Below are 128,929 nucleotides of genomic sequence, written 5' to 3' on the forward strand. Positions count from 1 at the left end.
ATATTGAAAAAATGAACAAAAATTATTACGCTTGTTATATAAAGCCTGGCATATTATAAAACTGCATATACATGTTATAATGCTTGTATATATTAATTGTGGCATATATATTGTAAATATGAAAAATGTTCATAATATCGCATTGTTGATAGTTTTGACAAAAACTTATATTACATATTGATACATTGATATATTGTATTGCTTTGCTTACCACTGGCCTGGTTAGAGTTATTCCCCTTGATGGATGCTTGAGACATATTGTCATCGCGTTGTACATGTACAATGCAAATGACCATTAAGTCATTATTTCCAGTTGCTTGTGGTTATCTGTGTTTAGTTTTTGTGCTTTCCAAATTGAATTTACTTACTTTTGTATTATGTGGGGTAAAAGAAAAAAAAATGGTTTAAAAGCATTTATCATGCCCTCAAATCTCTGACAATCGTTTTCAAGGAAATCTTGATCGTTTTTAGTTTTTGGTATTGGTTTTGTTAAATATTCTTTAAACAACGATGAATTGTTATTGAAAATGATACCAGAACTTTATATAGAATTTTATAGGAAAAGGTTAATTTTCTACGAATCACGTTAATTTGCCAGTAGACTAGATAAAACTTTCATTTCAACAAATTTCATTGTATATGTATTCAATAGGATCAGATAACAGGCTAGGCCTATATGAATCTTCTCCAAGATAAGACTTGATAAAACTTTAAAGACAAAATATTCATTGACGTCAACAAAACAATGTTTACTTTTTCCACCTGTTTATAAGTAAAGTATATATTGTTTACAGTACCAGCCACTGAGTAAACAGGCTTTATACAAATATAATGTACACACCAAAAAAAAAAAAGTAAAATCTTAGGAATTTTCTGTCTGATTTCTGAATATATCGAGGAAAGTGCGTGAGTTTGCACAGTAACATGAATTTGATAAAGCAAAACAAAGAAGAAATTTTCATTTATGAAAGATTTCTGAAATTTCTGAATTTTGTATTTTGAGAAACCTCTTGAGAACTAAAATGGGAATATAAAAGGTATGTAATGAGTATCGTAATACTACTGATCAACAGGGTAATTATCTGATAGAATACTCAAAATAAGTATGGAATAAAATTATTGTAACAAACTAGAGTTTTAGATAAAAATGTATGAAACCAGATACCTGTACCACCGATTTTCTTGGCTTCTGTCTAAATGTGAGCTCTGAATTATTGGTATTAAGACGAGTTATGTTTGAATATTTTAATTGAATAGTTAATTATTAGAGACTTTAAATAAAACACTCAAGTACCGAGTCCAATTTGTTATTGAAGAGTTATCCCCCCTGTCAATAAAATGCAAACTCTTTGAATTATTATCATATTTTACATTTTTATTGTAATTAATTCAAAACTTTAATGGAAAATGATAAAATCTATGCAAGTTGAGTAAGATCGTATAACAATTTGTAATATATTGTTATTATACAGTCGGCTGTATATATATACTTTAATTTTGAGATATTTTTAAATTCCCATCTGTTGGATTTTGGTTTCTTCTCATTCCCTTTGCAAATCTACTTTTACATTCACAAATTTTGTCCTCAAACTTGAAACAAAAGTTTTTACAGTGTGTGATTTTGTCAGATAAAATTTAAAAAACATTTTTTTTTATATTCTTTTCACCTGCAGAACACCCTCAGACAATTGTAATTACATGTTATTATCTGAAGAATTTTCTTTTTTATACCTAGATTCAGTTTATTTCTGGCCGAGTAAATGTCACAAAATCTAACTTCATAAATGATATTTCATAAATTGTAATGATATTATAAATTTTTCACAAAATGTACATGTATTTTGACTACTCTAATTTCCTGTGTATTACCTGACCTGATGAAAAGCTGTGATGGAAAATAATATATAGAATTTCTTAGTATTTTTTGAAAATATTTCCAGATAAACAGTACTGGCAGATTACAAGAGGGCATAACACAGAAATTGGCAGATGTTTATTTAAGAGATGAAAATGTGTACATGCATATAGTAATTCTCAAGATTAATAAAGAATTGAGAATATAGTGAAAAACGAAAAACAGACACACAGTCTGTGTGAAAACAAATGAAACAAAAAACAAACATTTAGTCTGAATGTATACACAACAAATTCACCAGGGCTACCTTCACCAGATAGCCCACACCACCAGGGCTACCCTCACCAGATAGCCCACGTCACCAGGGCTACCTTCACCAGATAGCCCACATCACCAGGGCTACCTTCACCAGATAGCCCACATCACCAGGGCTACCTTCACCAGATAGCCCACATCACCAGGGCTACCTTCACCTGATAGCCCACGTCACCAGGGCTACCTTCACCAGATAGCCCACATCACTAGGGCTACCTTCACCAGATAGCCCACATCACTAGGGTTACCCTCACCAGATAACCCACATCACCAGGGTTACCCTCACCAGATAAACCACATCACCAGGGTTACCCTCACCAGATAGCCCACATTACAAGGACTACCCTTACCAGATAGCCCACATCACCAGAGCAACCCTCGCCAGATAACCCACATCACAAGAACTACCCTCACCCGATAGCCCACATCACAAGCGCTACCCTCACCAGATAACCCCCATTACTAGGGCTATCATCACAAAAGCCATCCTTATATAATTAAGAAGTTGTGTAGCCCTAAAGGTATACACAGGGAATTAGAGAATTTATTTGTTTTTTATGTTCTGTAGTTATAATTAGCTTCACTTAGAGTACAGTAAATATACATATGTTTGCATTAATGATTTTAGCTCTTTCACCTCACTACGCTGAATAATGATTGCAGAATTTCAAACTTCCATTTATCCTGTACATGTGGATGACCGATTGTCTGTATGTTGTTTCCAACGACAAGTACTGTACATAAAGGTGGCCCAATTTCTGTATGTTGATTCCTACGACAAGTACTACATTTAGGTGACCCAATTCGTCGTAATTGTGTTTGTTTATATTGATAGAGAATGTGATAACACCTTATACATTATAGTTTATAAATCATGGTGCTTGATTGTAATATTTGTAGGTAGAGAGGATCATATAGGCTGTGGAATTCACTTCAGCTTTTAGATTTTATATGTCTACAGCCTTTAGGCTTATCAGTATGTTAATGAATTATATTTGATGAATGAAGACCTTTAAATTCTAAATTGTATCAAAATAACTGATTAATAATTGGTCTTGTGAGTATAGTGTAGAAATAGAAAAATTAGCCAAATGTTCAATAATCTAGTTTAAAGGTTCATAAGAACTACCGTACCTTTGTAAGTATTTTTTTAATATTCATATACATGTACATGTATTGGGCAAGTACGTAATTTCATAATTTGATACATTGTATAACCATATCTTGCCATTTAAATACAGCCAAAGACTTATTTATATGTTAGAATCCAAAGAAGTTGAGCAAATATGCAAAGGTATTACCATAGTTATGGTAGATACTGTACAAGCATTTTGAAAGAAATTCATTTTTTTTTTCATTTTTCATGTCAAGAAACAAAAACCATGTTCCTGAAGCAAAATCATTTAATTTAAAATTATGAATATGCACAACCCAATAATTTTGATTGTAAATGGGAAGTTTTCTTAAAATTCAAAATAAGAAATAGAAAAATTTGAATTGGTCAAAATGTTTTTAAAAAATATAGGATTTAGTGTACGTAGAAAACATAATTTTCAGTTTCTTCTCTGAATTTTGTTCCAGATTTTAACAAGGCAGTCAGGGCAATCTCAAATCATGCACAGCTAGTCTATATGTAATGAAGTTGAGGGTTGAAGTGCTCAAATTATTTTATTATCGTGATATAATGCCATAATAATTTTATATTCCCAGTAAATTAATAACTTATAATTATTTTTTTTGAAATGTACATAATATTATATATTATAAACAAGGACATATAAAAGATTATATGTCCCTTGTATAAACAGTGTGATTTATATGGTAAATGAGATATACCTAAATTTCGATTAAAATACAGATACCCTGGTACGTATACATTTCGTCATAACGTGTGTGTAATGATGATCTGTGTCTTAATCAAATTAAGTTTTAGTTTGATCACAATATTAGAAATAGAAATTCCGTCCAAAATGAGTGTCAATTATAACAATATTCTATTGTCATGCTGAAAGTCATTAAGTAAATTTTTAGATGTCTACCTAGCTAGCAACAAAACAAATATAATAATGTAGTAATGTAGAATAAGATTGTCAAACAGATCTGGGAAAAAACACCAAGTTTATTGGGAGTTTACTTAAGTCATTGTGGTTCTTTGTAGTATTAATATGCAGATTGATGTCAATTATAATTATCAGTCGGGAATAGATGTCATTTCATCTCCTTAGATTAGAAATATTCGTGTATAAAAAAGTTAAGACTATAGAATCTTTCACCCCCTTGGGGGTGAGACAGGGGAATCTCAACACGAGGGGAAGATTCTTAAGTTGCCAAACATGAGGCTTGCCGAGTGTTTGGCAGCTTAATTATCTTACCCCTGAGGGTTGAGATTCCCCTGTCTCACTTTCCGTGGGGGTGGATGATTATTTTTCTCTTACCCTGTTTACCCTCTTATGTATCTAATATTACTGTTACATGAATGCAAGGAAATGTTGACGTGACACGATTGAATTGTCGATGTGACGTCATCGTACTGTTGCAGTGACGTCATGGTATTGTTGACATGACGAAATGCAATTGTTGAGAATGTGCAAAGAGCATGTGCAGCTTGTCTTTTCCCTAGGGTGGGATAAGAAAATCTCACCCTGATAAAATGGTGGATATCCCTGTCCAGGGTAAGAGAAAATGGTATATCTCACCTTAACAGTTTGTCTCATTTCATCATTATTCATAAAAGTGCACAATGTGTATGAATTTTTAAAATGCCTATATTGCAAATTGCACGATTAAACTGTTATAAATGTATTTTATTATTGATGTAAGCTTTGTATAATCTGTATCTGCACATTGAGGATCTCACGTTATATATAGAAACTTTTGAACGATTTTGATATAAATTCCGAATGACATAATTATAAACACTAGTTTAAGATTCTGTTTATCATATCACTCATATTAAATCAGAATGTGAAATTAATTTTCATAAAAAACAGATTTTAGCTGGATTCTCATTAAAATGTTCTACTGGATTCTTGTCATAGACATTGTCAGCCCTCTCCTCCTGTTGTCAAGCTCATAACTATTCCATCCAACAGATTTAAACAAATGGAAGTAACTCTGATAAAACACTTTGGGTGAAGTTGATTCTGAAGTGCCGGTGGCAAGGCGGAAAAAAATACTTGATTGTGTCCCGAATATGCATGCGCAATTTCGGCACGTGCCGATCGGCGTAAATTCTTGCCAGTTTGGAAACACCGGCAAACTAGAGAATTCCAACTTGCTTTGAACCTGTCAGGCTATTTTAGTCTTATATATTGCAAAATATGTTAATTTTGAAATCCAACATTCGATGTTAACAATGCTTTTGAAATATATTGATCAATATATAAATATATACAATAAAAATGAATATTTTTTGGTCTATATCGGCCATATTGCTTGAATGTACCTGCCGACGGCAAGCTAAAAACCAGCAAAACGGCAAGTTAGAATAAAGTTCGCCCTTTGAAACCCAGCAAGTCACAATGAAGAAACAATTTATGTAGACATTAATTGATTGCATAATCTATGTTTTTGATATAAATGCCATTTATGCACCAACCACTATATGTAATTTCACATTCAAGTCAGTAAGCCAAACTCAGTGCATGAATTTTTTGTTTGTTTTTTTTTTGCTTTGCTTAATATTTAATCAGGAACATTTTCCTTAAATAAAAATTGCATTCCTGATTTGTTTTATTGGTGATTGTTTAATGTCTTTGCAGTTTTCAAATTAATATTGCCTTCAATATTTAAAGTTTTTGGTAGATGCATGTACAGTCCAAATAGCAACGAAGTTTTATGTTGATTATTTTGTCGGAGACCTGCTTATTTTCATCAAAATTGGCAAGTTACATTTTTTTGGCCAATATTGGCTTGCCCAGTTTTTGGAACCTTTTTTATATCTGCTTATTAACAATGTGAAGAAAAAGAAATATCATTTTATTAGGGTACTGACACCTCACCTATTGGTTACCAGAGGATGATTTTGTGTATAGAAGTCTGAACAAAAACATTACTGAATTTCTGATGAGGTTGAAGAAATTTAATCTTGAAAGTCAGTTCGTTGGTATTATTGTATTTTGAAATACTAGTACTGGTACGGTGATGAACACCCCAGGAATTTCTTTACAACATGCAGATCTATTAACCAATGTGCTCTTATAAATTAGCCATCTTATACTGCCACCCACACATCCACATACCCTTCCCCAACCCCACAAACCACCATCCCCACTATACCACTCGAAAATAAATTTAACAACCCACCAACCAAATACTGATATTCATTCTTACCCAACCCACCAGACATAAAGATAAGATCATCAAAACCCCAACACATATAGAAAGAAATCTCACCAAAGCCCAGGTCAACAAGCCTTCCACCCACCACAGGTACTTGTGGACATGATTATGATATTTCTAATTCAAATGTTTCATTATAGACGAGTAAATTATTGTATTACAATCGCATGCTTAATTTGAAAAAAAATATCGTACCTCGGCCTTAGTATTTATAAGGCCGAGGTACGATATTTTTTTTCAAATTAAGCATGCGATTGTAATACAATAATTCACTCGTCTATAATGAAACATTTGAATTAGAAATATCATAATCATGTCCACAAGTACCTGTGCCACCCACCACATGTAAAGGAAATCTCACCAAATCCCAAGCCAACCAGAAAAGAAGGGATTTTCACTTAGTCTGGAACCCACCACATGTAAAAGATTTTTTTCCAAATTCAACTTAATTATGTTTTCTCGCAGAAGCCCCAACTAAACATATACTAAATACACAATCCACCACGTGGAATAGTTTTATGTACCATCAAATGACGGCAACCAACAATAGTAAAATAAATAATGTGAAATAGTATTTATTCCTACCAATTCATACCCACCAGATATTCAAGAAATTTCACCAGAACCCACCATGTGTTAATTACAGTATTGTTTGAATACTCGACCAACAAGACATACAAAAATAATGTCTCTCCCCAACCACAAACTCCCAAAACCCACCACATGTAATGGTATTGTATACTCCAACAATGTTAGAGGTTTTACACGGCGAGATACTTTTGACAGGCGCCGTGTAACCTCTAACTGCCCATAGCTGATTTTCCCGATGCTGACGATGAAATTTTCAAAGTTCATATATTGAAAAAATATAGCGTGTCAACTTACATTTAAATGATCCACAGGGTCCAATATATATTTCTTTCCATAATCGAATGATTAAATGAGAATAATTTCGTAAAAAAACACAAATTATGAAGTTTTCTTCTTCCGAAGCGGAGCAGAGCTCAAGCAGACAATACTGTCGGTAGTGATAGTAGAAATACCACGTGATTTGCCGGTTAATACAAAAATGGATTACAACCTCTGTCCTACAAGCGGAATACAACAAAGTCCGTATCATTTCGTTCCGTTTGAAATAACGACACCTATTTTGTATCAACCATTAGGCAGCCATTATTAAAAACGACTAGAAAAGTGCTACAACGACATGGGCATGTATTTTGTGTGTTATACACCGTATTATACTATATATTTGTGTCTGTGACATACATATGGGATAAATATTGCATACATGATACGTAGACATCGTTGTAATGACCTGTCAACCTCTTAAGAGTTTTTTTCAAGCATATTTAGTTCCGCCCGGATTTCGGGCGGAAACTGCATCAAAGAATTAGTGCTTCGGAAATAAGAGGTCGCAGTCGGCAAAATAATATCCGATAGAAAAAGAGCCGACCAGCGGCCTCTTATGTTATAGGAGTATGGTATTGTAGTGAAAATCGGGGAAGTTATCTCCCTTGGTTGGAACTCATTTCGCACGTGAGCTAGTATTTAATCCCGCGGTGTTTCAGGGGCGGTCTCTTTGATCCTGAACCCCGCAATGTATACATACAGCCACTAAACGTGAGTACTTGTCACTACATTGTATGGGTTTTGGGATACGGGAGCATTCATTAGTCTTCTAGAGAAGGCTGGTGATACCCTACACCAGTTTTCTCTACAGTATTTATTCCTAACCAACTAGACGTAAAAAAAACAATCTCAACAAACAAACCTCCAACCTACGAAGTATGATAGATAGAGGATATCTAACAATGTCTTCAGTAATACCAAATATATTTCACGAGTGGGGCTAATATTTTGATATTTTTCACGAGTGCGCAGCACGAGGTTTTTGAAAAATATAAAAATATTAGCCACACGAGTGAAATATATTTGGTATTACTGAAGACACTGTTAGATATTCTGTTTATTACATTTTTTATCATCGAAAAACCTACCCCGTATGCTAACTAGGCCTAATATAAACAAAAAAAAGTATGAAAAATATCACTTTTATAGAATGAATAATTTTTGATATTTCACTGGTAAAAATGTAATAATATTTATTATTCCTACCATTCCCCCTCCCTCCCTCTCTCCTCCTCCCCCTCCCTCCCCTCCTATCCCACCATCTCGCCAATCCCATCACGTGTTATAATAGGTACTCTCAATATTTGGTTAAGGGTATGAAGATTATCATATAACAACTTCAATTTGCCAATTTTTTATTTACTGATTTAATTGTTTTCTTGGTTATTGGAATGTACTTACTACCCGTCACATACTGTTAATGATTGTGTTGTGAAGTAAATGTACTTACTACCCGTCACATACTGTTAATGATTGTGTTGTGAAGTAAATTGATTTACTTGAAAACGTAAATAAAATGCATTTAATGACATTATGTTTTTCATAGTTTTATTTTAAGCCACATGAGCAGTCTAAAGTGACCTATATATACCTGATATACAAGTCTCTGGTCCGGGGGATTGGGGCGCTGAATTTTCATTACAAATTTTGTTTTTAGTTTGCCTTATATTATAAGAAAACGTGTACAGCACGGAACATTAGACTTACCTAGGGATGACTTTCAGCATAATTTCTTGATGTGAGGACAGACCAGACATGTATACAACTTGTAAATAAGGACTGTTAAGAGAGGACATGTTACGATTCATCCCTTGGGCGATTCAAGGGTACAGGATTTAATGCACAGGCCAGTCAAAGTTATATGGGTGGAGAATCGGTTTGGAGACATGTCTATGCAGATTTAGTCAAATGCTGTAAACAGTGACAGGATTAGAAAGAGCTCTTTCAGTTGGAAAGAGCACACTTTAAAGAGCCAAGAGATTGGCAAGGAGTTCCAGTATCTTATAATTAGGAGAAAATATGCAAAAAAAAAAAGGTTTTACGTTGTTCTTGCCTCTCGTCCGTTTAGTAAGTAGGCTGTTTGGATTGGCTATGGAATGATTTTGTAAATGTTGACCAGTCTCGCGTTCCCCAGTTGCTTACTTACTGAAGAGTATCCACCATAATGGTGACTGATCCGTAGGTGCGAGAGCTCTAATCGTTGAACACAATTTAATTACAATTAGACTTGTAATTTCCGCTCCTCTACGAGACATTGGAATACAAGTTTAATCTTGATTAGATTGCGTTGAACACATACCTGTCTGCTCTCCTCTGTACTGCGTCAACCTGAGCGATGTGGTTCCTCTGATAGGGATCCCATGCTGAGCAAATGGTGTTATGGCGCAGGTTTTCGGATTTGCTTTTATGGAGGAAATAAGCGGTCCCCAGGGAAGATCTTGAGAAAAAGGTACCACCTAGATAATTACAAACAGGAACTTATTGTGTGTTTTACCTGTGATATAGTCGACAGTGTAGATAGAGCGCTTCCTCCTCATTCTGATGACAAATCATTTATCTGATCCCGAGCCTAACGTGGAGGAGGTTGCCGACGATTTAGTGTCAAACAAGGAAAAAATCTTTGCTGTTGAGCATAAGACCTGTGCTCCGGTCTAAATTACCTAAAACAGGAAGAAAGCGTTGCTGGACAAATAGTTTAAAGACACCCCGTGTCAACAAGTGTATTTTGGGCGAACATGTCCAGGAGTGCCAGAGACCAAGATTTGGCTGTACAAATATGTCAAACGAACGTGTGCGTTTTGACTTACCCTATAGTCATGTTGCTGAATAAACTCCATAATGCTAGGAAAGACAGTCGGCCGATGTTTGACATAGAACTGCAGGACTGCCTCCAGCTCACCATGGGCAGTTTCAAAATTGCTCAGGTGGCTTTCACCGACATAACTCATAGGAGACGAGAGGCTATTCAGCAGCTATTTCACAGTTTCAACCAGCATATCGGGATCATATGTATTAATTACTGGGGGGATTGCATATTTTATTGCTGTGCAGTGTGTTTTTCCATATTGCATATTTTAATATTTTATTGCTCTGCAGTGTATGTTTCCACTGCTAACTCCATTGTTTCCTGTGAGTGTAAGGTCTTATGGAACCACACGTGACAATTAATATACATGTACACATATTACTTACATATATGTTATTATTTACACCAGTTGTCCTGTTTGTAGTGACGGCACCCCAGTCACGGATCATCTCTTCGGAAACGAGATTGAGAAGAGGATTAAGGACTCACAGACACAAAGACCATAACACTATGCGTCATATCAACAGAAACCCAGGGCTCCAGGTCGGTTTGTTCAACGGTTTCATCAGGCCCGTCTTGTCTTTCACCCTTATCAGCGGTTCCAAACTGGACAACAACTTCAAAAAGGTGTTGTACAGCGACATCACTCTCCGCGTCTGCAACAGACTCAATCTGCTCCTTTTTAGGAGCTGGATCGTCAACAACGAAGAAACCAGTGAAACGTGTCTAGATCATTCAACAGATGGACCTCTGGTTCTGGCATCAGAAGGACGTCAGACTAAGGTTGGCATGCCTGTATGTTTTGTGAACACACCAGATAATTTTAGAGCAAGGAAAACCATGTTTAACTTAACTAATTTGGCTACACTTACATCAGATCCAGAGCATTTAGATTATGTAACTGGGTGAAAGATCGACTTTCTTCAACACCCCAACACAGTCTTATCATCAGGACCGCTTACTGTCAATTATCCACTCGATCAGATAAAGATTTTGGACCAACAAGTTGATGGATTACTACAAAAAGCTGTTATTGAAAGAGTTGACAGCAATGACGGGTTTTTCTCAAGTATTTTTACAGGAGTTAATAAAGATGGATCACGAAGACTTATCTTTAATCTCAAGAATTTGAATTATAATATTGAAACCCATCATTTCATGACGGATACTATTCGCACAGCCCTGCAGTTGATAGCACCTGATTGTTGGTTTGCTTCTATTGATTAAAGGATGCTTACTACTCGGTCAGTGTGGAGGTAAAGTTCGGGAAACATTTAAGATTTACATGGCAAGGATCAGTGTATCAATTCACACGTTTACCTAATGGTTTGGCTTATTCTCCGCGGACTTTTATTAAACTTTTAAAACCAGTGCTTTCAGCTTTGCGGGAAAAGGGTCTCACACATCTAGCATATCTGGATGTTCCAGGAACTTACTAGACTTACAGACTTGATGATAGTTTTGAGACAGAATGCTTATCCTTCAGTCCAGTTACGTGGCATTGTACCAGAATCTATTGAGAGTGGATTGAGTTTAGTAAACAAAAAAGAGAAAAAAAGGGGACGGGGGTAGAATGTTCTAAGGCGAGTACAGCTTGCATGTGTGAAACTTTGGCAGAGATATTTTCAGACCCATTGGCGTTATGGGGGTTGTTACTCTCCAGGTAGTATGCTCGTAGTTGGCACTAGCGCTCCATAGGATATGTTCGTTTCCAAGTGCGGGCATACTACCGTACGCGTATACACAGTCAAAATGAGGTACAATCCTTATATTTACACTAAAGAAATCGTTTAAATACAGTACGAAGAAAAGAAAATCCAGGGTGTGTTGCAACGTTGGTAACTATACGGCAGTCCTGGTTGCTAAGATGATACAGCTTCAGTGAATCTACGTAAATTACACCAGTATTGTTAACAAAATTAAAAGAAACAACTCAATATTTTTATTTAATATCTTTCACGTTTTTAATTAATTGATATATTCCAAATTCATTATTTCCGTCTAAGGTTAACTATGGTTGTCAAGCACAGCGTGTATTGACACAGATTTAGTAGGGACGTGGTTAACTGTACGCTTCAGCCATTTGATGTTAGCTTACCTCGTGGAGAAGGTACATATATGCACCCATTTCCGCAATATTCAGTATACTTTTTGACAAAATACGTACTCACTTGACGTTAGTTTTTTTGTGTAACACAACAACACCACATGGTTTACAATAGTTTATTACATATGTACCTCGCGTTGTGTCTATTTGGTTATAAAGTTTATCACTTCCATGACCATTGTTGGCTCTCTCCTCACTTCCGCGTGTCCTCTCTTCTCCCTCTCCCCTTCCGTGTTCTCCCCTAAGGGAGCTCTCCCTTCCTCGTCCAGGGGAGCTCCCTCTCCTTCAGCGTCCTTTTGTTCTCCCTCCTCACCTTTAGCTTTCCCTCTCTAATACCTAATATCCCGTGTACTTTAGTTAGCAACTCCTTCCGCCCCGCCTCTCTGCATATAATTAACAAGGCACGTGCGGAAACATATGTACACGTACCTGATCAGCTCCCCCTCCCAGTAATCCATCTATCATTGTCATCGCTTATCATGACATATAGTAATACCATCTAAGAATGGAGCGATCCTTTCCCTGTTCTGTCAATCAGGAAGTCATGCGGCCTACACCCCTGAACTCCGTATCTGATTCTGCACCCAAACTGTCAATCACAGGTGTTGTTTTCCCTAGTCCAGTATTGCGTGACCTTTGACCTGCTGTCTCTGATAGTTACTATTTTAAATGATGTATTAAACTTATACATATTCTTAGCCCATTTTGTTACATTTTGTACATAGATCATCGGATAGCAGGAGAAAACGCTAAAATTGCGTTGATCAGTCCTTTCAAAATGGCGCCGCCTACTTGACGTTCCGGTAACGTCACAAATAGACGACGTCATAATTATGTTACCGATTCCCGCACTTATTAATCCGCTGAACCTTTTGAATCGTTGTCTAAATTAATCATGTTTACGATTTCTGCATACTCTCGTGTTCCTAATATCAACACATTGGGGGAATTCCAACGCTCAACTGATTCGTCAATTGAACTGACCAATCAGAGTTCACTAGGTAAGGATCCTGACCAAGATGGCGGCCCTGACCTGTCTTAGTATTCATGAGCGCAGCCTAGCGGAGAGAAATGGTACTAAGGCAGGTAATCCAGTCTATAGGGCAAACAAGTTCCAATGTAGCGACATAAGCGTTTACGATTTGTCATCTAATGTCTACATTTATGGAAAACGTATTACACGTTTAATATTTAAATAGGCTACGCGTTTGTAGGCAGGTTTGACTGTATCGTCATAGATCAAACCAATTCAGTATCTATTATCAGAAGGCTTTATCAAAATTTTTACTCGTGCGATGCTTTTCACTTTTTCGCTTCTTCGCAAATTTCATGACTCCAGCATCCCACGAGTTATTTTTCTGAGTCGGCCATCAGTGTACTTGTTATAGTACATAATCGTTCCTGTTCAAAACACATCGAGTCGTTGCTTTGATAAACGCAGTCTCCAGTTTTTCTAGGTTTGAAGCGTTTTTGCTGACTCCCAAAAATAACTTTTGAATAATTTTGAATTGTGGTAATAATCGGCTGTTCATTTTGATATCATATCGCAGCATAGCAGAATAGGGTAATTTTTATACAGTTTAGTTAAAACCAAGTTTCAGGTTAGTTGGGAGTTTCTCCGTTTCTTCTATCATAATATTTCAGTGATCTCTTTGAACTCTTTTTCCAGAGATATTTTCGAGACATGAGACATCTAGTGTTTTCTCTATTTGAATAGCGGGACGTTTAAACAGATGCTCGTGTTCGCCAGAAAACCCATATAAAACAATTTCCAATGCTCTGACGGTGACATATTAAATACATTAAGTGTTATGATGGTGGGATTTGTTGTATCCTATTTGTAGTTACCTGATTTGAACATTTATTAAGTTTGTATTGCATTAGGTGAACTAGCATGTGTCCAGTTTTGTTTCTAATATGTCTTTAAGTACAAAAATATAGACATACAGTTAAACAAATTGAAAAACATAAACAAAGATAATTAAGATAGTAAAGTTACAGTTAAGACATTTGAAGAGAGTCATAAACATAAGTATAGAGAAAGATATCTGACTTTCACATCTCAAAAATATTTAATATGTTGACTTTAAAGTCAACACATGCATATTATTTGTTTATCAAAGAGTTTCTATGGAAATAATATGCGTGAATATTACATCATAATATGTTGAGTTCTTTTTATCTCGGTAACTTCAGACATAAATTGAGTCAGCATCTGGTTCTTCATAAAACTTGATAGAATATATCGTTATTTGCTCTATTTACTGATCAGTCATATTTTCCGCATTAATTTTGCATAGGGTCTCAATTTCCTAACAGCTGCATCTCATATTGATATCATGACAGATTTAATCGTAAAAGGCTGAAGTTAAGCATGTAGACAGCTACATCTTACTCTAACAGCTAAATTAAATCTGACAGCTTGTTTCAATGGTTATACTTGTATGTCTGAACATATTATGGTTAGGTGTTCTAGAGATTTTTCCTTATTAATTACAATAGGCCTTCGGCGAATAAAATTCGACCGATTGGGTCATTAACACGCACAACGATATTTGTTCGTTGTTTATCTACTACACTTGTGTAACTGTCCATGTTGTATGTCTACATGTGATCGTTTGTAATTTACTTGTGTCTTGACAAAGGGACAGATTGCCCAGAAAATTCACTTGTCTGTATTGTATTGTTTATTCACTTTAAGCCTTACGGCTCATAAGGATACATATACATAATAACATAATATATAATCAATCATATGAAATACTAAATAATTCTATCATCAAATAATAAACATGATCTTGTACATTGCATGGACAATATAGATGTTCGAAAATAATTATAGGTACAAGATAAAGACATTTATAAAGTCTGTAGTGTCGTTATTACATCATGACCAATTATCTATTTCTAGTAATACACATCCAGCTAAATCTGTTTGTTAAGATCTAGTAACTATATATAACAAAACATATTTCAATCTAATAAAATCATAATCTTACTATTACTATACTAATTCATGTGTTTCAACAATATATCGCAGAGGTGAAATCATAGCTCGTGAAAGAACACCTCAGAACCCTTTTGGACACCAAAAAGAGTGGGGAAAAATCAAAACAAAATGGAGACGAGTAGTATATCTCAAATTTGATTTTAACTAACGAAACTTATACAGTAAAGAAGTTCTATGTTAATAAAAGTAAGGTAGTGCAATATAGCTCCACCAACTTTGCTAGCGAGGCTGAGAAAAGTATATCATATTAAACATCCTTGGCTATCGAAGTTGTTGCTCCACATATTTTTCAATCTTTTACAAAACTCATATTAAAGGCTCCATTCACTTGTATGATATCTCTATCTTCAACGTGCTGACATTTGGTACAAACATTTAGCGAACCCTTGTCGTCAGAATCTTAATGTAATGGGGGCTGGACCCACCGGTCTCGATTTTATTCCCTAACAAATCAAACGATTCCTGACGCAAAACAACTATTATATTACCGAATTAACTCGATAATTTAATATCTCTTCGTTTTAATTTCTTGCAGGAAACCCTGACTCTTGCTGTTTATAGGACGTTAAACAAAAACAAGAGGCCCAGAGGGCCTGTATCGCTCACCTGGTTTCATGAGATATGAAACAAGAATGATGCTTAAGTATATTTTTCGCTGGTATTGCTATGTCAATATATATCATAAACACTTTATATGGGTACATGTACATTGGTTTTATTTTAATACCAAAAATTTCAGAGAAGATCTTGTTTTGATTAATTGACCCCTTTTGACCCTGCTCTCTGCCCCTTGGGGGGTCAGCTCCTTCCTTTATACAATTTTGAATCCCTACCCCAATAGGATGCTACCAGTCAAACCATTGCTAAGTTTCAGAGAATAAGTTGTTTATATCAATTTAGCCAAATTGACCCCTTTTGGCCACACCCCTCAGCCCCTTGGCGGCCCGGGTCAACCCCAACATTTGTACAATTTTGAATCCCCTCCCCATAACCATGCTGCCACACAAATGTTAGTAATATCCATTGCTTAGTTTCAGAGAAGAAGTCGTTTAAACAAATTGACCAATTTTGGCCCCGCCCCTCAGGCCCCTTGGGGGTCAGCCCCACCATTTGTACAATTTTGAATCCCCACCCAATAGGGATGCTACCAGGCAAATATGAGCGATATCCATTGCTTAGTTTCAGAGCAGAAGTCATTTATATCAATTCTGCAAAACTGACCCCTTTGGCCCCGCCCCTCAGCCCCCAGGGGGTCGGCCCCATCATTTGTACAATTTCAAATTTCTACCCCAAGGTGATGCTACCAGTAAAATATGAGATATATCCATTGCTTTTTTTCAGAGAAGTCACTTATATGAATATAGCCCGATTGACCACATTTGGCCCCGCCCCTCAGGCCCCTTGGGGGTCAGTCCCATCATTTGTACAATTTTGAACCCCCACCCCATAGTGATGCTACCAGGCAAATATGAGCGATACCCATTGCCTGGTTTCAGAGAAGAAGTCGTTTATATCAATATAGCAAAATTGACCACATTCGGCTCAACCCCTCAGGCCACTGGGGGTCAGCCCCATCATTTGTACAATTTTGAATCCCCACCCCTTAATGATGCTACCAGGCAAATATGAGCGATACCCATTCCTTGGTTTCAGAGAAGAAGTCGTTTATATCAATATAGCAAGATTGACCCCTTTTGGCCCCGCCCCAGAGGCCCCCAGGGGGTCAGCCCCATCATTTGTACAATTTTGAGTCCCCTATCCATAGGGATGCTTCTGGCCAAATTTGTTCAAATTCTGATCAGCGGTTATGAAGAAGAAGTCAAATAAGTCAATTGTTGACGGACGGACGGACGGACGACGGACGACGGACGCCACGGTATGGCATAAGCTCACCTTGGTCCTTCGGACCAGGTGAGCTAACAAACCAAACAAACCATTGCAGGAAACCTGGAGATGAATTAAAAAGAATAAGTGTATAAAACATTATAATGAAGTCCTTTTTAAGCGGAAACCTGCTTCTGATATCTTCCATCTTCTGATATGTGGACAAAGAGTTTAATTTCAGCAATAAAATCCAACCACCTATGTTTAAAATGTTAACATAGTCCCGGTATGCTGTTCATATGTATATTTATATAGTATATATATATATAAGATATATTGAACTTTAAACAAAAACGTTGTGCACCAGTGATATTAAGAATAAAAGAAAACCAATACGACATTATCGCCTGAAGATTGCCTAGAGGCCCGAAAGCGCTAGTGATAATGTCGTGTTGGTTTTCATTTATTTCTAATATATAAATATATATATTGATAAATTCCAAGTCCGAATCCTTTTCAACAACGACAACCATTGCACCGAGTTGCTTAGTTTTGTATTACGTTGATTATACAGTATATCAGATGTTACATACCAACTTACTGGTATTTACCATCAGTTGATTGAACGTATCTGCTACGTGGACAGAGTTTAACTACTGTAACTAAAACTCAACAAATACCAATCATCGATCCTTAAAATCGTATCACTTTACCAAGAAGTAAGACGGATTGCTTCTAATTGTTGGAATCGTTTTCAAAAACGATTGGTTAGGTGAAGTTTTGTTTAACTTAGCCCGAGTTTCCTCTGGCCCGGTGTCCTTAACCGTTTTGATGACAGACTAAACAAAATACAGGCTAAAATCGTGAAGCTGAAAGAAGAAACTGACAGTGATACCTTGACAACATCGATCACGACACAAGGTAAGGAATACTTTATGGTTACTGATAACAAAAGCCGTTTCATATGAAATTAAATTAAGCTCTGAATTGTTTTATCGGTACGGTTTTGGTTTTGAGTAGAACAATATTATATTCAATACTATTTCATAATCTACCTATATTCAGTGCCTATAGTTTTGTATATTCGATTTCGAAAGAAGGTTAAGTGAATATGTGTATTCTGTGCCATGTTACTATTGAAAAGAATTAAGACGTGGCAATCCAAGCTTTCTTTCAATTTCAGTACTTGGTGACTTCATGGACGCCAGGACACTTTAGATCTATATTAGTCGCTTAAGGTTTTGAATCTTCCAAAAAGACCCGTCTAGTAACATCCATCATTCTCTTCACTTCGAGTTAAATTGGCGATTGTCATTTAGACAGACTTCAGTCTAAATTGTTTGGATGGTTCACTAGGAGGTTATTCCCCAGTCCTGGTCAAAACTGTGTTAACCAATAACAACCTACTGTTCTTTTCTTTTCTCTTTAATCTCTGGCTAAGAGAGGTTGATTCAGATCAATTAATGCTGATGTAGACCACAGGGACTTGAGAATTTGCTACTTCGCTGGTGTTATAATGAATATTGAGGGGTGCCATATTTACCGAATATTAATCTAGTCCCCAAAAATGTCTGAAAATGTACTAAACAAACCAGGGAAGGTCCAATATACACATATAGACTAACAAATTCTCAGATCACTGTGATCTTGGTAGAAGTGCATTCAGATAATATCTTCTCCAAATACGGGTCGACTTAAAATACATTAAAACTATATTAGTTGATAAATATTGTCCATTTCAGATACAAAACCATATGCATTCAGTGCATACCTGTCTCTCAACGATACCGGCCCCCGCAGCAGTGGCAATCTGACATTCACGAAAGTCATCTTGAATGTCGGAGGAGTTTATGATACAAGTACAGGCGTCTTCTCATCACCGGTTAATGGTTTGTACGTCTTCCATTTCCAAGCTAATACATATCAGTATTCGAAGCACTGTACCCTGTTCCCGTCCGCAACAATGCAACTATCGTGAGTGCCTATAGCAACGACAAAGATGGAATGTCTACGTTCGGTAACACAGCTATTGTTGAGCTGAGAGAAAAAGATGCTGTTTATGTTGCCATCACGTCACCAGTTGTACCAAGCCAGTGTTACATGAGAGGAAATTTCAATACATTTTCCGGGCACATGATAAGATAGCCAGAAAAATCATTAACAGCAGACTACCAAATTAACTGATATATACATCGAGTACTACCTTGTCAAAGCTTGATTTAGACACTTATTGCTTTCTGAATCTATCAATTTGCCTTATCTTTACAAAATCATATCAACATAGTTTTTCTAACATTTGTTGGCTATATGATATACAACTTGAAATCTACCTAAAAAATCGACGAAAAGTTGCATTTTCCATGCATATGTGCATGGTTTTGTTTTTATTTTAGATTCCACATTTTGGTATAATCTGTTATTACATATTTTAAGAGTAAGAGAGTTCCTTTGTCTATTTGTATAATTAAAGATATGTTAAGTTTGTCCGTAACTTTTCAGATACTATATCATCTATACGTTAAATAGTGCTAGCTTTCATTTCCTGCATTTAAATTTACGGCTTATCATCAGATCTGTGCACTCAGTTCTGTTTATGAATAAAGCCTCAAAATGTATTGTTTGGTTCAGTGATGTTATCATTTTGTGGTATAGAGTTACTTCCCTTTCTGATATTAAACCTTATACATGTACTCTCTTCTAATAGCAATTTCTAAAAAATGCTCGAAATAGTATAAGCACGAAGATTATCCACATTTTAAGACATACAAAATACAGTGTACCAAACGTACAATAAAAATGTACGATCACATGTATAATCTACGATATACTGTAAACCTACATATTTTAGTGGTAATCTTATTTTAGTGGTTTTCGCAGTGGAAGCATTCCGCTTAATTCGATTATTTGTAGATTATCTACATTGGTTTCTATGGTAATTATTGTTATATGTTGATGACTAATTGTATATATCTACATATGTACATTGGTTTCTGTGGCAATTAATGTTATATGTTGATGACTAATTGTAGATTATCTACATTGGTATCTATGACAATTATTGTTGTATGTTGATGCATCATTCCGTTCATCAGTTTTAATTTGGTTTTGCGCCAAAATTTGAGTGCGTTCAATCAAGTACTTTCCAGTAACTTTTATATAATAATTAAATTTTATTTATAGTATTTTTTACTAATATATATCGGACAACACAGCAACACATTCACAAAATTAATAACAGTTTTAATATACAACATTGCTACATGTTATACAAACAGTATAATGACCAGTGTCGATACGATAGCCTTGTCTGCTTAACAATAAGTTTTACAATTTATAATTGACAATGCTTCCTATGAAACAGACAACTATCAAACGAATTACCTTTAAAGCTCTCGTCATCTTGTTTGGATATAACAAATGACGTCACATTTGCCTTCACCATCCTTGACGCGATGCAGTAAAATACTTAAATGTCTTTTTGATATATAAATAGTATACTATGTCTTTTTGATATATTAACAGTATACTATAAATCTGTATCTTCATTTTCAGATCATTCCATAAATATCAATACATATAATATAGATAATGGACCATTTAATATACAGTTTATATCAAAATGGCCAATTGATACATACACGTATTCTCTAGATTTAGGCTGTTTTATGTTATAATGAATTATTATATATCGGTAAATATCAGTGAATATGCCCAGTCCAAAAGATAATTATAATCAATAAATGAACATTGAGAACAATAATCACTCTAACGATATAAAATAGTCAAATGTTATACAGATACACATTGCATATATAACTTTTTGTTTTCCTTGAAAACTTAATATTGTGTTACGATGCAACTAAAGAACATATCATATCCATCCCCCGCTCAATGTCTTCATCAATACCGGTTGTTCAAATGAACATGGATACAACACATGACGTGTTTAACAAGAAAAAACTATTGTCCAAATAGCATGTATCATTACTTCTGCCGGGAGAAGTTAACAAAGTGTAACACATCTAATATATTGCAATTTCATAGAAGCATAAAATCATAAATATACAAGGAGTGTACAGCATTAAAGAAAATACATTCCTTACTATACTAATTGATGTGTTTGAACAATATATCGCAGAGGTGAAATCATTGCCAATGAAAGAACATGCCAGAATAATTTAGACACCAAAAAGGAGTGAAAAAGACGTCGAAAAAAGGAGGATCGCAAAAGCAGGCGACGAGTGGTACATTTCCATTGAATTTTTACGAACTTTATAATCAAGCTGTATTTTGAGATCATAAGTTAGTGCAATCTAGCTCCACATGTATTTCTATCTATTCACCTGTATGTGATCTCGACCTTTAACGTGTTGGACTTTGGTAAAAACCTTATCCCTTGTCATCAGAATCTTGATGCAAGCTTAATCCATAATGTTACCACATAGTAAGCTATCCATTTCAGTCCTCGTGACTTTTTCATAATAAACAGGGTATCTATATATGGATTAATATTCTGGGTTCCATCGGCTGTCAAGATAATGCTTAAGAAACGAATTAGAAGGGAAGTTATACTGATAGATCATAATGTTTAGAACAGGTTTAATTTTGAACCGATTGAAAAAGTAGTCAAGAAGTTCTGATGTGAAAACGTTAATTCCAAATAATTGTTGGTACGTTTAGGAAGAAATTCGATATCACACAAAGGAGGATGTAAGGTTATGTTGTGCAGGAAATTAAAAAAGATATGGCGGATCTCGAGACAACTGAGAGATAGCAAATCAAGCAAAACCATAATAGACAATACTGTATTTACACACAGGTGTATAGATAAAGGATATTTAATGAGTTTACATTTTATCGGAGATTTTATTTTACCTTGGCGAGCAAAAAATAAACCTTCCAGAGGAGTTTCATCAAATCTCAAATTAATCAAAAACCTTTTTTGTCACGTGAAACAGAAAACTGACATTTAGAGATATTTAAAGAAGTAAACAGAAGACTTTGTCCGTGTAGCATTCTCTAAACATCAACCGAGTAAACATTGTTTTAAAACTTTTAAAATATTTACTTATGTAGCATTGTTTTTACGGAACGGGCACTGGTATCATTATTTCATAAACCCAATTCTCTACTTACAAGAAGATATCACCGTTTCATGAGTATGAAATCTACAGATACAGTCACTTTAATGAGTATGAAATCTACAGATATAGTCGCTTTAATGTTTTAATCCCTTGTATGTTTTACATTCGTATAAGTCATTGCGATTTTGTAATGACCGTCACCCACCGTGACGATTTTTATTCTACCTTAAAGTGTAAATTGTCCCATATAAATGGTTCTGAACTAACACTTTACATCATTGTTAAAGTAACCAATCTATTCAAAATCTAGATGGTCATTCTCACTACGTTACATGAACATCTAACATCATATAAGGGGTCACGTTCTGATGACCTTTGAGATGTGTGTATTTCACTTTCAGAGCGAATTGTGAATTTGCCGATGTCACCGAAGCAAACCATTTCGTTACAGCAATCTGTTATCATCTGAAGCACACTATTTCGGCACAGCATGTAGAAACAAATTGACATATTATGTAAGTTATGCACTCTAGTCATGATAATTCGTTCATAAAATTCACTTCGAAGATTCTGGAAGTAGTCATTTGATTGGCTAATCCAAAAGGTCACCCCGACGTGAGCCGTTATGGGATGTTGTTAGATCAGAGACTTGTATATCACATGTGCATGTGATATACAAGTCTCTGGTTAGATGTTCATGTAACGTAGTGAGAATGGCCGTCTAGATTTTAATTAGATTGTCAAGGTAACATGTACTAGTATCTAGTTACAGTAACAATGACATATCGGACATGTGTTAGCAGATTATTGGCGATGATCACGAACCAGATAAATATATATACTGAAAGGAAAAAGGAACGCAATTAGAGGTTGTCCAGTTTCTAGGAAATAAAAAGCTGTTATAGAATGTAATACTGGTGAAATTGAAAGATAGGTTGCCATTCTGTCATCTGTGATAATTTCATCCATGTACGTTCAGTACTTCGTCAAATTTCAGGTTAAACCTGACCTCTCCTCGATCAAATAATTATGGGACGATTTTACAGAGGATAAGAAGTAGGCCTAACCAATCAAAGTCGCTCAGTTGACGTTGGCACTGGATGAGGAATGGAACCATATACCAAGGAGGGTCAAATCTAGATCAATGCAATGATGGAAGAGTTCGTGCAACAATTGCAGCTCAAGAGGCATAAACGATATAGATGGACCCAAAACTCTATTCATTTGCGTGAGGTAATTCATTTGCGTGTGGTACCCTTGGACCAACCTGAAATTTAACTAGGGTACTAAACGTACATCGATGACCATCTCCCATCTTAATTATTTACCTCCAAATGCCCAGAAAAGTCGTTATTAGTGTTAAAAGGACGTATACGATTGTTTCCACAAGAGTTTATTCATTTTTGTCTTTTCAGAAGAACTGGCAAAGTGTTTGTGTCTTTGTCACTACAAAATGTCCGAATTATGTGATGTCTGAATTCAACATTGCAGTTACACCTAATCACTTTTGTTTTGCCCTCAAAAGCTACATTATGTAACAAGTTAATTAGTGGTGTTTGGTTAATGATGCACCATTAATTATGTATAAATTGTCTTCACTACAGTATCTCAAAACGTTTAGCCCAACCCAATCCCCGCTCTACAGCAGCTACCCTCTATACCCTTACCACAGGCACACGTTTTAATGTGTAGAAGGGTCTTATTGGGTATATGGTGAAGGGCACTAGGGTATTCGACTGGTCTTATTTGGTATATTGCGGAGGGCACTATGGTATTTGACTGATGGTATCGGGTATATAGTGGGGGGCACTAGGGTATCTGACTGATAGTATCAGGTATATGGTGGAGGGCACTAGGGTATCTGACTGATAGTATTGGGTATATGGCGGAGGGCACTAGGGTATCTGACTGATAGTATCGGGTATATGGTGGAGGGCACTAGGGTATCTGACTGATAGTATCGGGTATATGGTGGAGGGCACTAGGGTATCTGACTGATGGTATAGGGGTATATGGCGGGGGGGACTAGGGTATCTGACTAATTGTATTTGGTATATGACAGTCGTCACCAGGGTTTTTGACTGATCATATTGGGTATATGTCGGAGGGCACTAGGGTATTTGACTATAGTCATTTTCATAGACAGTAAAATCAAATACATAACAACGCATGCAGATGACAAGAATGTCATGAATCAAATGACACTAGGTTAATTTGAAGTGAGTTGGTAGAAGATTTGTTTATTTTTATACTCTTGTGTACTCCTGTATACCCTAGAAGACCATTCCACACCTCCGAATGTTTTCTCTTAAATATAAAAACCAGCCCTTCTACTCCACCCACCACAACCATCAAACTTCTCGGAACATTGGGGAGAGTGATTCTTGCTCCGACGAGGCACAATACACATTAAGACACTTCATATTGCACAGAGATACATCTCAGTATAAAGCATTACACAAATATTAATTATTAATTAATTATCAGGAGACATATCTGAATACCATTAAACAAATGGTAAAAAATATTCTTCATGAGTCAATCAGAAACATGGAGACAATACAAGTCATAGTCATCAATCAGTTTTAAGACAACAAGATTATGAAGTTACCCTTTTCATTTAATTATATTTTAATACATTAAGTAAAATGAAAAGAACCATAATTGGATAACTAGTGTAGCACTTAATGAAGAGAGCTCTCATAATTCATATCAGTTTGTGTCATTAAGTTTGGTGCTCTTATCAGTTTTTGACATTATGCGGCAGTAAATCTCACCGTTATTTTGTTTTATATATATCATAAGATTGTTAGGTATGATCCCTTCAGACCAAGTAATAAATAAAGGAAAAGAAAAAACTTGACAACACATCTTTAGTACTTTTGTCACATGTTGGAAATTCTTCAGACTGTTTATTTAAAGGCAGGTATGGTCGCATCTGTAAACAGTCTGAAAAAATTGTGTAAAGATGCGACAAAATATTAAAGACGTGTGGCCTAGTTTTTCTTTTTATATAAATATTTCTACTACTTTCATGTGAATTATCCCTCAGCTATCTACATTTAATAAGCACCATATTTCTAACTTCTATATGAAGTCGCAGCCACAGGAGCACATGGATATGTTTAGTGTAAATATAGTAAATAAATTTGTAGTTGATAAAAATGTTTTATGACTATTGAGTGAAAACGTTCAACATTTAGACCATTTGGGTTCATCATACTTCATTTTGATGGAAAACCACGGCAATTGATTTAAGAATTTATACATGGTCCTTATAAAGTATCAAAAAGCAGTAATCAATTGTAAAGGTTACCATGGATATTGAATAGTGCAATCTCTGGTAGACCATTATGCTTTCTAATTATTACTATGGAGATTTTGGCTCTCTCCCTGTTACCACAAAGATTTGGCAGTTAACTCTTTGGTTGACTACTATGCTTCCACATTGTTACCATGGAGATTCAGGGATTCTCTGTTTCCATGCAGATTTGGCAGTGCAATCTTTGGTTGTTAGCTGTGTATTTCCTTAGAATAGCCATTGTGAGGATAGAGTACAATATTTGGTTGCCATGACTCCCCATCAACACGTTGGCCACATTTGGTAGTGAGAATAGAGTAGAGCATTGGTTGCCATGACTCCCCATCAACACGTTGCCCACTTTTGGTAGTGAGAATAGAGTAGAACATTCGTTGCCATGACTCCCCATCAACACGTTGGCCACATTTGGTAGTGAGAATAGAGTAGAACATTGGTTGCCATGACTCCCCATCAACAAGTTGCCCACTTTTGGTAGTGAGGTTAGAGTAGAACTTTGGTTGCCATGACTCCTCATCAACATGTTGAATGATATAGTTACTATCTATGGTTACTGGTTTTGATGACCCATTCTGCATTAGGGTTCACATGGTACAATGCCATCATGTTTGTTTGGTGATCTAAACATCGTTCACCTGCAAAAACAGATTATAGTCAATTATTATTTACAAAATCAACAGAGAATATCTCATGAAATCAAAACCATAACTCTTACTCAAAATTGACAAAAACATTTTGGGCAAAATATGAAAAAATAGATCACATGGAGAAAAAGACAATTTGGCAAACAATTCCCCACCAGACGTAGGTCATAGGTCAAACTATAGGTCAGAATGACTTCACACTCCACCTCACCTAGGTGAACTCATGCACCAAATACATGTATTATGTTCCAGTATTAAAGGGACATCACGGTAAAAACGTTGTTATTTTCATTGAATGTACGTGTTTTGTTCCTTTCCAGTTATGTTTCTGTGCTATCCCAATATTCAAGTCAATCCTCATGTCCAGATTGACCACTCGATTTAGTTAGGAATCTCCCTCTAAATTTAGAGCGGAAATTATTTTTAAATCATCACGTGACTGTTTTGAAATCGAGGCATTTTCATTTGTAAACACAAACACACGATAGTTTACAAGTTGAAATATTCCATCTGGTTTAGTTGGATAACGATATTATACAGTGGTTAAAATGTTAAATAACATGTTCTGTATATATTCCGGCACAAATATTTATGTGTATATAAGTGTAAACACTGTACATATAGTATAGTAACAGTAGCGATGTACTGGTACAGACTGTATAAATATTACCGAGTTTGTGTAAATATTACAGAGTTTGTGTAAATATTACCAAGTTTATAAATCGTAAGAAATCAATCGCAACAAGCCATAGGATAGGTGGTTCTTGGGTTTATTTGGAAAGTCGACCGGTTTCGCCCTGAACTAGGGCTTCTTCAGGACAATTTTTTCACAAGATTTTTACCCCTAAAGTACTAAAAATGTGGGCCCATGTTCTATTATTGATGATGTCTATACAATAGTGACGTAATGTACAATGTTATCATGTGACCGGTAACGGTTGTCTAGAAGGTTACTATGTACACAATGCAAATGATAGTATCAATGTTCTTTCGCTGCTTAGTATTTGCTAAACATATATGCAAATTCGGGCCCACTTTTAAATTATTCAAAATATAAAGCATGTAACAATAATACAATAAAGTTAAAAATGAAAATAGAATTATAAAATTATGACAGATCAAAAGTTCTATAGTTCAAATGTTTGTTTCATCAAGGCACACCGTGGTGTCTGATGTAGATTTGTAGTTCAGAGTTTTGTAGTCTACAAATTCTCCCTCCGATTGGTTAGGGGATGAAGCCGTGCTGCAGGTGTCCCTATCCGACAGTTGAAGGTCTGCTTTGAGCATTTCCATAACAGTCTCTACAATAGGTCTGCATTTCATGTGAGCCGGTCCCACGGTACCTCTTCCGTCGGCCGGTCTTACTCTAAATTTCACCTGATCTAATTGTGATTTTGATAATGCTTCAAATGGACGTTTGTCCCCTGGTATTTTCGCATCCAATTTAGTGGTGTCCTTTGTTACCTCTGGCTCGATCCCGTATCCTGGGTGTTGTTGTCTCTGATGCCTTGTGTAGCTTTCCATTCTGCCGTATGATTTTTTGCATAACTTGCATTTATACCACGTTTTTACAGGTCCGTGTTTGATACTGGCGTGCCTCCGTAGAGATTTTAGCGATGCATAACTATTTCCGCATCTAATACACGGAATGCGTGTTTTAGTCCGAATAATTGTTTTCTTGGCCGGTAGATGATTCTTCTTAACTGGAGTTAGTTTGGTGTTTGCCATTTATGTGATGATGTTTAATCCTTCGGGCTGTGCGGTTCTCAATATTCTAATCCAACTCTCTTCCGTGCGGAGTCGATGGTTTATACTTTCGACGTTAGCTAACAGTCCCGTAACTGTGACGTCAAGGACATTGTGGTCGGGCGACGTGAAATGTCCCGCCACGGGTTTATCCGGGTGTTTGTGAATAATACTGTAAAGGTGATTTCGGATGCGTGTGTTGATGGTAGTGGATGTTTGTCCGATATATTGTATCCCACATTTTTTACATGTAATCAAATAAACTGCGTTTATACTTTGACAAGTTATGTGTCCCTTGACTTTGTATGACTTTTTTGTAATGTGACTAGTGAATTTAGTGGTTTTTTCCATGTGTATGCATACGCGGCAGTTTTTCCCACACGGTTCACTGCCCGAGTTAGTCGTGACGCGATTGATGTCACTTCTAACTAATATGTTTCTAATCGATCGGGGTTTGGTACATGCTATTAGCATTTTATAATCTAGAAGAGCTCTCGTGCCTGGTCCATGTCTTAAGATGTACTCGTGTTTTTTGAGGAACCTACCTATAGGTGGGTTGAGCGGGTTGTATGGTATGACGAAAGGTAAAATCTTCCGTGAGTTGGTGTTTTTTCTTGGGTTTAGTAAAATTTCTCTGGGAGTTACCCGAGCCCGTGCTACTGCCTCTCGGAGTAAGTTCAGCGGGTAACCTCTCTTAGTGAATCTATCAATGAGTTTGGAGCATTCTAGCTCGAAGTGTGTGTCCTCACTGCAAACTTTGCGTATGCGGAGTGCTTGTGAATATGGTATGCTCGTTTTTTGACGCATAGGGTGACAACTTTGGTAGTGCAGGTATAGAAACGCGTTAGTTGGTTTGCTATACAGTTTACTTCCTAAGCTGCCGTCATCTAATTTATATATGGTGGTATCGAGAAAGTTTACCTCTGAATCGCTGATATCAAAGGTGAACTTGATAGTAGGATGGTACGAGTTCATGGCGTCACAGAAGGAGGTAAGTTCCCCTCTCGCATGTGGCCAAACGAAGAAAATATCGTCTATATATCGCCACCAAACTAATGGTGCCTGGGTCTGAGTAGACATGAATCTTGTTTCAATAAAATCCATAAATATTATGGCGTAATTGGGAGCCATTTTGGTGCCCATAGCCGTGCCTAACTTTTGTAGATAATATTTTTGATCAAATCTAAAACAATTGTTAGTAAGTATAAGTGCTATCATTCGAAGGATGATCCATGTGCTGGGTTTTTCATCTTTTGATCTAGTGTCTAAAGCTATTTTAGCGGCTCTAATACCTTCTGTGTGTGGTATTGATGTGTACAGCGACGATACGTCTGCGGTACATAATATGCTTCCTACTGGTAGTTTTCCTAATTCATCTATCCTCCGTAAGAAATCATTGCTATCTTTTAGGTAGGAATCTGTTTTCATTGCTAATGGTTTTAGGTGGTAGTCCACAAATTCTGATATTTTTTCTGTGCAGCTTCCTACTTGAGAAACTATTGGTCGTCCCGGATTGCCGGGTTTGTGTATTTTTGGAAGCGTGTATATGATGGGGGTTCGCGGGTTCTTAGGCGTGAGATATCTGATCTCATTCTCTGATAACAGTTCTCTTTGTTTAGTAAATTTGAGAAAGGTGTTTATTTTCTTTACTAGTTGTGTGTTTAAATCAGAATCTACTTTTTCGTAGTATTTTGTATCCTCTATTTGCCTAAGTATTTCTTTGACGTAATCTGCTCGGTTTTGGATGACTATAGCCCCTCCTTTATCTGCTGGTTTAATGACAATGTTATCATCTTTGCTGAGAGATTCGAGAGCAGCCTGCTCCCTAAGAGAAAGATTGTGACCGTATGGTTTTTGTGTGTTGTGATCGTGTATATTCTCTGTGACTATGTTCAGAAATGTGTCTAAAAAGGTATCTTGTCCCACTGGCGGCGTCCAACCAGACGGTCGCCGGAAGGGACTTCTTTCTACTTCGGGTTGGTCTTTAAAGAAGTGCTTAATTCTAACTCTACGGTTGAACAAAAATGTGTGTGTAAGTATGTTATCTAACTGTGGGGCCCTAGGTGTGGGGCAAAATTTTAAACCCTTTGACAAAACGTCTAATTCTGCTTTATTTAAAGTCCTGTGTGAAATGTTTACTATGCCGCTGTAATCATTTTCTAATCTCGTTTTGCGGAACTGTTTCCGCGGGATGAATTTGCGGTGGTGCTTCGGTTTCGGGGATTCCATTCAGTAGGTGGATTGGTGTTTTTCTCCGGTTTCTTTTCTCTTGCTTCCTTAATACGCGTTAGGGTGATTTCGGTGGTACTCCAGATGAGTTCCGCGATATCCGATGTGGTGGTAGATTTAATCAATTCCTTGACCTTTTCAATCTCAGTGGTCAGTGTGGCGAAACGTGCTGACCAATATTCCTCGAGTAATTTGGTAAGTTCTAAACCAAATTTCATATGACACGCGTCCCATTCGATGCTGAACTCGGTGTCGATCTCGGGTACCTGTGGGCTTACCAGTGTTTGTAACCCTTTAGGTACTGTTCCCTTTGTGATGCATTTTTTGAGAAAGTCAATATGGTTTAAACATTTAAATGATTGAATTCTGAGTTTCCGTAAGGCTTTGAAATGAGGGACGACCACTGCTGGTAAGCTGGTCCTCTCGGTTGTTTGCTCCTCTCTTTTCCGTTTATGTTCTTGATGAGTAGTGTCTGATTGCTCAGTGTTTGTAGGAAATTGAAACCGAAATTTGTTAGATTGTTCATTCATGTTAGTACAAAGAAGATGGTCCAATGGCGGACTCGGGTTTCCTATGGCGGATCCACTCGAGATGCAGGGGCTCTAGGTCAATTAGGCAAAAACAATCTCGAAGTATAGAGCCAACGCCGTACTTCTGGTTAATGTTTGGTAGGTTCCGAAATCCCGGCTTGGATACCAATAAGTATGCAGGGCGATTGAGAATGTGGGTAAATATAAATCGTAAGAAATCAATCGCAACAAGCCATAGGATAGGTGGTTCTTGGGTTTATTTGGAAGGTCGACCGGTTTCGCCCTGAACTAGGGCTTCTTCAGGACAATTTTTTCACAAGATTTTTACCCCTAAAGTACTAAAAATGTGGGCCCATGTTCTATTATTGATGACGTCTATACAATAGTGACGTAATGTACAATGTTATCATGTGACCGGTAACGGTTGTCTAGAAGGTTACTATGTACACAATGCAAATGATAGTATCAATGTTCTTTCGCTGCTTAGTATTTGCTAAACATATATGCAAATTCGGGCCCACTTTTAAATTATTCAAAATATAAAGCATGTAACAATAATACAATAAAGTTAAAAATGAAAATAGAATTATAAAATTATGACAGATCAAAAAAGACAATTTGGCAAACAATTCCCCACCAGACGTAGGTCATAGGTCAAACTATAGGTCAGAATGACTTCACACTCCACCTCACCTAGGTGAACTCATGCAGCGTCCGTATTACTGCTGTTTTCATGTTTGAACTGTTCCAATCTATTGTACTGCTTCCCCAGTGTAATTCTAGGATTGTCTTTGACCCATTTGGCCATTATTCTCTTTATTGCGGAAGCTGTTATCGTTTTCAACCGCAATCAATTCACGTTGGAAGCCATTTTTGTTTTCAGGTGTTTTAGTTTGCGTTTTATCATGTACGTATGTCACAAAATTTACATATCCAGACTATTGATCAATAAATTGTGATAATTAATAATTGATGTTTTTTATGTACATATATCATAAAATTCGAATGGTTATTGTTCATAAGGTTATTTTGTTAAAGATATATATATACCCAATATTATGAATAAATACAAAATAAAAATTGGTTTACTGTGATGTCCCTTTAAGTAAAGTATGAGATAGGTTATGGACAAGTTAAAAGTCTGGAAGGGCAGAACAATGCAATCTTATAGTCTAATAACACCTGGTCCTGGTTGCATCTCTTAACTTAAAATTTTCCACAAGAAAGTATTACTGGATTGAAGGAAAAAATCTTAGTAAAGGACCTGTCCTTAAATTCTATAATGCTTTTCTATGGCCAATTTTAAGTTAAGGAATTTCCTTAAGTTCAGGAATAGCGATGAAACTTGGGCCTAAGTGTTTTGGAAGGACCTTCTGCTTCATTAACGACCCTGCCATGCAAATCTATATCAAGTTGCAGCAAATTTTGATATCAAGTTCCATCTAGACTGTGACATATATAGATGCCCCCACAAGTTCATAAGTTCACATTTAAATATACAGGTAAGTCATACCTATGTTACCACCAGTTTCGTACAGGTAAGTATGCTCTTCCGCAAAGGAAACTTTGTCTGGATCACAATAGACTCCCTGCTGGACAATTGACCTCTTACTGTTCTCCCTAGAGGAACAAACCCTCATATTATTTGTAGTGATGAAATACATATTTATTATCTGCAGAAATTTTTATTGCTGAAATTCATCAATTCAAAGCATCAAATCAACGAATAGTTTGAAATTATAAATTGACAGTTGTTTGTTAGAATTGACAGGTGTTTGGTTAGAACTGACAGTTGTAAAATTGACAGGTAATTGTCAGAAGTGACAAGTGTAAAATTAACAGTTGTTTGGTTAGAATTGACGGGTGTAAAATTGACAGGTGTTTGTTAGAATTGGCAGGTGTTTGGTTAGAATTGACAGGTGTTTGTTAGAATTGGCAGGTGTAAAATTTACAGATGTTTGTTAGAATTGACAGGTGTAAAATTAACAGGTGTTTGTTTAGAATTGACAGGTGTTTGTAAGAATTAACAGGTATAAAACTGACAGGTGTTTGGTTAGAATTGACAGGTGTAAAATTGACAGGTGTTTGGTTAGAATTGACAGGTGTTTGTAGGAATTAACAGGTTTAAAACTGACAGGTGTTTGTTAGAATTGACAGGTGTAAATTTACAGGTGTTTCGTTAGAATTGACAGGTGTTTCTTAGAATTGACTGGTGTAAAATTAACAGGTGTTTGGTTAGAATTAACAAGTGTAAAATTGACACGCGTTTGGTTAGAATTGACAGGTGTAAAACTGACAGGTGTTTACTTAGAATTCACAAGTGTTTGTTAGAATTAACAGGTGTAAAATTGACACACGTTTGGTTAGAATTGACAGTTGTAAAACTGACAGGTGCTTGTTAGAATTGACAGGTATAAAATTGACAGGTGTTTGGTTAAAATTGACAGGTGTAAAATTGACAGGTGTTTTGTTAGAATTGACATGTGTAAAATTGACAGGTGATTGGGTAAACTATAATTACATGTCTGTGATGTTTAATACGTAGGTAATAAACACATTAAGCTATAACAGACATAGTATATGTGATGATTACCTCCCATTTACAGGTTTCAGAGCTCCATCAGAATTTCTGAATCTGTCTACGATGTGTCCAGCAGTCATATGATTGTCCAGCCGGATAGCTGTAGAACTTTTTGTCAGGTTTGGAGCATGTACACGAATCACGCCTTCCTCAAAATCACCCTAAGTAATTATAAAATATATAGAATCACTATGCAATTATCAGTAAAATTTAAATTCACCAGCCATATCTGGGATTCACCATAATATTTAAATACTTATACGTCTGTGATATAAAAAGCAAAGTGGGTGGAGAATAGTAGATAGTCCAAACATGAAATCAATTTATAACAATTTTAGGCTTTTAATGCTGACTCATAATTCGTAACATTTCAAGGTTAACAGGAGTTGTCAGAGTCAACATAGTTTGTGGAGTGGATTGAATCTTGGAATAATTTTTGAAAGTAGGTCAATTAAAAGTCATGGTCAAGGTCAACAGGTCCACAAACATAGTTTTTCATAATGAAAAGGTCTTGTCACAAAGAACACACACGTCAAACACCAAAGATGTATCTTCATTAGTATTGAAACAATACTTTTTTATAAAAAATACTTTAACCTAACTAGTTCTTTGGACAATGCAGACAATAGTGGTATTACTCAAACAACTTCCTGGACTTAGTCTCATTGAGCTAAAAACTTAATACCTATATCAGATATTTTACTTAAAAGCTTAAATGATTCTTACCTCATGAACTATGGGAGGCTTTTTATATAACTCTGACTTGTCTTTCTTGCCTAGGAATTTTATTTTCTGTTTAACAACAAATGAATATAATTATAAAGATTAAAATCATAATACAGTTCAGAAATTGGAGTGTCGATGGTAAATAGTTACCATCTTTATCCTGTAACAGCCCAGGGGGGAAATGCATACATTAACTTTTACTCAATATAGAAAGCAGATCTAGACCGATTGCAAAATAAGGAAATATCTTTGTCAGCATTTTTACCGAATTTTTACTGCAATATACATAGGTGGGCTTATTTCCAGGCATAGTCTTACAAAATAGGTAAGCAAACAATACATTGTCAATTTTAAAAGTAAATGGGGAAAAAAATTCAATGAGATAAAAAATAACTTACCGATTTATCTCTAACCTTGCGTTGTTGAGAGATTTCATTTTGGCGTCTCATCTGTCGTACCAGAAATGCAGGCACCTGTTATTTTAAGGTTAAAGATCTCTCATTTTGTGAAAACAGAAATATGTCAGCTCAGTAACACACTGATATTGATTAGATTTCTTACTTATTATATATATAATAAATACACGTACATGTAAGATTCATTTCTAAACTATAAACTGAAAGGAAAAAGAAACGCAATAAGAAATTTCCCAGTTTACAGGAAATCAAAAAAAAATGTTATAAAAGTAATACTGGTTTACGTGAATTGAAAGATATGGATATTCATTGAATAAAATCATATTACTATCAAAATATTATAATAAATAATTATTTGTATTTATTTAATGTATTTTTGTCTGCGAGGAAACTAAATGTCTTTTGTTTGAAGACAAATGCGTTTTTTGATATGGAATAAACAGACAAAATGGAGAATAAACCATGTACTAAATATGTGGTAATTTCTACATGTGACAAATGTGGTGAGTGTTATGACATGATTAACATTGCTATTCCTGTATTCATCCTCAAATAAGCCCCCTCCCCTAGTGTAAAAGTTAAGTACTGTATTTATCCTCAAATAAACCTCCTCCCCTAGTGTAAAAGTTTAGTACTCAATCATCCTCAAATAAGCCCCCTCCCCTAGTGTAAAAGTTAAGTACCATATTTATCCTCAAATAAGCCCCCTCCCCTAGTGTAAAAGTTTAGTACTGTATTTATCCTCAAATAAACCTCCTCCCCTAGTGTAAAAGTTTAGTACTGTATTTATCCTCAAATAAGCCCCCTCCCCCAGTGTAAAAGTTTAGTACTGTATTTATCCTCAAATAAGCCTCCTCCCCTAGTGTGAAAGTTTAGTACTGTATTCATCCTCAAATAAGCCCCCCTCCCCTAGTGTAAAAGTTTAGTACTGTATTTATCCTCAAATAAGCCCCCTCCCCTAGTGTCAAAGTTTAGTGCTGTGTCTATGCTCAAATAAGCCTCCTCCCCTAGTGTCAAAGTTTAGTGCTGTGTCTATCGTCAAATAAGCCTCCTCCCCTAGTGTCAAAGTTTAGTGCTGTGTCTATCGTCAAATAAGCCCCCTCCACTAGTGTCAAAGTTTAGGACTGTATCTATTCTCAAATAAGCCCCCTCCCCTAGTGTAAAAGTTTAGTACTGTATTTATCCTCAAATAAGCCCCCTCCCCTAGTGTAAAATTTTAGTACTGTATTTATCCTCAAATAAGCCCCCTCCCCTAGTGTAAAAGTTTAGTACTTTATTTATCTTCAAATCATCCCCCTTCCCCTAGTGTAAAAGTTAAGTACCGTATTTATCCTCAAATAAGCCCCCTCCCCTAGTGTAAAAGTTAAGTACCGTATTTATCCTCAAATAAGCCCCCTCCCCTAGTGTAAAATTTTAGTACTGTATTTATCCTCAAATAAGCCCCCTCCCCTAGTGTAAAATTTTAGTACTGTATTTATCCTCAAATCATCCCCCTTCCCCTAGTGTAAAAGTTAAGTACCGTATTTATCCTCAAATAAGCCCCCTCCCCTAGTGTAAAAGTTAAGTACCGTATTTATCCTCAAATAAGCCCCCTCCCCTAGTGTAAAAGTTAAGTACTGTATTTATCCTCAAATAAGCCCCCTTCCCCTAGTTTAGTATTTAAGATTGGGGAGAGCCTATTGGTGAACCACTTTTAATTTCCTACTTTGAAATTGATGATTGTGCAAAAATGAAGGAGGCTTATTTGAGGGCAGGTGCTTATTTGCTGATAAATATGAAAAATAGAGAATCCTGTGGCAGATTATAGCTTTGCTAAACAGGTTATTTATCTTCAGTAAATAAAGTTAATTATCATTATTATATGGTATGTAAAAATAGAAACAGAAAATACCGTCCAGAGGATGTCCAAGTATTTGATCAGCATTCTAACAATGTTGCAGGTTCCAGCTGCCATACTAATCTCTCGTTCCTGAATACCCTTGAACTTGGAGGGACTACTAGACACCAAAAACAGATTTGGGGCCATGATCATCGACACATTAGCTAGACTCATCTTGTTTTCTCGACACTTACTCACAATCCGCTGTAGGAACCGCAACAGCATCTACAACAAAAACAAGAGATTATACAACATAACAAGAGCTGTTGAAGAACAGCATAGCTCGTCTCTCAAATGTTTGTCAATAAATAATTAAAATATATTAATTGGAATGTATTTGCAAATTGCATTAATAATATTTATATTGTTTACTTGATCAGATTATGTTTTGTGAATTCATGCAATTTTCAAAACAATACCAATTCATATATATATAAATTATTTATTGACAAACATTCGGGAGACAAGCTATGCTGTTGTAGATTAAATGAATATATTAAACACAAATGTAATTGCTTTTGGACATATTTCTTCAATTTTTGACAAAATATTATCCTAATGAGAGTTGTCTCCCTTGAAAAATGTGTTGTGAGCATTTTCACATTGTTTTATTTTCAGTTTCACCCCAAGAAGGGATAGTGTAACTCCATAGGGACTCTTTTACCAAATATCAGCACCCTAGTACAATAATAAAGTGATGTATTAATAGCTTTCAACATTTGCACACAAATTTTTAAAAAAATGTGTTTTTTCCCCAAAAAAATCTTTCTGTTTAACTCCAGCAAGGGATAGTTTAACCCCAACAGGGAACCTAATACCATGTTTTACTATGCCTTTCAACACTCACAAATTCAACTTAACACAAAGTCCAAAGATTTAAAAACAAAAACAAAAAAAAGATTTAAAAAGAAAAAATTCAATTTTTTAAAAGTTTTACTCCAGGAAGGCATTGCCTTACTCCATAGGGACTCTATTGCCAAATATCAGCACCCTAGTTCAATTATAAAGTGATGTATTAATACCTTTCAACACTTGCACCAAAAACTTAACGTAGAAATATTTCTAAGTCCAAAAATTTTCAAAAATCTGCTTTTTTCCAAAAAATCTTTTAGTTTAACTCCAGCAGGGGATAGTTTGACCCCCACAGGGACCATATTACCATAAATTACTATGCCTTTCAACACTTGCACCAAAAATTAAACATTTGAAAAACCAACGCCTCCACCGACGCCGGAGTGACGACATAAGCTCTCGAGCTAAATGTAAATGCACTCCTTTGTCACTTGATTTTCTTTGTTGACACTGTAGAGCCTTGTACAGGCATATATAGACTTAAGTCATGGTATCAACAAATCGTGATATGCAAATTTATATAGAGGTGTGTTGGGGTGGGGATGGGGTTGGAGGGGGGGGGGGGGGGGGGGGGGGGGGGGGGAGAGGGATCCTCATTGGATTAATTACACAATCATTGATGGAAACCACCAAGGTGCCTCTACACAAGACAAATAAGGACTTTCCACAAATCCAAATACCAGCTTATTACCAGGGAAATGACTATGTCATTTTTATATATCATGAAAAAATGTCTTTGTCAATCAGCAATTTGTTAAAACTATTTGGACAAGTTTCTTCAAAGGCCTAAACAATGCAGTCAAATATGCCATTACCGTGTGACTTTGAATGAATTGTCTTACTATGATGCTATGATTCAGTCATTTGTGTTTTCATATAAATACACACAAATGTAGATGTAGTTGTACCTGTATAACTGTAATGTATAGAGGAATTTACCCAAAGGTGAAGTTTTACCTATAATTTATAGAGGAATTTACCCAAAGGTGAAGTTTTACCTATAATTTATAGAAGAGTTCACCTGTAAGGTGTAGGTTTATCTGTATTACAGAGGAGTTTACCTGTAGGTGTAGTTTTACCTGTAATTTATAGAGGAGTTTACCCATAGGCGTAGTTTTACCTGTAATTTATAGAAGAGTTTACCTGTAAGGTGTAGGTTTATCTGTATTACAGAGGAGTTTACCTGTAGGTGTAGTTTTACCTGTAATTTATAGAGGAGTTTACCTGTAGGTGTAGTTTTACCTGTAATTTATAGAAGAGTTTACCTGTAGGTGTAGTTTTACCTGTAATTTATAGAGGAGTTTACCTGTAGGTGTAGTTTGACCTGTAATTTATAGAGGAGTTTACCTGTAGGTGTAGTTTTACCTATAATTTATAGAGGAGTTTACCCGTAGGTGTAGTTTTACCTGTAATTTATAGAGGAATTTACCCAAAGGTGAAGTTTTACCTGTAATCTATAGAGGAGTTTACCTGTAGGTGTAGTTTTACCTGTAATTTATAGAGGAATTTACCCAAAGGTGTAGTTTTACCTGCAATCTATAGAGGAGTTTACCTGTAGGTGTAGTTTTACCTGTATTACAGAGAAGTTTACCCACCGCCTAGGTGTAGTTTTACCTGTAATTTATAGAGGAATTTACCTGTAGGTGCAGTTTTACCTATAATTTATAGAGGAATTTACCTGTAGGTGTAGTTTTACCTATAATTTATAGAGGAGTTTACCTGTAGGTGTAGTTTTACCTGTATTACAGAGAAATTTACCCACCGCCTAGGTATAGTTTTACCTGTAATTTATAGAGGAGTTTACCTGTAGGTGTAGTTTTACCTGTAATTTATAGAGAAGTTGACCTGTAGGTATAGTTTTACCAGTAATGTATATAGAAGTTTACCTGTAGGTGTAGTTTTACCTGTAATTTATAGAAGAGTTTACCCGTAAGTGTAGTTTTACCTGCAATTTATAGAGGAGTTTACCTGTAAGGTATTACGGTGAACAGGTGGCAGTAATAATATAAGTAAACAAAGTGCCTGTAGCTGTTGTTTCTTCTCTTTGATACCTGTAACAAACAAAAGATTTCAATATCAAACAACAGGCCTATATGGCCTGTAAAAGCTATTGGATGTACTAGATTGGGAGTTGAAATGCTGCTGCTGATTTGTAGCCACAAACATCCAACATTTTTAACTCAATGGACAACGGTTTTGTAACAAATAAACAAGTATATGCATATACACTTAGGCTTACAATTACGCTTCCCAACAAGCAAATAAGTACTAGAAAGAGTATTTACTCTCTCCCTGAGAGAAGGTCTCTATATGTGTACATAGGTAGGATCTGTATAGGTAAGCATACACAAAAGTAAGATCTGTACAGGTATGCTTCCTAACAAGCTAATTATGTATTAGAGGAAGTACTTACTTTCTACCTGAGCAAAGGCCTCTATGTATTCATAGGTAAGAAGGGGTACGGGAAGCTCCCTTAAGAACTGTTTCAGAAGTCCAGCTGCGTCGTTAGGCATAATCTCAGCCCAGGATATAGCACCACTGTAGAACCGCTCTTCCAACTCCACTCGTAATTGCTTGGGAAAGTAACAAATTATTAAAAAAAACATTAAAAATGTATTTCTAGAATGAATATTTGGTTGCTTTCAAAGGGAGCAAAGATAGGGAACAAGACTAAAGCAACGTTTTTTTTTTTTTTCTTAAGTCCCTGCAAGTTACTTATGTACCATGTTCCTTCTTCAAGATATGCCAGTTTTTAGTTAAGTTATTTCCAAGGAAAAAAACATCTGCTTCGTGTGACTTTTTAACCCCATACAAACATAATCCCTCTCTGTATTACCTCAGAAGCTAACCTGGTATATATGACGTCTCAACCAAATCAATCATTCCTTTCTGAAGTTATCATCTGGAAACCAATATTTGACAAAAAGATCTATATTTAGCAACAATGACCTGAACAGTTGACCTTTTCATCCCAAACTCAGTTCTGCTCTCTATTACCTCATAACCTAACATTTACCAAAGTTTCATTCAAATCCATCCATTTTTTCTAAAGTTATGAGGAGAGAGAGAGAGAGAGAGAGAGAGAGAGACAAATAGACAGACAGACAGATGAACAGAGACAAATAGACAGACAGACAGACAGACAGACAGACGGGCCGATGAAAAAATACTTTTGTCCTCTAGAATTTCACCTGCAGGGGACTTATAAATCTAACTCAGTGAAAAATAATGTTTCATTTCCTTAAAATCATATTTATCATTATTGTATGATTCCCATGTTGGTCAAATAAATTTTATCTTACAAATCCAAGTTAAAAAGACCTCATTCCTTCAATTGCCATCTTTTTAAGCCATTTTACAATTTCCAAGTTGGCCTTTGTAAAGTCATTTAATGAATCTCAAATTTTCCTGTAACTTCCCTCCATATCAATTCATCATCATACCTTAATTCTGCCGGTGGAGCCTGGCACTCGGAGGATGCCTTCAGTACTCAGACAGTGAGACTCAAGGAACTTGATGATCTGTGGATTAGTACAAGATCAGTTTTCATCAGCAAATTAAATCAGAATAATGTCACAACAAAAGCTAAAATACAGGGAATAGAGCTCAAGTCTCCAGAAAGAATGATTTGGAGAGCCATCACACTTAAAATGTAAACTTTAATACAACTATTGTTCTTGTGTACATGTTGTACTGTCCTTTTTATATTACTGTCCTTGCTTGTTATAACCCTGTATTTATTATAACACTGTCTTCATTATATCGCTGTCCTTATTATGACACTGTCCTTATCATGACACTGTCCTTATTATAACACTGTCCTTATCATAACACTGTCCTTATTATAACACTGTACTTATCATAACACTGTCCTTATTATAACATTGTCCTTATTATAACACTGTCCTTATTATAACACTGTCCTTATTATAACATTGTCCTTATTATAACATTGTCCTTATTATAACACTGTCCTTATTATAACACAGTCCTTATCATAACACTGTCCTCATTATAACTCTGTCCTCATTATAACACTGTCCTTATTATAACACTGTCCTTATTATAACACTGTCCTTATCATAACACTGTCCTTATTATAACACTGTCCTTATTATAACACTGTCCTTATCATAACACTGTCCTTATAATACCACTGTCCTTATAATGACACTGTCCTTATCATAACACTGTCCTTATTATAATACTGTCCTTATCATAACACTGTCCTTATAATAATACTGTCATTATCATAACACTGTCCTTATTATAACACTGTCCTTGTTATAACACTGTCCTTATTATAACACTGTCCTTAATATAACACTGTCCTTATTATAACACTGTCTTTATTATAACACTGTCCTTCTTATAACACTATCCTTATTATAACATTGTCCTTATTATAACACTGTCCTTATTATAACACTGTCCTTATTATAACACTGTCTTTATAATAACATTATCCTTATTATAACACTGTCCTTATTATAACACTGTCCTTATCATAACACTTCCCTTATTATAACACTGTCTTGATTATAACATCGTCCTTATCATAACACTGTCCTTATTATAACATGTCCTTATTATAACATTGTCCTTATTATATCACTGTCCTTATTATAACATTGTCCTTATTATATCACTGTCCTTATTATAACATTGTCCTTATTATATCATTATCCTTATTATAATACTATCCTTATTATAACACAGTCCTTATTATAACACTGTCCTTATTATAACACAGTCCTTATTATAACACTATCCTTATTATAACACTGTCCTTATTATAACATTGTCCTTATTATAACACTGTCCTTATTATAATACTATCCTTATTATAACACTGTCCTTATTATAACACAGTCCTTATTATAACACTGTCCTTATTATAACACTGTCCTTATAACACTGTCCTTATTATAACACAGTCCTTATTATAACACTGTCCTTATTATAACACTGTCCTTATAATAATACTGTGATTATTATAACACTGTCCTTATCATAACACTGTCTTTATTATAACACCGTCCTTATTATAACACCGTCCTTATTATAACACTGTCCTTATTATAACACTGTCCTTATTATAACACTATCCTAATTATAACACTGTCCTTATTATAACACTGTCATTATTATAACACTGTCCTCAGTATAACAATGTCCTTATTATAACACTGTCCTTATTATAACATTGTCCTTATTATATCACTGTCCTTATTATAACATTGTCCTTATTATAACACTGTCCTTATTATAACATTGTCCTTATTATAACACTGTACTTATCATAACACTGTCCTTATCATAACACTGTCCTTATTATAACACTGTCCTTATTATAACACTGTCCTTATTATAACACAGTCCTTATTATAACACCGTCCTTATTATAACACTGTTCTTATTATAACATGTCCTTATTATAACACTGTCCTCAGTATAACACTGTCCTCAGTATAACAATGTCCTTATTATAACACTGTCCTTATTATAACACCGTCCTTATTATAACACTGTCCTTATTATAACATGTCCTTATTATAACTCTGTCTTTATTATAACACTGTCCTTATTATAACATTATCCTTATTATAACAGTCCTTATTATAACACTGTCCTTATTATAACACAGTCCTTATTATAACACTTCCCTTATTATAACACTGTCTTTATTATAACATCGTCCTTATCATAACACTGTCCTTATTATAACACAGTCCTTATTATAACATTGTCCTTATTATATCACTGTCCTTATTATAACATTGTCCTTATTATAACACCGTCCTTATTATAACACTGTCCTTATTATAACAGTCCTTATTATAACTCTGTCCTTATCATAACACTGTCCTTATTATAACACTGTCCTTATTATAACACTGTCCTTATTATAACACTGTCCTTATTATAACATTGTCCTTATTATAACACCGTCCTTATTATAACACCATCCTTATTATAACACTGTCCTTATTATAACATTGTCCTTATTATAACACTGTCCTTATTATAACAATATCCTTATTATAATACTGTCCTTATTATAACACTGTCCTGTCCTTATTATAACACTGTCCTTATTATAACACAGTCCTTATTATAACACTTCCCTTATTATAACACTGTCTTTATTATAACATCGTCCTTATCATAACACTGTCCTTATTATAACACAGTCCTTATTATAACATTGTCCTTATTATAATTATATCACTGTCCTTATTATAACATTGTCCTTATTATAGCACTGTCTTTATTATAATATTGTCCTTATTATAACACTGTCCTTATTATAACACCGTCCTTATTATAACACCATCCTTATTATAACACTGTCCTTATTATAACATTGTCCTTATTATAACACTGTCCTTATTATAACACTGTCCTTATTATAACATTGTCCTTATTATAACACCGTCCTTATTATAACACCATCCTTATTATAACACTGTCCTAATTATAACACTGTCCTTATTATAACACTGTCCTTATATAACACAGTCCTTATCATAACACTGTCTTTATTATAACATCGTCCTTATCATAACACTGTCCTTATTATAACACAGTCCTTATTATAACATTGTCCTGATTATATCAGTCCTTATTATAACATCGTCCTTATCATAACACTGTCCTTATTATAACATTGTCCTTATTATAACACTATCCTTATTATAATACTATCCTTATTATAACACTGTCCTTATTATAACACAGTCCTTATTATATCACTGTCCTTATTATAACATTGTCCTTATTATAACACTATCCTTATTATATCACTGTCCTTATTATAACACTGTCCTTATTATAACACTGTCCTTATTATATCACTGTCCTTATTATAACACTGTCCTTATTATAACATTGTCCTTATTACAACACTGTCCTTATAATAATACTGTCATTATCATAACACTGTCCCTGTTCTATATTTTTGTAAGTCAGCATGCACAATTGTCCAAAAACTGCTTTTGAATAGGTGTGACAATTACAAACTCACAACTGAGAGAATTTATACTGATACTTCACACAAGTTAGTAAGGATTTCATACCATGATGCTTTTCATAAAAATTGCACAAAAGCATCTACTTGATGTGTTCTCATGGAAATTGTATACGCTTCAATTCACCACATAAACTGACGATATTTAATTTGTAGAAATTCTATATAACTAGATCTTACAAGGTCAATCAGAAATGTGTTAAGGCCATTCAACTGCATCATAACAGGATGCCGAACAATGTTAAATATTTGTGAGCCTTTTAAAATTGACAAGAAATGAGCAATAAAATTGTGATCCCAGCAGAAATTATCTTTAAAATTATAAGTTATATCAGCAGTTACACTCAAGCATTTACCCATTACTTCACATAAATCTATGATCTAGTGACCTTATTATTCTCAGATTCCCCAATTTACTATATCAAGATGATCTAATTATATGATGACCAGGCCCCGATATTCCCACCAATTTTGGTTGTCAATTTAACTGACCACAGCAAAGATATTTTGATGCCGACAATAGTTTCAAAAATCTTAAGAAAGAGTTTTAAAAGGTATACAGAACAATCAGAAATTTTCCAACTCATGCAAATAAAAATTTTACTTAATATTTTCGTGACTTAAATTTTAGTGAATTGGAATGCCTCACAGAATTCAAACAAGTTATTGCATGATGAATTGATACACTCAAATTACTTTAATTAGCTAAATCGTAATTAAATCGTAATTTAGCAAATTAAGGCTGTCGAGATAAATAATGCTGATATATAATCATCTCTGATATATATGTATAATTACAGTATGTTTCAAAACTGTATACAATGTACATGTATATCTTTTTATATTTTGTGTCCTTAAACAGAACTGACAAAAACATCCGACTTACATCATGAAAGATGATAGGGATGGTGACTCTGGAATCTATTTTCCGGTCATTCTCTAAAAGTGTTTGTAATGGAACTCCAAACAGACCATGATCTGAAACAAGTAGAAATGAAACAATAGAACAGCTTTAATTTGTTTGTGACCAACATACATATAATTATAGCATTAGTATATAGCTTTGTTTCTGACCATTGTTACATACATACATTGTATATCATATAACACATGGAATATATCATAACAATCTAATTGAAATATAGATGTTCATTCTCACTACGTTACATGAACATGGATGTAAAGAGCCAATATAGGGTCCAAGTGTAAACCTATCTTCCACCAAAGGTTTTAAATGATAAGTCATCTGCTTCACACCTATATCATAGGGATCTAATTTACACCCATATTATCTACCTTTCACCCCAGAGTGAGACAGTACCTACATTTCACCCCAGAGTGAGACAGTACCTACCTTTCACCCCTGAGTGAGACAGTACCTACCTTTCACACCAGAGTGAGACAGTACCTACCTTTCACACCAGAGTGAGACAGTACCTACCTTTCACCCCAGAGTGAGACAATACCTACATTTCACCCCAGAGTGAGACAGTACCTATACCTTTCACCCCTGAGTGAGACAGTACCTACCTTTCACACCAGAGTGAGACAGTACCTACCTTTCACACCAGAGTGAGACAGTACCTACCTTTCACCCCTGAGTGAGACAGTACCTACCTTTCACACCAGAGTGAGACAGTACCTACCTTTCACCCCAGAGTGAGACAATACCTACATTTCACCCCAGAGTGAGACAGTACCTATACCTTTCATCCGAGTGAGACAGTACCTACCTTTCACACCAGAGTGAGACAGTACCTACCTTTCACACCAGAGTGAGACAGTACCTACCTTTCACCCCTGAGTGAGACAGTACCTACCTTTCACACCAGAGTGAGACAGTACCTACCTTTCACCCCAGAGTGAGACAGTACCTACCTTTCACACCAGAGTGAGACAGTACCTACCTTTCACACCAGAGTGAGACAATACCTACCTTTCACCCCAGAGTAAGACAGTACCTACCTTTCACCCCAGAGTGAGACAGTACCTACCCTTCAACCAAGAGTGAGACAGTACCTACCTTTCACCCCAGAGTGAGACAGTACCTACCTTTCACCCCAGAGTGAGACAGTACCTACCTTTCACCCCAGAGTGAGACAATACCTACCTTTCACCCAGAGTGAGACAGTATCTACTTTTCACCCGAGTGACACAATACCTACCTTTCACCCCTGAGTGAGACAGTACCTACCTTTCACCCCAGAGTGAGACAGTACCTACCTTTCACCCCTGAGTGAGACAGTACCTACCATTCACCCCAGAGTGAGACAGTACCTACCTTTCACCCCAGAGTGAGACAGTACCTACCTTTCACCCCAGTGAGACAGTACCTACCTTTCACCCCAGAGTGAGACAGTACCTACCTTTCACCCCAGTGAGACAGTACCTACCTTTCACCCCTGAGTGAGACAGTACCCTATCTTTCACCCCAGAGTTGGACAGTACCTACCTTTCACCCCAGAGTGAGACAGTACCTACCTTTCACCCCTGAGTGAGACAGTACCTACCTTTCACCCCAGAGTGAGACAATACCTACCTTTCACCCCAGAGTGAGGCAGTACCTTCCTTTCACCCCAGAGTTAGACAGTACCTACCTTTCACCCGAGAGTGAGACAGTACCTACCTTTCACCCCAGAGTGAGACAGTACCCTACCTTTCACCCCAGAGTGAGACAGTACCTACCTTTCACCCCAGAGTGAGACAGTACCTTCCTTTCACCCCAGAGTTAGACAGTATCTACCTTTCACCCCAGAGTGAGACAGTACCCTACCTTTCACCCCAGAGTGAGACAGTACCTACCTTTCACCCGTTTCTTTGCCTTTCTGTGTCTGTAGGTGATATTATGATTATCAAACATAGAGGTAAGTTCTAGGAGAGCCAGGGATCGTATCTGAGACATATCACTGGTGCTGAGGTCACTCATCTGGGTCACACCCAGCTTATCTTGTACCAGTGTGAAATTCTGCAAACAAAATCATAAGACCAACCATTAGCTATAGATATGTCAAAGCAACATATACTGTAATTGAATGCCTCCACCGTAAACCAAGTACTTAGGAATTTTCATTGTAATTAGTTTTGATAGGTTTACTTACTTAATTAGTATTCAGAACAAGATGTTTCACATTTTATTTTTTCCTGAAAACTTTTTTAAAAGATTTTTTACATGACTAAGGCAAGACTCTCAAATTTTGGTCATTCATAATTTTCATGAAAAGCTTAAAATTCTTAAGTGGCTATATTTCTGAAAAAAAATAAAATAAAAAAAATAAAAACCAAACTAGAACAGTACATTTTGAACATGTTGAAGTCATTGACACTAAGGAAAGACAACCATGTTATTTTTCACTCAGCTTATTTGTTGTGGAATTAACTTAACTTTCAATGTGATCAAAGTCCAATCAGGGAGTTTTGAGGAACCTAAGGGTTTCAATCTTTGACAAAAAAAGATGTTTTTACAGGTTTTTGTGTGTGTACAAATATACAGTTAAACATGAAAAACTTACTGGTAAATTATCTCCCATCTTTTGATGTGGTCCAAGTTGGAAGCCAAGCTAGAAAAGAAAAGGAATTACTGAAAAAGTTTTTATGAAATTGTTGACAATACATGTACATTCCTTTAAGGCAAAATAGTGACTTAATTTTAAAATTCGACTTCTTATTTACTGTATCATAAGAGATAAACATTATCATATCATTACTTCTTAACTTGATGTGTTAGCTACCTAACATGTACATTTACACTACCACATCTATCAAATAATGAGTCCAAGGGCCAACATATACTTGTATATCATGAGTCCAAGTCATCATTAGCAGGAAAATGAAATAATAGTTATTGGATTTTTTTAGGGGAGATATACAGACATGAGTAAGTTTATAACATGGCAATTAATGTTTTAACACGGTCCCTGATACTGTACATATTAATACACTCTCCCCCCATGTTAGCCCTGACTCTGTATATATATTTAATACATTCTCCCACTATGTTAGCCCTGACTCTGTACACATTAATACACTCTCCCACCATGTTAGCCCTGACTCTGTACACATTAATACACTCTCCCACCATGTTAGCCCTGACTCTGTACACATTAATACACTCTCCCACTATGTTAGCCCTGACTCTGTACATATTAATACACTTTCCCACTATGTTAGCCCTGACTCTGTACATATTAATACACTCTCCCACTATGTTAGCCCTGACTCTGTACACATTAATACACTCTCCCACCATGTTAGCCCTGACTCTGTACACATTAATACATTCTCCCACCATGTTAGCCCTGACTCTGTACATATTAATACACTCTCCCACTATGTTAGCCCTGACTCTGTACATATTAATACACTCTCCCACTATGTTAGCCCTGACTCTGTACACATTAATACACTCTCCCACCATGTTAGCCCTGACTCTGTACACATTAATACACTCTCCCACTATGTTAGCCCTGACTCTGTACATATTAATACACTCTCCCACTATGTTAGCCCTGACTCTGTACATATTAATACACTCTCCCACTAGGTTAGCCCTGACTCTGTACATATTAATACACTCTCCCACTATGTTAGCCCTGACTCTGTACATATTAATACACTCTCCCACTATGTTAGCCCTGACTCTGTACACATTAATACACTCTCCCACTATGTTAGCCCTGACTCTGTACATATTAATACACTCTCCCACTGTGTTAGCCCTGACTCTGTACACATTAATACACTCTCCCACCATGTTAGCCCTGACTCTGTACATATTAATACACTCTCCCACTAGGTTAGCCCTGACTCTGTACATATTAATACACTCTCCCACTGTGTTAGCCCTGACTCTGTACATATTAATACACTCTCCCACTGTGTTAGCCCTGACTCTGTACATATTAATACACTCTCCCACTATGTTAGCCCTGACTCTGTACATATTAATACACTCTCCCACTATGTTAGCCCTGACTCTGTACACATTAATACACTCTCCCATTAGGTTAGCCCTGACTCTGTACATATTAATACACTCTCCCACTATGTTAGCCCTGACTCTGTACATATTAATACACTCTCCCACTATGTTAGCCCTGACTCTGTACACATTAATACACTCTCCCACTATGTTAGCCCTGACTCTGTACATATTAATACACTCTCCCACTATGTTAGCCCTGACTCTGTACATATTAATACACTCTCCCACTATGTTAGCTGTACTCTCTCCCACCATATTAGCCCTGACTCTGTACATATTAATACACTCTCCCACCATGTTAGCCCTGACTCTGTACACACTAATAAGAATACCTTATGCTTGCCCTGATTAGGCTCATCGTGTTTTAGTTCAAACATGATATCCTCATGATCAGATATTGGAGGTAGGCCAGAGCCCCTACTTGGCAGCCTCTCCTCTACAGGGTGGTGGTAGGATCCCTTCGGGTGCACACTCAACATTTCTATACCTGTGCATGAAAACAAAAAAATCAGCCTTCCATATTATCTATAATTACAGATCTTCTTCGTCAGTCTTTCTCAAAATATGGCCACCTGGCTATATTGTTACAATACTTAGCTTCATTAATTGTCAAAATTACTTGATTAAATACTGGTTTTTGACAGAAGATATTGTAGCTTTTGTTGTTTCAATGTTAGGTTATAGGAGAAAGTCTGAGTAACAGTGACTTTGACCTTGACCCAAATACCCTGTAAGACTGACAGAGAAGGAACCTATATTAGTGCCCTCTGTTTCCCTATAGGGGACTAATACATAGTAAATACCAGTGGATGTTTATCAAAGTCTGCATAAAATATGTGTATCATTAATGCGATGTGGCGCAGCGGTATAAGCTGCAGGTATTTCTGGCTAGGCAATTGGGTGCCGTAGATCGTGAGTTCGAGGCCCGGTCAACACTATCTGTGTTTCCGGTCCAATTGTAACTTGATTAATTGTATTTGAACCTCTTCATAAAGGTCACCTCTATATAAAGGCAACTTTTCTCTCCTCCCTTGATTGGCCTCACTATGAAGGCCAATCAAGGGAGGAGACAATTTGTCTGGCCTTTTTAGACAGGTTTTACTATATATGAACCTCTATACAAAGGACAACTGCCTTCAATGTCACTGAAGTCCTCCCTAAGTGGCCTTTATAAGACAGGTGTGACTAAAAAAGTACAATATTTCCAATGCTGTTGTTGTAGTGTTGACTATATATGTACCTATCGGATCAGGGCTAGCAGCCTCATCTGTCCTCCTTCCCGACATGGAATAACCTCCCTTTCTCATGAATGACCTCTCCTTGGTCTTACTGCCATGTCTCAGAATCACCTGGTCAGAAGTTGTCTGCCCATCTCCAAAAGGTCTGCCTGATAGTCGATGGAACGATCCTGGACTACCATACAAGTTCTGAATAAAGACCAAGTAAGTACAGCTCTTTACAAGATACTGCAGAGGTATAAAAATCCACTTCCCGATGTCTCGGGCAACCAAAATTTGAGTTTGGGCAAGTTGAAAATATATTGCTATCTCCAACATGATATTCATGTTTGGTTTCCTGATTTCTGTGTGATTAGAAATTTACCAGAATGACGGTAGTGTATTAGCATGTTAAGATATATTGAAATATACATTTAGTTAAGTTGAAATATCTTTGTTTTTCATGTTTGTAACTCAAATTGTAAAGATGGGAAAAGTAGACCCGCTGGTGGTGGCAATCTGAGACTTTCACCTTGTTAACACTTTAAAGACTCTTAATTAAAGCTAATAAAAATAATGGAAATTGCAGCCAAAGTATGAAATAATGTTAAAAAGAATAAATTTACTGTAATACTTGACTAAATGTACTAATTAGACAAAGGAAAGATTTTTGTGTCTGTATAATGATCACTGTTTCTCAAAATAAGCATGATATGTGTGACTAACATTCAAAGAGGAATCTTGACCCATTATTCAGGAATTAACAAAAAAATGAGAAAAAAACAGAGGTAATATGTTCTGAAAATAAAAATGGTCCAGTATTACCACTAATGATCGTGTATTTACCACATAGACTGTTAATTGTCCAGTATTACCACTAATGATCGTGTATTTACCACATAGACTGTTAATTGTCCAGTATTACCACTAATGATCGTGTATTTACCACATAGACTGTTAATTGTCCAGTATACCACTAACGATCGTGTATTTACCACATTGACTGTTAATTGTCCAGTATTACCACTAATGATCGTGTATTTACCACATAGACTGTTAATTGTCCAGTATTACCACTAATGATCGTGTATTTACCACATAGACTGTTAATTGTCCAGTATTACCACTAATGATCGTGTATTTACCACATAGACTGTTAATTGTCCAGTATTACCACTAATGATCGTGTATTTACCACATTGACTGTTAATTGTCCAGTATTACCACTAATGATCGTGTATTTACCACATAGACTGTTAATTGTCCAGTATTACCACTAATGATCGTGTATTTACCACATAGACTGTTAATTGTCCAGTATTACCACTAATGATCGTGTATTTACCACATAGACTGTTAATTGTCCAGTATTACCACTAATGATCGTGTATTTACCACATAGACTGTTAATTGTCCAGTATACCACTAACGATCGTGTATTTACCACATAGACTGTTAATTGTCCAGTATACCACTAATGATCATGTACTTACCACATTGACTGTCAATTGACCAGTATACCATTAATGATTGTGTACTTACCACATTGACTGTTAATCTTCAAGTTTACCACTAATGATCTTATATATTTACCCCATTGACCGTTTCCTGGGCAGGAAATATATCCCGCACATCAGTTTTGTTCTGCTTTTGTCGCTTACGCATGGTAGTACTAAGAGTGTCGACGCGACGCTTCACAACAGCAGCCTGGCTGGAGGTCAAGGTCGCTGTGACAGCATCCATCTCATCATCTGTCAGTCCGTGTCCATCTGTGTTGGTTGAAAATTTAAATCATTAAATTCCAATTATTTACAAGAATACCTTAACTTTTAACGTGGAATTAAGCTATGCTACCCATTGATCAAAGTCAAGTTGGTATCTAATTCCTTTTGGCTGGCCCCGGATTGGTGGTAAAATGGTAACACACTTCACTTTCACCTAGTCACCGGGGTTTGATTCCCCAATCAGACGTGAACAGATTTGTGGACCCTGTCACCTGCCTGACCACCGGGGTTTTTCCCAGGTACTCCTGTTTCCTCCCATACTAAGATCCCTATAGCACATCCAAGGGCCAACAAGAGCGATAAGAAGTGTTGAAACACCTTCTGTTGCAATTGTTATGAAATGAATAGAGTTTACATTTATATTAAAGTCAAGTTCATCATGACCTCATGATGTCATTGCAAATTGGATAATTGTCCTTGAAAATAATCAGAGAGCAGCATACCTTTGATCCGATTGACAACGGCGTCCAATCCGACCTCCTTCAGCCACCTAGCTTCCTGTTCCCCTGTGTCAATCAAAAACTTAACAATGTTGATCATGGAAAAACAACACTTTACAGTAAATACATTGTCATACAGCTATTGGATTCATTACATTCAGGGGATTCATCACATTGTCGTACACGGGATTCATTACATTGTCATTCATGGGATTCATTACATTGTCATACAGGGGGTTCGTTACATTGTCATACAGGGGGCTCATTACATTGTCATACAGGGGGTTCATTATATTATCATACAGGGGGTTCATTACATTGTCATACACGGGATTCATTACAATGTCATACAAGGACTCATTACATTATCATACAGGGGCTAATTACAATGTCATACAGGGGCTCATTACATTGTCATACAGGGGCTCATTACATTGTCATACAGGGGTTCATTACAATGTCATACAGGGGGCTCATTACATTGTCATACAGGGGGCTCATTACATTGTCATACAGGGGGCTCATTACATTGTCATACAGGAGGCTCATTACATTGTCATACAGGGGGCTCATTACATTGTCATACAGGGGGCTCATTACATTGTCATACAGGGGGCTCATTACATTGTCATACAGGGGGCTCATTACATTGTCATAAAGGGGGCTCATTACATTGTCATACAGGAGGCTCATTACAATGTCATACAGGGTTACATTACAATGTCATACAGGGGGCTCATTACATTGTCATACAGGGTTACTTTACATTGTCATACAGGGGGCTCATTACATTGTCATACAGGGGGCTCATTACATTGTCATACAGGAGCTAATAACATTGTCATACAGGGGCTCATTACATTGTCATACAGAGGGCTCATTACATTGTCATACAGAGGGCTCATTACATTGTCATACAGGAGGCTCATTACAATGTCATACAGGGGGCTCGTTACATTGTCATACAGGGGGCCCATTACATTGTCATACAGGGGGCTCATTACATTGTCATACAGGGGGCTCATTACATTGTCATACAGGGGGCTCATTACATTGTCATACAGGGGCTCGTTACATTGTCATACAGGGGGCTCGTTACATTGTCATACAGGGGGCTCATTACAATGTCATACAGGGGGCTCGTTACATTGTCATACAGGGGGCTCATTACAATGTCATACAGGGTTACATTACATTGTCATACAGGGGGCTCATTACATTGTTATACAGGGGGCTCGTTACATTGTCATACAGGGGGCTCATTACATTGTCATACAGGGGGCTCGTTACATTGTCATACAGGGGGCTCGTTACAATGTCATACAGGGGTACATTACAGTGTCATACAGGGGGCTCCATTACATTGTCGTACAGGGGTTCGTTACATTGTCATACAGGGGGCTCATTACATTGTCATACAGGGGGCTCATTACATTGTCATACAGGGGGCTCATTACAATGTCATACAGGGTTACATTACATTGTCATACAGGGGGCTCATTACATTGTCATACAGGGGGCTCATTACAATGTCATACAGGGTTACATTACATTGTCATACAGGGGCTCATTACATTGTCATACAGGGGGCTCATTACAATGTCATACAGGGTTACATTACATTGTCATACAGGGGGCTCATTACATTGTTATACAGGGGGCTCATTACATTGTCATACAGGGGCTCATTACATTGTCATACAGGGGGCTCATTATATTGTCATACAGGGGCTCATTACATTGTCATACAGGGGGCTCATTACATTGTCAAACAGGGGGCTCATTACATTGTCATACAGGGGGCTCATTACATTGTCATACAGGGGGCTCATTACATTGTCATACAGGGGGCTCATTACATTGTCAAATAGGGGGCTCATTACATTGTCATACAGGGGCTCATTACATTGTCATACAGGGGGCTCATTACATTGTCAAACAGGAGCTAATAACATTGTCATACAGGGGGATCATTACATTGTCATACAGAGGGGTACATTACATTGTCATACAGGGGGATCATTACAATGTCATACAGGGGCTCATTATATTGTCATACAGGGGCTCATTACATTGTCATACAGGGGGCTCATTACATTGTCATACAGGGGCTCATTACATTGTCATACAGGGGGCTCATTACAATGTCATACAGGGTTACATTACATTGTCATACAGGGGGCTCATTACATTGTCATACAGGGGGCTCATTACATTGTCATACAGGGGGCTCATTACATTGTCAAATAGGGGGCTCATTACATTGTCATACAGGGGCTCATTACATTGTCATACAGGGGGCTCATTACATTGTCAAACAGGAGCTAATAACATTGTCATACAGGGGGATCATTACATTGTCATACAGAGGGATCATTACAATGTCATACAGGGGCTCATTATATTGTCATACAGGGGGCTCATTACATTGTCATACAGGGGCTCATTACATTGTCATACAGGGGGCTCATTACAATGTCATACAGGGTTACATTACATTGTCATACAGGGGGCTCATTACAATGTCATACAGGGTTACATTACATTGTCATACAGGGGTACATTACAATGTCATACAGAGGGCTCATTACATTGTCGTACAGGGGGCTCATTACATTGTCATACAGGGGGCTCATTACATTGTCATACAGGGGGCTCATTACAATGTCATACATGGTTACATTACATTGTCATACAGGGGGCTCATTACATTGTCATACAGGGGGCTCATTACATTGTCAAATAGGGGGCTCATTACATTGTCATACAGGGGGCTCATTACATTGTCATACAGGAGCTAATAACATTGTCATACAGGGGGATCATTACATTGTCATACAGAGGGGTACATTACATTGTCATACAGGGGGATCATTATATTGTCATACAGAGGGGTACATTACATTGTCATACAGGGGGATCATTACATTGTCATACAGGGGGCTCATTACATTGTCATACAGGGGGATCATTACAATGTCATACAGGGGCTCATTACATTGTCATACAGGGGGCTCATTACATTGTCATACAGGGGGATCATTACAATGTCATACAGGGTTACATTACATTGTCATACAGGGGGATCATTACAATGTCATACAGGGGGCTCATTACAATGTCATACAGGGGTACATTACATTGTCATACAGGGGGATCATTACATTGTCATACAGGGGGCTCATTACATTGTCATACAGGGGGCTCATTACATTGTCAAATAGGGGGCTCATTACATTGTCATACAGGGGCTCATTACATTGTCATACAGGGGGCTCATTACATTGTCAAATAGGGGGCTCATTACAATGTCATACAGGGTTACATTACATTGTCATACAGGGGGATCATTACATTGTCATACAGGGGGCTCATTACATTGTCATACAGGGGGCTCATTACAATGTCATACAGGGTTACATTACATTGTCATACAGGGGGATCATTACATTGTCATACAGGGGGCTCATTACATTGTCATACAGGGGGCTCATTACAATGTCATACAGGGTTACATTACATTGTCATACAGGGGGATCATTACAATGTCATACAGGGGGCTCATTACAATGTCATACAGGGGGCTCATTACATTGTCAAATAGGGGGCTCATTACATTGTCATACAGGGGGATCATTACAATGTCATACAGGGAATAATAAGGTGATGCAACATCAGACATGAACAACTCATTTGCATACATTTCTAATGTGACACTAACTATATACAGTCGAATCTGTATTAAGCGACCACTCAAGGGAAGTTGAAAACGGTCTCTTAATGGAGAGTGGTCTCTTAATAGAGATGGTATCTTAAATTTAATAAATGTTCATAAGCTTTTTATTTGCTTTATAAATTGGCAATAATGATTTATAATATATATGAACAAGAGGCCCATGGGGCCTGTATCGCTCACCTGGTTGGATTTGACCAAATGTCAAAATAATGTTCATGTTCAATTCCTTTTGTTTGTTAACCTCAAACAATGCTATTTATGGTTATAGCGTGGGGATCCCAACTGCTTTAAAGAAATAATGAAGTCCAGACTCTCTGAGTTTACAACATGCATTTATAACTTTATGACTAGTAGTGATTTAAAGGAATTACCTCTATTTCCCATATGGGACCCTTTTACCCCTCGGGGGTCAGAGTCACCATTTATGCAAAATCTGTTCCCCTTCCCGCAAGAATGTTTCTTACCAAATTGGGTTCAAATCCATTCATAACTTTATGACTAGTAGCGATTTTAAGGAATTACCTTTATTTCCCCATTAGGCCCCGCCCTTTGGCCCCTTGGGGGTCAGAGTCACCATTTATGCAAAATCTGTTCCCCTTCCCCAAAGAATGTTTCTTACTAAATTGGGTTCAAATCCATTCATAAATTTATGACTAGTAGTGATTTAAAGGAATTACGTCAGAGTCACCATTTATGCAAAATCTGTTCCCCTTCACATAAGAATGTTTCTGACCAATTTGGGTATAAATCCATTCATAATTTTATGACTAGTAGCGATTTGAAGGAATTACCTCTATTTCCCCATTAGGCCCCGCCCCTTTGGCCCCTTGGGGGTCAGAGTCACCATTTATGCAAAATCTGTTCCCCTTTCCCAAAGGATGTTTCTTACTAAATTGTGTTAAAAACCATTCATAACTTTATGACTAGTAGCGATTTAAAGGAATAACCTCTATTTCCCATATGGGGCCATGCCCCTCTTTGGCCCCTCAGGTCAGGAGTCACCATTTATGCAAAATCTGTTCCCCTTCCCCCAATGATGTTTTTGACCAAATTCGGTTCAAATCCTTTCATAACTTTATGACTAGTAGCGATTTAAAGATATTACCTCTGTTTCCCCATTAGGCCCCGCCCCTTTGGTCCCTTGGGGGTCAGAGTAACCATTTAAGCAAAATCTGTTCCCCTTCACATAAGAATGTTTCTGACCAAATTGGGTTCAAATCCATTCATACCTTTATGACTAGTAGCGATTTGAAGGAATTACCTCTATTTCCCCATTAGGCCCCGCCCCTTTGGCCCCTTAGGGGTCAGAGTCACCATTTATGCAAAATCTGTTCCCCTTCCCCAAAGGATGTTTCTTACTAAATTGGGTTCAAATCCATTCATAACTTTATGACAAGTAGCGATTTAAAGGAATTACCTCTATTTCCCATATGGGGCCCCGCCCCTTTGGCCCCTTGGGGGTCAAAGTCACCATTTATGCAAAATCTGTTCCCCTTCCCCCAAGAATGCTTCTGACTAAATTGGGTTCAAATCCATTCATAACTTTATGACACGTAGTGATTTGAAGGAATTACCTCTATTTCCCCATTAGGCCCCGCCCCTTTGGCCCCTTGGGGGTCAGAGTCACCATTTATGCAAAATCTATTCCCGATCCCCAAAGGATGTTTCTGACCAAATTGGGTTCAAATCCATTCATAACTTTATGACTAGTAGCGATTTAAAGGAATTGCCTCAATTTCCATTATTGGGCCCCGCCCTTCAGGCCCCTTGGGGGTCAGAGTCACCATTTATGCAAAATCTGTTCCCCTTCCCCCAAGAATGTTTCTTACCAAATTGGGTTCAAATCCATTCATAACTTTATGACTAGTAGCGATTTGAAGGAATTCCCTTATTCCCCATTAGGCCCCGCCCCTTTGGCCCTTTGGGGGTCAGAGTAACCATTTATGCAAAATCTGTTCCCCTTCCCTGAAGGATGTTTCTGACCAAATTGGGTTCAAATCCATTCATAACTTTATGACTAGTAGCGATTTGAAGGAATTACCTCTATTTCCCCATTAGGCCCCGCCCCTTTGGCCCCTTGGGGGTCAGAGCCACCATTTATGCAAAATCTGTTCCCCTTCCACAAAGGATGTTTCTGACCAAATTGGGTTCAAATCCATTCATAACTTTATGACAAGTAGCGATTCAAAGGAATTGCCTCAATTTTCTCTATTGGGCCCCGCCCCTCAGGCCCCTTGGGGGTCAGAGTCACCATTTATGCAAAATCTGATTCCCTTCTGCCAAGGATGTTTCTGACCAAATTTGGTCAAAATCCAATAAGAACTTTTTGACTAGTAGCGATTTGAAGCAAATGTTGACGGACGGACGACGGACGACGGACACCGGACGACGGACGACGGACGCTGCACCATGGCATAAGCTCACCGGACCTTCGGTCCAGGTGAGCTAAAAATGAACCACCACTTTGAATAAAACAAAACAATTTTTTTTTTTTTTTTGTGTATTTTTTTTTAATAATTATTACTGTGCTAATTTTTCATCACTATATGTATTTTTTGAAATTCTTTCAGCATAGCAAAATACATAGATTTAACATGAGAAATATATTTCATTGGTTAATTAGATTACTTTCAAATTATTTATATATATTTTTTTAATTCCTGAAATCTTGGTCCGGATTTCCGCTCCGATTATTATTTACGTTCCTGCATTTCCTACTTTAAAAACGGCGACTTTTTCACTGGCAAATATCTGTTTTAATGTCTCAAAAAGATAACAAATCACGATTTAACAGTAAGTTAACTGTTTATGCATTCCTTTATTGTTATCTTTCGCATTCAAATTGATATATCGTATATAAAACGTCTGAAAATCGTCATAATTCCAGACGGTCACTTCGCCTCATCTCCCGTCCTTTTGCACGAAAAGTAAAAATACTTGGGTGTTATTAAGGCGAAAATGGTAATGTAAGGCATTTTGGAGACTTCTGGTCGCTTATTGGAGAGTTATTTTTATCACGGGAACGAAAAATTGTGGTCGCTGGTCGCGTAAAGAGAGGGTCGCTTAATAGACTTAAAATATATAGCGAAAACGCTCGGGAGGAATTGAAATGGTCGTTTAGAACAGAGGGTCGCTAAATAGAGATGGTCGCTTGGACAGATTCGACTGTATATATAATTTGTTTTATGTGCATCTAAGATGAAGAAATTAGATCATTCTTTATAGGACATACTTTATTATACTTCTATCTTTATGAGAAACAACTGTCATTATCATGGCAATAGAAATATGATTCAACCTACTGTGTCAATACCAAGAAATTGTGAGTCTTGTTCTTTCACAGCTGTCTACATCACTATGTGATGTGTGTAAGAAATAAATTACAATACCATCTGGGGTTTTAGGAAGTTCCTCTTCTTCCTCTTCTTCATCTGGATCTTTGTTGCTCTCTATTTCATGGAACTCAGTCCAGTAATCTTCTAGTGAAGACTTACTCACTGCCATAGTAACAGAAGGCGACCATCCTGTGCCATGTGTTTATAGGTGAAATAACTCTGTCACGTCGCCTGAGAAATTAAATGAAAATAAATGCTTTAATATTTTGATTATTGTAATTAAAGTTACTGTACATGTAAATTATTTTTATGATCACAGCTGTGCCCTTGAGTTAACCGTTCATATATATATATATATTTTTTTTCTATGACAAATAAATACTTACAGCTAGCGTGCAATCTAAGTTTTGGGTTTGAATGCAGCCTATATAAACTTAAATCAGCTTAATTCTTTGATCAATCTAATGGCTGATGCTGTATATATTGTGTAAAATCTATTAGACAAAATACATATACTTATCTAGCAATAAGTAATGGCTTGTAGTTGAGTTTAAATGCTATTTATAAATGTTATTTCATTTTCCTACAACAAGCCTGCTTTCTGCTTTCAGTCAAAGTTGATGTGTTGGTCCCCCTAGTTGTTACAGGATAAATACGGTATATTATCAGATGCCCAAGCTCTAGTCAAATTATATATTTTGGTCTCCTAGGTTTATTACAGGATAAATACGGTATATTATCAGATTCCCGAGCTCGAGTCAAATAAGATGTGTTGGTCTCGCAGGTTTATCACAGGATAAATATGGTATATTTTAAGATGCCCGAGCTCGAGTCAAATTAGATATGTTGGTCCCCCGAGTTATTACAGGATAAATATGTAATATTTTCAGATGCCCAATCTTGAATCAAATTAGATATGTTGGTCCCTCGAGTTATTACAGGAAAAATATGGTATATTATCAGATTCCCGAGCTCGAGTCAAATAAGATGTGTTGGTATCCCAGGTTTATTACAGGATAAATACGGTATATTATCAGATGCCCGAGCTCGAGTCAAATAAGATATTTTGGTCTCCTAGGTTTATTACAGGATAAATACGGTATATTATCAGATTCCCGAGCTCGAGTCAAATTAGATATGTTGGTCCCCCGAGTTATTACAGGATAAATACGGTATATTATCAGATGCCCGAGCTCGAGTCAAATTAGATATTTTGGTCTCCTAGGTTTATTACAGGATAAATACGGTATACTATCAGATTCCCGAGCTCGAGTCAAATTAGATATGTTGGTCCCCCGAGTTATTACAGGATAAATACTGTATATTATCAGATGCTCGATAAATTAGATATGTTGGTCTCCTAGGTTTAGTATATTACCAGATGCCCGAGCTTGAATCAAAACTGTGTTAGTCCCCTGGCTCCATTAATAAACACTACGTTTTACGTGGTATAAGATTGTAACATATTGGTATCGGCTATATGAGATCATATACATAATTCTGGTAATACCGTCTATTGCCAAAGTTACCAAGATATGTATATAATCACAAATGCCTGAAAATCAAGGCTTCTCAACATAAAAGAACAATTGATTTTTATCTACACGTCACGGATATGTTTCGAAATTTTAACGCCACTACACGAGGTTGTCAATCCCAGAACAATTGCCATTTTGATCTAATGATCAAACAAAATGCGGAAGACAAAGAGAAGAAACTGAATGATGAAGCAAAAACAGGAAAATGAATGAGTTCGGGGACCACCATTGAGTAGGAGAATTGTGCGTCTACCTAAACCTACGAATAACTAATTGAAATCAGCAGCAATATGACTTAATTGTTATATTGTTTAAATTCATAAGCATTTATAATTGAATAACCCAGTGATCATATATGATGTAATGATCAATTTTATAGCCAGTATTCTATAGATATGGAGATACAGATATAATGTTTTGCCTGCATCTATCATGTACATATCTTAATTATCTTATCATTTTTTGAAACAACAGTGTTTGTTCTCTGATGTAACTAGTAAACAATCTGGAACAAATGTCAGGCAGAGATGAAAAGGTTCAATATACCTATCCAGGCTAGGCTAAAACCCATAATACACAGTTCACCTGAGGCAGAATTCAACCTCTCCAAGAAGATAGGCACTCATCTCTCTATACTAACGAGTCAAATCTTGGAATCAATAATAATTAGTCACTGACATACCATTTGTGCTATATACAGCAACATCAATGGACAGAAAATTACCAATATTTTTGTTGACAAAAACGAGAGTTTTATCTGTGTGATATGAGTATAGGAGATACTATGGTTGTTAGTATCTGTAACCGATGACATTCACCTAGGATTGTTTATAATCACTGTATTTGGAACACACCGTATTTGACCTAATAATCACAATGTGCACTTGCAAAAATTACAAAAGAAGTCTATTTTAAAATAAACCCTTTGAATTTGCAGAGAAATCATTTTCATGTGAAATTTTTATGGAAAATGTTCTGTATATAACAATTTTGAATTTTTTCAATTACATACCATGAACGACATCATGGGTTAAAAGACTGATTAAAAGATTATATTCGCAGATTAGTGATGTAAGGAGTTTGAAATCTATAATGTTTAAGCTAGCGCATCCTTTCTCTTTTCCTGAAAAAGGTGGGGCTGGACTTATCTATGGCCAGGTGTGCTGATTAGGTGTAGTACGGTATGTGTGTACATAAGTACAGTGTGTGATATCAGAGATAGAATTATTCCATGGTATAACATCCAGACCCAAATTCATTATCTATGGGTGGGGCTGGGATGTATAGTGGGGGCAGGTAATGTTACCATATTTATCCTCGAATAACCCTAGGGAGCCAGCCCAACACATTAACTTGGACTCAGTAAATTATATTTATTTTACAACAATTGCCATACAAGTTAAAACAACTTAATATTAAAATCACTCTTGTTGACCTGGATTTATTAGTTAGTAAGAGTTCAAAGTATGGATCGGTTTATAGACAGTGTATGTTTAATAGTTATTGCTGGACAGACAAGGAGTGTTGGTTAATTAGCATATCACTGAACTACAATAAAATACCTACATTTGTACGTGGGTGGACGTACATCGGTATTACCAGGCATGGACATATATTGTCCAATGAAATATGGCATAACAGTACTTGGACAGATTCCTAATTAACTGTAATGTATAGAATATACTATTAATATCCATCTATACAATGTGTGACATCCTAATGATGCCTTAGGATGTAACTGTCAATTATCAAATGTACGGTGTTAAGGTGATTATGTAGCAGGTGTATCATATGTATAATTCAGAAAAGGTCACCCGCCATCATGTTTTAACCATTGGTGTTAATATATAGTACCTGTTATTGACAGTACCTGAATACTAATCAGAAACATATTTCTTACCTAACAAGTGTTAATGACTAGGTAAGCTATGACAATCTAACTTCATCAATAGGTTACTAAATTATAGATACACATCACTATAACCTCAATTTACTTAAGGTGGGAGGTTATACATACACAATTTGTATACAAACATAAGCACAGACTGAGATATAATCTGTCTGACAGTAAACATTTATAGGGTACTAACACAATTTAACTTCCCAACATTGAAGTCCTATAAGTGTACAGTTTTGACCCAAGTTGATCCACATATGACACCAGATGTGAAATCTAATGAAAGTTTGTACCAAAGTTTACACACAACTCAAATTTACACACAACCAAATATTACACACAACCAAATATTACACACAACCCAAGTTTACACACAACCAAAGTTTACACACAACCAAAGTTTACACACAACCAAATATTACACACAACCCAAGTTTACACACAACCAAAGTTTACACACAACCAAATATTACACACAACCCAAGTTTACACACAACCCAAGTTTACACACATCCAAAGTTTACACACATCCAAAGTTTATATACAACAAAAGTTTACACACAACCGAATATTACACACAACCCAAGTTTACACACAACCAAAGTTTACACACATCCAAAGTTTATATACAACAAAAGTTTACACACAACCAAATATTACACACAACCAAAGTTTACACACAACCCAAGTTTACACACAACCCAAGTTTACAAACATCCAAAGTTTACACACATCCAAAGTTTACACACAACCAAAGTTTACACACATCCAAAGTTTACACACAACCAAATATTACACACAACCCAAGTTTACACACAACCCAAGTTTACACACATCCAAAGTTTACACACATCCAAAGTTTACACACAACCAAAGTTTACACACATCCAAAGTTTACACACAACCAAAGTTTACACAACCAAAGTTTACACACATCCAAAGTTTACACACAACCAAATATTACACACAACCCAAGTTTACACACAACCAAAGTTTACACACATCCAAAGTTTATATACAACAAAAGTTTACACACAACCCAAGTTTACACACAACCCAAGTTTACACACAACCAAATTTGACACACAACCAAAGTTTATATACAATAAACGCTAATGTCATACTGACAATGCTTTTGAGTGGAATTATCATAGATCCTATATGTTTAAATGTTGCGGTAAAATCAATGAGTTTTCTAGGTTTGTAATACAAATGTACATCAGTTGATCACTTAATTATTGACAAACTTTACAGCCATCCTCTTACACTGTAATTGTTTTGATGCAAAAACAGGTGTTGGCAACTGTGAAGTAATTAATTATAACATAACTGGCATGTCAATATTTCAATATTTCCATAGCAACTGTATTCAAGTTAAGTTATGCATAGTAACAGCTGACAATTAAATTATAACAAATTTTAAAACTGGCGTGTCAATATTACTATAGCAACTGTATTCAAGTTAAGTTAAGCGGAGTAACACCATACAAATTATAACCAAACTGGAGTGTCAATATTACCATGGTAACTGTCTTAAAGTTAACAATAGGTAAAGATGACCATGACAACGTCTTGGTCCCTCTCCCCGTATGTCTTAAGTTAAGTTACGCAGAGTAAGTTACAGTTGACAACCACTTTTGTACTTAAGAACTGATGCTGAAAATTATCAAACTTGTACTCCTGTATCAGCTCACTGTGAAATAGGTCCTTTAAAACTATATAGCTTGCAGTGGTTATTTGCACAATTGCATACACCTCACCTCAATTTAACTTATTAATAACTCAGGTAAAATGACATATACCATTTGAAGTACTGTACAGGTACATGTCTTGTCACACTCAAAATGTACTGCATAACTAAATACAGAGTAGAGCAATGATTTCACAATACACAAAAAACAGCGATAAGTGCTATCATAATTAAGCAGAATGCTTTCAGCAATATAGAACTGCTAAAATAAGATTATATACTAAAACTGCTAAAACATGTATTTACAGTGTCATTTCTCTAGTCTTATCTGTCATGTACTAGTCTGTTTCATTATATTTACACTTGTCAGCAACTTAAGGGTTTAAACGCTTTTGTATCTAAATCGAACAAAGAGCTTAAATTCAACAAAAAATTACAAAAAAGAAGAAGAAAAAAGATCACAAAAAAGCCATACTGGCATACAACCATGTAAATTACAAAATAGGTTCGTTGTCCTGAAACAAAGCTTCTATTCTCATCAGCTGCCTCAACCAGATAAATGGGAACCGAACAGAATAAAAGAATTTATGATCAGCTTACAAGAAACAGAAAAAGCTGTTTTACCTTTTGTTTCAAATGATTTAACACAATGGTTTTATATTACGCTTCAAATACACAAGCATGAGTCGATAAGTTGGTGAAAATGTAGCAGGTGATCGCCTTCCTACAGTTCTCGATCTATAGTCAGGTAAAATCTCACCTGTAAGCCTGTATAGGTAATATCTACCTGTCGGGCTTCACATGTAAAGTATTGTCAGCTTAATAACATATTTGAGCTTGAACTGCGTGAACATTTTCAGGGTTCTACAGAAGTGTTTTCTTTAATTCTTATGTGTCTGATAAATAACTATTGAGGTTACGTGTATTTTCAGTGCATTATTACAATTTGTTAAGATATATTGCTGTAGTTGTGAAAAATTAACCCCAATTTAATTTGTGAATTGTTTTTTGAATAAACTGGGACCAGGGAGACATGTCATTAGTATGCGGCCATGCAGATCACTATCTGTAAAGCTGATCATGGTGTGATGGACTTCCTAAGTTGATGTATAAACTTTTAATATACATTTTTATGTCAGATGTTTGAGTGATGGGTCAACTTTCAGCAAGGTGACCAAAATAGACTCACTTATCATTGGGGTGTTTTCTGTTAAATTAATTGTTACATAAGATCCCTTCTACATTATTCTGATGAATGTGTTGCATAATACAAAAAGTTTTCAGTCTCCCACTGGGAACTGAGGGAGGGTAGGTGGGTGGGTGGGTTGGGAGGGGAGGGGGGGGTGGGTTGGCAGAGTTTTATGTTGTGTCTGTCTGTCCTTCCGACAGCTACATGTGACGTCAAGAGTAGGTCACTCTGACCTACATTTTGACCTTTGACCTACATAAAAAGGCCTGTCACTGGAACTTCACACTTGAGATACGGGTTCACCTTGGTGAAACAGTGTGTCATTTACCAAAAGTAGGTCAATTCTGACCTACATTTTGACCTTTACCTACATCTACCTACATCAAAGAAAAAGTTCTTTTGCAGCTCTATCTCCTACAATATATATATACTTGTCACTGAAACTTCATACTTTCGGCATTATAGATTCTCAGGTATTCCCTGCCTATTCCTACTATGACATGATTAGAGCTATTTAAATGAATGTTCACATACAGATATTATCGACAAAATTTCTCAATGTAATGAGGTTTTTAGATACCATGGTAACAGAAGAATTAATATCATCAGACTTGGCTAATGTGTGCTCAGTTTTCCTGTTGAAGACAGTGAACTTTATTACTTCCATTTCTCTCTCCATATCAATCAAAGATGACAGCACATGCTGCAATCATGCTGTGGAATTAGCAGCATGATGCCAGCATAAAAGCAGCATGATTTCAGCATATGCTGCATTGCAGTCCATGCTGCAAATTGATAAGGGGACTCCCATGTTACTCTATTCCTGTAATAATAATGACCTACATGGGGCAGTTGCCAGGTACTGACTGTAGGGCGGTGGTTTTTCTCTGGGTACTCCGGCTTTCCTCCACCTCCAAAACCTGGCACGTCCTTAAATGACCCTGGCTGTTAATAGGACGTTCAACAAAAACAAACCAAAGTAATAATAATGATATCCAGCTGACTATACCTAAACTGATCTGCGTGGCTCTCATACACAGAATGTTAATATTAATATGACGATATTAGAGAAAGTTAAAGGAACAGAAGATATATGGTGAATATTCTATGGGAGGGAAACATACGAGTGTCTGTAATTTCAGGAGCATAGCTAGGTAATCTTCCAGTCACAGATTTTCTGTTTACATTAAACATGATTATGTATCAGTGACTCAAAACAGGTTTTCAATCTGTCCATAAATCCAGTCCTCTGTAGGACAGAAACCAGTTTACTAAATAAAATCCATCCCAGTCAAGTTTTCCTATTTATAGATAGAAGCTTACCTTATTACCTTGTGGAAATAAATTGTAATCCTGCACAAGAATTTACAGGTAATATACATGTATATGTACATATTCACCTGGACAGGTACATTTAATTTCTGTTAAACATTTTGAATCATCAGTATTTTGTGAAGATCCAGGTAGATACAGGTACAACCTGTTATATTCCCCAGAGTGTACACAGATTAGTCATCTTAAGGCACACTAAATACGATTTAATAATTTCAAAAGATGTAAAATGTCAAATTATAAAACGGCATTCAGTGCAAGTTATTTAAAAATAGCGAAAGCAAATATCTGAGAGATATAGCAAATAATTTCATAATGTATAATTGTATGTATCATATTCAATAAAATTTCGTCAATTTAATCATCCAGATCAAGAAAAAAGTGTACAAGGTAAATGAAACACTTTAACTTAAAGGACTTTCTTTATCTTTGTTTTTGATAAAAAAAATCTTCATCGTGTCTTAGGGGTTGATCTTCATTTCATATCCTTCTGCTGAGTAATATTACATCAACAATTCATAAGTAAAGTATCAAACATCTAAAAATATGAACCAACCCTGCTCCCGCGAGTTACATTAAGCATTGATGTCATTTTTTTTAGTTTCATTGGGGTGTGAAAAAAAATGGTTTGCAAACTGTATGAATCCCGCGTAGCTGATCCTTACACAATTTTGCAAACAATTTTTATCCATACCCCTATATGAAACTAAACATAATTGACATCAACGCTTATAACTAATTTTTGAAGCTGATTTTCAAAATTAAAACATGTTTTATGTACAATTGAACTGATCTTATAAGGGATTCTTTTTCACAAATCAATACAAATTTGTCAATGGCCGTATTGTGACATCACATATTTTGCGCCATTTTCAGATTTTTTTCAAAGAGGTATAAAAAAAAATCTCAACCAATCAGAAAAGCCGCATATGCTCCGTACAAACACTGGACAATTAATTATTCCTAGATGATAAACAGAAAGGCATATGTTTGTGTATCAAATGCCAAGAGGTTTCACTGCCAATTCATGGTGGCTTAATTTAAACGTTAAACTCAAATTTTTATTTTTGTCTGACAAACTCACGCTGACTAGTTCTGTTAAGTCGTAGATCGGATGTTATCATTTTGCCAATTCTTTTTCTTTGCCTTTGCAGCAGCAATGTTAACCAGTACATCTTAACGACTTTGGATTTCTGCCAGGGCCTAGTTGTTCAAAAAGTGATTAGCTTAATCACTTGATTAGTGAAACTTCCATTTCTCTTTTACTTCAAAATCTGTGTATGTATATCCCTTAAAATAGCTAGGTAGTAGGAGACCTGTAGACAGACAAGTGTTATAGTTTCATAAAATTTTGTCAAGTTAGTTTTACTAGAAATGATTTTATCAGGATTTTGATTGTTAAACTGGACAACTGGGCCCTGGGCCTAGTTGTTCAAAACGTGATTTAGCTAATCACAGTTTATCAACAATTTAAAATCCTGATAAAATTATTTCTGGTAAAACTAACTTCAAAATTTTTTTATAAAGCTATAATTCTCCTCAGTCTTTTCCTACCTGCCTTTTTCAGGGACACACACACTCAGGTTTTGAAGTAAAGGAGAAATGAGATTTTCACTTATCAAGTGACTAAGCTAATCAGCTTTTGAACAACTCGGCCCTGATGTGTGGCTTTGATCATCGTGCAGTCTGCCATGCGAGTGTGACACACTTTCCATGTCCCCATTTACATATAGAGAGTGGAGCACCACATTTGAGATTCATCGTAATCAGCGAGTAATTTCCTTGTTCTAATTGCAGTTATGAAAAACTACGGTATCATTTCTCACACTGTATCCTCATTGGGGTATAAATTCTATCATTTTTATTTTTGTGTAATTTTGTCACAATTTATGAGTTATGAAAACATATAGAGGCTTTAAACGTTGTCATCCACAGAATAAAATAGTGGGAAAATATCAAATAAACCTTCAAACATGAAATATTTTTTGCCATCCAGCTTGAAAATCCTTGTTTGAAAATATCCCCATCTTTGATCGATATATTATGTACAGGAACAATGACAATTAATTCAACAACATACGTGCATTAGTTCTAGGTGTCAGAATTCACTGTGTGAGGGCATGCCAGACTATAATTATCAGTCTTCACACTATATTTAAATGAGAATGGAGCCTGCATGTTGTCTACACAGGGAGTAGGTGCGGGCCTATATCACAAAAAAATAGTTGTCAGATAAAAAATTTGCCCATCCCACGACTACATATCCTTGTCCCTCTCCCGAGTATGACCCGTCCCACGACTACATATCCTTGTCCCTCTGTCGAGTATGACCTGACTCCCACAACTACATATCCTTGTCCCTCTGTCGAGTATGACCCGTCCCTTGACTACATATCCTCGTCCCTCTCCCGAGTATTACCTGTCCCACGACTACATATCCTTGTCCCTCTGTCGAGTATGACCTGACTCCCACAACTACATATCCTTGTCCCTCTGTCGAGTATGACCCGTCCCTTGACTACATATCCTCGTCCCTCTCCCGAGTATTACCCGTCCCTTGACTACATATCCTTGTCCCTCTGTCGAGTATGACCCGTCACTTGACTACATATCCTCGTCCCTCTGTTGAGTATGACCCGTCACTTGACTACATACCCTTGTCCCTCTGTCGAGTATGACCCGTCACTTGACTACATATCCTCGTCCCTCTCCCGAGTATGACCCGTCCCTTGACTACATATCCTGGTCCCTCTGTCGAGTATGACCTGTCGGGCACGACTACATATCCTTATAGTCGTGGGACAGGGCATACTCAGTTGAGGCTATTTTTGTTTTATCTGGCAATTATTTTTTTGTGACGTAGGTCCGCACCTACCCCCTGTAGGCAAGCCTTGTGTTTGGCAACTTAAGAATCTTCCCCTGGGGTTGAGATTCCCCTGTCTCACTCCCAAGGGGGTGAAAGATTCTATTAATCCCCACCCTAGGGTTGAGATAAGATTCATGTACTTTTTGCATGCTTTCAACTATTGATTGTCATGGCAACAATACCATGATGTCACATGTAGCCATACACTGGCATCACGTTGACAATTTAATAACGTCATTTATTACATTTTTACCAGTGAAATATCAAAAATTATTCATTCTATAAAAGTGATATTTTTCACTAGTGAAAAATATCACTTTTGCTGATTTGACCAATCAAATTAATGATTAGAAAATACCAAAATAATTGACCAATCAGAAAGCCCGACATATATGTCAGCACCTGGACAGGGGAAACTACTTTTTTTTGTTTACATTAGGCCTAGTTAGCATACGGGGTAGGTTTCTCGTTGATAAAAAAATGTAATAAACAGAATATCTAACAGTGTCTTCAGTAATACCAAATATATTTCACTCGTGTGGCTAATATTTAGATATTTTTCACTCGTGCTGCGCACTCGTGAAAAATATCAAAATATTAGCCCCACTCGTGAAATATATTTGGTATTACTGAAAACACTGTTAGATATCCTCTATATATGTACAATTACCTTGCATTGACAAACTACAATATCTGATACATAATCATTCATCCCCTTTTGAATGCATTAGGGATCTCAACAAAATACTTAAGCATTTGGCGAGCCTCCTGCTCGGAAACTTTAGAATATTCCCCATTGGTGAGATCCCCTTGCCTCGTCTTACCCCAAAGGGGCTGAAAGATTCCATTAATTGCATCCCAGGCAGTCATGGGATAATAATGCTTCATGTGTGTAGTATGTGAGAAAGTAATATTCTATTATACTGATTACAATTGTTATTCATATTTGGGATACATAAATTAAGTTTGATTTTATATTTCATGATAATTTTTCAAATAAAACAAGAAACTGAATAACTCCTATTATAGTGTGTATGATACATATATATATTTTTTTTTCGTCTCTCATCATAAGGTTACAATGATCTGAGACATGTATGCAACCGATCCACCCAATTTAAGTTTCTGTTGGTAATATGAGCATTCTTTGCCAAGGCCAAGATGTCAATAGCATTTGCCAAAAATATCTTTGTACATCACTTGACTCATTTCAAAAACCAGTTTTAATTACAGAGATAGAAAATGATTCTTTGTCTATTTATTGCTCCTGCATTCCAAATTTGGATAGTGTTTTTTTCTTACCATTTTGAGAAATTAATTACCATTACATGGAAATTGGGATACTGATATTTGTGCAGCAAAAGTATAAAACCTGAAAATGGGGAACAAACTTAGGTTGTATCTGTTTCTCCAGCATTGGGAATGAGGTCTAATAAATAACAACAAAATATACAGACATAACAATAAAATTATAATTCAAAATCAAAATATAAAAAAAATATAGAAATTGCAAGGAGACACTTGACAAAGAGCAATGATGATAATAAGATCATCAGATGCTCTGTAAGGATAAATTCAGACCCAAATATCGTAACATACATATATAATGTATATATACTTAATATATCAGTTATATATGGTATAAATTAATTCTCTGACTTTCTCATTACAACTTATATATATAAACACAGATTATTATCGCATTATATCATCATAAAATCCTTCTAAGCGGTTTACCACATGTAATATCTTATACGTGAGGTCAAAGGTCACTTTACCTACTTATCCTCCTAAATATAGCTACGTTATCTCTTCACAGGTATATAAATATAAATATCACGAAGTACTGGAGAATTTTGGGTTGGGGTGTTAAATGTTTGTGTCAGATTTCATCTACCTATATATACCTATCTCTGATATAACGCTTTGAATCTTGGATACCTATCTATTGACAGGCTATTTATAGCAGTTACCGTACTAATCCTCGTACCAACCCAGGGACAATACTAACTTTTTCTAAGGACGAAAACATCTGTTAGAGTTTTATTGAACTGCAACAGACATGTCGACATAGCCCGAGTTTCCTCTGGCCCTGACACCTAACTAACATGGTGTCAGGGACAGAGGAAACTCCGGCTAGTCGACACTACAGAATTTATCAGGTGGATTTGTAATGTAGACATTAACAGCTTAATGCTGAATGAATATACACTACCTGTATTTCCAGTTACAGATAAATCTATCCGGGTATCTGCTATAAAATGTTTATTTCAGTACAAATCATATGTAGAATTTTCATTCAATATTGGATTAATAAATATAATAAATATTTACTACATTATTATAATTGTATTTTTAAGTGATCAACTTTTCAGGATTTGATTATTAATATATGAATTACTAAAGCGTCAATTGAAGTACTTCATGTAAAAGATATTTTTTTCTATTTCTATTTTTAAAAAACACACTTTAAAATTTTTTGTTGGTAATCTCTAAAAAATGGAAAGATAAATATCATGTCAATACACACAACAAATGTCATAAAACATAACCCTACAAATGTCATAAAACACACACTACAAATGTCATAAAACATACTAACAACGTCATATAACGTAACATACACTTTACAAATGTCATAAAACATACACTACAAATGTCATAAAACACACACACTACCAATGTCATAAAACACACACACTACCAATGTCATAAAACATACACTTTACAAATGTCATAAAACATAACCCTACAAATGTCATAAAACATACACTACAAATGTCATAAAACATACTAACAACATCATATAACGTAACATACACTTTACAAATGTCATAAAACATACATACTACAAATGTCATAAAACATACAAACTACAAATGTCATAAAACATACAAACTACAAATGTCATAAAACATACACACTAACAACGTCATAAAACATACACTCTACAAATGTCATAAAACATACAAACTACAAATGTCATAAAACATACACACTAACAACGTCATAAAACATACACACTACAAATGTCACAAAACATACACAACAAATGCCATAAAACACACAACAAATGTCATAAAACATACACTACAAATGTCATAAAACATACTAACAACGTCATATAACGTAACATACACTTTACAAATGTCATAAAACATACACACTAACAACGTCATAAAACATACACACTACAAATGTCACAAAACATACACAACAAATGCCATAAAACACACAACAAATGTCATAAAACATACACTACAAATGTCATAAAACATACTAACAACGTCATATAACGTAACATACACTTTACAAAATTAATGTCATAAAACATACACTACAAATGTCACAAAACATACACTCTACAAATGTCATAAAACACACTACAAATGTCATAAAACGCACAACAAATGTCATAAAACATACTAACAACGTCATATAACGTAACATACACTTTACAAATGTCATAAAACATACATACTACAAATGCCATAAAACATACACACTACAAATGTCACAAAACATACACTCTACAAATGTCATAAAACACACACTACAAATGTCATAAAACATACACTACACATTTCAACAAGAGGCCCATGGGGCCTGTATCGCTCACCTGGTTGGATTAGACCAAATGTTGAAATAATGTTCATATTCAAATTGTTTTATTTGTAAAATTCTAACAATGCTATATATGGTTATAGTGTGGGAATCCCAACTGCTTTAAAGATTAATGAAGTCCAGACTCTCTAAGGTCTGAAAGACCTCAAGAATTGCTTATAGAACATGCATTCATCACTTTATGACTAGTAGCGATTTAAAGGAATTACCTCTATTTCACCTATTGGGCCCGCCCCTTTGGCCATTCGGGGGTCAGAGTCACCATTTATGCAAAATCTGTTCCCCTGTTTCTGACCAAATTGAGTTCAAATCCATTCATAACTTGATGGCTAGTAGCGATTCAAAGGAATTACCTCTATTTCCCCAACTGGGCCCCTCCCTTTTGGCCCCTTTAGGGTCAGAGCCACCATTTATGCAAAATCTGTTCCCCTTCCCCCAAGGATGTTTCTGACCAAATTGGGTTCAAATCCCTTCACAACTTTATGACTAGTAGAGATTTAGAGGAATTACCTCTATTTCCCATATTTGGCAACGCCCCTTTGGCCCCTCGGGGGTCAGAATCACCATTTATGCAAAATCTGTTCCCCTTTCCCCAAGGATGTTTCTGACCAAATTGGGTTGAAATCCATTCATAACTTTATGACTAGTAGTGATTTAAAGGAATTACCTCTATTACCCCTATTGGGCCCCGCCCCTTTGGCCCCTTGGGGGTCAGAGCCACCATTTATGCAAAATCTGTTCCCCTTTTCCAAGGATATTTCTGACAAAATTTGGTTCAAATCCATTCATAACTTTATGACTAGCAGTGATTTAAAGGAATTACCTTTATTTCCGCTATTGGGCCCCGCCCCTTTTGCCCCTGGGGGGTCAGAGCCACCATTTATGCAAAATCTTTTCCCCTTCCCCCAAGGATGTTTCTGACCAAGTTGGGTTCAAATCCATTCATAACTTTATGACTAGTAGTGATTTAGAGGAATTACCTCTATTTCCCATATTTGGCCCCGCCCCTTTAGTCCCTTTGGGGTCAGAGCCACCATTTATGCAAAATCTGTTCCCCTTCCCCCAAAGATATCTCTGACCAAATTGGGTTCAAATCCATTCATAACTTTATGACAAGTAGCGATTTAAAGGAATTACCTTAATTTCCCCTATTGGGCCCCGCCCCTTTGGCCCCTCGGGGGTCAGAGCTACCATTTATGCAAAATCTCTTCCCCTTCCCCCAAGGATGTTTCTGACCAAATTGGGTTGAAATCCATTCATAACTTTATGACAAGTAGCGATTTAAAGGAATTACCTTAATTTCCCCTATTGGGCCCCGCCCCTTTGGCCCCTCGGGGGTCAGAGCCACCATTTATGCAAAAACTTTTCCCCTTCCCCCAAGGATGTTTCTGACCAAATTGGGTTCAAATCCATTCATAACTTTATGACAAGTAGAGATTTAGAGGAATTACCTCTATTTCCCATATTTGGCCCCACCCCTTTGGCCCCTCGGGGGTCAGAATCACCATTTATGCAAAATCTGTTCCCCTTCCCCCAAGGATGTTTCTGAATAAATTGGGTTCAAATCCATTCATAACTTTATAACTAGTAGAGATTTATAGGAATTACCTCTATTTCCCATATTTGGCCCCACCCCTTTGGCCCCTCGGGGGTCAGAATCACCATTTATGCAAAATCTGTTCCCCTTCCCCCAAGGATGTTTCTGACCAAATTGGGTTCAAATCCATTCATAACTTTATGACTAGTAGCGATTTAAAGGAATTACCTCTATTTCCCCTATTGGGCCCCACCCCTTTGGCCCCTCAGGGGTCAGAGTCACCATTTATGCAAAATCTTTTCCCATTCTGCCAAGGATGTTTCTGGCCAAATTTGGTAAAAATCCAATAAGAACTTTATGACTAGTAGCGATTTGAAGCAAATGTTGACGGACGGACGGACGGACGGACGGACGACAGACGACGGACGACGGACGGACGGACGACGGACGCTGCGCCATGGCATAAGCTCACCGGACCTTCGGTCCAGGTGAGCTAAAAACATACATACTACAAATGTCATAAAACATACACTTTACAAATGTCATAAAACATACACTACAAATGTCATAAAACATACTAACAGCGTCATATAACGTAACATACACTTTACAAATGTCATGAAAACATACACTACAAATGTCATAAAACATACATACTACAAAAGTCATAAAACATACAAAACTACAAATGTCACAAAACACACACTCTACAAATGTCATAAAACACACACTACAAATGTCATAAAACATTACAAATTTCAAAAACATACATACTACAAATGTCATAAAACATACACTCTACAGATGTCATAAAACATACACACTACAAATGTCATAAAACACACTACAAATGTCACAAAACATACACATTACAAATGTCATAAAACATACACATTACAAATGTCATAAAACACACACATGACAAATGTCATAAACATACACTTTACAAATGTCATAAAACATACATACTACAAATGTCATAAAACATACATACTACAAATGTCATAAAACATATACTCTACAAATGTCATAAAACGCACAACAAATGTCATAAAACATACACTACAAATGTCATAAAACATACAAATGTCATAAAACATTCAATCCAAATATCATAAAAATACACTCTACAAACGTCATAAAACATACACACTACAAATGTCATAAAACATACACTACAAATGTCATACAAATGTACATACATGTATAGGGATTGTAAACACTAAACAGCTATGCGCTAGTACACAAGAATGACAAAATAATGTCAGTTGCTGGACCAGCTTTTGTGTTAGTTCCGATATATGTCTATCGATTACCAAGCATGTCCCGTGTAATTAGGGCAAGCAGTTACACAGGTGAGAGAGCTTCACAGCACACCTGTTTTAGACGTACTGTAGTGATGTAAACTACACTTACCTTGAGGCGATTGAAGCAGCCTATCCGGTACCGGTGTACTATCCTTTGAAAGATATTAACAAGTTAACACAGAATTGTCACTAACGAATTCGGGTGTTAAGACTCACTCCACTGAACTAGCACATGCGGCCGACTTGTTATATAAACATTAACTCGTAAGGCAGGTCTATAAACGTCTAAGTTCACCTGTGTCCAGTCAGAATTTACCTTTATAACTTCCTGTTCGGATTACGCATGCGTTAACGCCTGTTCGTATATCTATGCATCAAAAGCTCCACTGCTACCGAGTTGAAGTCAATTTCATCATTCTTAATAGAAAGTACGCGTTTAATAGATATTTCCTGAAAAAGAAATGTGTGGACAGTGAAATCTTACAAATTATATCGCCAGTCAAATTTGATATTCCTTCTCGAATAACTGACAGGTCAGCATTTTATAATTGATAATATATTTAGCGGAAATATGATACATAGTGTGACAATATCGATCAGTATAAAATCATGGTTCGTTTGCCAGGAAAAATCATTAATATGGATGCTACTTGTTGGATTTCTCTTTGATAACAATACTTTCCGGGTCCTATTTCAATACGGCAACCGATTTGATGAATTCGACCTTTTTTTAGTCTACATTAATATATTCTACATCAATAATTTACTATCACGAAATGTGATTCACTCGTTGTAAAGCCTAAACCCTGATCCGTGATTTCTTGGATAAAAATATACAATCATATTATAATTTATTTCGTGATATATATGTACAACTGGTATTTGCACGGGACAGTCTGGGGGCGTAAAATATACACTTGACAATATTAATATTTTGCACCAAAGACACATTTCATTCATCCATCCATCCATCCATCCAATATTTTTTAAGTATCGTATTTTGCAATGGAATTTACTATGATTAATGCCGCGATGAGAGAAAAGACGCAGATCACTTATGGCTAAGCTAGGTGGTTACAATGGAGCCATCAGTCGAATTTGATGTTAAATAGACACGTTAAAAATCTGATATGCTATAGATATATTATATATAATACATTTCATACAAGAAATATCTTTAAAAAAGATTAACGGCATAGTTTAAATGCTGGTGTTTATAATATAAAACTCCTGGTGAAATAAATGAACGAACTAATGTGTTTCAGCACAGATAAAGTGATATCGGTTTGAATCATTTTGGTGATAATACCATGCGCGTAGCCAAGTTATTTTGTATGTGTATGCAGAGAAATGAAATGAGGGGTGAATGAGTACCGTATTATGATATACAGTTAAGTGTTTGGACAATTTAAGTCCGTCATTTAACGATGTCCGAAATTTTTTTTTATAGTTTTTTTTTTTATTTTTAAAGACATTTTTAATACATAAATACATAAGAATCACACACACAAACACACATCGATTCCAATATGTATGGTTTGCTATCATCATAATCATAATATCATCTTCACCGTCATCATAACATATATTTTTCATCATCATAATCTCATCATCCTACTTAAACATTAAAATCATCTTCATAATATCATCATCATACTAATCATCATCATCATCAACATACTCATGCATCACCATCATCATCATCATAAACGTCATAATCATCCTCATCATCATAGTCATCATCATCATCATAATCTCATCATCATCATCATAATCATACTAATCATCCTACTAATCATTATCATCATAATCTCATCATCATCATCAGTCATCATCATAATAAACTTCATCATCATCATAATCTCATCATGATATCATCATCATCATCATCATCATCATCATCATCATCATCATCATCCTAATCATCACCATCATATTCATCATCATCATCAATTTAACTACAAGGATAAATACATACAAACCATACATACTCCTATACCTGTATACATATTCTGATAAACATACATCCATCCCACACATACATACATATTCAGTTTCCTGGTAGCCTGATCAATCCTGTCGAGGGCTCGAATAGTTACGTTGTCCTGTTTTCTTGAAACGACGAGCCTTGTACAGCATTTAGAATGATAATTTGTGTTGACTTTACTTTATTTTGCACGCTTGGAACACGTTTACATAATGTCCGAATATGTGTTCAATAACCATACGTACATAACCGTAGTCCATTGGGCAAAGCAATACTTTCCTGTGGGAAGGGCTGTAAAAGAAAGAAATCAAGACCAAAAACCTGAGATCAACCTTGTATTTAAGTCGCGTTACCGTAACACGACGTTTTGGGATGATACGCGCCTGAATACGACTGCATTTCAATCAGGAATATAATTTTATTAATGTGTCATTTGAAAAGATACATCCACTTATTTAGCTTGCATTCAATCTTAACTTTGTTCCGTTTTTAACTGCATATCTGCATTTTGCATTTACCGCTACATTGACCAATCACATACTTCATCTTGACCAGTAACGCCACCTGTCGCGTCATTTCCAGGGACAAAAGAATATTTTACAGGTTAGTAATATCATCTAAGTAACTAGATTTGATCAAGATCAAAACACGGGATTTCCAACCAGAAAATGATCGTAGACATGTTATCATTCTGACGAACGCTTTTGTACGTTTTAGCTACGTTTTCTCTTCGTTTTCTCTTCGTTTCCCTTCCCAACCGGTCATTTGATTTTGAAGCGTGTCCTTGACCATAAAAATCGATGGTCAAGGTCAAACATTTGCATACCTTTTGTAGCCAGTCATTCATGCTATAGATGTGCCAATCATCAAGTCTGTAGGTATCAGAATATTGGAAGAAAAACATTTCAAGTGATCTTTTTTTTAAATTTTCATTGCGGCTATGAATACCAGTAGCTAGCTACATAACCTAGCGCGCCTCGGAGGATATGTAGCTAGCTACTGGCATTCATAGCCGCAATGAAAATTAAAAAAATCTATTCAATTCATATATTTACATAACCTTGATTTAAAAAAATTATATCGAGAAAACGAGAAATTTTATTAAAAAGAAAAATTTGTCATGTATACGACGAAACGCCAAATTATTAGAACAGCCGGGAGATCCCGCCTATGCACCACGCCATTGTTTTAATCTCGTTCCGCATTTTCCTGTCTTTTTTTTATTAATTTTGCAGGTGATTTGCACGAGAGACAATGTTTTCATACGGTTTTCATAGTGTATTCATGGTCATATGTTTGTTGTTTTCACTTGGTATGTTCATATCAGCAAACCACATTAGGAATGTAATATAAGGGTATGTTTGCTCTTTTTTCAAGCTGTTCTAACTTGAGCCTAAATTGTACAACGTTATTTAATTTATCTGACACTTACGTTTGTAGTATATTACATTATACATGTGAAGTTTGGGGATCTACAAAAGGTTTAGATATTGAGAAAGTACATTTGCACTTTTGTAAGAAAATGTTAAAAGTTAAGAAGTTGACTTAACTTGTCATGCAATGATGTGTTTTGAATCAGGTCGATTGCCTTCAGAATATATAAGAAGATTTAGAATGATAAGGTACTTGTTAAGAATAATGGATTCAAAAAATTGTATTATAAAAACTGCATACTCATTTTGAAGACGTAGCCATATTGGTTATTGCTTTAACTGGGTTAATTAGGGGCCGCGGTGGCCGAGTGGTTAAGGTGTACCGACACTTTATCACTAGCCCTCCACCACTGGGTTGCGAGTTCGAAACCTACGTGGGGCAGTTGCCAGGTACTGACCGTAGGCCGGTGGTTTTTCTCCGGGTACTCCGGCTTTCCCCCACCTCCAAAACCTGGCACGTCCTTAAATGACCCTGGCTGTTAATAGGACGTTAAACAAAAACAAACCAAAATTAACTGGGTCAATTATGTCAAACAGTTTGTTTTTCTCTTTCGGATTCGCAGATGACAAATTACTATTCTTATAACCATAAAAGTATTTTGTATCTGATAAAACAAAGAATATTTGATCAAAGCCAACAATATCGGAGAGGTTTATTAGAGGCCTCACCTTAATGTGTTTTATATCAGCACTTAGTAAACCAACATGCCCTACAATACTATTTGACAAAGTTTATTCCTGTGAAATACCGAAACTGTTGATCAAAGATTCGTCTTTCTGCACATAATTTAGCTTTTGAAACTGGTAGATACAGTAATACAACGAGATAACAAAGACTCTGTATGGACTGCAATTTAGATGTGGAAGACGAATATCATTTTATTTTGAGATGCAGGAATTATCATAATCTGAGAGTAAAATACATAAAACCATATTACTGGCGAAATCCATCCGTGTACAAACTTATACAGCTAGTGTTGATGATATTTGTGATCTTCGTAAACTTGGTTTGTTTTTGTTTAACGCCCTATTAACAGCCAGGTTTTGGAGGTGGAGGAAAGCCGGAGTACCCGGAGAAAAACCACCGGCCTTCGTAAACTCGCTAGATATATATTTGAGGCTAATAATTAAGGCACGAATGATGTAAAATATGTACGTTTATATATATTGACATAATATATATGTCAATTTATTTAATGATGATGATGATGATGATGATGATGATGTACTGATAAACCGTGAAGTTTTAGGTAATAAATGAATTAAATTGAATTGAATTGTATAAGTTCAATCATTCTTAGGCACTCGTCAAAATTTAGTTAACTCTTTATGTTAATTACACATTCCGTGGCGGTTTGTCTTGGAATCAATTTTAATTTGAATTATCTCCCTTAGATTGTATATAAATCAACTTCACTATATATATACATGTATATATATATATAGTCTGACACATATTGTCCTAGGCTCGGTTATAACCGGAACAAGGACGTTAAGCACCATCTATCAATCAATCAAAGGCTGAGACCTATACTTCTACAGGTCTCTGCTATGAGGTAGAGGTTATATGGAAAAAAATAAACAGACCTCTATCGTATTCATTAGGGTTAGGGCAGAAACTTAAAATTTACCTTATTGTAAAGTGTTAGGGGAGCCACGTTAACTCATTGATTTGTTCAGTTTTGTTATACAGTCGAACCCGGTTATATTGAAATGCTCGGGGAATGCAAAAATACTTCAAATTAACCGGTTTTCAATATAACCGGGATCCAGCCTTTTGCCGACATATTTCAGTAAGCGCTACAACACACCATTGTTCAATATAGTTAATTTACAATCGATTCCAAGATGATAGTAGTTTCATAGTTTATTAGAAATAATGTTAAATTCGACTACTGTCTGAAATCGGACCTGTGCGTCGGTGATCGATGGATTTTCACGAATTATTTTATAATTCATTTAATTTATCTATTGTTTATTTTATTGCTGGATAGACCACGGGGAATGTCCAACTTCAATGAACTGTCAAGACTGGAAGATTAAGGATGAGAGTGGACTTGGACTAATTAGTCCGCGATTATGAGTATGAATATCATCCATCATTCATTCTTTCTTCCGAATGGCATGTCGTATTTGAAAGTATGCTGGTTCTGATGTTTTCACGGAACACCTAGACTCCCAATTGGTAATCTGTAAGTTCACAAATAAAAAGCCGGACTGTAAAAGGTTATTTGGAGGCAGGACGGATAAGAGTTGGCCTTCCATAAAATGTAAACATGCATGTATTTGTTTAATGTTATATATCTTGTATACCTATAGGCCTTAGGGCTTTTGGTAAATAAAGAACTTGAACTTGAAAAAAAAAATGTGTTATAAATGTTTTGTTTGTTTTTGTTTGTTTGCTTTTTTAAGACCTGGCTGCTGGTCTCTATGACAACCGTCCTGATATGACCCGACTTTTGTTGTCCTGACGGTCGCCCATATATGACACTAGCTGTTTGTGTCAATGATATGGGGGAGTGAAACAGAATTACTGTTACAAATCTTGAACAACCACCTCCCAAATACTGAGCCAGAAAGAACTGAAGATGAATAACACTACTGTTACATTATCTCAATTGCAAAATCATGTTGACATGAAGAAGGACAGGCGTCCCAGTTACTGGCGAATTTGCGCCATTTTGATTTACTCACATACGTCTGCTTCTGGTTAGTACTTAAATAAAAAAAATATTAGCCCCTATTCCTACTATATCAACGTTGATATAGTAGAAGTAGGGACTAATATATATATATATTTTTGTTAATACTTACCAGAAGCAGATGCATGTGATTTTCTAGGGGCTGCGGTGGCCGAGTGGTTAAGGTGTCCCGACACTTTAACACTAGCCATCCACCTCTGGGTTGCGAGTTCGAACCCTACATGGGGCAGTTGCCAGGTACTGACTGTAGGCCGGTGGTTTTTCTCTGCGTACTCCGGCTTTCCTCCACCTCCAAAACCTGGCACGTCCTTAAATGACCCTGGCTGTTAATAGGACGTTAAACAAACAAAAAACAAACAAAAAATGTGATTTACTGCAGTATACATCGGCGGGAACTGGCACGAGCAGATACTCTTCTTCCGGTCACAGAAAGAGGTAAGTGATTTTTTTATGCGAGTAGCAGTCCCTGAAATTATTAGGAACTGCTTACAATCATCCTCTAAATGCATTCTTGAAATATTTTCGGGAAAACTCTCTCAATTCTCGTTGCTGTATTTTGTTAAACAATGCGTCTTTCGGTAGATACAAACAGTATATATTCAGCAGTCTCAGATTGGATAGTGGCCTTTTTGAGCTCCTTGGTTGCTTGAAAGAATTATTTTGAATTGAGAGCACTTGTGGAATAAATATTAGTTTCTTTTCGCCATAATATAGTACTTTTTATGACGGAATGTGGACATTTCTTTAAAACACATGTTCGTCCGACCGTGACGAATATATCAGAACACTTAGCAAATCATTTTGAGATTCATGAGCAAATTATGGCAACCTAATTTGCATATTAAGCTGTCAGCCTGAAAATGTATATAGAGGGAGGATTTCATTATCAATCCCTCACTGCCACCACCCGTTTACCCAATATTACAACCAGACCACTCAATGTTGTATAAAATGCTAAATTCAAATATTCAAATTCATTTTATTCTCTTTTCACATACTAACATGATGTATAGAGAAAAAACATATTTACAATATAATATATACAATTATATATAGTAGTGTTCGTAGTTGATATACAGCACTGTTTCACGACAAAACATTTTCATTTTTATCAAGAAGGGCAGATGTTATTAATTATTCTGATAAAAGAACACATTTTCATGAATGTTTTAACATTAGTTAAATTCATTAATTCGTTAAAAATGATTTGAAGAAGAAACAACGAACAGTGTCATTTTCAATTTTTGACTTTTATAGTTATATATGAAAAGATACAAGATTAATGGAACAGCCGATGATCCCGCAAATGTGCCATGCCATCGTTAACCTTGTCCTTCCCGCAGTTATCAAATATCAAATACTATCATTCGTGTTAGATTAAATTTATTTTACATGGTTAGATGATAAAGAAAACACATTTTACGGAAACAAACGGGTACTATTTTTCTGGTGTATTTTAACTATATTTAACTGATGTATTGTGTGGAAAATCAGCACGTGAAACAATGTTTTCATGCTGTATTCACAGTGTTTTCATGGTCAAATGTTTGGGGTTTTTTCACTCAGTATGTTCATATAAAGAATCAATCCTCAGAATGTAAAAAGATACTTTATAGCATTAATGTCTGTGTTTATTTTCTTTCTTGGAGCTTTCAAATTATTTCATAGTACAGGTTATGCCTTGTATTGTATGAGAAATAGCCATCATCTGTTTTAAATAAAGTGTATGAGTATTTATACAGCCGAAATTGGATTTAGTGGAGACAAATGCTCAACATGAAAGAAAAATTGTATAACTGATATAGAAAACACCATGGCCATGAAGTTCAATGGGCAACAACGAGAGTCATACGAGGACGATGTCAAGGAGACACGGACAGCCAGGGTCATACGAGGACGAGTATCAATGAGACAGCGACAGTAAGGGTCATACGAGGACGGGTGTCAAGGAAACAGAGACAGCCAGGGTCATATTAGGACGGTGTCAAGGAAACAGAGACAGCCAGGGTCATATGGGGACGGTGTCAAGGAGACACAGACAGCCAGGGTCATATTAGGACGGGTGTCAAGGAGACACAGACAGCCAGGGTCATATGGGGACGGTGTCAAGGAGACACAGACAGCCAGGGTCATATGGGGACGGTGTCAAGGAGACACAGACAGCCAGGGTCATATGGGGACGGTGTCAAGGAGACACAGACAGCCAGGGTCATATTAGGACGAGTATTAAGGGGACACTGACAGCCAGGGTCATTTAAGGATGGACGTGATGGAGACAACGGCAGTCAAGGTAATAAGAAGATGGGTGTCACGGAGACACCCACAGTCAGGGTCATATGCGGACGGGTGTCAATGAGACAGCGACAGGCAGGGTCATATGAGGACAGTCTGGAAGGAGACAGGGATAGTCAGGGTCATATCAGGACGGGTGTCAATGAGATAGCGACAGTCAGGGTCATATGAGGACAAGCGTAAAAGAGACAACGACAGATAGGGTCATATGAGGACGGGCGTCAAAGAGGCACCAACAGCCAGGGTCATATGAGGAAGGGTGTCAAGGAGAAACCAACAGCGAGGGTCATATGAGGACGGGTGTCAAGGAGACACCAAAAGCCAGGGTCATATGAGGAAGGGTGTCAAGGAGACTCCAAAAGCCAGGGTCATATGAGGATGGGTGTCAAGGAGACACCAAAAGCCAGGGTCATATGAGGACGGGTGTCAAGGAGACACCAAAAGCCAGGGTCATATGAGGACAGGTGTCAAGGAGACACCAAAAGCCAGGGTCATATGAGGACGGGCGTCAAGGAGACATATATAGCAGAAAAAAAGCATAGAGAGGCTGCAGAGAAGAAAGAACGGACAACAGAAAAAGAATGGGAAAAAACACAGGAAGAAAGGAACAAGAGGCCAAAGGCTTACACTGTCATCTGACAAATACTTACAGCAGGGACACTCCCCTCAATCCGAATGGCTCAAACCAGCATCATGAATTGTCAGTTCACAGCCATTTATGTTACGGATCAAAATTGGTTTTTTACCATTTTGGCGGTATGGAGGAGTAACATCTTAAAGCAAAATTTCAGCCACTCTGGCCCCATGGGTCACATTAGCCTCATTTATTAAAAATATGATTGCCCTCCTCCAATGATGTTTCACAGTAAATTTGATTGTAATCCAACCAAAATGTAAGGAGAAGTAGGGTTTTAAAGCAAAATTACAGCAAAGTTCCACTTTTGGGGCCCCACCTCTCGGGCGCCATGGGTCACATTAGCCTCATTTATATAAAATATGATTGTCCTCAACCAATTATGTTTCACATCAAATTTGGATGTATCCCACCAAAGGGTTAAGAAGGAGAACTGTTTTAAACAAAAACATCACCAAAGTTCCACTTTTCTGGCCCGCCTCTCTGTACCCAGGCGTCGGACCAGCCTCATTTAGTTAAAATATGATTGCCCCTCACCCAATGAAGTTTAAACCAAAATTGGTTGTATTCCGTTTTGGGTTTAAGGAGGAGATGTGTTTTGAAAGTAAACGTTTAACGACGGACGGAGCACGATGGCTAAAGGTCATCTGTACCCTTCGGGTCAGAAAAACAGGAAAAGAAAAGAATGAAAGGAAAAACAGAAGAATGAAAACAAGCAGGAAAAGGTAAAGGCAAAAAAAAAATGAAAAAAATACAAGAAAACACACAGGAATGAAAGGAATAACACACTATCAATGTTTTGCATTTGTGAACAATCTGTAATATTCTCTGTAAGAAATAGCAGCATTTTATCCCTAAGTAATGATAGAACACCACATCACAAAAAAAACATCAACAAAAAACAGCTGAAGGTGAGGCAGCAACGTCATAGTTTTTTATTTAAAAGTAAAAAAAAAAAAAAAAACCGGCATTGAAGATAATAGATATCAGCCTTTCCTGAAACAAAGTTTAGCACCGTTTCTCATAACGAATAAAATTTCATGTAAGTTAATATATCGTTAAAAACATTTTTGTAAAATCAACGAACTAGGGAAATGGCCAAAATTCCGCCAACATAAACATTCAAACACGAAATATTTTCATTTGTACATACATTGTGTCATATATTTACAAAAACATATAATCCTTCCTCTCTTTCACTATAATTCCAAACAGTCTAGATCTTCAACCAAGGGTCCATCAATTCCAATTTTCGATTATTTTTGTTAGCTGTTCTAAGCATGTTGATCAATATGTCCATTGTTCTTGTCTATCAACACATTTTCGCTACCTTTCTGATGTGAATATCAATTCAAATAACGATTACACGACGAGATCATTAGCCCCAATTGAATATAATTCGACTCAATTATATCAAAACATGTGTTCACTTGGTATGACAATGATGGCAAAAGATTGGCAGAAATAACATAAAACATGTAACAATTGGTATATTGCATAATGCATTGATATTGCCTATGAATGCCAACAAAGAAAGCACCTTAATACCTCTTTAATATATAAGGACATTATTTACACAAGAAAAACATTCCTCAATGTGTTTACTGCAGCCTTCGCGGCTTCGAGCGAATTTTAACAGGTTTGTGCTAAAACTGCAGGGAAACGGATTATTTACGGACGTAATGATGTTATAGAAACATGAAACGAGAAAAATCACATGGTATAGATGGTATTTTGAATGAGTGTTTTTTACATGGCAAAGATATTTTGCTACCTGCATTATGCAACTTGTAATAATATTTTTAACTCTGAATATTTTCCATCAGATTCGTCTGTTGCTGTTATAACCACTGTACATAAGAAGGCTGCTATATCAGATCCTAATAAGTTTAGGGAAATAAGTATTGTAAGTTGTTTAGGAAAATTGTTCAGTGTTAAATAACAGACTATTACAATGGTCAAAATCTTATGATATTACTTCTGATTCCCAGTTTGGGTTCAGACCAGGACTTGATGCAATTTTTTTTTGTTTACATTCTGTTATAACAAAGTCTTTTAGTAGAAATCAACGACCTTACTGTTGTTTTGTTGATTCAGTAAAGCGTTCGATATAATTGACAGGATAAACTCTGGTATAAATTATCGAAAACAGGAATACGAGGAAAACCCCTCAGAGTAATTAAATCAATATATGTACATGTGAATTATTGTGTTAAACTAAATGAAAAGTTGTCTGGCTTTTTCGATAATGATATTGGTTTGTTACAGGGCGAAATATTATCGCTGATACTTTTCTCTATGTATATTGATTATTTTGAATCCTTTTTCATAAGCAACTGTAAAAGTAATTACAATATTGAAGAACTCAGTTTATATTTATTGCTATATGCTGACGATATGGTTTTATTCTCAGAGTCTGTGGAAGGTCGTCAGGAAGGCTGAACAAGTTGGATGTATATTGCAGGCAGTGGAACTTAACAGTTAATGTTGAAAAACTAAAATACATATGTAGTTATCTTTCGTCAAGCAAGTAGAATAAGAAACAATGAGAAATGGAATTATAAGGATAGAATCGTTGAATGTGTGGATACTTTTTCATAATTAGGAGTAACGTTAAGTTACAATAATAAAACCATGTTTGCATTAGTTTCAAAATGTTCAAATTTAAATCTAAATATCAAAACTATGCTACATCATTTTGATACATATGTGGGTAGAATACTTTTTGAAGTTAGGGGTGGTTGTAAAGCTCCTGATGTAGAAATGGTCCATCTTAATTTTTGTAAGAAACTATTGAGAGTAAAGAAATCAAGAAATAACAGCATGAAAAATCTAGGATTTGGAGATGTATGGTTAAACCCATTCAATGAATGTTATAAACTATTAACTCTGCTAGAGATTAAACAGAGATTATTTGATCAAGGGGAGCAAACTCTACGAGCTACTTTAGATACATCATCTAAATGCTTTTTATATAAATTTCCTGTATTTGATAAACTTTCTCTACAATTCTATCTATCAAAATATATACCTGTTAAATATAGAATATGTCTCACTAAATTACGTATTTCGGCTCATTCACTGGAAATTGAGGCAGGAAGATATAGAAATATTCCAAAAGAAGCAAAGATTTGTAAACAATGTAACTCCCTTGATGTGGAAGATGAGTTTCATTTCTTACTAATTTGTAACAAATTTCAGATTCTTAGAGTTAAATATGTAAAAAAAAAAAAAAAAAAAAATTACTGGAAAAATGCTTCAGTTTTTAAGGCTATCCAGCTTCTAAATTCGCGATGTATTGATGAACTATATATATATATATATATATGCATTAGGTAAATATATTTTCAAATCAAAACTGCTTGAATGTGTTTTGATCTGATATCATTGTATATTGTATGTCATAAGGGATACATTCTCTATACATCATTCTGCATTGTATCTCTACTGTATGCTTGCTCTGTTATATTTTTTTTGAAGTTTTGAATAAAACTTGAAATTGAAACTTGATTATTCCATTAAAATATGGTAACATGTGTGCTAAATGATTATGCATTACTAAATTCCAGAATTGAAACAACTGATAACCATAGACGATATAACATTATGTATACTGATCGGCTTAGTCACACGCCATATTTGATAATACGTTTGTTTTAAACGTATACAATAAAACGTAAGAAAATATATCAAAAATAGTTTTCTTCGTTCTGAAATAAAATGACTGAAATATACCATTTAAACATTATGATGATACATACAACACAACAGAATAACAGAAATATGTCCCAACGAAACTATTGTCTTCAGCCGTAACTGTAAGAAAAATGCATTTCTATGTTCTAAGAATAGTTTATCATTTACATATCAGTGAATAGGCGACATCAATGTTGACACAATACAAATGTAGTGAATTCATATCAAATCTGCAACAGGTCTACATGAACGTCTAGGTATCGAGTTTTGGCGTACCCACTCGTCAACATCCTCGTACAGGCGTTTGTATTTCTGTGAGGGGTTATGCAATCTCCGACATAACTCACAAAATCCCATTTTACTATCGATCATATCTTCCGCCTTGTAGTAACGACGCCAATTAAAATAGGTCTTATATGTTCTTTTGTCATCTGATAACTTCTTTAGAAAATTACCCAATTTATTAATAGATGAGAAGTTTCTAGTGCTGACGTAAGATCCCGGAGGGAGGTAAATAGAATAGTCAGGAGCTCCGCGGGTAACTGGGATTGAATTGACCTTCCGTTCAAACAGCCGGAAACTCTTTTCTGTAATGTAGTCTACACATAAAGCATTTTCAAATGATGCATAATATTTATATTTTTCTAGGCATTCCTGCCATTTTCCCCTTGGACAATGAAGCTTCCCGCATCGGCCATATGCATCGACATCAATGATTTTTCTGAGCTCATTTCCGTATTTTAACCTTTGACTTGCCACTCCACAATGTGATACTATCCAACCAATATTTCTTGTTTTATTTTTCCACACAATATCCCGAATATCGTTATTGTTGGTGTTTTCTTTACGTGTAAACAAGCTATAAGGGTTAAATATATCTGCATCGCGTCTGTAGCTAAGGGTCCAGTTGAATAACCGCTTCCACTTTTTAAAATATGGAACTAAAAATGGTGGTTCCATATCATGGAAAACCCAAGTTTGACCTTTATATTTCCTTAATGGTTCACTTCTACGTAAAGTAGGAGCATGGAATACAACCACATCACTATTCTTGTAGTTTGATGACGAAATCATCTCGCACCTATCCTCGCACGTGTCAAACACGTGTTGGCTTATCCAGGGAGGTCTGTTGTAATATGTGACTCGCTTCTTCACTCTAGGGCGAGGAGGGGACGGTGCTACAAATATATTCTTTATTACGAGGAATGGGGGCTTTATGTCCGAGAGTCTTGTTCCTCGGTACAATGCAATGTACAGGGATATCCCCAAAATCAGGAATAAGCTGAGCATTGTCGCCTTAAGTTGTAGTCTGCAAACAAAAATGCAATTGCCATTATCAAGACAGGGAATCGTGATCTTCATTGCAACATAAGGTACAACTAAGCATAAGTAAAACGTCATCACCTTCAGTGAGAGCATAATTGCTTCAAAGATATGTCCCTTAAACTTGTTACGTAAAATCAAAGTACCCTATGGAAATAGGCTGAGCAAGGTATACCAACTTGCAATATTTCTTGAAAAACGATGATAGGGTGATTATATGACGTCATAGTTATAGGGGAGATAAACAATAACTGTTCAGGTTAGTTTTGAACATTTTGATAAAGTTACAAAAAAATCATCCTTGTTATGACGTCAGGGACAACTACCTATTAACGATGTATCTAAATGATTAATGTAGTTAAGTATCATTAAGATTTAAGAATTAAAGTGATAATGCTTAAGTCTATGTGTTGTTTTTATTTTTGACATACTTCACTGAACACTATGATTATATCTATTAAATTTCCATATGAATATATACATATATTACATATGTCAAGATTTTCCGTTCTTCTGATTGGATAAAAGATGGTCATTTAGAACAACCGGAGCATATGAACCCTATGCTCCTAAATTAATAACAATGGACTGTATTAATTCGGAATACAACAAACTTTATACTTCCATATTCAATAATCATATTGAGAATCCCAAAATGGCGGAATATGATGATACATTTGTCTGAGATACTTTCTGGAATTCAGATTAAGACATTTTATTTGTTTGCATTTGTTTCTTTATTTTATTTCTTAAATAAACTATTTCATTGATTATCTGGTTATTTTGTCTGGCCATTTGAATTTAAAATGATATTTATTTTAAAAGGCAATTATCAAATAACTGATAAATATGTACCTTAATGTAGTATAAAAATTAAGTACCTTTGATTTCGGCTAATAAAGTGTTTTATCGACCCTTAGTGATAGATATCATTGCATATACTTTTTTTGCAAAGATATTTAAAATTATTGTATACAAATATAAAATGTTGCACATATATTTATAATCATCGACTTTTACAAGGTTTGAAACACCAAACCTATCGAGGTGACATGATTTGCGGTATGTATTTGTTTCCCCTAAAATTCAGGAAATGTCATAATTCTGATTGCTTAATGATATCTGAACAGGTTGGCGAAGACAATGGATTTTAAGGTTCACATTATGATTTAATTGGGGAATTTTTTTCCTTGAGAGATGTATTCAAAGCTTGTCAATATACCTTGTGGTGCCGTTGTTACCACGCATTTCTTGTTTTGAGAATGTGACTTAACCCGGATTTGACCTTTGACCTTTGACCTTTGTACGGCGGATGTCGTTGATGTAGCAGAAGACGCTTACTCCTTCGGCACATCTGGTCTTATTCCAAGGGTCTATATGGTATATTTTTCGTTCGTATTTTGCTGTGTTTTTTCCCGATTTGAGTTAGAATTGGGGTGTTGTTTAAATGTCGGTATTCGCTGTTGTTTTAATACGAGTAGATATTGCAATATCGGTAGCATTTGGAGGTTAAAATAAGCGCAACTATCATTTATTTGGCTACTGGTTGGAGGTATATGTTTAGTTTTATGTTTTACCCCAAAACAATTTTAACCTTGGAAACCAAAATAAAGCCGTGGTTTTGTAGCGGGCTTGCTTGATGTATTATATCAATTATGTTCCATTAATAAATGGAAATTGCTCAGAATTTAGCAATTTGCGACACAAGATGTTTTTCGTGTGTCCTCTGTGCCTCTGTGGCACTGTGATAACACACTATCCTTTCAACAAGGCGGGCTGGGTTCGATTCTCCTATCATACTTTAAGAGATATACCTTGTAGGGTCACCTGCCTGACCACATGGGGTCTCTGCAGGTACATGGTTTCCTCTCACAGTAAGGTTCATAACACGTCTTCCATCCGGGAAAACAGGAATGATTCATATAAGTCGATATACAAATTTAGCCTGTTTCCCAATTGTTGCTAAGTAGAAAATTTACATTTTCTTCAGAAAAGTGATTCACGTTTGAGGAAAATTCGACCAGGACAGGTGAGTGCACATTACTGTTTAGTTATACTTGCAATGTCAGTTTGTTCCAGGAATCACAACCTTCTCGGAGTGATTCCGTGGTTTTTAGGGATGGGATAAATCGTTCCTACATATTTCACAGGGTCATCTCGCGGTTGGCAGGGAAAAGATAAATCGATGCCATACAGGGGGTAAGACGATGAGTTGGTCAGTTGGGATGGCTACGTCGGTGGATGGAGGATGGCCCCTCCTCTGTTCTGTAGCGCGGGTTTAAAAAGACCACACATTCTTCAAATTATTTGTTCACACAGAGAATTATATACTCAAGACAGCGATATGTTTGACAAAAGTATTGGCATGAACTTTATTGCGAACATTTATAATATCAAAGTTATTAACTGATATTAATAATTAATACAATTTTGCACATTGTTTATTTTATTCGTGTATTGTACGTTAGATTACCTATTCAATTTAAGAACACCATGCTTACCTGCTAGAATAGGATTTTGACGCCATATTTTGAGTCATTGTGTCATTCAGATAGATGCCAATAATTGTTGTTCAATTCCGGTCAGAGGAAACGTCCTCTCTCACACGTGTACACTGAAATACGAAAACAATATAGTAATAGCAATGCTGTTAAGCCTAGCCAGATCGATTACGGGACTGAAATATCACTGGCCTTACCCACAAACGATATTATACAGAAACTCAACACCATAGATTAAACATCAAATTAGGAAATTGTGATCTTTCAAATTTCCAATTGTTATTTTAAAGTTATTGTCATCATTCCCTAGTGGTTAAGCGATAGCCAACGGACGTGTGATGACGATTCCATCTATCTCTTGGATTATTTGGTGTAGTGTTCATGAGAAATACCGCAAAAGGAAAACAATATCCAAATTAAAAATGTTGCTAACGATAGGACATGGGGAAATCGGATGGCGCAGTGGTAATAAAATGCCTTTCACCTAGGCGGCAGGGGTTCGATTCCTCGATCGGGCCTGAAAAGGTATGGGGTCACCTGCCCGACCAAGTAGGTTTTCTACGGGTACTCGGGTTACCTCCCACAGTGAGACCCTCGCGCGCTTCCATCCGGGCTAACAAGAGTGATTAATATATGTTGATGTTTTGAATATATGTAGTATATGTAAAATTCGCGTTCATGATTGTATATACATTGCGATCCAGTTTGTCAATGTTATCATGTCAGGGCATCGTAACGACCATCTGCGTCATTGAAACGTTCAAACGTGGATGTGGCGCAGTGGTATAAGCTGCTGGCGCGATCAATAAAATTGTCTTCCTTCGTCATTTGTGTAACTTTTTAATATGTTCTAAGCTATGATATGATATACCAAAACAAATAATTTTACCAAAAATTAAAGCAAAATATCTAGTCAAAGTTATTACAACAGTTAATTAGGATTTAATCAACTTTCATGTTGTTAACCTGGTAGTTATACACAAAATAGTGTGTTTCGCAAATGTGCGGACATATCTACATGTATATTGATTACAAATCATAATATATAATTAAGGAGTTAATTATCAAAAGCATTCAATTGATAGAGGCCATATAGAAAATAAATGATTATATCAAAAATAAACTAGTTCCTGTGTCATTTCCGCGTGAAGCGGCCTTCAAATGTCAGCCAATAAAAACGCCATAAATCACGTGATGAAAACGTAGCCCCGTTCAAAGTTTACCGCGTCACCATCAAACCACATTTACAGTTAATACAATTATAATGATCAATGGTGCCTTAGGTGTTAAATAACACCAAGCTGTTGTGGCAGAACTCTTATTAAAATGGTTCAGGTATAAAGTAAAAAAAAACAACATCTAACTGATTTCGATAGCTGCAATTCACTTTTCAATGCTGTCCCATTAGCATTTAAAGATATCTGAACTCATTTCAGTGGTAATGCTAGTTTAAGAATATGATCAAGAGTCCACTGTGGCCGTTTTCTGGTTCCTGGAGGACCAGATAAATGGATGTACTGTACAGGTGTTTCCCCTAGGAAATTCAAGGCTTCTGTTCGATATCTCAAAATGTGTGTTCCGTTGTCAACCCTCTTGCTATCATATTTTTAGAATGTAACTTAACCCAGATCTAACCTAGACTTGATTGCCGAGTGTCGTCCATGAAGCACAGGACGCTTACAGTACCGGCACATCCGATCTTATTCTCTTTGTACTTTGACAATGGTATGTAATGCTCACCATGAATGTTGCACTCATTTTCTGAGTCTTGAGTTCGTTTTCGTTTTAATGTGGATATTCTGTGTTTAGGATAAACAGCTGTATGATGTACAATGTGATATCGAAGATTTCTTAATATTGTCAGTCGCCTGTGCTAGGAATATACAGCTGTAAGATGGCAATGTGATATAGAAGATTTCTTAACACTGTCGCCACCTGTGATAAGGATAAACAGCTGTATTATGGCACGGTGATATCGAAGATTTCTTAACACCGTCAGTCGCCTGTGATAGGAATATACAGCTGTATGGTGGCAATGTGATATCGAAGATTTCTCAACACTGTCGCCACCTGTGATAAGGATAATCAGCTGTATTATGGCAAGGTGATATCGAAGATTTCTTAACACTCTCGCCACCTGTGATAAGGATAAACAGCTGTATTATGGCAAGGTGATATCGAAGATTTCTTAACACTGTCAGTCGCCTGTGATAGGAATATACAGCTGTATGATGTACAATGTGATATCGAAGATTTCTTAATATTGTCAGTCGCCTGTGCTAGGAATATACAGCTGTAAGATGGCAATGTGATATAGAAGATTTCTTAACACTGTCGCCACCTGTGATAAGGATAAACAGCTGTATTATGGCACGGTGATATCGAAGATTTCTTAACACCGTCAGTCGCCTGTGATAGGATATACAGCTGTATGATGGCAAGGTGATATCGAAGATTTCTTAACACTGTCGCCACCTGTGATAAGGATAAACAGCTGTATTATGGCAGTGTGAGATCCACGGATTTTAACACTGCTCGTCACCTGTGATAAGGATAAACAGCTGTGTTATGGCAGTGTGAGATCCACGGATTTTTAACACTGTTCGTCACCTGTGATAAGGATATACAGCTGTGTTATGGCAGTGTGAGATCCACGGATTTTAACACTGTTCGTCACCTGTGATAAGGATATACAGCTGTGTTATGGCAGTGTGAAATCCATGGATTTTAACACTGTTCGTCACCTGTGATAAGGATATACAGCTGTGTTATGGCAGTGTGATAGATTCTTAACACCTTGATTATGTTAAGGATAGGAAGCTGTATTTATGATTTATCATGTTTTGTATAGATGACTAAATTCACATTGTGATGGTCTATCCTTGCGTGTAACTTAAACTCGATGATCAATTCAAATTCCCTTTATCCCATTAGACCACCTCATTGTTATTCAGGAACAAGACACATTGCAGAAGCCACAATGGATAAGTATTGATATTGTAGTAAAAAATCATTACACAGAAAAAAATGTTTGAGGTAAATTTGACCTGAAAGACGTGGAAATTCGTGTCAACGCTTGACATTAATAGGCTATTCGGCTATTTTCAGGCCAAATTGACCTGACAATTTTCACATGAATTTGACCTGAATTTGACCTGAAAACATTTTGACTGTGTATACCAACTGAAGTCTACATGAAATCAAATTTTGTTTTTAAATAAAAGGACTATATCAAGTTTTTAAGTAATATCCAGACAATTACTTTCCTCGATACTCCATATATATATATGTTTACTTTTGCTCTCTGCAAAAAGCAAGGGTGAACGTAATCGTGATAGAATGAACGTGCAGTATCGAGGGTGACTACGTTTCTGTGTAAAGAGAGAAAGTGAACGAAACCCCTGAAGTAAGATGGACAAGTCTTCGATTTTTGATATTTTAATATTGTTACCAAGTTTCTACCACAATTGGTGGGCGTTACATTACATTCAGTTATACCAGCCACAGAAGGTAGCCCGCGCTTGATATTTTTACATGGATTTCTATCAAGTTAAAACTTATAAACAAGATAATCAAATTGTTATTAATTTGAAGATTTGTAATGAATTATAATATTTCCACAGAAATCTGAAATTGCCATATAATATTATGAAGGATTTACCAGCATTTTCTATCTGTGCTTAACTATTGGACACTTAAACCAGTTCTATGTACCAGTTGTATGAACCAATTGTATGAACCAATTGTACGAACCAATTGTATGAACAAATTGTATGAACCAATTGTATGAACCAATTGCATGAACAAATTGTATGGATCAATTGTATGAACAAATTGTATGAGCAATTGTATGACGCAGTTGTATGAACCAGTTGTATGAACCAGTTGTATGAACCAATTGCATGAACAAATTGTATGGACCAATTGTATGAACAAATTGTATGAACCAATTGTATGAACCAGTTGTATAAACAGGTTGTATGAACCAATTGTATGAACCAATTGTACGAACCAATTGTACGAACCAATTGTATGAACCAGTTGTATGAACCAGTTGTATGAACCAATTGTATGAACCAATTGTACGAACCAATTGTACGAACCAATTGTACGAACCAATTGTATGAACCAATTGTATGAGCCAATTGTATGAACCAGTTGTATTAACCAGTTGTATGAACCAATTGTACGAACCAATTGCATGAACAAATTGTATGGACCAATTGTATGAACAAATTGTATGAGCAATTGTATGACGCAGTTGTATGACGCAGTTGTATATTCATTATTCTTTTTAAGTTTGTTAACATTGGTTTAGGACCATTTTGATTATGCAGAATTCAATTATTCGTGATTTCCACAATACCGGGTGCTAGCATCATTGGCGGGCTAAACAGCTGTATTGTGAAATCAGTTATGCGCAGGATTATACTGCATATATAAAAATACAGTATACTACACTGCATCAATTAATAAATTATATGAATAAATTGTATTAAAGAATCAAATCAATAAACTATATTATATTAATAAATAATCTTATTAATAACTCATATTACATTAACAAATTAGTAAATTGTTTAACGGTTAACTGTAATATTTTTTTTACGTTATTGAGCAATAACACAAGAACTGGGGTGTACTCTGAATAAACCGCGAAGCGGTTTATGAAAAGAGTACACCCCAGTTTTTTGTGTTATTGCTCAATAACGTAAAAAAACATATTACAGTTAACCCTTATAACTTAATTAACAACGATAAGAAGCATTTTCATTAAGTTAAACATGTTTATTTTGCTCCAGATATTTAAAAACACATCGATATATACAAAATCCCGTGAACAACGATTACTCCGCTGACGTCACAATCAATTTCCGGTATAACTGAAAGTAGTTCCTTTTATTTTTATTATGTTATGAGATGATAACATAATTTTTTTAGCCAATGAAAATGCTTGTTACAAGCAAAATTAAATTATACTAATACATTATATTAGAAACGATATTATATTAATAAATGATATAAATTATCAATCATATAACATAAAAAATTGATCAATCTTATTAATTACTACATTATATAAATGAAATTAATCCAATTAATAAATTCATATTAAGATGTGACATGAGTGTTGTGTATAGCCCTGCAGGAACAATGCACATGAAACTACGTCTATATACGTGAAACTAAATAGAATAATTTCAAGACTTCCTGTGCTGCTATTTAACTGTTTATCGTCGGAAGCGATATCAACTATTGATGATTAAAATATTTTAGATACACACAATATATACTATTCAAGTTCAAAGGCAAATTAAAATAATGAAAACTATATATAGATTAGCCTTTAACAGTAAACAGTCCCTACCGTCACACGTGAAGTGTCGACTATAAATGGAAGACAATACACTTAACAAAAGCGGACAATGTGTTGTACATGATTTTGGTATTGTATTTCATTTAATTATGTTCAATCCACATATGTGTATTGGTAAATTACAGATCTGGAGTTCAGGAGGTGCGGAATTTATATCCATCTTGATTCAACACGGTTGTACAACAGACTGATTAGAATTAGACCGCCTTGGAATGAACACTTTATAAAATGATTAAATATAATTTAAATGCCAATTAAACACCTCAGAAGTCTAAGGGGGGGGGGGGGGGGGGGGGGGAGAAAAATAAGCTGTTGGCCTCGTCTGCACTCTTCTAATTATTCCACAAGAACTAAATACTTACATGGACAACTGAGGCGAAGTTGAGATATACACCAATACACACTACTGAAGTAGTGGGGTTTTTTGAAAAATGAAATACATGTACATTAAATAAATCTGTATAATAGAGGCAAAGGCATTTGTATGATCATGTGCACATCTACACATGTTTACAGAAACCATTAGGTTTGGTTCATGATCCACAAAACATATTCCGACGATGCATACTCATGATTTTGATATCCGCGTTCGTTATTTTGAACAAACAAGCCGTCGCGTTGATGGCATGTAAGGTCATAAGCCTGCACAAACAAATCATTATTATATAATTTAATACAATCCTGATTTTGTTTGAATATAGATGTGTTTTCATATCAAAACAATTGTCAAATACAAATATTTTCACGGAACATTATGTATTTTAGTTAGTTATCAAGATATCAAAATAAGTAAGTACACATAAAACGAATATTCTGTCAACTTTTGATTTTTTGTCCCAAGGATTCTCCTATTTCTAGGGCTTCACCACTGGACCCCAACCAGGGGACTTCCACGTCTACAGTGGTCAAGCTGCGCACCTGATAAACCAGTGTCTATCATATATATACTGGTGTATCAAATATAGATAGTGAAATCAGACAGAATTCAAAAAGTATATCTACTCTGGAACCACATGTACTTACTAAACACGTCCAATTCCTCGGCTCCAACCTTGTTTCCAACATTACAATGAATAACATTCAAAGCAATGGATATGTCTTCATAGTCCACGTAAGTTAGTCAGTGACCAACATCATAACATATAATTACATAGTTTCAAAAATCCTTCTAAAATCAGTATACCAATCGTTTAAAACCGATGGCAATACTGACTGTACATACATGCGGATTAAATCGATATCAGCAACACGGTGGCAATACGCATGAGAGAACAAACATATGTGGATAACATCTGATTTATAGAGTCAAAGGAGCACCAGAGATCGAACCATTCAGCCAGAACTCTGTCCAAAAGGTTAGGGGGGGAGGGGGGAGGGGGGTCTAACCGGTTTCTTTATTAACCAGACATTTTTCATCTTTTACGGCGGGAGGTCAAAAGAAATTAATCAACGAGCTCACACAGGTGTAAGCCTAACTGATGAAAATCCGCTTTTATAGTACAATAAAAGGATTTGCTTTCCTACCCTGCTTTGGAAAACGACAGCGAATAAAATACATTTGCTGTATAATTCGCAAGATTTCCAATCTATATCTTCTGTACATTGTCGGACACTCGCCATCTTGACGCCTTCCTCGCAAAATTTCGTTTAAGCCTTACTGTTGAATGGAAAATCGAACACGACAATGCATTGATAGTTTTAAATGTATAAGTATAATGTTTTATGTTTATCTTAAGATGTCTAATTAGTATAATTTCTGACCGAGACATACTCAGGTCTATATAAAAAAACTGGAGTAAAAAAATATTTAGTGTGTGGTGTCATGCACCCTGTCTATGTATGGGATATATATAGGGTGTGGTGTCATGTACCCTGTCTATGTATAGGATATATATAGGGTGTGGTGTCATGTACCCTGTCTATGTATAGGATATATATAGGGTGTGGTGTCATGTACCCTGTCTATGTATGGATATATATAGTGTGTGGTGTCATGTACCCTGTCTATGTATGGATATATATAGTGTGTGGTGTCATGTACCCTGTCTATGTATAGGATATATATAGTGTGTGGTGCCATGTACCCTGTCTATGTATGGATATATATAGTGTGTGGTGTCATGTACCCTATCTATGTATGGGATATATATTGTGTGTGGTGTCATGTACCCTGTCTATGTGTGGGATATATATAGTGTGTGATGTCATGTACCCTGTCTATGTATGGGATATATATAGTGTGTGGTGTCATGTACCCCGTCTATGTATGGGATATATATAGTGTGTGGTGTCATGTACCCTGTCTATGTATGGATATATATAGTGTGTGGTGTCATGTACCCTGTCTATGTATGGGATATATATTGTGTGTGGTGTCATGTACCCTGTCTATGTATGGGATATATATAGTGTGTGGTGCCATGTACCCTGTCTATGTATGGATATATATAGTGTGTGGTGTCATGTACCCTGTCTATGTATGGGATATATATAGTGTGTTGTGTCATGTACCCTATCTATGTATGGATATATATAGTGTGTGGTGTCATGTACCCTGTCTATGTATGGGATATATATAGTGTGTTGTGTCATGTACCCTATCTATGTATGGATATATATAGTGTGTGGTGTCATGTACCCTGTCTATGTATGGGATATATATAGTGTGTTGTGTCATGTACCCTATCTATGTATGGATATATATAGTGTGTGCTGTCATGTACCCTGTCTATGTATGGGATATATATAGTGTGTGGTGTCATTTACCATCTCTATATATGGGATATATATAGGGTGTGGTGTCATGTACCCTGTCTATGTATGGGATATATGTAGTGTGTGGTGTCGCTGCCCTGCAGGTAGGGCGTAAGAATTGTACCTGCTGCCCCATTGCATGATCGTAAGAGGCGACTAAATTTGGGATCTGATCTTTTCTCTTCTTTCTTAACAACTTTCTTCTTCCTAACGTCTCCCTTGACAATGCCTCACTTTTGGCCTTTAGTTGAGCGTTCGCCCCCGTGAGGAAGGCTTTGTGTTCTGTCCCCTGGCCGAGACATACCAAAGTCTTTAAAAATGGTAGTTGCTGCTCCTGCTTAGCGCTCAGCATACACGGAGTGGGACGACTGGTTCGCCCGTTGTCAGTATAATGTGACCGGGCGGGATGTGCTGCTGGATGTCTTCGGCAGTATGCTTCAGTGAGGTAGCACTATAAATCGGCAAAAGTTCCGGCCTATCACAAGGAGACTTAACACGAACATACCGCAGCCTCCCAAAACACACATACGCACTCACCACAAACATGCATACCGCACGCACGGGAGGCCGTCCTTAAATGACCTTAGCTGTTAATAGGACGTTAAACAAAATAAACCAAACCAAACCAAAGTGTGGTGTCGTGTACCTTGTATATACGTCCGCGCAATAAACGAGTGCTTTCTGATTCGTTAGAAAAACACAAGTGTGTGGTCTTGCTTTTATCACATACCTTTAGTATTTTGTAGAGGTCAAACTTTAAAATTTATTAACACTTATGGTTTTCGCAAATATCGGGAACTTTTCAGTTCGCCTCGTCTTTCAGAAACCGGTTTGAACTTGTTTTAGCAACACCCGTCACTGGTTCTTCACCCGCAAGTCATGTAGAGAAGTTTGTCACCACGTGCTCAACCCTATGTAACACGTATCCTCCTACACCAAGTAATCTCAATTTCATATCGTCAAATCGTGGAATGTTGGATTCGAATGTTAGGAATGTTAATGGATATTAGGTAGTTGTACTGTACATGACAAGTTGCAAAATGTACATGTACGCATTATGCAATATTGAGTAGTTGTATTGTACATGACAAGTTGCAAAATGTACATGTACGCATTTTGCAATATTGAGTAGTTGTACTGTACGTCTAGAAAATGTACATGTACACAAATCTATTACTCTGTAGTTGTTATTTGGCGGCCGCTATCGGCCATCGAACTTTCGGGTTGTTACTGTTTAATACAATAATACAATGTTATATTGATAGAATGGTTTATTGAAGCGGTTTGTAGACGAATAAATGTTATCGGTCCACTTTAAAGAGTAACGCATTGGATGTTTGACAAAACAAATTTTGTCGCTTCCAACGGTTAGACCAATCACACTTCTCAATGTAAATTATAAACTAGCATCAGCTTCTGTTGAGACGGGCTTTAAAAAAGTACAATTATATCAGATACACACCAGACTCGTATATGATATGATAAAATTTACAGTCAGCTGTCAGTCGAGGAACGGAGGCGTGTCGATGTGGTTCCACAGGGAATCAGTCACTGTGGTGACTTAGATAAATGGCTGAGTGTGTCTCCTAGTACTCCTGGCAGCAGTAGTCAGCTGCCAGTCGAGGAACGTAGGCGTGTCGATATGGTTCCTCTGGGGATGGTCAGTGGACATCTTGACAAATGGTTAAGTGTACCTCCTAGTACTCCTGGCACTGTCGGTCAGCTGTCAGTCGAGGAACGGAGGTCCGCGGATGCTGGCACTCCAGCCACTGTAGGTGGGGATAACGAGCCTCCTAGTACTTCTGACAGTGGTGTTCAGCTGTCAGTCAAGGAACGGAGGCCCGACAAAGTTGTCACTGGACAACCTAGCACCACCGAGGTGCCACCCACTGATGCGGTTAGTAGCGGAAGCGTACCTTGTAGTACTTCCGCCACCGATGAGCAGTCATCGGTCAATGAACGGACACCTGCTGAGGTTTCCTCGGTTACATAGGACAGGCAGGAGAGTGTGACAATTATGTCATGGAATGTTTGTAGGGCAGTTTGTGAAAAACTTGAAGATCCAAAATTTGTTGAAAATGTAAATATGTATGATATAATTTGTCTATATGAGTGCTGGGTTAAGCCTGACGATGACATAACACTGCCTGGTTACTGTTCATATACTTTTCCCCGTATTAATGCAAAAGGGGGTGGGATACTAATTTATGTTAAAAATGGATTGAATGAAGTTTGTACAGTTGTTGATAATATTTTAGATTGCATTGTGATTCTGAAGTTGAAAGGCATCGGTGAAATTGAGGCTAAACGTGATACTTACGTATTTGCATGCTACTTCCCACCTATAAACAGCACCTTTTATGATAAGAATGATATAGATCCATTTATATGTCTTCGTGGTCACTTGGTAATATAGTTCCCGTTTTTAAAAAAGGTGACGTTAATAACACAGATAACTATAGGGGTATTACCTTATTAAGTTGTGCGGGTAAACTTTTTACTGCTATTATAAATGAAAGACTTGTATCGTTCGAAATGAAATATAATAAAGTAACAGACGCCCAGTTTGGATTTAGGAAAAACTCTTCTACTGTAGACGCCATTTTTGCTTTACAGTCTTTAGTTAATCGTACGTTAAAAAAGAAAAAACGTCTCTATTGTTGTTTTATAGATTATACAAAAGCATTTGATTTTATCAACAGACAGAATCTATGGTATAAAATGATAAAGGAAGGTGTAGAAGGAAAACTTCTTAAAGTTATAAGATCATTATATAAAAATGTGAAATGTTGTGTTAAATATAATGGTATTCTATCAGATTTTTTTGAGATAGATAACGGATTATTTCAGGGGGAAATATTATCACCCCTTTTGTTTGCTATGTATGTTAATGATTGTGAAATGCAATTTATAGTAGATAATTGCCCATCTATTGAAATACAAGATATAAACATGTTTTTACTTATGTATGCTGACGATATGGTGATTATATCTGAAACACCAGAGGGTTTGCAAACAATGTTAAACTCTCTTGCCAAGTACACAAAAAAATGGGATTTGACGGTAAATACTGGGAAAACTAAAATTGTCGTGTTTAGAAATGGAGGGATACTAAGAGGGAATGAAATATGGACATACGAAGGAAATAGATTGGATGTTGTCGACCAATTTAATTACCTGGGTGTGCTATTAAATTTTAACGGGAAATTCAAACAAACTCAGAAGCAAGTTGCTGACCAGGGGAGAAAAGCATTGTTTGCACTTTTAAATGTTTGTAGGAAAAATCATTTTAATATTGAAACAAAATTAGCAGTATTTGATACTTATGTAAATAGTGTTTTAAATTATGGAGCAGAAGTTTGGGGCTTCCATACCGCTCCGGATATTGAAAAACTGCATGTGAGATTCTGCAAGCAAATACTAGGATTACATAATAAAACTAGTAATGTTATGGTGTATTATGAACTGGGAAGATATCCCTTACAAATTATTAGAAAATTTCGAATATTCAAATATTGGATAAAACTGAGAAATGTAGAAAATTGTATACTTAGGTCATGCTATGACGATATGCTTTGTAATAATGACATATGGTTAATGAGTGTAAAACAAGAATTATACAGAATTGGTCTTGGAAATGTGTGGGAATCTTCCAGTGTAAGTAATAACACTTTTTATATTATAAAAGAACGTCTTTGTGACATATTTAGACAAGAATGTTTTGAAAAAATTAAATCTTCTCCGAAAGGAGCATTGTACCAATATGTGTGTAACTTTGGTCTCCAGTATTACTTATCAAAATCTGTAAATATAATTTATTTAAAGCAAATATGTAAAATTCGATTGTCTGCACATAAGCTAAATATCGAGTGTGGCAGATATAACAGAATCGAAAGACAAAACAGATTATGTACATTATGTGACTTGAATGATGTCGAAGATGAGTTCCATTTCATTTTGAAATGCCCCTGTTATATTGACATAAGGATAAAATTGATTAAGAAATATTATGCAAGACATCCAAGCATGTATAAATTAATTCAACTTCTTACGTGTGAGAATTTGTCGGAAATAAGAAATCTTGGCAAGTATTTGTTACAAGCAAACAAAAGGAGATCTGAGCTGATTACTGCGACTAAGTGTTTACTCTCCACTGTATGTGATGGTGTGTGCGGCGGTGTGTGTGTGTGTGCGGCGGTGGCGGTGTGTGCGAGTGTGTGCGTACGCGTGTATAACTGTTGTTGTCTTTGTATTATGTTGTTCTGTATATATGTTATAACTGATAAGTCAGCTGACTTAAAGTAATAAAGAACTTGAACTTGACAAAACAAATTTTGTCGCTTCCAACGGTTAGACCAATCACACTTCTCAATGTAAATTATAAACTAGCATCAGCTTCTGTTGAGACGGGCTTTAAAAAAGTACAATTATATCAGATACACACCAGACTCGTATATGATAAAATTTACAGAAGAAAACAACATTTCAGGTTTAATCTTTTGATTGATTTCGAAAGAAAAACATTCGACTCAGTTTCTTGGCACTTTATAAGAAAAGCCATTGATTTTTAAAATTTTGGACCAAGTTCAAAAATTTTGATCACAACTCTTTCAAAACATTACATTATCAGCTATATTTCAAAATGCCTTTTTATCAAAACTTTTCATTACAAAGAGACTGCAATCAAGGAAACCCAGTATCTCCATTTATCTTCCACATTGTACAAAAAATAAGTAAATCAAATGTCTCAAGGATCATAGCAGAGGTAAAATGGGAACAACACAGTATACATCGGAAGTTTTGATACAAACATGGCAAGACTTAATACGTATAACATATATATACTTGGGATACCTAAATTTACGTATTTTTTTTAAAGTTATAAGCTATTGGATACCGAAATTGTATACGTTTTGTAACTATATATGTGCCTTGAATGTACTTTTGGGGCCGCGGTGGCCGAGTGGTTAAGGTGTCCCGACACTTTACCACTAGCCCTCCACCTCTAGGTTGCGAGTTCGAAACCTACGTGGGGCAGTTGCCAGGTACTGACTGTAGGCCGGTGGTTTTTCTCCGGGTACTCCGGCTTTCCTCCACCTCCAAAACCTGGCACGTCCTTAAATGACCCTGGCTGTTAATAGGACGTTAAACAAAAACAAACCAAACCATGTACTTTTGAATGGTTGGTTACATTATGCTATGTTCCCCTACATGTACGTTGAAATACTTGATGAGTTCTTTCTTATTACATTAAAGATACTGATATACAGATGAAACTTGTGTGATAGACGGGATAAGAAAATGAGTGCAAGTTGTGTTAGCGTTATATGATAATAATCATGTGTCAGGCAAGTGAGGCCCCGACCTTGGCAGCCTTCCAATGTATATATATGTCTGAGATATTAAATGTTGTTTTTGTTTAAAAAAAAAAAAAAGAGAATTTTTGCGACATCCTATGGATGATTGGAAAGTTTTGTTAAAAGAAATAACGACGTTTTCGCGACCATGATCGGCGAAAGAGGTCACGTTGACAATTCAACAGATAATGACTGGAAAGATACACTATCATTAAGTTGTCAGGAATATGCCCCAAAGGATATATTTAACATGCCAGAAACGTTTTATTAGGACGTCACCAGGCACACTCTAATTAAAAATCAAAGACAGTGCCAGAGAGAAAAGGTCCAAAGAATTACTGCAGCGTTGTGTGCAAGTATGACTTGAGAGAAGCTTACATCCTAAGTTATTGGTAAACCATCCAAGCCACACTGTTTTAGCAGGAATAAACCTGAAAGATTACCAGTGACTTATAGAAACAATCGAAAGACATGGATGTCTAGTTATCTGCGTGAACAGTGGTTGAAAACATTGAATAGACAAATGAAAAGACAACGCGACACATTCTTGTGTTCATTGATATTGCCCCTTCTCACCCCAAAGTGAAGCTTAGTTATATGTTTGTGTTAAATTCCAACCACCTGACACCACATATCACACCCAACCAATGGATCAGGGGATTATACAGGCGACCAAGCTTAAGTTCAGGAAACGCCTGGTTAGTTTATAATGTATGGGGCAATTAATATTCATTACAGTAAACTTACTCCTACATGTGTCAAAAACACCAACTTATGACTCTCAGGACATTGTTTATATCAGTCACTGGTCACGTTATGAACATAATTTCCTTTTTTACAATTTCAAGACCATGTTTAAAAACTTAAATATGATGCGCAGCAAATAAATGAAGTGGCGCAAACATCAGCAGTATTGGATAAACATTTTAAAATCATAAACACCCTCCCAATACTGTCGCCCTGAATAATATTTTTAACCTCTCCTCCATAGATTATTCACTTGGTCAAAGAAATGGAGGAAACACATTTTTGTGTGGCTCACAGTTACTGACACAGATGTCGAGTGTTGAGTGCTTTATTTTATAGCAGCAATTCCCGGGCAGAGGTGGAGGATTCTACCATTGTAAAATGCTTCAAAAAGACAGGATTTATCCCCGGTGAACCTGTTACTGACAACGATGACAAATGTCTCCCTAGAGTCGATCACTGACAACCATGGCGATGATGCTAATAAAAATGTGCCTTCAGTATGACATAGACATCTTCGAGTGTCAATTTAGAGAGCTAGTTGATGATGATGATGATTGTGTCATTTGGAATGGTTCATTGTATGGTAGGACAGACGATCCTGCTTATCCATGCTTGTAGTTAGAAAATTTGCCATGGTAGATTTGCGGAGAAATACTCGCTTTTATCTCAAAGTCCCCGCAGTTAGACGACCCACTGTCCATGTAACATGACAAATGTCATGGAGACTCGTATACATGCATGCAGAACCCACTATAGACAGGCGTCACCAATTAGGGCAGCTTAACTTCGAGAGGATTTCAACAATGCGAAGAAACATATCTGGATGCAAAGTCGTCCTTTGGTGTTGTAGGTCGCAACATTCTATACACATAGGTCTATGTCTATGGTGGCATGGAATACTAGTGTCTTTATATCAGACCTTCACCCTGGACCTCTGGGCCCAGTTGTTCAAAAGGTGATGATCTTAATCACTTGATTAGTGAAATTCTCATTTCTCCTTTACTTCAAAACCTGAGTGTGTGTATTCCCTACAATGAATAGGTGGGAAGAGACTGAGGAGGTTTAGAGGTTCATAAAATTTTTGTCAAGTTAGTTTTACCACAAATGATTTTATCAGAATTTTGAAATTGTTGTTAGATTGTGATTAGCCTAATCACCTTTTGAACATCTGGTTCCTGATAGACAAGGAGTAAGACAAGGCGGACTACTCAGCGTTGAGCCTTATAACTTGCATGTGATTCGCATGCTCAATCGTACACAGCACATAACTAGGAATTCGAATTTGCAATACTCATCATATGTGGTGCACAGACCTGCGCTGATATTGTTTCTCTCACTACACGGAAACCAAAGAACTTTCAGATACTCGCAGCAGGTTTGGTGTTTGTATTGTTTGACGTCCTATCAACTGCTATATTTATTTAAGCATGTAACATGTAGCATCATTCCTGACAAAAATGGAATAGCTAGACAAGGGAAATAGTAATAGGCCGTAAACTCTTATTATACTACCAAACAGAAGTAGTTATCAGTTACGGTGTTTTGGTGGCGACGACCTGCTATACAGAGAACAGTATCACATAGTATATATAGTACAGAATTGCTTTTGAAGCTTGGACAGAAAAATTGGGAAGTTGATTTAATGCAAAACTATGCCACAGTCTCAGTTTTATAAAGAGTAATTAACTTAAAATGAATTCACTAACACCTAACTTTATTTAGAAATCGACTACATTAAACGTGCAGAAATAAAACTATCCGAAGATCCAGTAATCAATTGATTATCTTAAATGAATTATAAATTTCTTGACTCTGCTGCATAAAAATCGTCCATAACAGGCGTGATTCGAAGGTGACGATTTAAATATTCAAAGTACATTTGTATCTGGATAAAGAGCTCGACTAGTCCGATCTAGGGTTTCGCAAGATCTTTGGATCAGTCTTTAACTGTACTTGCAGCCCATTTGGTTCTACATTGCCGAACCTCCATCAGGTAAGAGGCCTTGTCGGATATGTCGACTTCAAAGGCACCAAACACAGTTTTGGTGACGTTTTAGTGAGTTGCTGAAATCAATCTGGGGAAAGAGCCTTGTATCTACTCTCGCTTTCCAGCAGCAGTGTCCCCAGCTCAGACAGTAAGTGGTCCAGAAAAAAACGTGAACAAATGTTCTTTTCAGTACTGCCTTGTTTCGGCTAATTGGCAGTTTACACGTTGATGCTATCATCGGCTCGGCCTCGGCAATCAAGGCTGGACATCGGAGTCTGCGGCGATACTGACCGCCTGGTGATACCATTCATCCCACGCACTATCATCAGTTCATTCTTTTGTAAGTATTACAGTTTTGCTTTCTTTATATTCGCAATGCGCCAACTGTACATGGTTGGAAAAGGCAAATGTGTCGCTGATGATGTGCTCTGTAACCATCTGAACAATGACGTACTCATTTTAAATTCCTCATTCTTTGCTATCCCCGTCTTTCTTCAGCTCTTCCAAATCGCTAACAACTACACAGAATGCAGTCTTGAGCGTGTGTAGACATCAGCACGACTTGATCATCAAGAACCGTACTCAAGACACCATTTTCGCGATCAAAATTGATGGAAATGTGTGTTAAACCTAACTTCTTATAAGCTCGCTTTAATCATGAAACAAAATATTGAAAGGAAAGCCTTAACATCGAAAGGAAGCTCCACATAAAGACTTTTTGAAATTCCTTCAGACTATCGAAACTTAAATTAGTGATTCGAATAATATTAATATTTGAGCACGAGGACAGTTTCATGAATTCGGGCAGCGAAATGTTTGGAAACGACCGATCTGATTATGTATTTTGACATGCATGCCTGTATGGTTAGATATGTTGAAAAATGATCGAAAAACGATCTGGGATAGCAAAGAATGAGGAATAATATATGTGTGTTTTCTATCCACACAACGGTACTGAAAAGTAAAAAAAACAGACAACGGAGTGCCGAACCGAGGGAGGGTCGGCTTTTCACCCCCGTCTCTGTGGAAAGAGTTCTGATGTAAGTGGGCCCCATGTCAGATTTGTTTAAATGCCAATAAAACAATAGAAGCCTTCGGATTACACTAGCATGTTCACACGTACCCAGATAAATACTGTGATTATTCTAGATCTGAATCGTGATATTATTCAAACCATACGTATATGTTGGTAGAGCCCGCGTAGTACGATTTATTTTGAACCCCCTGAAAAGGACTCTGTCCCCAGTCCCAAAAAGACGAACATTACATTGTCTTTAGACACATTCGGATTCTCTCTAATTTCACTTATGATTTGTCATAATTCTGGCCCATAACATAACCGCTGTGTCACAGAAGGACGAAACAGCTGCATAGTGGTTGTCATTTATTTGATGAATGGCTGTATATATTACCATATTTTATGTTAAGCCCAACAATATGTATATACACTAAGTTATGGAATATATTGCTTTATGAAAGATAATGTAGATCATAGCATGCTATGCAGAACAAGATCAGTGCAATTCATAATCCCCCACCGGACAGTTTTGTAAAAGATGTCAAAAGTCAACGCAATAAAAGTGGCCTTATTATGGTATCAGGCGCATGGCTTTATTATGATATGTAAAGATACTAATATTGAGTGCGTTATCGTATCTGTATGACAATAATGTCAGGCAAACAGCAACAACAGGAATAACCGATAACTGATGGCTAAAATATTGATAATGTAAAGGTACGAAGCCTTCCGGATGATAGCTTTCCGAACTTCTCGGAAACGTATGTAAAATACAGCATCGTTTCACAACATTCCTTCCCGTAAAAAGTCAGCATAAAGGTCAAAGATATGCACTCTGGTTACTGCAAATACGTAGGTGGCCAGTGCAGGTGATAACATATCTCAAATAACAACATGAGATTTTTAAAGCTTATTTAAAAACTGACTCATTATAGCTAGAAGCTTTCAACAATTCACTCTGTGACACTGCGTCTAGGCCTAAACTAGCTAATATTCGAAGTCCCAAGTTGTCAAACCCATAATACATATTGTTATCCCTCGCCCCACGAAGTAGAAGAGAGCACAGATCTAGTTTGGTTTGGTTTGATGTAGCATCCTATCAACAGGCGAGGTGACGTCATTCAAGAGCGGCCTCCCCTATGTGCAAGATGCATTCATGAGGTATATACGTGTGTATTTTGGGAGCCTGAGATATGTTTGTGTTTGTCTCCTTGTGATAGCGCGGAACTGATGCCGATTTTATATAGTGGCCAGAAGTGAGATAGTGTCAATGGAGAAACTAGAACGAAGAAAAATTCTTGGAAATAGGCGAAAAGTTATATCCCAACTTCAGTCGCCTATAATACGATCATACAATGGGGGCAGCAGGTACAATTCTTAAGGTTACCTGCAAGGCAGCAAAGAGCTAACGCGCTTTATAGAATATGGCTGTATCCCATTGCGCTCATACCACCGTAAACGCAATACAAGAATTCCACGGAAGTGGAGGTGTCGCCTGTGTATGCGAATAATTAAAGGGTCATAACTCTTTAAAATTAGGACTTGAAAAAATAAATGGCTATAACTCTTTTAAAAACTTGCGAAAGACTTCCCATGAAATTTTGAATTAATTCCAGTAATTAAAGGGCCATAACTCTTTAAAACTAGGACTTGAATAAAAAAAAAAACAATAACAAACTTGTCCACAGTATTATGGTAACGAACATTCTATTTTCGCAAAAAAAATTAAAGGGCTATAACTCTTTTAAAAAGGTCCGAATAAATTTGGTTAACGAACTTGTCCACAGTATTATGGTAACGAACCTTCCCATGCAGTTTCAAATTAATCCAGTAATAATTATTCAAGTTATTGAGTGGAAACCATTTTCGCAAAAAATTAAAGGGCCATAACTCTTTTAAAATGGTGCGAATAAATTTGGTTAACGAACTTGTCCACAGTATTATGGTAACGAACCTTCCCATGAAGTTTCAAATTAATCCTGTAATAATTATTCAAGTTATTGAGTGGAAACCATTTTCGCAAAAAAATAAAGGGCTATAACTCTTTTAAAAAGGTGCGAATAATTTTGGTTATCGAACTTGTCCGAGCTATCATAGTAATGAACCTTCCCATGAAGTTTCGAATTAATCCGTTCTAAACTACTAAAGTTATCGCACGAAAACCATTTTCCGGACGACGCCGACACCGACGCCGAAAAGTAATACCTATATGTCTCCTTTTTCAAAGGCGACACAAAAAGCACCGTTCAGTCGCTATATGTATTTTTTTTTATTCTGATAATGCAATTGACTTTTAATACGTGTCTAACAGAATACTGTACACTTACAGCTAACAGGGTAATATATAATAAACCTAAAACTCACCTAACATTGACACCTCGCCACTATCCAACTCCCAATTGTTCACCGTTCTGATCCCTTTACTATTACTATTCTTCCGTGTCCTACCCTTCTCTCTCTCTCTCTTTCTAATCATGTGATACTGATGATATCTAAATTATACTCGATGTACCTGTTCGATCACACTGTTATCTTTGTTACTACAGTACTGAGTTGACATCACGCTAGTGCTCGGATATGATTATATCATAGTAAACAAATCATAAGTACTTCAACATCTGATGCAAACTCTGTACCTTGTCGGGGACAACAACTGATTGGTTTTTTTTTGGTTTTTTTTTTTGCGTAGTCCATATGTTACTGCAACTTCGCTAGCCAAGGGTGTTCAATACGATACTCTCCTATTAGGAGAGTATCGTATTGAACACCCTTGGCTAGCGAAGTTGATGTTACTGATGATTTCTTGAAACATCGAGGTAAATCTAGGGCCTATGAATGTATCAACTGATTTGGATACCTCGTCTAAATCTTATCAACTTTTCTAGTACTCTCAGTGACTATTTTGATAAATCTGGGTACTCTTTTGTCCATTTAAATGCCCAAAGTCTCCGTAAAAATATGGACATATTATTTACTAACTGTGGTAAGTACAAGAGAGTTAGAAACAATTTGGTATTAATACGCAATGCCTAGTCTAATACACTCGTGAACTATGTGGAATTCTGGATAATAATTATCGTGGGAAAACTTGGTGGAATACGGTAAATAAGTTACTATTTAACACACACAAAACTAGAAATATACCATCTCTCCATACTATGATACTGGTGAAGCAAATGCTTTCAGTGAATTATTTTGTCTCAATTCAACAGTCGATGATACAATTGTTGTCCTCCCACCATCTAAAAACAACGAACCTCTTCTTTCTAATCTACATATCGATAGAGATGATAAGGTAAATCTTGTTCGGCATAGCCGTATAATATTCTTTTGGCCCCGGATATGACGCGACAGGTGGCGTTACTGGTCAAGATGAAGTATGTGATTGGTCAATGTAGCGGTAAATGCAAAATGCAGATATGCAGTTAAAAACGAAACAAAGTTAAGATTGAATGTAAGCTGAATACGTGGATTTATCTTTTCAAATGACACATTAATAAAATTATATTCCTGATTCAAAAGCAGTCTTATTATCACCAAAAATGATTCAAACTGATATAATTTTGTTATCCGTGCTGAAACGCATTAGTTAGTTAATTTATTTCACCAGCAGTTTAACATTATAACCACCAGCATTAAAACTATGCCGTTTATATTTTAAAAAAGATATTTCTTGTTTCTAGTAACTGGAAACTAGCTAACATTGCTCCTATTTTCAAAAAGAAATAACCTTTCCTGTCTTGGCAATTACAGACCAATATCTCTTATATCAAATTGTTAACGTGAGTTAGGTGATGGAAAAGTGTATGCTTAAGTACCTCTACAACTCTACAATTTATTATTGATAACTCATTATTTTCTTTTTCTTCTCAATCTGGGTTCAGGGCTGGTGACTCGACTATTAATCAGCTACTCTCTTTTCCTATAATGAAATATATTTGTGATATCACCAAAGCCTTCGATAGAGTATGGCATTCAGGTCTACTTTTTAATTTTTACTCTCATGGTTCAAAAGTTATTTAAGCAATAGGAGGCAAAGAGTTCTTATAAATAGCAAGCCCTCTGGTTGGGTGGATATTAAGGCTGGTGGATATCAAGGGTCAATATTAGGTCCTTTTTTTTATTTTAATTGGTTTTAATAGATAAAGTCGATGATCGGGTGTAAAATCAATCTGACATATCAAAAGTCAATAAAATTTTGTTGAAATTGAAATTGAAAAACAAAAACTGTCCTCATTGAAGTTGGATTCATTGACTAAAATGGTAACGTGTTTGATAGCTCTAACAACAGCTCAGAGAGCACAGACGTTAGTTAATTTAGATCTTGACCATTGGCAGGATTTTGGTCACTGTATTCGCTCAGATCTCACGAAGACTTCCAGCCCATGAAAACTATTTTATAAGTTTAGGTTGTACAAATATGCTCAGGAAGATAATATGTGTGATATCGACCCTTAAACATTAACTATCACAGACGGTAGGAGTGCGAAAGAGCAATAACCGTTTAGTGTTTTTTTAGACGTGGGTTACTGGGTTATCGTCCACAGTTACCAGATGGATCCATAACGTGATGAAAGCAGCTGTGTCGGACATATCAGTTTAGACCCCATTAGAGGAGCTTCGGTGTCGGCAGCCCACACCGCAAGAACCTCTCCGAGCCATAACTTGGAAGCTGCAATCTGGATGTCCTCCGAAATCTGCAGCAGGTTCTACTTCCGGTATGGGATGGGAATGGACTCATTTACTACCAGTGTGTTAGGTACAGGACAGTGTTAAAATGGGAAGCCAATGATACGTTGTGTCAGATTTTGTGTACCTCCGAACTCTTATTGAATTTTATGTAATTCAGTTTTTGGAATAGAAATACATGATTGAACTTCATTTGTAGTTATTTTTACTTTTTATCTATGATGTTGGCCGATTTCTTGAAGGTGCATATTATTTAACTTGGAATCCATATGGTTGAATGGAAGGGGAAAACCTCATCCCAGTAGCACGTAGGTTGAGATCGATTCTCTATAATGAAGCCCGAAGGCTGGAGAGGTAAATACCCTCCTATGTCTTTGTTTCTATCATTTCATGTTTTGGTCTCCCTCCCACTTCAGTATCCTGCCTCCGAGGTTCTATCAAGATAAGATAAGATAAGATACATTTTATTACCAGTGCAGGACCTTTTGATCCTCTATACCAGAGACATATATACGTATATATGTCTCTGTCTATACCGGACTCCGAAATATGATTATTACAATAAATAAAATCAATAAATTGTGACAACAGTTACAATTCCTATATAATTTCATACTTATAGTTATATAAAAGTCCCTGCTTTTCCCAATGATTATCTAGTCTGTTTTTGAAAGAATTTACTGTTGGTGCTAAGACAACATGTTCTGGGAGATTGTTCCATATTCTAACAGTGCGCACACCAAAACAGTGTTTCCTTATATCTAGCCGAGAATGTAGCGGATATAACTTTTAATCATGTCCTCTTGTTCCGTGTGTTTGAACCTCTATCATAGAGAACGTTCCGATACTTTTTTCATTGTTCCTATATTCTAGTTAATCTGTGCTTACCTGTACCAATATCTGTTTCAGAATATTGTATGGAAAATAAGTATTAAATCATGTCCCCAATCTTATGTTGAATTCTTTGTGATGGCCAACAATTAGAAATGACACTCGGACTCTCCACTTAGCAATGTTTTGTTATCTAAATACCTTCCCGAGGCGATTACACCATCTATTGTTATCTCAGTAAAAGTTCACTTACATATCCAATATAATCATGTTTACACCGGAGACCCGGGCGGCAGTTGGATTCCCAACCAGCAAATGGACAACATGTACACTATGGATTACCAAGTGTGTCAGAACTTCATCATTGGACTTGTTAATTTACAAAGTTGGATCGCCAACTATATGCATTGTATTCATTGGAATACCAGTACACGTGGAATTAATTATCCTGTTAGGCCCCAATTTGCAAAACTGATTAATTGATATTGTGATTTCAAACTATATGAGAAATCATCTCAAACTAATTTGAACTCTTTTTATTTTGTGCCCCGCCATACATCCAATAACACAGCAAAACGCTCTATGAAACTTCATTACAGAGAATCACATTCGTGATATTTGGATATGGGGGAGGGGGTTGGTGTTCTAAAAACCAGTGTAGACTAGGATATGGTAAGGTGAAGCCCATGTTTTTTTCTTATTAATGACAGATTATTTTGTTAAGATAAACTCGATTCATTCTTTTAAACACAATAACTGCAAAAAATGCGCAGTCAGGGTCCAGAAAATTGAGTGTGGGGCATTGGGTTTTCCTTTACCATTTTGATAAAGGGGGGGAGGAGGGGTTACTCTACCTTCTTACTTATTATTTTCTTCGTCATTTTGTTTTTAAAGACTGCAGTGATTCAGTTTTTAAACGCAACAATATCAAAACAAATATGCCAGGGGTCAGGTTATTCAGTGCGGGAAATTGGGGCTTCACTCTACCGTTAGGCTATGGTAAAGGGAAGCATTTCTCTATTTTGAGCACGGGTAAAATGCTCAGTTAAGGCCCTATGTATACACGAAGGAATTCGCAAAATCCCCCCCCCCCCCCCCTCTCCTTCTAAAACAAATCGCAAGTAATAATCATTCAACGGAAATACAAAAATAAATAAACGACATTTCAGCTGAAAAAAAAAACAACTGTACAAAGTAGGGAAATCAAACATTTGAAAATTGCTAATGCTAATGGGAAGAACTAATAATTATATTGTTCTGGAATCAAATGGTGTTGTATTACAGGAGTGAGTTATCGTGTCTGTTTGACAACGATGTCGGACAGAACGTTGACAACATGAGTGCTGACCAATGTAAGGCTTTCCGAAGGAAGGAAAGCTATCGGGAATCCTCGGAACCGTACGTGAAATATAGTACCATTTCACAACAGTTACATTGATCCAATTTTTTTTTTTTTTAACTTATATGTTTTTATTCAATACAATGATACATGTACAAGTTTAAAGAGCACTTAACAACTTCACACAACTTCTATGAACTTACACAGCACTCGTACATCTGCTCATATATTGATACAGCATAGCACATGTACACCATACAGTAAAACGTACATATTCTTGGTTGCATACCAATAGGACATACATATATTTTTACGTACCAATATAACAAACACTTGTATACCAATAGAACCTACATATTCTTGCATACTAATATAGAGCATATACACAAAATCTTGCACACAAATATAACTTATATGATCTCACATACCAAAAGAATTATACATATTCTGGTGTACCAATATAAACTTACATATTTTTGCACACCAAAAGAACACATACATATTCTTGTATACCAATAGAACCTACATATTCTAGCATACCAATATACCATACTTGTTCTCTCATACCAATAGAACATACATATTCTTGCATATCAATATTAAACATACATATTCTTGCACATGAATATAACTTATATGGACTTGCATACCAAAAGAATTATACATATTCTGGTGTACCAATATAAACTTACATATTTTTGCACACCAAAAGAACACATACATATTCTGCATATAAGGAATGATAATTATTTATACTATTAAAGCCCATAGAAGTTTAATGCACATTGTATTTTGTGTTTATTTTTTAAGGATAAAGTGATGCAAAGACAAAGAAAAAAAAAAAATAAAATTACAAAAAATAACAAAAAACCCCGAAAAAACCAGATCCCCCCCCCTCCCCAGAAAGAAGATAGAGAGAAAAAGAAGAAAAAAGAAAAAAAAGAAAAAAAAAAAAAAAGGAAAGAAAAAACAAAAAGAAGGAATGGGTGAGATGAAAAAGGATGTATTGGATTTTTTTTTCATACAAGAGATCTCTCGGCTAGTATATGTGAGGGACAAATATAATGATAAGAACATAAATTAAATAACAGTATATATAAAAAAAAAATAAATAAATAAATAAAAAAGAGAAAATGAGTTAATAGAACTTATATGAACAATACTTATAATTAACTGTTATAGTTCTGTAAGCTTGTTCCATTTCTTCCATTCTTTCTCAAATTTACTTCTGGTCTTATCACCCTTACTATAAGCAATAAACTTTTGCACTGTGTAGTTGTCTTTAATTGTGTTTATTAGAGCATTTAGATTTAATGATCTATTTAAACATCTGGTTTTATAAATATACTGCTTTAATATTATAGTAATTTCATTGTCTACTCTGTTACTTGGAAGATGGTTGTTAAAAATAAATCCAAATATAAAAGACATTTTGTTAAATGAAAAAGGGATGAGTAAAGCATCCAGTAGTCTTTCAAAACTTTGCAGTAACATTTGCACCTCTGGACATTCCCATAAAATGTGACAAATGGTTTCTCTTTCAGAGTTACATAGTATACAAAAAGGGGAGGTAACTACTCCAATTTTACACAAGAATGAGTTAGTTGTTAATATATGATGTAAAACCCTATATTGGAACCACCGAAGCTTTGTATTAGTAGTTACAAGAAATGGCATTTTAAAATATTTCTCCCAAATTTGTTTATCTATATTATCAAAATAATTGTTCCATTTTCTAGCACCTGTGGGAAGCAAGTCAGATTTGATAAAGACATCATAAAACATTTTTGAACCTTTTTTGTCTCTTAAAAGAAGTTCCAAATTGATTGGCATGTAAGGATAGGATAAACATGAACTATCCATAGGTATGTTATGAGATGTGATAAAATCTTTCACTGCTGATATAAGACCATGATACTGCAGAAAGTTTGTGTTGACATGAAATTTCTGAATAAATTCAACTAATGAATAGAATGACCCAGTGCTGGTGTCTTTGAGTAAATCATTAATTACAATTACATTATTTTTATAGTATGCTTTATAAAAGATTGGACTTCCTCCTACTTTAATATCAGAGTTATACCAAATTGGTACTTTTAGTATGTGTTTATGCATAGCTTTTTTTATAGTAAATAGCATTAAAGGCAAGCCATGATTTAAAAACATCTCTCCAAAAGTCATTTTTACATTTCTTTAAACAGATATCAATATAGTCACTTCCACATTTTGCAAGAAGGTCAGTATCTATGTAAGTTTTTAGTATATATTGCCAACTTCCAATGCTGTGAAAAAGTCTTCGAATCCAAGTCAGTTTTAAAGAACTTATGAAAGCTGACAGGTTAACCATCTTAAGGCCTCCTTTTGCATACTCTTGGATAATTATTTCCCTCTTAATTTTGTCTGGTCCCCCGTCCCATAGATAATCAAATAGTAATGAATTAAGTTTACAAATAAATGTTTTATCTGGGTTTGGTAGTGAAATGAAAAGGTGGTTAAATTGAGATATAAGCAGAGATTTAATAATGTTTATCTTTCCAATAGGAGATAATGACCTTCTGCCCCATGTTTTTAGTAAAGATTTAAGCTTGATAAGTTTTTTGTCAAAGTTTAGCTTTGGTATTTCGTGGAGGTTAACACTGAATTCTATCCCTAGCAATGTAAATCTTTCCTTTCCCCACTGGAGATTAAGCTCTGGTACAAAACATTCGTCACTGTATTTTTTGCTCCCAATCCATATTACCTGAGTTTTATCTACATTCATTTTCAGTCCAGAAATTTTAGCAAAACTGTTAAGCTCATTAATTGATGCTCTTAAAGAATTTTCAGACCCGTCAAGTATCAGTGAAGTATCATCAGCATATTGTGACAACAAAATAGGACAATTTTCAATTTCTATACCCTTTATATTTCTATTATTTCTCACTTTTGTCGCTAAGATTTCGGCACATAGAATGAATAAATATGGTGCGATCGGGTCCCCCTGTCTACAGCCCCTCTTTATATTAAAAAAAGAAGATAGATTTCCCCCCTGATTAACTGCAGAATGAACCTGATTATGCAAAGTTTTGAACCAATTAATAATACTATTGCCAAATCCAAATTGAAGCAGAACTTTTTCATTAAATAGCCAAGACACAGAATCGAAGGCTTTCTCAAAGTCAATCATTAATAGCATACCTGGTATATCATTCTCCTCAGTATAATGCATAATATCATATATAAGACGTGTATTTACCCCAATATAACGGCCCGAAATAAAACCAGTTTGATCCTCACTAATTAATTTGTTAAGAACATGTTTTATCCTATTAGCAATAGTGCCAGATGCAATTTTGTAAACAACATTCAACAATGATATTGGTCTCCAATTTTTAATAAAATGCCTAGGCTTATCAGCTTTTGGTATACAAGTTATTATGCCCTGTCTTTGTGTTATTGACAGTTGACCTGTACGGTAACCAAAATTAATAGATCTAACAATAAAATCCCCTAATTTTCCCCAAAAGCATTTTAAAAAACTCTATTGTAAATCCATCAGATCCAGGGCTTTTACCATTCTTCATTAATTTCAATGTATTACATGTCTCTTTACAAGTTATCTCCCCTTCTAAATTATCTGACTCACATTTTGAAAGTTTGGGCATATCAATATCATTTAAATACTCAAGGAGGTTAACATTTTGCTGGTCTTCTGTATTGTTAATAGCACCATAAAGATTTCTGTAAAATGAACACGCCTCTTCCAATATATCTTCTTGTTTTGTTAGAGTAATATTATCAGTGGTTAGTAATTTAGGTATTATTTTTGAAGTATAATTTCGATTTTCCAAGTGAAAGAAATAATTAGTAGGTTTTTCCCCTTCCTCTGCCCACTTAGCGCGTGATCTGATAATGCTACCTTTAATCTTATGAGATCTTATTTTTTCTAATTCATTCTTTTTAGCAATCAGTTCTTCTATATTATGATTTTCTAAAGATTCAAGATCCTCAATACTTTTTTAAGAAGAGTTTCCTGGATATTTTGCTGTTTTTTCTTAAATGATGCATATGAAATTGTTTTTCCACGGACTTCCATAAGTAAGGTTTCAAAGAATAACTGATCACTAATTGTAAATTGTATTTCTGAATCAGGAATTTCATCAATACTATTTAAATCATAAATTGGTATACAATATTGTTTTTTAACCTCAGTAATACATGTGTTAACCATTTTATGATAATCTAGCTCAAGTAAAAGTGAGTTGTTTAGCTTCCATGTTCCCTTACCCCGTTTGAACTCATTAAGTGTAACTGTTATAATTGGAAATGAATGATCGGTTCTATAGCCAGGTTCTATGTTAGAATAGCTGACACTGGAAAGTAAACTATCAGAAACAAGGAAATAATCTAAACGTGCTTGTTTTACAGGATTTTTTCTTCTCCACGTATATCGTCTAACATTTTCATGGTGTTCTCTAAAGACATCGACCATACCATAATTATCAATAATATCCAATACCTTGTCTCTTGCTCGTGGATTATTTACATTTTTATATGAACTATCATAGTCAATATCTGGCTTCAAAACAAGATTAAAGTCTCCACATATAATGTAGTAGCCATTATCAAACTCATCAACAGTGTCAGCAATTTTAGAATAAAAGTCTCGGCTATCTGTATTGGGACCATAAACATTAATAAGTGTTATGTGTTTACCTTCCATTTCTATATCTAGTGCTAAAAAATTTCCCGCATCATCTTTTTTCTCCTTATGTATCTTGCATTCAAAGTTATTTCTGATCAAAATTGATACCCCGCGCGCGTTTCCACGGTAGGATGCGAAAAAGCAGTCATGGCCCCATTCATTTCTTATAAGTTCTTCATTATCAAGGGTGAAATGAGTATCCTGAAGACAATAAATGTTGTAATTACTCTCTCTAAGATAAGAAAACACATCTTTACGCTTAGCACATTAGCCGAGATTATCTTTACTCCCTCCATGCGCACTTTATCGTATATGTAAAAACAAGTTCTATCATCTCAGACCCATAGAAAAAAATCATTATAATGAACGTAAAGAGACAGTTTAGAGTAGAAAAAAAAAGGAATAAAGAAATGGAGTATAAAACCATCAAAATGCGGTGAAGTTCGTACTACTACCTACCAACATACAGTCTACCCTTTGCGTGTGTTCAGCCTTGCCTGTCGTAAAACCGGAAGCAGAATACTAATAAAAGAGTACTAACCGGAACTCCTCGGCAACATTGGTGTCCGGAAAAATCAGAATGTGGATCTCCGGAGTTTCGTTATATCTAATATCATAACCACATGTATAGCTTACAACAATACAAGTACTAATAAATGGTTTTAATATTGAAAACAATGTATAATGATTAACGATACATTATTGAAACAACTGCAGTGTATTATATACTGTAGACTGGCAAAATATACAGCAAAAGAAAACATGTTTAAAGAGGGGAAAACAAATTACACCTGTAACTAACTATTTTTAAGAAAAACTGTTAAATGAATGTCACTTACCGTGATAACTGAGCTTCCAAGTATAAATCCATATGGAAATATATAATTTTTTATCACACAGAAATGCACACTTAACACACACTACACTACGAATTACATATGTAATGATGGAAACACATGGGAAAATGCATACAATGAGGTCGGCGGCATCACAATACCATTAAATGTCTTTACCGACCACTGGAATTCCAGATTCTAGAAAAACACAGTATAGTCCAGAATATCACAGTCTAGTTTCTTAAAAAGTTTCCATCATTCTTCAAATAATCCGGTTCCAAAGGTGTGTTGATGTGAAGTCTGCGCTTCTTACCATTGTTCAAAACTGCAAAAAGTTTACCATCGATACTGTAGGTGTTCTTAACACAATCCAGACGGAAAGCGTCCCTGAGAACCCTCTGGTTCTCCCGCGTTAGATCCTCGAAGACGACAAAACTAGTGTTCTTCAACATTTTCCGAGTACGGATGATCTCGTATTTCTTTCGACGAGTAGTAAACTTTACTATTACATTCCTTGGCTTGGCTCTGTTGAATCTCCCAAGTCTATGCGCGGTACTAATGTAGTAGGAGTGGGAAAATGCACGGCCAGACCGGGGTTCGAACCCGGGACCTCCGAACACTAGCCGGATGCTCTACCGATTGAGCTACCTGGTCGCCGATGATCGACCCGGTCCAGTTCCGCTACACTCTTCCCTCCTATTTTTTTAAGTCTTCGACGCAGAAGACTTCACATCTTACAACCCAGGTTCGGGTATCCCCTTGTCAAGTATTCACCTCACTTGAAACAAGGTTTGGTCACAGGCACCAAATGTAGTAGGAGTGGAAAAATGCACGGCCAGACCGGGGTTCGAACCCGGGACCTCCGAACACTAGCCGGATGCTCTACCGATTGAGCTACCTGGTCGCCGATGATCGACCCGGTCCAGTTCCGCTACACTAATATCATCCTTCGTCACATTGACATGTAGTTTACTTGTAAGGAATTCCACTACTTTGTCCACACATTCTTCTACTGTTTCTCTTTCCGAGGTATCGTTCAGTCCAACTATACGGATCGAATCTTTTTTTCCGTGCTGTTCCAAGTCATTAAGCTGTAGTTCTGTCCTTTCCCTGGCGGCATGTAGTACAGCAATTTCCTGTTCTAAACTTTCCACTGTTTTCCTGAGATCCTCATTGTCAGTTTCCAAATCCATAATTCTTCCTTCAAGCCGGTCAGTGATTTCCTTGTTCTCGGCACATATGTCCATCTTCAGCTGGGAAATCTTCATGTCGAGATAATCTCGCGTTAACATAGAAGAAAGAAGTTCATCAAGTTTCTCTTCCACTGTCCTTTTTTCTTTTCCTTCATTACTTATCCCGCTCTGACGTCTGTCTTTACTTGTTGAGCTTCCTCTCGTAGAAACACCAAAGGTTTTTTCCGGCCCCGGCATGGTTAAACTGACAATGCTTACACAATAAAGTATCGTAAGTCCAAAGACACATACAGGTACACACACAGGCAAAGCTCAGGTATACAATAACTTCATAGTATGTGGTAAGTAGTAGTCACCGTGGTAGCTCAACCATTGTTGAAAATTAGAATGTCCTCAAATCACACTTTTCCAAATAATATTTCCAAGAAATTGGTCGATATTCTGCCTGTCTGTTCTACAACATCTTCTATGACAAAATATAAACTTCAGAAAAAAACTAGAAATAGTTGATTTGTGGTGATTTTTGCAGAGCAAAAAGTAGTCAACCGACTAGGCACCACGTGACGTCACCTCTCCACATTGATCCAATTTTGGTACCTTCACATTGATCCAATTTTGGTACCTTCCTAAATGAACTAAATGTGTTGATATGCTGTTTTGAATACAAGCGTGTATCCATATACCAACCCCTTGGGGCGGGTTGGGGTGTGTGGGGTTGGGTGGGTGAGTGGGAGGGAGGATGTGTAAGTGTGTGTGTGTTTGGGTGGGTGTGTGTGTGTGTGTGTGTGTGTGGGGGGGGGGGGGGGGGGGGGGGGGGGGGGGGGGGAGGTAATCTCAATGTACCAAACTAGATCATATACTGAAATAAAGAAGTATTAACAGAATCTAGATATACATATATGCTTAAATATATATATACATTAGAGCTCAGCAATCTTACCTGAAAAGTTGTTCGCCGCCAAATATTTGAAAGTGGAAAGTGGGGAAAGTCTAAAGAACGGATAAATAATACGGATAGTGACGTAACGGTGCGTAGTGTTAGGCCACAGGGCTTACCTTTAATACTAATGCATTTTGCCAGTGAATACATAGAAATTTATCAAACTAATAAAACTTATATTTTCATTGCAGTGATGAGCAGTGAAAATGTAAGATTTTGCAGTGATATTTTAAGATTTTGCAGTGAAAATATTAGTAAGCTTTGCAGTGAAAATATGTTTTTTTTTCTTTTTTGACCAAGCAGAGCGAACATTTGTGTTCACTTCATTGAAACTTGCCGATTTTTCATATCGAAGCGAGGATAGATAAATTGGTTATTTTGCTGTAGAATCTATTTCTGAAATATTCAGACTAGTTTTTGATAAAATACTCACTTAACCGTCAAGTTGACGTGGAGTAAAAAAAAAGATGACGTCATGAACTATGTAAATGTAACTGATTCCCGCACTTTTTGACACTATTATTTTTTGGATGTTTTTAATTTTGTTTTTTTTAAGTACATGTATATAAAATTCAATAAAAAGGAAATTGAATGGTTTCAACATATATTTCACTCGTATGACAGACTATTTCGATATTTTTCACGAGTGCGAAATATCGATATTCTGTCATACTCGTGAAATATATGTTATATTAAACGGGAAACCATTCAATATCCTTTATTAACTATCGGAATGACTGTTTTTGTATGTGTAAAAATGGCTCAATTCAAAGTTAACACGAGAAGTATGAATAAAATAGGTAAGATGTGTTATTTGTGAAATTACCTAGAAATGTAAAGAATAAGTGTGTCGGATTACAGAGTCTTGTTCGGATACGGTCCGTTGATCAGTAATGAGATTTGAGACGACTTATAGTATGCTAATTATAACAGTGATAAATAAAAGAAATGAGAGAAGGGAGATAACTCCTATATATGCATACATTTTTCAAAGTAAATAAATAAATAAATAAATAACGTACTCAACCTAGGCTATTAACTTACTATTGTATGTTGTGGATGAAGTTTTGACAGGTAATCCGAAAATGGCCTATTATTTAAAACAAACAAAAACAAAAAATCAGCAAGCCAAACGGTCACGTGTCCGGAATAAATATCGACCATGAAAGATATAGGTGTATAATATATACATTCATATAACAAAGCAAAAACGTTGTCCAAAATAAATTTGGTTATAATCACAGACTTCTATTATGTATCTATGTCCGTGCTGTAATTGATATATCTACATAACAAAGGCTTTGGGTACGTACAAAATATATGTTCGCAAAACAAAAAGCCTTCAAAAGCTGTGTAGAATATTTGGCCTACTGAAGTTATGAAACTGCAGACGTTTTCTTTTTTTCCTCTCAAATCTGTTTTCCAGGACATGGATGGGGGTATTATATACCACAATATGTTTTACCAGAGTATAATTGCTTAATTAATATTAAGTTTAGTATATTATTATAAATATGTAACTCAATATTACGATTATTGTTAATGTTTGGCACATTTTTATGTAAAATCATGTCGGCCCCCCGCCCCCCCAAAAAAAAAAAAATCTGCATCCGACTAGTCGAGTCCCTGTGTCATATCACTTATATATGCTGAAATTTTGGGTTACAGACTGTTAATTTAGTATCGACGTTGTATGTTAATTAGAAATGTTACACTGCGATAGGAGTTTTTTTTTTTGTGGGGGGGGGGGGGGGGGGGGGGGGGGTGGCTTCGAAGAATGGGTTCATTATCGGTCTTGTATAACAACACCTAAAGGGGGCAATTTAGTAAACAAGATTTTTTCGTTAATGGTAGAATAGAATATATTGTCAAGACAAACAAATCCAATATTTAGTTATCTTACACGTAACCAATGTCCAGTGTGTTCAGGGCTTGAGATAACACAACTTTAAATCTGTCCTCCGTTTTTTTTCATTTTTTAAACGAACATTAATGTTCGGTTATTGTAATCAAGAACTGGACTTAGAAATATGACCATATTTGGTAACCACATTCACCAATACGCCATCTACTGTCTGTTTCAATGAAATAAGGCTGCCCCATTGCCTTACGCTTCAAATAATATACTTGCAAAAACATCTTCGTTTTATTTAGTAGTTTTACCGAAAATGTTGAAATGTATTCAGTAGATGTTTTCAAGATGCATACGATTTGAGAAATGCATAACGCTAGCGAAATGTGAAGACTAAATAAACCTGAACTTTTGCGCATAACTCCAGGTCAATATATTTATGTAAACAACTATTGCGCAGGCGCATTCGTCTCCGGATGTTTAGAAAGTTTTGCTCTTCCGTGTTCATTCCAAAACGGCTGACATTATAGCATATAGGTCTGCAAATATGTCCGCGATTTACTTAAATGTGTAAAATATATATTCTAGAATGTTACATCCTTATCAATATCAACTAGGTGTGTATTTCTATAATTTAGAGAAAGAAATATATCAATAACGGCATACGAGACGATACATTGTATCATACATTTGACGAAAATGACCAATAAATCGAATGCAAATGATAATATCTGGTAACTGCAAGATTACGGAAATCAAAAGTTAAACCAATTTGATCGGTCGATTCTTCCATGACTTTGGCATTGGGTGACAGATACCTACGGCAATATTCAGATGATATCAACAATAACATTTTTGGATACGTGTGGTTGTCATGTTTAAAATGAACAATTATATAGCTTGTTTTTATTTCGGCAAAGACGAGAATATATTTACTGAAACGGACCACAGGTGAAGCGGACTTGGAAATACCGAAACGAAGAAAAATGGGGCTTAATTATAATATAAATTGGCATTATTTTCAGAGAATTGACCCAAATATATGTTCTTCAATGCCTAATTGTATCATATGTAAAATATTAGAGGTTTATTTGACCGAATTTTAAATTAATTTTTCATTTGCGAATCGCGGCCCGATTGTCGTTAGAGTTGAATTACCGAAATGGCCGATAGTGGACCCAACATCGACATTTTTACGAGAGACTGGACCCAATATAGTAATCTTTGGTGTGTGTATAGAGACCATAATTATGATTTTTTTTTTATTTACCTGGAAGTATTTTGAAATAATTTGCAAAATACCGAATTCACGACCAAATTTTCGATTGTGACGAACTACTGAGACGGTGTTATGTTCATGTTAACCTGATTAAAATCAGCTGTTACATGGCTTCGTTTACAATGCACTACGTCTACGCGTAAATTTTTTTAAAGCCGGAAAACGGAAATCGGAAAACGGAAACCGGATTATCTAAAAACAAATGCAAAAATACTTGTGATATTCACTTGATTTGATATTCAGCCGTTAATTGTTATTTGTAGTTTTATAACTTCTGATATATTGTGATTGGTTCTCTATATAATATTGCTGTGGAACTTGTGTTATTTTTCAAACAAATTCATTTTAATAATTTGTTAATTAGAATTTTCATCAAGTCATGATCAAGACTTGAAATTCTCACTACACCATACTTCAAACACGGAGTAATCAATGAATTGATAAACTGAAAATTGAAGACAAGCAAATGAGTTAATATTTACCTTAAATATTTTATCAATATACAACAAATGTTCAAATGACTATTTGTGCCATGCTGTTACAAGATTTCAGTTACAATTCTAAAATTGAATTAGTATGTAAATATATGTTATCCTGTCAATATCCACAAAGCGAGTGTAGTCTACTGTACTCAAAGTCATGCCAGTAGATAGCGGTACATACACTTACTGCTTACATCTAGTGCTTACTTGTGTGAACTATAAATCAATAACAAAATGGTTCATATATTTCTATATATGACTTCACAAATTATTTGGTGTCTGAAGATCTGAATGAAGTGAATAAACGATGTAAT

At 36.0% G+C, this 128,929-nt stretch overlaps 2 protein-coding genes across 3 annotated transcripts; both read right to left on the reverse strand.

Moving 5' to 3' along the window:
* Positions 1-20,393: 20,393 nt before the first annotated feature.
* LOC117316399 (rho GTPase-activating protein 18-like) lies at positions 20,394-76,978 on the reverse strand. The gene is made up of 18 exons (XM_033870945.1): positions 76,789-76,978; positions 59,754-59,930; positions 52,632-52,694; positions 51,998-52,173; positions 50,428-50,614; positions 49,520-49,674; positions 47,716-47,763; positions 47,009-47,171; positions 45,093-45,184; positions 40,620-40,697; positions 39,590-39,749; positions 39,145-39,227; positions 36,337-36,549; positions 34,428-34,502; positions 34,030-34,095; positions 33,316-33,464; positions 32,236-32,342; positions 20,394-26,208 (listed from the first exon to the last, which is right to left on the reverse strand). Exons 2-18 carry the CDS (start codon positions 59,866-59,868, stop codon positions 26,114-26,116), a joined length of 2,025 nt encoding a protein of 674 aa, XP_033726836.1. The 5' UTR covers positions 59,869-59,930; positions 76,789-76,978; the 3' UTR covers positions 20,394-26,113.
* A 12,456-nt stretch (positions 76,979-89,434) lies between these two features.
* Positions 89,435-99,729, reverse strand: LOC117316077 (alpha-(1,3)-fucosyltransferase C-like). 2 transcript variants are annotated; one of them, XM_033870562.1, is made up of 3 exons: positions 99,648-99,729; positions 93,248-93,360; positions 89,435-90,732 (listed from the first exon to the last, which is right to left on the reverse strand). In XM_033870562.1, the coding sequence occupies exons 2-3, from the start codon at positions 93,283-93,285 to the stop codon at positions 89,643-89,645; spliced, it is 1,128 nt and encodes a 375-aa protein (XP_033726453.1). In that variant the 5' UTR covers positions 93,286-93,360; positions 99,648-99,729; the 3' UTR covers positions 89,435-89,642. The 2 variants fall into 2 exon arrangements, with proteins under 2 accessions (XP_033726453.1, XP_033726454.1); XM_033870563.1 differs by lacking the exon at positions 99,648-99,729 and having other exon boundaries at positions 93,248-94,409.
* Positions 99,730-128,929: the final 29,200 nt, after the last annotated feature.

Source organism: Pecten maximus, chromosome 18, assembly GCF_902652985.1.
Source record: "Pecten maximus chromosome 18, xPecMax1.1, whole genome shotgun sequence".
NCBI lineage: Eukaryota > Metazoa > Mollusca > Bivalvia > Pectinida > Pectinidae > Pecten > Pecten maximus.

Bases quoted from the DNA above. Each gene is read 5' to 3' on its own strand.
- LOC117316077 (XM_033870562.1), bottom strand. From the start codon at position 93,285: ATGACTCAAAATATGGCGTCAAAATCCTATTCTAGCAG. The intron at 90,733-93,247 runs GTAAGCATGGTG...TTTTGTTTGCAG, and splicing joins TCAAAATCCTATTCTAGCAG to ACTACAACTTAAGGCGACAA.
- LOC117316399 (XM_033870945.1), bottom strand. From the start codon at position 59,868: ATGGCAGTGAGTAAGTCTTCACTAGAAGATTACTGGACTGAGTTCCAT. The intron at 34,503-36,336 runs GTATTTTCTGTT...TTAAAATAACAG, and splicing joins ACTTGGACATCCTCTGGACG to GTGCCTGCATTTCTGGTACG. The intron at 26,209-32,235 runs GTATGACTTACC...CTGTTTTTGCAG, and splicing joins CGAAACTGGTGGTAACATAG to GTGAACGATGTTTAGATCAC.